Genomic DNA, 135599 nt, shown 5'->3' with positions numbered 1-135599 from the left:
TAAAGGGTTTCATAGGGCCCCTTAAAACTGAAAACATTTTTCTGGACTTTAATTAATTTCCTTTTGGCCCCACAATTTTTAAAACTTCATAGGTGATTGCCCATAGAGAAGCCCCCTTTTGTTTTTGGGGAAACAAGGCCCAAAAGGTAAATTTGTCATTTTTAACCTAACATTTAAAAACAGTTTTTTAGACAAATTAAATTTTCCAAATTTGGCCCAAACAATATTCAAACTTTTGGAGTTTGTCCATAAAAAGGTAAAGCCCCCTTTTTGTTTGGGGGTCGGGGGTTTTAAGGCATTTTTAATAACTTAAGTTTTAAAAAACCTTTACAGCGAAAAAATTTTATATGATAACAGCTTTTTTCCCCCATGTTTTAAAAAATGTTTATCCTTTTTAAAAAAAAAACACTTTCGGGATATAATGCTCCGCCTAGCGGTGCTCTTTTTTAATTTTTTGGGTTTTATTGTTTTCCCTTTATTTGACCAAAAACAACCCTTGGAAAATTTTAAGTTTCTTTTGATAGAAAATGCGAAATTTTCTTTTTAAATAAAAAATGCGTAATTTTTCTTTTATAAAAAAAGCGAAATTTTTCAAATTGTTTAAAAAATTTGCATTCTATTATAAAAAATTGCGTAATTTTTTCTTTTGATAAAAATTTGCTTTCTTTTTTATGGGAAATTGCATAATGTTTCTTTTTTTAAAAAAATTGCATTCTTTTTTTAAAAGAAATTGCGTAATTTTTGAAATTTTTAGATATTGCGAATGTTCTATTTATAAAAATTTGCGTAATTTTGAAATTTTTAGATTTTTTGCGAAAATGTTTCTTTTTTTAAAAATTGCGAATTTTTCTATTTTAGAAATTGCGTAATTTTCTATCTTTAGAAATTGCGTAATTTTTTCTTTTTTTTAGAAAATTGCGTAATTTTTCTATTTTTTAGAATTGGGGGTGTTTTTTCAATTTTATAACAAAATAAAATAAACAAAACAAATTTTGTGAAAAAGGGACAGCCCAACAAAATTTTTAAAAAAAAGGGAAACTTTTAAGATAGGGTTCAAACCTTTTTTTTGCTTTTGAAAAACTAAAAAGTCGAGCGTTGCCCCCCCCGGGGCCGGGGGGCCCTTTTTGGTTTAAAATTTGCATCCATTTAGATTATGGGGAAAGCGTACTTTTTAATTCAACATGTAAAAAAAAAAACAAAGGGTTAAAAAAACTTTTCCCACCGCTTTAAAAAAGCTGTCATTTTTAAATTTTGATTTTTATATTCATTCTAAACTGTAAAAAGGGGCCCGTTTATTACCCGACCTTTTTTGGGTTTTCCCCTCGTTTAATTTACACTTTTTGACTGTATAACATAGTGTTTTGGGTTTCCTTAAAACTGGGTGGGTACCCCTTTTTTGTTTTTGGGTCATTTTATTAAAGAAACAAGGGGCCCTAGGGGCCTTTAAAAAGTCAGAATGGTTTTTTGCTGATTACTTAAAACTAAAACACACAAAATCTATATTTCACATAGTATTGGGCAATATTTAAAAGTGACCCCTTTTTGATTTTTGGGGCACTAGGTTTAAAGGGCAATGTTTACAGTTGCCCTTTTTAAAGTCAGAATTTGGTTTTTACTCATTTTCTTTTAAAATTATTTTTTCAAAAAGTCTTTATTAATTTTTCCTTTTTTTGCCACCGCAGCATCCCGCGATGCCCCGGGGGCATTAATATTTGGGTTCAAACCCGTGGTTTGGGGTTTGGGGTGTGTTGGTTTAATAGATTTTTATAGGGGGGAACTTTAAAAAAAACTTCTTTTTGAAAAAAAACCCCTAGTTTCCAAATTTAACCAAAACTTTTGGGAGGGAAAGACCTTTGGGGGAAACCCTTCCCAAAATTTTTCAAAGAATTTCATTTTCCCTGGGGAAATTTTTGGTTTCCATTTTGGGAAACCCAAAAAAAATTTAAAAAATAAATTTTAAAAAACTTTTTGTAAAAACCCAAAAAGGGCCCAAAAGCTTTGATTTTTTTTGCATTTAAAAAGGGTTGCTGGAGACCTCTACCAAGAATTTTTCAAATTAAAACCCCGGGCCAAAAAACGGCCCCGCCCCGGGGGGCCCTTGAATTTTTTACTAATTACAAAAATAGTAAAACTTAAAAAAACCTTTTTGTCTGAAAAGGGACCAGGCCCTTTGAGGTTTTTATATTTTTTGGGAAAGTGTTTTTATCTTTTAGGACTTTACCAAAATTGTTCAAAAAACCTCTAAATGTCAAAAAATTTGCCCTGCCCCGGGGGGATAGGTTTTTCCTCATATGTATATATAAAAAATTAAAAAATTTATCTTTCTCTAAATTACAAAGGCTAGAGGTTTGTATTTTGCATGAAAAAATTTTTTTGGTAGTGAACCCTCCTACAAAGCATTGAACAAAATTATTTAAAACCCTAGGGTCAAAATTGCCCCACCCCGGGGTCATTGATTTTCACTATGCTACAATCATAGTAAAAAATTAAAAAAAATCTTATTGTCTGAATGGTACAAGGCTTAGGCTTTGTATTTGTATATGATATCATCTATAGGACCTCTACCAAAGTTTCAAATTTTTTCCCTCAGGTGTCAAACTACCCTCCCCGGGGTCATATGTTTTCCTTTACATGATATACGTAAATTTTACTTTAAAAAATCATCTTTCAATTGACAAAGGCTAGAGGTGAACTATTTTGCATTAAAACATTGTGTAGTGAACCTGTAAGCAAGATTATTCAAATTAAACCCTGGGTTTCAAAAAAACAAAAAAATGTTTCCTACATTACTATTTTAGTGTTTTATTATCGGTGGCGTCATAGCATTTTTTAACAAAGCAAGCTTTTCCATAATTGAACATTTCCATTCCCCTTTTTATGCAATTTCTATAATAAAAAAAACCAAAATTATTTAAAGGGGCTAGAAGGGAAGGTCATTTACATTTCCTTTCCCCCTTTTTTTAAGTGAATAAAGCTTTTCCCCTACCCAAAAATCAGCTAAAAGACAGAAAGGCCCCTTTAGATAGCCCTGCTGTACCATGCATGCAAATTGAATTAAAATTAAATTTTAAAAAATTAGGGGTAAATTCCTTTCTCATGTTGGGACTTTTATTTTCCCCTTTTGGTTTTATCTCAAATTTTTTCCCCCTTTTAGAAATTAAAAAAAAATCACGGGTTAAATAAATTGCTTGGTTTCATGAGTGAAAATATTTCAATTTTTACTTCAAAACATACAAATTCCCAATTTCATGCTATTTAGTGATTTAATCATCTTTTTGTTTTCCCCTCTAACCATGATTTTTCATGAGTCAAACACACTGTAACAAATTATTCCTTTTAAAAATTCCATTTATTAAAATTTTAATTTCACCCGCATTAATTATAGTCCGCACATTTAAAATTACAATTATAATTTCACGTAAAAAATTAAAAAATTTAAAATTCACTTTCCAAGAAAAAAAGTAAAAAATTTCTTTTTACATGAAAAAATGAAAAAAAATTTTGTAAAAAATTTTGAAAAAAATTCACTTTTAAATAAATTTTTTATCACACACTGAAAAAAATTTCCGTTAAAATTTTATAAATACAGTGTAAGACAAAACAAAAACAGTCACCAATAGTCAGTGATTAAAATTTCTGTTTTTTAGCAGAAACCGGGGTTCAAGCCCATCGGTTTAGCTGTTTTTTTTTTTAAACTTATTCATTTACCTAAAATAAAAACATAAATTTTTTTAATATTTTTTTGGGGATAAAATTTTTTTAAAAATTATAGAAAACCCTTGCGAAATTTTTAAAGAATTTAAAGGGCAATTTAAAAGAATTAAGAACAGAAATACAGTGTTTGCAAAATGGTATGTGTTACATGATGGGCTTTAATTTTTCGTATTTACAATATAACTTGCTTAATATTTTATTGGGATAACTTTAAAAAAGAATGAAACAAAATTATATCCTTACAGTAACTAAATCGCGTAACTAAGCCCCTTTCCTTTTTTTATTTCTTCCTTTATCATAGATCAGATACTCTGTGCCATCGGCCTCATCCAAACACAATTGAACATTCTTCCCAGCAAAATTCCGACATTCCGAAATATTGAGTCAAATAAGCTCTTTGTTACTCGTACCCTAAGTTTTTGAGTCATTACATTTTATAATGTTTAGAATCATCAAGCGATTTCTGCTTCCTTTTTGGCTTTTCCCCAAACCAATTTTTTTTAGCCTGTGCATTATTTTTTTGTCAACACGCCCTAGCTTGTTGGAAAAAATTTTGTCTACAAACATCATCATCTTGATCTTTTTGATTATTTTCCATGTCAAAATAAAATCATCAGATACTAGCCTGAACAATAATATTCTTCTGCAATATTCTGTTTAAGTGTAGCAGACACCCTTTTTATTATTTGTTTTGTTGTGTTCACATGCATTGTCTATTGTTGGAAATAACTGTGTTTCTTTGTAATTGGTGCAATGAGGGGAAAAAAGTATCCGCTACGGTAAAATTAAATTTTTTAGCTCATACTTTTGTGAATCACTTTTCGTCCAGCGCCGATCCGCGCGTCCATCCGTCCATAAACTTTAATTTTAAATGACATCTCCTCATAAATGGTTAAACACCAGCTAAGCCAATTTCATCCAAACTTCACAGGAATGATCCTTTGGTGGTCACCTTTTAAAATGTGTTCAAAGAATTTAATTCCATACAGAACTCTGGTTGCCATGGGCAACCTGAAAGAAAAAACTTTAAATATCTTCTTTTAAAAAAAAAACCCCAAAGACTAGAGTTAGATATTTGCATGAAACATCTTCTAGTGAGTGTCTTCCAAGTTTTTTCAAAATTAAAACCAAGAGGTTTAAACTGCACCGCCCTGGGACCTATGTACAGATGAGCGACTTCAGGGCCATCATGGCCCTCTTGTTTAAATTTCACTAGTGGTTTATCAGAATATAATCATCTAATATATTAGTAAAAACACTGTAAAGCATGAAATAAGTTGTTTTTGTTTTGAGGTACCTTATGTGTTAAAAAATGAGAGGTACTTTGTGATGTAAACATTCAAAATGAAGACAGGTAGCCCGTGCCGCTGCAAAACAAAGTAGGGTTTTTATGAATTTTTCATTTATTTTTCGACAATAATTATATACTGCCATTTGTCGGAAGATGATAATGAATATGAACAAATTAAATATGTATGATGCATATATAATCAAGCCACATTCTTTTCAGCCCCAACAATTACATGTCGAGGTGTGGACGAGACAAACATGTCGATTTTTTTAGCTTATTGTGAAGGTGTGAACATGAAAATCGGGCACATGACAAATCAGCACATAATTAAAAACATTCTAGTGTTCCGCTGGCTATACATCTTTTCTACATGTCATACCTCCTTTTCCTTATTACAATGAAATTTACTGGATTGAATCCATCGCTGGTTTGTTTTTAGCAGAGAATGACCTGTGTAGTGTCAGAGAGGGTACCGTTTTGAGCAGATTTGCAAAGAGGGTACCCATATGGATATGCACCGTGATGTTTTTTTTAAAGCTTTCCAGGCAACGAGGCATGCTTAATAAGAAACTCAATGATTTTTAAAGCACCGTTTTATATGAAGATGAACAAGCGGTTAAAAAACACCTCCATCATGGAGCTAAATCTATGCCTCCATATATGTGGTTGTCGTGAGTTCTTACACCATTCTTTTTGTAAGAATTCTGCCACGTTCTTTGTTTAAATTGAATATTGGTGAAAGAGGCATTTAAGACATAAGCCCGATTTAGGCAGTACAAGTGAATGCACTTTATTCAAGCACTAAAGCAGCTTTGACCATCCAAACATGGTGTGTAGTCTTTGTTTTACAAAAAAAAAAAAAACATACATAATTATTACAACATACTTCATACATATATTGTTTTTCAGACCCATATTCACCAGATATTTGAAAAAATTTGCATGTTTATACATATCCATTAATGTTTCAAGCCAAATAGTTCATGTCTTACATTGATATCAATTTTAAACGTTTTTTTTTTTCCAGTTTTCATCTTCCTCCGTTTTAATCGTACATATGTATACATTTTAGGAAAATCAGACATCTAGATCGCGGGTTGTCACCAAAGCCTTTGGGAATACAATTATTTGAATTTTTTTTTCTACGGAAAACCATTATCAACCGGATTTCATTATGATTACACGGGTAATTATTTCATTATTAGAAAAGGAATTACGTCCCTATATGTTTCGTTAAGAGTATACACTAAAATGCAGGACATCAAAAGCATTTAAAAAATTAGGCAGTTTAAAGGATAACCAAATTATTTTTTATTAAAAATGACAACACGTTCGGACTTTTTTCAAGACTTTATTTAGGGGACTAAGCAAGTGACCTCCTTTCAGGGGTTTTCGTCAGTTTATTTACCCCAAACAAATTTATATTTATTTTATTGACTGATTCATTTTACCTCTATTAAGTAATTGCATTCATTAAAAAAAACTCATAAATTTGGGAGATAATAATTATTTCGCATTTATAAACCCATCATTTTCCCAACTTATTTTTTACATTCATTTATTAACGCATTCAAACGGGTTTAAGCATTTAGAGTTTAATTAAACCTCTAAATGCTGTACGTATAATATCGCCTTTCAGTCGGCACCGAAGGAGGTGACCTCCAAAAAGTGGATTGTCGTTCAAATTATTATAATTGTTGTTGTATATTTGCTGGATCTTTACAAAACGTGTCCTTTTAGTAATCTTATTTTCATAAAGCACATATAAACAAGAAGATTTTATATACAAAAAACAACCATACATCCATTTGCTTTTTCATTTGTTTCCATATGACTTTTTCCCTAGTAATTTAAAAAAAAAAAAAAAAAAAAAAAAAAAAAAAAAAAAAAAAAAAATAAGTCTGCAAGTCTACAATTGGATCGTATTTTAAATTCATTGAAATAAAAAACGATACTCACACACACACACGCGCACACACACCAACACACGCACCACACGCACGCGCGCACGCACGCACACACACATTCGGACATTGCTGATGAAAACCAACATAGTTCAATATTATATGATTTAGATTTAAACAGTATTTTCCAGTTTTCTTCTTCCGTCTTAAGAAGTACACATTAAGGGGAAAATTGAGACATTAAAACTGCCGACATAAACACTTGTCTATGGAAAACCATGGATTCAATCCACAAAGTTTCATTTATTCTCCCCCCCCCCCTACCCCATCTTATGCTTATTAACCGATTTATTGCAGTGTTAGTTGTAATAAACACTCCTTTTCCAAAGCAACATACATGTAAATGTAAGTTATGTATTGCACTTCAGTCAGGCATCGAAGCAGTTTACCTCCAAAAGCGGTGTCCTAATATTACCCAAATTGTTTTCACAACCTTCCATTTTAGAATTCAAAAGTTCGCTATTCATAAACTTGCCCTTGTGTTTGGCATTATTAATAAAATGGCAAACACGTAATAAAAAAATAACAGTGAAATACATGATCATAAGATTTCTCCACATCCAGATAACTGGCTTCAGAATTGCATTAACAATGCACTTTCTATATACATCAATTAATCAGTTTACAGTCTGACCCGGTAGCCTATTTACGCTGGAAGAGCCTAGATTGACCCATGCAGATCCCCGGTCGATCCAGCAGAGCCCAGGACGATCCAGGCAGAAGCCCCCTAAGCTAGAATCCCAGTGGATTGAAAACGCGCGAGAACATGATTACATGATTACATTGATCAATACCATAATTTTATTTAATATAAAAGAACAGTAATGCATAATGATTTTCTGAAAAATCCTTACGCAAGACTGGATAGAATGGAAATGGGAAGGGTAAACAAACAAGTGCAATCATCGAAATTGTCGTGGTTCATTTGGAATCAAACCGGACTTTATCGGGGCTCTACCGGGATCAACCTTAGCTCCATCGTCATCCTCCGGGGCTCTGACTGCATTCTCCCGGGGCTCTGCCAGCATTCACAAGGCTCTCCGTACGTAGCTCTACCGGGTAACATACCCCGTCATACCCTTTTTTTCCCACAACATGGTTTCCCGGGAACCCCGTCGTTTTTCCGCAGGGGGAAATAAGCTATACCCCGGGGTTTTCACGACCACCCCGGGGATATTTTAAAATTTTTTTATTCCGGTCGAAGCCAGAGACCAGGATCATCCGGGACGTTGCTGGGGAATTATGGGTTATTCCCGGCCTTCCCAGACACCTGGGCGTCTACGGGCTTTGCCGGGGGTAATGAACTTAGCTTAAATTATTACGCACTTTAGTCAGCATCAGCAGTTGACCTCCAAAAGCGGGTTTTCTTACATTTTTTAACGTAATCTTATTATTTAAATACTTTAATACCAAAGATGTAAATAAAGTATAACATGAGATTTTAAAATTTTTTTCCCGCAGACCTTACATCCGTATATTGGTTGTTAACATAATTGGTCAATATTTAAAACCTCATTTATGAATCAAAAGTTCACTATTCCTAAACTTGCATTATTTGTAAAAAAGAAGGTTCATAATAATGGCTATACACGTAATAGAATAAATGAAGTTAATATACAAGTAAAGTACATATTTTACATCAGACATTAAACTTAATTTCTACATCCAATACTGGCTGTCAGAATTGCATTAACAATGCACTTTTCTAGGATACATCATTCAGTTTTACAGTCTAACCGGTAGGCTATACACTTTATATGATCGTATAAGGTATAAAAAGATGAACCTCCATATATTGGTTTCGTCATTTGATATATAATTATACTCTATCAGATTATGGGCGAACTGTTTTTCATTTTAATTATTACAGTAACATGCGTTAGGGGTGTAATTGATTACCTACAATTACTTATTATTGATGATACATTCGGAAGCATACTGTATGTTACATCTCAAGTTTAGATTGCACTTTATTTAGGTACTGTGGCAGGTGACCACCATACACGGGTGTCGTCTTTATTTTTACCCAAACAAACTATTTATTGGTGTAATTGATTTAACCCTTTAAAAAATTGGGTTGCCTTCACCTCAAATGACGACAAATTTATGTAAATTTCACTTAATAATAGTCATAACATAATGTGTTTTGTCAAGTGCATAAATATACAAAGCAACTAAAAGTATACAATTTCACAATTATTAGCTTATAATATACAGTAGAGACACGCACATATAGTTTCGTGATGCTATAAGTGCTTTGAAAACATAACTTCAATTCAACGTAATCTAATATTGCCGATATAATTAGTTTTCTTATTAAAATAAAAAACTGATGGGAGAAATAAAAAGTACATTTCCAATTTTGCCCTTTTCCCTTCACAAGCACGTTTCCCCAGACCCTTTTAAAATTCGCGCTAAAAAAAGCTTATAATATAAACCCGCCTTTCTCCCGGAAATGTCTTATACCCCCCCCAATTTTAACTTAATTGGACTTATTACCTACGCACCGGGCTGCCTAATTGATTAGGGAACATTTTTAAAATTTTTAAATATTTTAGTTTTTCAGCTGCATTCCAAAAAATGTAAATTTTTTCCTGAAAAAATTATTAAACTCATTTTAATTTATTTTTGCCTCAAACCTCCTTATCAATATATTGGTTGTAATAATTAAAAGTAATATAACCGATAGCAAAAATTCATTTTTTTCATTTTTATTTCTTTTACTATTAGAAAACATACAGATTTTTGGATAAACGTTTAAAAATTTTGAAATACTTTATATTTTCTAATTTCGGAAGAAGCAAATGAATTTTGCAATATCATATAGTATAGATACTAGATAGATAGTAGATGTATACAAAAACATTCATGTACACATTTCCAATGGATGCCCCAGGATGTTTTCGAATTTATTTATTTTTTATATCTTTTGGAGAAGCGTGGCTTTCAGTTCATTATTTTTTTGAAAATGAAAAATAATATCTGCATAAAACTTAGAATTCTTGGCTGTTTTTACAGTGAAATATGCTGCAAATTTAATTGAGATATTGATGTCACATCAGTCAGACCTTCAGGGTAAGGCCCCCACGATTACACGTTTAAACGGATTCATTTCGATTTTCATTCATAAACGTTCACGATATTGTTTACCGTTTAACAGAAATGACTATATTGTCTTACAAAATTTCTTAATCATTGCCTGTAATCATGGATTTTATCAATTCTAGTGGTTTATCCCAAAGTAAACAAATGGAAAATGGGTGTTTACAACCCTTCACACAGCATTACCGTGCAAAATCATACATGTGACAAATGAAATGGGCCAAATCTGGATTTTCAGCTGGATTTTGAGGCTCAAAACTGGATTTTTTTATCGACTTGAATTTCAATGCGTGTTTGGCACATTTGGTTCAAAGAATCTATATTACCCTCAAAATCATTAAATGATTATACTTTTAATGCTTTTTTTGTTGATCAATATTTATTTATTTCACCAAAAAATAAATAAATAGATAAATAAATTTACACATTTTCTCATTTCATTATTTTCAGTTTGAAGAATTATATATCTGTCTTTTCAGTCATACAATAATTTGCTTATAATTTAAATCACAAGCTATTTGAAAACGTGCAACAACTATTCATGAACATAAGACTCTGACAGTTAAATAACGTAACATAAGTAGAAGTCTCAATATAAATGCAAGAATCGTTCAGTTAATTAAATCCACATTTTTGCCTCGATGATTGTGAAATTCCTAAACAAAACAAAAAAATTGCCCACTCACTAAAAATAGGTTAATTAGACATCTCAAACAGGTTTTTGAATGATCCACTTTAAATGATTCTGCTCACCTTTTATCTTTATCAGTGCGGCACTAATCAAAGAAAATCAAACGTTGAGCCGAATTCATACATGTAAATTTACAGGGTAGTTTTGATGACATAGTGTGTAATACCTACAGAGGTCAATTGCTGACACACGACACCTGTTAAGTTAAACATGTGAGGATAACTTTGGGTATTGGAACTGTTTATTACGTCACCTTGCTGTCAATTAGCGACTCAACATTTAATCCGCTATAATTTAGGATATGGACAGATAACAATCAATGCCCGGAGGCATGGTTTACATTTTAGATACAGGTGCTGTGTTTGATTTTTTTTTATGTTGATTTTTTTTTTAAATATCGGGAATTCAAGCTGTATAATCGGGATCAGTGTCGAAATATCGGGATTTTTTAAAATCCCGCCGGGATGTCACATGTATGCAAAATTGCTTGTGACATAATACATTTTTGGTAAAAAATGGGGTAACAATGCAAAAAATGTGTGCTGAGTCAATCGTGATGAGCCTTGCAAATCTTTATTTGTACATGTATTAAAAATAGAAAGAAAGACATCATTTGGCGACTCAAATACATGGTGTGTATAGTACATAGAGGTACCACCGTTTAAACGGTATCGTTTCAGTTCTTAGCAATCGTGTAAACGTTTACAAAAAATTGTAAACGTGGGAGCCTTACTTCAGGGATCTATATGTAAATATCACCTTTGAAATATGTGTACATATAGTTGTTTTATAATAACTGGCACTCACCATACATTACCATTGTTCTGTGTTATATTGAAATTATAAACTTATTTGATGAAGTTAATATTTTAAATTTTAATAATGAAGAAACAATAAATAAAATATACATTTTTTAGTACTTGTAATATCTGAAAAAAGTAGGGCAGCGTTGACCAATTTTAGGGCCACATGATGAAACATTTTGGGACCATAGATTTTGATTTAATCTATGGTTAACCAGAAGAATATTGATATGAGCTTCATTGATTAATTTTGGTGTCAGATTGACCATAGTTTAGGCTAGGCTGGGTTAACTTTAGGCCGGATAAACTTTGGCCTCGATTAATTTTGCGTAAGGTTGACTAGCATTCTATGATACATGTATCTAAATACAGACAGATTTAATTCTTCAATGACTATTAGCTTATAAAATACAGTGATATATAAAACATATTAGGAAAATAGGATATTTATAGTTATCTATTCTAAGGTAAAAGGTTCTTACTGTAATATCTTGCTTATATAATCTTTTAACCATATAATTGCTATGAGTATTTACATTATTTTGCCGGCAGTCGTTTGGCAGTATTTTTTTTAAGTCTTTGACTCGTTGAATTAGATTATTAGTTCTGTGCTTTATCCTTTTCATCATGCTGCTACTTTTCTTTAATTAATGAACTATGCACTATTTTATGTAGAAGCCATAGAAAAGACATTACAAAATAATCATTAGGATAACCTTGATTGTTGTTGCCATGTCTGACCTATAATTAAACACATGAGATGAACGGTATTGTATCTTCGGTTTTAATTTCCTGAGAGATTGCTTAATGTTTTTATTATATTTTTTTTAGCCATTTTTAGGTTTTAATCTGCGATGCAGATGCTAAAAATAACAAAGTAATCCTATTTCCCTAAAAAATAGTCTGAGACTAATTTAATTGTTTCTACAATAGACCTGGCAAACTGATTCTATTAATAAAGTGTTTTTAGGCGAACATAACTTACATTGACTCAAGATTCTAAATTAAGACAATTCATTTCTATACAACTTTTATTCTAGACAAGAACTAGAAACTGTTTTCATGCACCTGTCTTTTGAAAGTCAGTGTAAAATGTATAATTAAACAGCAATAAAGGTTTGCACAAGTACCTGACCATTATAAAGCCAGGCCAGCTTGCACTGCCATTTAGCCAGACCTTAGACTTGACACTCTTGTATTCAATTTCTTTTCCTGTATTTAGATATTGAAATAATAAAGTCCATTATGTCATATTATTAATTTACTTTTCAATATTAGGCAAATTTTCACTTTTAATGTAAAGCTTATATGAAGTTCACCACAACATTATGAACATAAAACAAGGCCATTTAAATATGCAAAAAGAACGACCTTTATGAGAAAACTCGGCTGTTATAAGATTGGAGAATTTTTATTGGCTCTCCAGCTTGGCCATTATGAATCTGTTGTTTTTTTATCATTGAAAAAAAAAGTTGCCATTTTGAATTGCTGCAAGGTAGATTTCTGAGACATTTTTAAAACAAGAGTAGGAAATAACTCTAAACCTACAGAGTTCAATTCATTTTTCAAAAGTTAGAAGTCAGTCAGAGACTGCAAAATCTCACGTTATAAAGGTAAAGAAGGAAAAGCATTACATGTAACGGAAGTCACAAGCCAATCATCAAGGAGTAAGTGACTCCCAAACTTCCAGTACCTGAAGAAAAAAAAAAATTGATAAAAACCTTTGCCAACAGTATAGAGCTAGGTCAGACTGCATAGCATATCCATGCAGTCTGGCCATGCGCTACACTGTTTGTTTAGCTTCATATTGAAATCCCTTAATTTTCAAATGAACTGTTCCAAATTAAATGCAGAGTGAATCGAATATCGGTTTCGCAAATTCAGCTGGTAAAAGGTTAAAGGAAATGTAAATGCTTGAATTGTGAATGCAGAGAGTGTAAATAATGCTGGACGTTATGGAAATTACATTGTAATCTTGCTTTTAGATACCAAGGCATGAAGCAAAGATTTGTGCATTAAGTGTAATCAGGCAAAACACTTTTTGAAAAATTTGTACAAGTCGGCGAAAACAGTGGCCTACCACATGGTTTTGTCACGTCATGTGTTTGCTATTGCTGGCAGACAAAAGTGTAAACAAAGCGGCAAATTTGAAAACCATTCAAACAATCTTGTAAGGTGGTTAAGGGAGTAAACCATGTTCTCAGATATCTTCACAATTTGAGAAAACCACCTTTTGGTTGATTCATTCTCATGTTACAGCAAGGTAAAAGCCTATTTGATGAAATTCTTGATAAACATTTTTTTATTATAATGTGGTTCTTAAAATTAAAAAAAAAAATAATTATTTCAATTATTTGTATGTGGAATTTTACAATCATGTAATTTGAATTTCAATTACAATATATTTGTTTAGTATAATAGCCTCTAGCTGCATGAAACAATACAGATTTGAATTTCAGTTCATTTAAAAAAATTATAAAATAATTTTAATTATCATTAGGCCATCCTTAAAAAAATGTTTGTTTGCAGTAACCTGAACCAGAATTTTCAAGGTGGGTAGGTAGGTCGATTTTTTTTTTTTCTTTTTTTATTGACTGTACTCCAAAAAAAAACATTTGAATTTCAAAATGCTGGGGAAACATATTTGCTTTTGATAATCTTGTAACAATTAATAATTGATAACTGAATTCTAATTTAATAGACTACATTTTATTTCTTCTTTTACCTTTAAAAGAACGAAACAAAGCACAAGCATAATTTTCTGATTCACAAAAAAATTTTTTTTATCCAGACCATGAAAAAAAATTTGAGTAGGGGCAAATTTTGTGAGTTGGTCGCGTTACTGCAAACAAACATTTTTTTAAGGATGGCCTTATTATTTGAATGCAAATTTTCATATAGTTATTATAGAATGTTTTTTCATAGACTTAAAGATCCTGTATGTTGTAATTAAGGTTGTTACCACACTTACAAAATGTAAGTGAAATTTATAATATGCTTCTTAGGTCTCGACACTAACTTTTTCAGCAGGTGGTATGCCGGACCACTGGATCCAAAATTCAGGTGGTCCTTTCTGAACACAGGTGGTCCATCTTTTTTTTGACTCATTTGTTTTTAAGGAAACTTCAGATTTAGAAGAACTACACTTAAAATTGGTGAGCAGACATATTTATAATTAGATTTTTTAATAAACAACTGAAGAAAACATGTATTTTTTCTATTATCAAGTCTATCAGATAGTAAGTCATTGTTAATCCTATTTAGTATTTATTTCTCATTGAAAAATACATGACAGTACTCATACTTTGGTTAAGTGGACTTCTTCCCGCAACTCAAGTTAGGAATAGTGTGAACCATTTTGTGAATGACTAATTCCTACTGTTATGTGTTTCCTTGTACATCTTATAAGATAATAATAATTGTCTTTTTATAGATTAACATTTTTAATTAAATTATTTCTATTATATTCTTGTCTTTGAAACAATTGAAATATTAATGATAAACAGAAAATTTCTACATTATAATTAGAGCTTATCTTCCTACTCGATTTTATTATACATGCTGTTTGTTGAAATTTATTATATTTTTGACAAGTATTTATAACTTTTAAGGTCACTTTAAATAAAAAAAATGATCTCTGATCGTTTTAAAAAAAGAGCCAAAGATTACAATATATTAATTTTTCCTTTGCCTTGATTGTTTATGTGTTTATCCGATATCCATAGTGACTACAAATGTGGGCATAATTTCAATGGACTAGAGACATTTGAATGATTGTACTTTATTCTAAAAATAATTTTCTATAAACTACTCATGTTAGGCGAGTTATAAAAGTTATGGATTTAAGATTCTTTTGATACTTAATGGTTTATTGTATGAACATGTTTTTAACCTGTATCGGAGATAAGGTTTTTAAAAGAGCCAGTATGAACACGTTTTCGACAATATCTCTCTTCTCCAGATGATGGCCTGATCATTTGGAAATTCAAGTGTCTAAAGGCCACTGCCTGTAATATAGGGGTGGTCTTGCCAATTATTAGTGTGCTCTTGGACCAATGGACCACCGTTATATTGTTCGAGGCCTGTTTCTGTTAACAATTCAATACATCGAAGAATATGTAAAATATGAACTGCAAATATTTGTCCACAATATAAATTATGTAATCATTAAAATATGTGCATTCATTTTGTATTGAAAAATTTGACTTAGACTTTATAGAAAATAAATTTCTTTTTATCTCCCTTTATAAACATTTAGTGTAAATTCGGTAATATATTTACAAATAATCCTTTTTGGAACTTACAATATTGATAAATCTTTATTTGAACAATTTATATTTATGATATAAAACCATAAAAAAATTGAATTACAGGATCTTTAACAAAAATGTGTAAAAACTGGTGTTAAAACCAGAAGAAGAAAAAATCTTGAATTCCAAGTAATGAATTTGTAAAATATGACACCTTAATCAAAAATGTTTGCCAATTTAAACAGTTTATTATGTAAATAGAAAATTATAGGAATAAACAAACCAAAATATTCATAGAAACTTATTTCTTGTTCAAGACTTGTAAAATAATATGTATAAATTATCTTATACATTGTATTTCATTTAAATGTAATACTTGCATACCAAAAAAAAAATCAATTTCTAATGACAAAATTTGTGTTGAAATTAGTATTTATATTATAAGATTATGGTATATTTCACAAGACTTTAGTGTACTGTCATGTCCAAAAAGGAGCTCAGCTGTCCCTAGTAATCTATATTTCATGTATTTATCCAATTTGCCATTGTCCAACTAGATATAATCTCTGAATTTGATCACGTCCAGGCAAATGTAAATCTGTCTGTCGTGCATCTTTAGTAGTGTCCGTGTATCGTTAATGTCGGCACTGTATAGCAATGGTAATGGTGACAGCGACAGCTGAATTTTGGATTAACGTTATTGGAAATTTTGCCTGAATCCCACTAGAGTTTAAGATGTCATTTTGATCAGCAATTTTCTATAGACTAAATATTCTGTCTGCAGGAGGTTTTTGTAAAAGCTCAGTCACATTGGCAAGGTTGAAAAAAGTAAGACGTGCATCTTAGTTTAAAGGCGTCGTCAACTACCATATGGTCAGCGGTTAAAAGGATAACTTAATCATTTAAAGGTAATATTGTTGTTCTATTCTGTTGTATAGAATGTTTAGTTACTATATTTATAATATTTGAGTTTGGTGAAAGAGGTAAAAAGTGATAAATCTGGTTTGCTAGTTAATAGTTTAATTTTATATTATGTAGTTTACTTTTATAATATTTTAATAGTTTGATTTTATATATTAATGGTTGTGGTTTTTAAGGTGTTGTGTTATGTATGTGTTGCAAACATTACGTTTCTAATACCGGTAATTAATTTCAATTGTATAATTTTTTTTAAGCTATTTTTACTTTAATGCTTTATAAGATACAATAAGTTAGAAGAAAAAAAAAAAACCATTCACATACTATTGTCTGTTTGATTGACACTATTTAAAACTTAAAAAAAAATCTTCAAAAAATGTTAAAAGGGTATATATTTGTTTACAAATTATTTTAATTATTAACTTCAAGCATTGATTACAAATGCACAAAATTGAGATGCAGTCCCAAATGCTTCATTTTAAGACTGTGAATTTGAAATCACATAAATTCAGTATTGGATTGTTACAAATACATAGCAGATGACATGTCCATTACGAAAATGTAGCGGGATATATTGATATTGGTTTTTTATTTTTGCTATCGGAAATTGTTGTCAAACATCTGTTACTTTCATTTTATATGTTTCAGTATGTATCATATTTTATTATAATACCGTATATAATATTGTATAGAGTTATAGTCATAGCTACGTTTACAGATTTACGTGACCTTTCCAGACAACATTTATTTTATACATTACACCAGCATAATCTGTGATATCAATCAGTTGTGCTTTGATTAACATTTTTGTCGACCTGAAAGTCGTGAAGTTATAGCATAATTAATTATTCATGATGGAATATAAATGGTTTCAGAATTCCCAGAAATAGTTATCCGGAAATAAGATAAAAAAAGCCAGGGAGAAATAGTTATTCAGATGTAAAAATAAAATATCCAGGGGATATATTGATATGGTTCTTGAGATGCTAAAAATGTTTTCTACACGAAAGAGGAAAAACAGTAATGATTATGTAAAAAGGTATTTTCGCTACACGATAATGTTTTTTCTGTACTAATATACATATATACAGCTATGGGCCTCATAATTATGTACATTTGTTTTTCAAACCCTGTGACACAGCATCTTGTAGATCTTTAAATTGTATTAGTAAATACATAGTTTTGATAAGACAGTAGTAGTTATGCTTAACTTTGGGTGTGAGATTGATTTCAGGGTTCAACTGTACTTGAGGTTATGTAGCAATAACAGCGAAATAGTCTGTACATTGTATGCTTAGTTCACATGTACTTTCTATGCTTGGTTCACACTGGCTTGAAACTTTTTGACATTATTTTTTTGTGAAAATGAAGAAGGTTCAAATTTCTCCCAAACAAAAATGCCTTTTACAGAACATTTGTTTCAAGAGTATAGAGCTACTTATTATTTGTATTGGATTTGCCTTGCTTTAAATTTGGAACAGTCTATGCAAGCTGAGTAGATTGTTAACATAGTTATTTGATTAGGAAATAGATATCATTTTTGTGTGCATTTTTGTAGAATAATGCACGGTTCAAATGCATAGAAATTATAATAATCATGAAGACCAATAGCCCCAAGTGATTAATTACAAAGCATTTGAACAATTAACCATGCATTATTATACTATAATGCAAGAAAAGTTAATATATAGAGGATATTTGTTTGTTTTGCATGTAAGAATGAAATATAATTTCACTGAGTGAACATCAGATGCAATATTTTCACGAGTGGCGTAGCCACGAGTGAAAATATAATAGCTGGTGTTCACGAATGAAATATATTTCAATGGCTTTATATGAAAACAAATAAATTTTCTTTTTATTTCATGCTTTTTTAAGTGAGTTTAAGTATTTTTTTTACTGATATTTGCGCGTAACGTCGCGCTAATTCTCCTTTGTGAGTCATCACATCATGACGTCACAATCATCAATTTTGAAATATAGTTTCTGTTAAAATTTCTCTAATTTTTGTTTCACCATTTTAAACATGGATGTATGGTGACATCGATTTCTTTTCCTAAAAAACGAAAATTTTACGTATGACGGCATTTATATTCTGCTGTTATTCCCATTTAGTTTAATTTTCTTTCATCCGCATTCAGATATAGTCCGGCTACAGTGAAAATTATATTTTATAAATTTCACTAGTGGTTTATCAGAATATAATTCTTAATATATTACAATAAAAACTGGAAAGCTTGAAATAAGTATTTTTTTTATAACATTGCTACTAAAAAAAAGAATAAATAAAAAATATGTTGATCTACATTGAGCGTAAAAGTAATTTTCCTGACGTCATTTGGTTCAATGACGTCAGATGACATGTTAGCATGGGGGATGCCAGGTGACTTGCATGCTATACAATGGGAAAGGACGAATATTTCGATTCGAAGCAATTCGTAGATATTATACTATATTATTATAGATATTATTAATATTGATTGATATTGTAACTGACATCTCTAAATTTAGCAATAGACTGGTCTAATTCAGAGCAAAGGGCAAGACCATGACACAAATTAATAGTACAAGAATGATTCGGATAGTCGAGTATGTAACATTATTTAAATCTGTCTCCTTTATTTTCCTCAGCATTTCACGCATCTGAGATTGTAAATCAGATATGGAACAAGCTGGGTTCGTAACTTTGTTCATTTTACCGTTGTATTGCTGTACTGACGTCTGCTGTGTATGCATGTATACGGTAGTTTGAAGTTTTCTGTTCTGTGTTCTTTGCTAACACCTTCAGTTTAAACCTTTCTTTCTTTCTGTTTCAGCTTATTTATTAGGATTAAAGCAGCATGCCTCCAGATGCTAAAAGTATTTCAAGAAAATCTACTTGAGAAAAAAGAAATGAGATTTAAAGAAAATTAAAATGACCTCATTTTGATAATTTACATGGGTTGTAAGTGCTGTTTGCTATGTGAAAGTTATTCTCTTTGTTCATTTCACAATATTTTACTTTTTAATACATTTTCAAAATTCTCATGAAACTTAGCATGAATCTAGGTGTGCTGCTTTAAAGCTTTCGACTCTCGTTTCAATGACTTTCATTTCTGCTTTGTGAAGAAATACTTAGAAGTCTTCTGTAAAATAAGGAAGCATACAATTCATGTAGTTCTGTATATCCTTGGTAAGGTCTGTTAGTGTTGCATCATAAGTAAAAAAAATCAGAGAGCTGTTTTTGATCAGTTACAGTTACTGATTGTATATCAAAAGCATTGTTTAAAATTCATGTATATTTCTTTTTTAATTATTTAGTTATTTTGAGTTGTTGTAGCAGTTTAATTATTCTTAAGTAACTTGATTGTCTAACATGGTTGCTGTTATGCTAACAATACTGGGAGGCTGGGTCAGTGCGAGGACAGATGCAAGATAATTTATGATAAAAACTCAATTTGCTCATTTGCCCAATACCGGTATTTAATTAATGTGCAAGATGTTCAGGGTAGTAGTCAGGGAGGTCATTAGGAGGGAACTGTAGGACAACATAGATGAGTGTCTCAAATTATGCATTTTGGGTCTCCTCAGTCCTCAAAACATGGAATTAACCATCTTTGTTGCATGTGATAGAATCAAAAATGGTTGCCTGAAGTTCAAGAACAAACTGCCAGAGAAAAATTTAATGACAACCCTAAGGAACAGTTCATTACACAAGATACACAAAATAAGCAGTTAAAAAGTGAATACATTTAGTATAATGTGAAACAAAAGCAAATGTATACTTGTTTACATTTTATACCCAGTACTTTATTATTATATAAGTATTATTATTGTATATATTAATTAGTGTTGTCTTTCATGGAGAATTTATTGTGACAGCTGTGAGGTACAGATGTTATCCAGTATTGTAGATCTAATTATTATTGATATAATACCATTTTAATTGGATTCATGATAATGTATCTGTTATACTGAAATTTTGTTCAGATTCAGTTGCAGCTTAAACACTCACTAAGGCAACTGCGCCCTTGTTAGTGTTGGACCTTGGTTAAATTTGTAAACCAGTCTTCTTCTTCACTGAGAAAAGTCCAGGGTTTTATTTTCTCAGTAATTTATAAACAGCTCTTGCGTAATCTGCTGAAAAGCAAATGCCATGTTATAATATTATGGGAATTTGCTTAGCATTCTGAAAGTTGATATAATTGGAAAATTGGGTATTATTTGTTGTCCATATGTTACTTATAGGGAAAACTTTTAAAGGAAAATATTCCAGATTTCGCACTTGCAATATGTGAGTATTTGAATATTTCATCTTATTTTCCTTTAAGAATATTATTTTTTCATACATTTACTTCATAACATTCTATTACTGACTATTATCATTTATGACAATGTACAAAACATTTATTTTGTCTTTCTACATTTGATAAATTATGATCATTATTTCATTATCTAGGAAGTTTATTTATATAATATTTGTCACTTAGAAGACATAAATATAACAGTTTCAGATAAGAGGCCTGCTTTCCAGTTTTCATTTGGCAGTAAAAAGAAAACTTTGTAATCATGCTCAAGTTTTGTTCTTCTTTGAAAGACTTCACACTTTCTTTTTTTCCAGAGTTTTTCATTTATCAGAAAATGCTGTTACAGTGCATTTGATAATGTAAAAAGTAGCTTCAAATTTGCGGTTTAGGTCTTAATATTTAGGACTAGCTAAAATTTTGTACTATGATTTAATTTTTACAATAAAAGAGGAAAATAAGTTTGAAACCAGTGTGACCCATGATTGTCTCCCACTTATTCTTATTCACTGTATTTGAAGTAATAGTATGTAACTTAGTTCACTATCTAATACTTAGTACTATTATTGCTCACTTTACATGTCTTGTTATTTTGGTTTTAATTCTATATCCAACCAAGACAATAACAATAATAATACATTCTGTCAAAATAGGTAAATTCAATCAGATATTGAAAATATTATGTATTATTTTCATAATTAATGCAAAATTCTCGTTTGGTAAGACAAGCCCATAAAACAAGTTCAACATGGTGAAGGTTTAATTTAATTAGTTTAAACTTAAATTTGACTTCATAATGGCAAATACTGGTAAAGTGCAATTTGAAAGGAAGGAACCTCTGACCGATCTTGCTGACATAAACGTTGTTGGTTCTACTCGGGTGCCCTTTTTTGTCTTAAATAACTAATTAATGTACTGGGAGGGGCACCAGTAAAACTCGAAAGTCACTGTGTGATAGCAATGTAAAACCCAACATAGAAATGAAAAAAAGTACAATTTTATTATTATACATTATTATCATGGTTACAGTTATGAAAATATGGATCCCTACCAGAAAGATCAACCTCAACCGAACCTCTGCTACTTCTCAGGTTTGATATTGTTGGTGCAAGGTCTCGGACTAACGGCTGTCATCCTTGTTGCTGTATGGATGGGACATTTTCAGGGTGGTTTTGCATGGCAGGAGGACCCAGACAAGGAGTTCAACTATCACCCTGTGTTTATGGTGATAGGGATGATCTTCTTATATGCTGATGGTAGTTACCCTTTTTCCTATATTTTACATTTGAATATAAAAGGCTGTTTCACTTTGCCCAAAATAGGTATATTTTCCCTCCGTAAAATACAATATTCCCCTATTCCCTTGAATGCCCTGTGCAAATTAGTTACCATAACTGTGACTTACAGCAGCTGACTAATAAATCAGCTAGTTGATAAATTTAATTGACTTAGAGCTGTCCCTATAGATAGGCTAGTAAAAAAAAGCTGCTTTTTGTACCTTAATGGATGGATAGACCAGCATTGAATATACAGTACAGACAGGCAGATTGGACCAGGTTATACTGCACTGATTGTTAATTCAAATAACTTTCAGTTCCAGCAGTTAAAGGTCAATTTGTATCATATGAATTTGTATAATACTGTGTGCCAGTATACTGTACAATTTTATAGGTGATAAGAGCTTTATTTTAGAATTAAAGGTAGTATGTTAAAATAATCATATTGCTGTCTAGAAGGCCAAGGTCAATTAGAATATTACTTTGTTAGTTTGTAGGTTACATTATTGGCATTTATGTAGTATTAAGCAAACTCACTAAAAAATTGGTAAATCATTTATTTACCTGCTTGTATATATAAAAAGATGTAAATATTTCTTTTGTCAATGTTCAAAAGTCATTCTGTCAATGCAGCATTATAATTATTAGCAAATGCACTTAAATTTTCCCTCTTCAATTTTCACCCATATTATTATAGTGTGATCAAAAATGTCTAGCCACCAGACATTAACTCCAGAAATTCTAGTTGACTTGCTTGTTCTACCATTAATGTATTACACCAAGACATGGCTACACTTTTGTGTCTTGATTGGCTCCGCTTCTGTGTCCTTGGCTATGTTTTTGCACTTTGGCTTAAAAGCCCGGAAACTGGACAAGCTTTCTTATACTAATTAAGCGATATAATGGTTTAACATGTCAAATGGTGACAAGTTCAGCCTTTGCTTGCAAATTAGGTGTATAATATTTGCTACATGTACATATATTTTAATCTGATGCCCGCAGTTACCAAAATAATATTTTGAATTTTGAAGGGAAAAAAAAGAGAATAATCCCAAAATAACTACATCATGTAAAGACATATGTTTTTATGTTTTCTTTAGAATGAATGTCAAATGGTTTAAATGATAAAAATTCTTCTTAAAAAATATTATAAGAATAATTTAAGATTATGTTGTTACGTGACATTTTATTCTGTTTATGTACAATATTCATGTGTGTTAAATAACAGAGATATTTTATCTTATACTACTGGTTCAAGAATCTTATTTCATTGTTTAATAAATTTTATAAAAATATTTCATTACATATAGCTTTATACCCTTTAAAATTTTGGAGCGTAAATGGCCGAGTGGTTGAGTTTTAGGTCGCAGTGTAGGTCATATGGGGACTTTGCATTTTTAGCTCGACTATTCGATAAGAATAAGTAGAGCTATTGTAGTCACCCGAGCTTCGGCGTAACCTCTTATGTTAAAGTTTTTGTAATACCTTAAATATTTTCAAAGTCCATTGACATATGGCTTTGAAACTTTGCACACTTTTTCACCGTCATGACCCCAACCTGTAGACAGGAGGAGGTAACTGTATCAAGCATTTTGACAGCATTATGCCCCTTTTTCAACTTAGAATTTACATTTAAGTTTGCATACCACCTCAGATATTTTCATATTCTATTGACATCTGGCTTTGAAACAAGTTGAAATTTTATACTCTTCTTAGGACTCTCTTCAAGGCCTATAACTGTAACATGGATTTAAAGAAAAAAATTGCCCTTTTGGTAACTTAGAAAATTTTACATTATCAAGGCTTTTTTTTACAATCAAGCACTAAGAATAGTCAAGCGTTGCTGTCCTACCGACAGCTCTTGTTACTGGTTGAAGAAGACCCCAGGTCCTCCTCTGTGCATCATCCCAGGCACATGCTGGACAGCTTTCTCACATGCAAGAATAGGAAGACACTGGTGCAGCTTGAACCTAAAGTAGTGAGAGGCAATTAAATTAATTGGTTAGAAGTCAATGAACTCGACCCAAGAAATTCAATTTACTTAAATTGTATAGTTATAGATATTCTTATTTTCAGCCATTCTTGCATACCGTGTGTTCAGAAATATAAACAAGCTGTACGTGAAGATAGTGCATGGAGCCATACATCTAGGGGCATTGATATTTGCCTCCGTGGCCCTGAAGGCTGTGTTTGACTCCCACAACCTGAAGATGAAGGATGGACAGCCGGCGCCTATACCCAACTTGTACAGTCTTCACAGCTGGATTGGGATCATCGCTGTCATCATGTTTGGACTGCAGGTATGATAATCTTCTAGACTTGAATATACTCCAGATTCAAGAATATATATATGTAGTCATGGGGTTTTCTTCAGTCTCTAGAATGTAGTGACAGTGTAGTACTGGGGTTATCTTCAAACTCTTAGAAACATACATGACAGGGTAGTCTTGGGCTTGTCTTCAAACTCTAAGACATGTATATAACATTGCTAATTTTCACAGTGATTTTAGATTTTTGCTACAAAAAAACAGATGGACTAAAAGGGGTTCCACATACTCTTGTCAAAGTTCGAGGGTGGTAGGGGATGGTGGTGGGGTTATGACTCTATAAACCTTTCTAGATCCTTGCATGAGCTTCTTGATATAGCATGTTGACATGAAATAATTCAATAGAAGTCATGGTTTCTGGTGATCTTCAGACTATTAGCAATTGATTTAATGTCAGCTGCAGCCATAACCATTTGACAATGATAGCCTGTCAATTTAAAATTTCAGTATGTCGTTGATGAACATTTCTTGAAATTATTGGTGAAATTTATTCAATTTACTATGGAGAGAAATAAATGCTTAGACTGTTAATGGAGTTTTATATCTGTGTTTGATATACAGTCATCATGTAAAATTGTTAATGACAGTTTAATGATGGAATAATGATAAATCAATGACAAATAAATGAAATAATTAAACCAGAATGAGCCATTTGACATGTAGTAAAATCATTGATTTAAAATCTAGGTAGGTTCATTGTTAAACAACTTGATTGGAATGGGATGATGTTACAGGACTGAAATGATTGCGACATGATGATTTTATTAAAGCTTTTCCTAGAAATTTTGGGAAAAGTACCTTGCCCAAGTTTAGGAAATTTTTCGTCGTTAAATTGCTGAAATGTGAAAAATATTTGGTAACTTTTGTGGTGACTCTGGTAAAAGGCATGTTTATATAGATTTGAATATTTGAATGTTATAAGTATTTAAATGTTGATTTTTCTGGAGCTGATTTTGACAAGTGGTCTACTTTATAATGTTGTTTTCTTGGTGTGTACATGGCTCTGTGTCTGTCTTTCTGTCTGTTTGTCTGTCTGTCTGTTTGTCAAGATTCCGTTGTCTAATAAAATCTTAGACATAAGCAAGCAGCCAGTCTTGTGACCATTTTTGTCAAATTCTTTTTTTTTCTTCAGCATTTTCCTATCAACAATTTCACCACTTGAATAAAGATTTTTATTAGAGTGGGAATTAACAGCAAAATTTACTTGCCTAAGCCAATACTTGTCACTTAGTTTTTTTGAACCCTTGTTTTGTTCAGGGAAGGACTACTTCAGAAATATAATTATATATACATGTACAACGTATTTAAATTTTATCATTCCAGTGGGTTTGTGGCTTCATAGCCTTCTTCTTTCCAAAACTTGGGTTTGCGGGGCGGACCCTGTATATGCCACACCATGTGTTCTGGGGTTTGACTGTGTTCGGTTTGGCTTGTGCTGCTGCGCTGACTGGAATCACTGAGAAGGCATTTATACTGATGTTTGCTGCAGACTTGTAAGTAAAATAATTAGTTTTGTAGAGTTTTATAATAAAACAAGTTTATTTTTGATAGTTTTATAGAGTTTTTATAATAAATCAAGTTTATTTTCCTAAAGTTGATTTTATGTATAAAAAGAAGTAATGTAACAAAACTTACACTCTTGTTGACAATAAATAAGGAAAAATACTATGATTTTGTTAAATTATTATTAAACATAATCAATGAATAATTTCAGTAAATACTCTGGACTACCATCTGAAGGTGTGGTTATTAACTGTCTCGGCTTGTCCATCATCATGCTGGCTGTGGTGGTATTTTACTTAGTTACAAGGCCCGAGTACAAGCGTCCAAAAGGTCCCGAAGAGGAGGAGAGGATTCAGCTGTCAGCAAATTAGATTAGCTCTTCAAAGGGAGACAACTTTTCAAAAAAGAAAAACTTCCTGATTAAGGGAGGTAACTGTATGTCTCCAAATTGAGGATGATCCAGATATATACATATAATATATATACATAATCCTTAATCTGCTGAAATTCTTAAATGATATTTTTGGACCTGTACATTATTAGTTTAAGGTAATCAAAAAATTAGAATTTTGGAGTTGGCCAGTCAACAGTATAGAGCCTGGTTGGTGCATGAACACTGGCCTTGCTCATAATTGGTGGCATAGGCTAATGTACATCTCAGCAGATTAAGGGATATGGTATTATTATATTATAAAAGCTTAGCTTAGTGAATATATATATATAATTATATATGATTTTTATTTTTAAAGAAAACAGATTAGGATAATTATTATATTTTATTGACTACAAAAGATTGTAAATAACTTACAGAAGGTTTTTAATTCATAGAACATGCAGAAGGCATTGTACTTTGACAGATTTGAAATTTTGATTAGAACAACATTTACAGTACATGTAATGTACATGTTTATCCTTCTGTTGGCACACAATTTAGAAGATATTTTCAAATGTTTTGTCATATTTTTCATGTTTATAAAAGGCCAAGTTGGCCAGTTTTAAGCCAGGGCTGTTTGTACATCTTTGAATTCTACAAGAGCCAATGCTTGGAGCCAAAGTTATTGGCAGAACATTTTCAGTATTTTGTTAAAGAAGATAAAGAAATCCTTTCAATTTATTTTTAACAATTCCAAAATTAGAACATGACATTTCCAATTCACATTGTTGAATTCGAGTTATTTTGTATTGTTTTGAATGATTGTACCAAATAAGTAACAAAATTGTCAGTTTTAAACTATTAAGATTTGAATTATTCTTTAAGGAATGTTAGAATTGGAAAAGTTTGAAACATTATCAGATATTTATATTTTGTTTTCATTAGGTTATTATAAATATTTCAGAAAGTTTCCTGATTCCCTTTTTTCGTAGTCCAATTATTCCATGAAAGTTTGGTAGAGCAATAAAAGATCATCATGACTATCTAATTAGTCGCCGGTAGAAACCGGCGACTATATTTGTAACAGTTTAATATTATACCTATGGTAGGAGAAGGCATTAAAATCTGAAAATAAAAGCATAACAATTACTGAACAATTAAAGACTACAATTGTTTTCAGTATTCTCAAAAATTCAAACATACAATAATGTTGCTCAATGAAATGAAATATTCAAATATTGACATCGTAAAAAGCAACATTACAATTTTTATAAAATGAATTAATGACGTATCCCTATGGATCAGTCATTGAATTTATGGATGTTTTCCTTTTTTTCAAAGTGTCAAGCGTTGCTATTTTATGATATATAAATCACGCATGATATTTGAAATTACACTTTTAAATTATCTGGTTGTTTGTATGTTATGAGACCTATTCTATTTTTTTTGTCTTATTTATTATAAACAGCTTCTCCCAGAATCACGTGACTACACGTTATATGATTCTGTTATAAAATCTATTAATAGTAACAAATGGCTTGTAAGACTGACATACAGGTAAATTGTGAATGGTTGGCAGCTGGTTAAAGTGCAAATCAAAGTAATTTTGTATGAAAAATCTCGGTATATAAGTAGGGGCCGGAATCGTATTGAATACACAGAGAAAACTAATAAACTATCTTTGTGTTGATAGTTTATCGCACTGAAAGGCAAATAAACGTTAACTATATCCTATGTAACAACTTCGTCATACTTACCACTAGGCCATCGAGCAGTATTAATTGATATAATTATACATGTAATTATACTTACAATAAAATCGTTAACATTAATCATAATAAGTTATGTAAGCTAACGAAACAGGTCCGTAAATTATTGAGTCTCGTGGAAATATTGCCAGAAAATACTTGCTTATTTAATGATAACAGTTTCTTGACAAAATTGCTAAGCAAGTATGCTTAAAATATGATGTTTTATCATAACATAAATTTATTGCATAAAACTCTTTTACAAAGTTTATAGCAAGAAAGATATAATTGTGGCAAGTACATGAAAACGTGTTAATGAATAAACATTACTCAACTTATTGTTCCTATTTTCTTTATACTCGAACCATTAAACTGATATTTTCTTTTATTTATGATAATACAATCATATTTCTATCCGGCGACTTGATGCTTTAGCATCAAAATCTCTACTTGTTTGTAAATGTAAGAACTTTCTCATCATGTCTACATTCCTTTATAGTTTAAGCTGAATCATTCCAAACATTTTATGAAATTTGAGAATTCTGAAACATTTGATGATTTGGAATTCCATTATTAGTGTTTTTTCTATATTTTATCAATTATCGTTTAAGATTTCAGAAAATGTATTGTTAATCTTACCAATGCTGTGTGTAATATATTAAAGCAGCATGCCTCCAGATTCATGCTTATTGTCATGAAAAGTTTTGAAAGTGTATTTTTTAAAGAAAAAAAAATTGTGAAATGAACAAAGAAAATGTTTTACACTGTACAAGCCACTTAAATTACCAAAGATTCAAAATTTTCAAAAATTGCCCTTACTGTGTTAGTCCATGCGACAGACACTGCAAAATCAATCATTAATTGCACATAACATGGTAATTGTTACTTAAATCTGGAGTCTTTTTACCGTTATTAAAATCTTAGTACATTTTTGCACATGTTTGATTTAAAAAAAAAAAATATTTTGGCTCATCTGGAGGCATGCAGCTTTTAAGTATAATACTCTGTATATTGTTATTATTTTTTAAAACTATACTATAATCATTAATATTTTGGTTATATTAAGGTAAAGATTACTATATCCTCTCACTTTATATATTTTCCCTTTAATTTAGGGTTCAAAACATGTGGTTATTTTCTAAAAATCTGTAAAATACAATTTTGTACAGTTTTATTTTGTTGTGATATAAATGCATTGTTAGATTTTAAAGTTATTATTATCATCAATATGTTTTACTTTTTTTTTGGCTGTTGAGCAGAATTTTGGTTTTACTGCCCAGGTGCCACCCTGTCTCAGAAATATTTCACAGATGTTTCGCCTGTTTAGCAAAATGGCCATCATGTCCAGAAGGTCATCTAACCTTTTTCTAAGTCTACCTGCTCTGTTAAATAGGGAGAGCTTTATACATTTGTAATCCAGGTATTGCAAGTTTGAACCTCTGGCGAGGCTTAAATTTATCTGTGACAGTTAATGGCCAACATTTAGTCACATGGTCATTTGTCTCTGACAGCTGATTTAGAAATCATTTGGGATGAAAACATGAGGGATCAGTAGTTGGTCATTTGCAAAAAAATTGGTAAATTACTGAGTAGTTATCCAGAAAAACCGGTTATGATCAAACATGTAACTGTTATTATCAGCCTAATAACCAAACAAACAATCTCATATTCCTCCACTACTCAAGCTAGAAAATGTCAATCCTATGATCTTAGTTATGTTTGTGTTACATAAAACCCCATCCAAAATGAGTGCGACTTAAAAAAGTGTTGGGGCACTACACTAAGTACCGAATTCCGTTATATACCAGACCAGGCATTTGTATGTTAATAAATTCTTAAATGTCCCCTTTTTATCGGTCAAAATGCTTTTAAGGGGGTTAATTCATATCCACATACCAGTTCATGTTCTATTATGAATGAAAAATGTAAGAATCACTGAAAAAAGTGTATGAAAAATGTAAGAATCACTGGAAAAAGTGTTATTTTCTACTTTGTGATCATGATTTCTCTTAAGTGTCTAGAGTTACTACCCCCAACACTATAGTGAGTTAAACCCAACCAAAATGAAATGGATTTCAATATTTAACTGAGTACAATGTAATTTATTTTTATTAGTACAAATGTTTTATGGAAGATTTCAATTGTCTTGTGTAATATGATTCTTATTGGTTTTGAAATTTTGAAATGGTTAAAAAAAAACAAAAACAAAAAACTGTTATAGATATGTTACCACAATTTTGTGTTGTTAAACAAAAGGTTGATAATTTATATTATGTATTTATGATGTTCAAAATTTACTTATATATATTATTATACCCTTTTGTTTTAGTGTTAAAATTTGCTCAGTAGTGTTATTTGTTACAGATGCCACTATTTATTATTGTATATATTTATTTTAGTATGAATCATTATTGTAGTTGATTTTGTGATATATATATAAACACAAAGCTCATAGAAATGGTCAAAACTTGTTAGCTGTGAGACTTTGTGAGCCATCACTGAACTATTACTGTATACAGTGAAACCTGTATACAAAGGCCATCCAAGGGACAGACTGAACATGGTCTTTTAAGACAAGTGGTCTTTATTTAGAGGTTATGTTGTTCTTTTCAATTTAATGAAGGATTGTCAAAGAGTGGGCTTTGTTTACAGGGTGGTCTTGATAGTTTCATTTATGTGTATATCATATATAGAAAATACATTGTGCAATATTGTTTTAACTTTATAATGACATGTGAATGTGTGAGTTTGTCATATTAAAGATGTACATGTATATTTTTGAAGCTAATTTTTTTCTTATCAAAATGGTATGTTTAATAAACTGTCAGAATTGACTGTTTATTAGGTTATGAATTAGCCAGCATATACACGTAATAAATTGTTAAAATCAGCTATAGAATTAAGTTCTAGCTTACAGAGATATCCATGGAAATATCAATGGATATCTGCTGAAATAATTTATTGAAATAAAAAGTTCAAAAATCGCTGTAGTACATTGTAAAGGAAGACTTATGATTTTGTAACTTAATGAAATAATCAGGACAGTACTTTTAAATGACTAGAATTCTGAAATATTTTTTCTTCTGCTTTTTGGTATTGGTTTTCTTTACTGTAAGCAACACTTAAGTCTGCAAAAGAAAGAATTATAAATTTATAAATATCAGTCATTTTAACATTTTTGAAGAATTTTTGTATTTTTTAAGAATTTATATAATGATATATATGAATATATACATATACCCATGTAACATCCTTTTTAAATACATTTCAACTCTGTTATATTTGTTAAGTGCATTGGTGTTTGTGGTAATTTATGTTGTTAAGTTTAAAATATCATTCTGGAAATTAGAAGGCCACTTATATTAGAAATGGAAGTCTACAACAAGACTGGGTTATTTCCCCTTGTTTTGTAAGATTAGAACTGAATGATGTAATATAAGTAGGTCACTCTTTACAGAATCAGAAGTTTGGCTATTAAGAGTTACTACCCTTTATTTGAAAAAAAGCCATGTAAAATGTATTTTAGTTTCACAGATCTATGAATAGAATATTGAAATTGTTGACCAAATGGTTATCGTTGAACAAATTTTTCTTAAGTTTTTATACAGCAAATGAAGTTTTTGGCCCATATATATATATATATCAAAGATATTAAGAAGAATAAGGCCCAGACAACTAGAAATTTGCTTTAACTTGATGAATACTTCTGTTGATAATTTCTTTATCTTATATCACCCTTTTTCATTACAAAACCCCTTTTGAAAAACAAGGGAATATTCCCATTTTTAAAGTTTTGGGAGAGTCCATAAAAAAAATTTTTAAAGGTTTATTTTTAGGGTTTTAGATTGGTAAAAGTTTTTTTTTTAAAATGCAAATTTTCTTTTTTTTAAATTTTTTTAAAGTTAAAAACCCCAGAAATTTTTTTCCCCTTTAAAACTTTGAAATTTTAAACTTATTCCCTTGATTATTCAATTTATTATATAATTTATAAATAGCTTTGAAATGCCTTTCCTTTCCCTGATTGGGTCTTAGAAGTAACTTTTTGTAAACAATGACAGGTCACTCAATGTTTTTTCTTCTAAAAAATAGATTTCCTAGAGTGTATTCCTAAAAAATAGATGTTTTGTAAATTGAATGATATGATGTGTCATCCACACAAAGTTTGTTGTTATTATTCTGGGGAAAAAGAAGAAAAGTTTGGTGACTTGCAAGATATAAGTCAAATTAAAGTGTTTAAGTGGGCGTCTTTATGTTTTTAGAACATAACGAATTTAGCGTTCCCATATATTGGGCCTAAAAAAAGTAAACAAGCTGAAGAAATATTTCATGTTTCGATCTTTTTGCCATTTGATAACAGGTCAAAAAAGGGGATTGCCCTCTTGAAATTTTCACAATATCAGTTTCTGGGGACCTTGTTATTAGATCGGTCATAGCTTTGTATGAAAAAAATACTGGGTTTTTTGTTGGTATTCCTGTTGACATGTTTTATATATATAATTCAAGACTTTTATTTGTATATTATGACTTGTAATTATTTGATTTTATTCTAAGTTCAAAACCATGTCAAAAATATGAGTGGTATGTATAAATAAACTTCAAATCGTGATAATAATTGTTTGTTGAATTTGTTTCTAGATTGTGTTAGATACCAGGTTATTTTTGAAGAAGTTTATGGAGTTAAATGTCTAGAAATGTGTTTGCCATTTTCTTTGTTCAACAAATATTGATATATATTGCCAGTCTGACAATTCATGTAGCTTTTTACCCAGGAGGGTGCAGTTGTGTATCTTTAACAGGTTTTTACGGGGTTGGGTGTAATTTTACAAGGGCTGATTTTTATTGGGTTGTAAGTTTACAGGTTTTAATTGGGGGGGGGGGGGTGGGTGGCAGGGGCAGAGGGGGTCTTTTTGATGTTAGGTCACACAATTTTGACAAGGGGTAATGCTTATTTAAGAGGGGTTTTGCATTTTAGTAGTATTCCAGGGTGTCATCAGAAAATTTTTTCAACTCCCTTCAAAAAAAAAAAAAAAAAAAATAGAACTTAATATAGAGACCTAGTAGCCAAATCTAAGAGAGGAGTTGGGATTGGGGGTCATGACCCAATTCTTCTGCCACTCTGGATCTCTGCATGTTTTGTATATAAAATTGTATCATATACAGTGTATGTACATTGTAGTCTCAGCTTATTGCAGTAAAGCGTTAACTCCTATTAAACTTAAAAGTAGTTAATCCATTACTGTACTAAAGTGGTGAATTATTAAATACTTAAAACTCCCCTTCCCTAGTCCCCTAAATTAAAAGGAAGAGAAAAACAACAAAATTTAAAGGTTATGTTTAATTTATCATTATTTATTTTCATATAACATAATGAAATAACAAGAACACATATTCATCACATGAATTCAATACAAAACAATAAGGACAAAAAGTGAAGATTCAGATGAATCTATGACCAGCTATCACACATGAAATAAATTAACAAAATGGACGGTAAAACACAAAATTATCTTGCTTTTACACTGATGACACCAGATTCACACTTTTGTAAATGCTTTCAGAAGTATTAGCAGTTTAACACATTCTCTAAAAATGAATTGTTGTTATACAGTATATATACAATGGTGTGGATGCATTTAATTGCAAAGTCCACCTATGATCTGTGCCCGGCTCCTTGGTCAACTTCTATATCAATAGCAGAATCCTGTGTTGCCGGCCTCTTGTTGGAAGTCGCAGTAATACAGTCATCTTGCTGCACTAGCTGATAACCTGTTTGTCCACCAGCGGCTGCGGGTTGATAGTTATTTGCCGGGAATGGAGGGTTAGATGAAGTTTCTCCGGTCTCTTGGGATCCCGGGGTTTAAACCTTTTTTCACAGAGTTTGTTTTTCAACCTAAAAGATCAGTTGTCAAACTTTTTTCCCCAAAAGCATTTAAAATGAGACATCCCACTATAACGGGGCCCAAGCTATCCCTAGGAAAGAAAAAGATTGGGTCCTGAATGTCTTGAATATATTCCTGGAAGCTTTTTGTAGGTGGAAATGTTACTCTTTGTTGTGGAACGTAGACTGAAAATATAATAATGGTATATTGTTTTAATTTAATGTTTAACTAGCTCTAAACCCTGACAAACAACAATAGAAGAAAGAAAAAAAAGGAAAATCTAAGCAAATAGCAAATCTGAATTGTGCCATGCCAAGTCAACCAATAGACACAAAACTGAGGTGATCATAAGCTAGAAATATTAGGATAATCACTGATCAGGGGAAGTAACCGCTGCGAGGAGTTTGGGTAACATCTTAAAGCAGTCACCTCCCCTTTATTATTATTTTTTGTATGTATAATTAGCCTATTGGAAATAACCGCTGACTAGTATAAATCGAAACCGAAAATAGATAATCTTTCCGTGTTTTTCATATTCTGGATAAATATATTTATTAGATATTTCATTTAAGTTATTTTCAAGAAAGTTTGTTCAATAGGGAAAAGGTAACATACGTTTACACTTTTGACCACAAGTATATTCATATAAGGATGGAATGTCGCATCTGTCGGAACACGATTCGTTCTTTCCTGTTGCCGAGTTGTAAAAATAATCCAGTCCTTCAATATGAGTTTCTGTTCTTCCTGTAAAAGAATCAGAGTGAAAACGCTTAAATTATATAATTATAATAGCACCAGTCATATATATAATCCAGCCCAGCCCGATCTCAAAGAATAAATATGACTTCGACTTCGCGGAACCAGCAAAGCCCTTTTAATATAATTGACCTAGTTGAAATCTTAAATATATCACACTTTCCTGTACACGGGAAACAAAAAAAAAACTGCTTACAGTTTTTCATTTAATCCTTTTAAATATGAATATATGAATTAAAAAAATAACGGGTCACAACCTCTAGAAAATGCATACAGGTGTAGGCATAATATATTTCAACTTGAGTCCCATATGCAGGTGCAGTCAACCAGATGAAAATTTTTTTAAGTGTTTTCTGGGACAAAAATAGTCGAAATATATTGACGTGCCAAAGCTTGATTCTGAGATATTTTCGTGAAAAGAGACGAAAATTTCGAAAAAAAAAATCTTGATCTAGTAAAAAGAAATAGGCTCACCGTCTTTGTCATTCGTTCCTCCAGCTAATACTGTTAAGATATAAAAGTGACACACAATAGCAAAATACATGTTCAACAATAAGGGAACCTCTGTGCAGAGTCTACTAATTCTCATACGGCATGCTTTTAAGGGAGTAACTATAAAACGGGTTTACAAACTTCATTTAAATAGTAGCATACATGTAGCTGTGTCTATATTTAACTTGTCTCGCTGCTCAGACGCATATTGCGGAAATACCAGTTAGCTATTTATAACTTAAATACGCGTTATTTTTGCATTTGCTAAAAATAGGAATGGCAATTCCCATATGTTACCTAAAATAGATTTTTGCTTTTTGAAACTAAGTGAACACATAACTATTTCATTTCTTAGACTATCTGTGAAACGCAGAAGGTCCGTTACAGAAATAAAATGGGCTCAACCAACTGGAGACACGATTCCACAGTCAACCCCGTTGTATATTTCAAAGTCGGGAAAAAATGCGATGGTAAGATATTAATTTACTACATTTATTTTTTCCATTTCAAACATTTTTGATAGACAGTATATCTAGTATTAATACATAAATTTCATTTTCTTTCTTTTACTTTATTATAGAGCTGTATATCTTTTTTTGTATATAAATTAAAGTTTAAAACGGAGACTATTATGTTATGACTTTCCAGCTGTTACTGTTAGATAATTGGAGGACTGTCATGTACTAGTCTCAATATTTCGACGGCAAGACAGACCGATTTTATAATCTGAAATTTCATAGATGTCTGTCTTTACGACAGGGCGACCATCGTCTATATCAAAAAAGCCCTAAAGCGCCACAATTTGTTGGGGGCTAGTCATGTACATAATTTCAGTCAGGAGTCATGAGCTATGAGTGGGGTCCCTGGAGTCTGGACCCACCTGAACACACCTGAGCTAGTAAGACTTAGGAGTATTTATTGTAAATCTGATGCATGTACATGTATTTACATCAAATATCTATAAAAGGAAAAACATTTTTACAGTATTTTTAGCTATTTGTAGATTTAATTCCATGTATTGTATATTGAGTCACAATATATATGACTGTGTTAACTATATAATCTTTGACACATTTTTTTGTCCCACTTTATATACTGTAATTGATAATAGCTTTTGAAATTTTTTTAAGAGCCCCTCTTTAAACCACAAAACAGTTCTGTGTGGGTCGAGGGTTTGCTTTTGTACATTGAGCTTCTAACTTTAAAATGTATTAAAATAAATTGTTTCCCTAAGAACATTAAAAGAGATTAGCACAATATGAAAACAAATTGTGAATAACCATTTAATAATAACCAAATAAAAAATCTTTATTAAAAAAAACAAACAAACAAAAAATTTAGCTTTATCTGATATTGAAGATCAGGGTGTGGAAATTAGGTTTTTAAGGGTAAGCGGTTTGAACTCTCTTTGAAAGGAAAAAATGGTTAAGCCTCAGAATCAAATAAAATAATTTTTTTTCTTTAGAAAGGGCAAACATGAATTTCATAACTTTTAAATAATAGTTTTTTTTAAAGCATGTTAATTAAAAAAATTATATATCCCAAACTGTGATTTTATCGCTTAATAACATCACTGTTTGGAGTTCGGATGGGCGAGGAATTATATCACGAGGGGCGTAAGCCGAGTGATATAATGATGCGCATCCGAACGACAAACAGTGATGTTATCCAGCGATAAAATCACCGATTTGGATATATTTATTTCAATTCTAACACGACATAAACAAATAAATGCTGCCGTACCTGCTATTAAAGCAAAATTGCGCCTGATTTGTTTCCGTACTTTTTTTAGCGCGTCGGATTTTATAGTGGTTACGTCACATGTATAAATGATTACGTCACATGTCTAAATATAGAACGTCAAACAGTGACTCTATTGCGCATAATAACACACACTTTCGGTTTCTTTCTATGTTTCAATTAGGGAAAAATGCGGGTCGTGTTAGAATAGATGCTTGTTACTTACAGCAAGTTTAAATGCTGATGGTGAAATAATTTATCTCGAAGAAGTAAAATGTTAAACAATTTATGTATTTTGACTTCCATACAAAATACTAAATCACTATAATTGTTACTAATGGCCAAAAAGCAACAGAAGAAATGACAGCTTTTGAGAAATGGAAATAAGAGCATATCTGGAGCATAATGAGATTTTAAGCCATCTGAGTTTGAAATTTCATGACTGGTTATAATCTAAAGGCCAAATATCAGATCTCAGACTGGCGGGAAACCAAAACTACTCCACTTTAATTTAAGTCTTTACTATTGAAATAACCAATTCAGTTTATACTAACAATAATAATACTGCATGTATGTAAAGGTTGCTTTTCATTGGAAAAATCACAGGGTTTTTTAGCCGCTTATATAGCTTTTATATAGCATGGCTCAGCAGCTGTCAATTTATGAAGAAATCTCACTTTTTTTCTCTGGAAACTTAAGTTTGCTGTATCATAAATTGGTGACAGGTTACTGTACATGTATATTTCCATGTTTTTTTTTTCAATATAACCCTCACTGGCTTGGATTATATTTCCAAACAACTGTATATATATTACTAAAGGCCATATATGTAACCTGTCAAAAATCTTTATATCTAATATAATACTGAATCATACTTATTTGTATTTGTTTGTAAATGCCAGGTACAGAACAACATGGGTGGGTATGTCTTTAAGCTGAATGACTCAAAGAGGCTATTGAGGTTCATCATAATGGGATCAGAAGGTGGAAGTTACTATGTGAAGGAGAAGGAATTACAGAGGGAGAATGTCACCTGTATTGATAGGTAATTATTATGTTTTATAATATGAAGTTTCATTTTTTTAATGGGTTATTGGTAATTGGTTAAGGTTCATATAAAGTTTCATTTTTTAATGGGTTATTGGTCATTGGTTAAGGTTCATATGAAGTTTCAATTTCTTTTTGTAATGGCGTTATTGGTCATTGGTTAAGGTTCATACAAAGTTTTCAATTTTTTTTTGTGCAGATTAATTGGTGCCGGGGCAGGGAGTGCAGGTCGTCCAGCAAATCAAAGAAATCAGTGTCAACAGACGCAATGTGAAGCAGAACGCTTTATTGCTTGCATACGCAATTTGTGCCAGAATGTAACGACAAGGACACAAAGAAAGCTGCGTACGCCCCTTCTGTCTGAGATATGCAGAATTCCAACTCATCTCTTTATGTTTATTAAAGTACTGCGAACAAGAGAGCAAAGGGGAGGCAGAAGAATCTGGTAGGCCATTATTTAGTTACAAAAAAATTGGGGCCTCTGTGATAGAGTTTTTTACAGTTGTTTTACTTGCAATCACTTTGTTGTTTTAAATCCCAATAAGGGGACTTTTCATGTAAAATAACAATGCTGCAGGAATATGAAAGTATGTAGAACTCTGGTGCCTAAGATTTTAGGTTGACCAACTTTTAAATGTAATATGCCATTATCACTTTACGCCTGGTTTCTTTTGTTAGAAACTGCTTATATTATGCCATCTATTTATAAAAAGAATATCAGAAGGAATTTAATAGTAACTTTTAGTAATAACCTGAATATATTTCATTGACTGTTTAAATTTTTCTTTGAAATATTAGAAAAAACAACAAAATTTTGTATGATATTGAATTATAGGCACTGGATGGGGCCGAGCACACAAGCGGGCTGTCAGCAAATGGTACACAAGCTTTGAAAAAAGACCCTGAAAAACTTGCAAGACTTGTCACAAAATTCAAGGAACCGTGAAAAGCTGGTTTCATAAAGATGTGGTGCGTTTGGCGTCACACAAGTACAAGTGACAAAGCTGTGGGATTTATTCTCAGGTATATCTCAAGATTTCAGACAAACATATTAAATTTCAAGGAAATGTTAATATTAAAATAACAATTTCATTGAAAATGCCCCCCAATTGGCCAAAAAATTGCCAGGTAATTTTGCTACATCATTTTTAGTGACACAGTCTTTAGAATATACATTGGTATATAATCAATTCAGAAAGGAAAAATTTTTTTAAAATTTCTAAAGCTTTTCAAAAAGTTAACAGATGTGTTCTATTATCGGAAAAAAGCTGTATACCCTGAATAAGGAAAAGGGAAATTAATTTAAAAAATTGAATCGTTTAAAAAATAGAAATATCCCCTAAATGTGATTTAAAACCCCCAAGGCTGTTTGGAAATTGGGGTTTTTCTGTAACAAAAATTTTTCTTTTTAAAAGAAATTTAAAAATGAGGTTTTTTGGGTTTTTGGGCAATTTAAAAATAGTTGTTTGGGTTTTGATATTGCATTTTTCCCTTTTAATGTGGTTGGGCCCTTATGAATTTTATTGAATTACTTTTGTAATTTAAATCCAGAAAAACAAAGGAAAAAGGAAAAAAAGGGGGAATAACTCTATAAAAACTGAAAATGGAGTTATTGTTCTTGTGCACTTGCCACTTTCCTCTTTTTGTGCTTGACCATTGTATGAAGTTGTTTGAATTTCAACCAGTACGTTTTAAGTTATGCTCCAGACAGGAAAAGTATCAAAGGGCAGTAACTCTGTATTTTGTCAAAATGGAGTTATGGCTTCTTTATTGACACTGCACTTCCTTTTAATGTCCTTGCAAACTGTATGAAGTTGTATTGAATTCCAAACAGTTAGTTTTCAAGTTATGCTCTGGACAAGGAAAAGTAACAAAGGGGCAATAACTCTGTAATTTGTCAAGATAGAGTTATGGTTCTTGTGCAGTGCAACTTCCTCTCAATGTGTTTGACCATTGTATGAAAGTTATATTGAATTCCAACCATTAGTCTTCAAAGTTATGCTCCGGACAAAAAAAAGCAATGGAAAAGTAACAAAAAGGGCAGTAACTCTGTAATTAGTCAAGATGGAGTTATTGTTCTTGTGCACTGCACTTCCTCTTAAGGTTCATTGACCATTGTATGAAGTTATAATGAATTCCAAAAATTAGTCTTCAAGTTATACTCCGGACAAAGAAAGCAATGGAAAAGTAACAAAGGCAATAACTCTGTAATTACTTTAGATAGAGTTATGGTTCTTATGGCACTGCACTTCCCCTTACTGTGTTTGACAATTGTATGAAGTTGTTTTGGGAATTCCAACCAGTAATTTTCAAGTTTGCCCCGGACAAGGAAAGTAACAAAGGGCAGTAACTCTGTAATTAGTCAAGATAGAGTTATGGTTCTTGTGCACTGCACTTCCTCTCAATGTGCTTGACCATTGTATGTAGTTATATTGAATTCCAACCATTAGTCTTCAAGTTTATGGTCCGGACAAAAGAAAGCAATGGAAAAAGGTAACAAAGAGCAATAACTCTGTTTAATTACTTTAGTAGAGTTATGGTTCTTGTTGCACTGCACTTCCCCCTTATTGTGTTTGACCTTGTATGAAGTTGGTTTTTGAAATTCCAAACCAGTAGTGTTCAAGTTATTGCCCCCGGACAAGGAAAAGTAACAAAAGGGGCAGTAACTCTGTAAATTGTCAAGATAGGGTTATGGTTTCTTTGCACTGCAACTTCCTCTTCCAAATGGCTTGACCCAATGTTATGTGTTATATTGGGAATTCCCAACCATTAGTTCTTCAAGTTTAGGTCCCGGACAAAAGAAAGCAATGGAAAAGTAACAAAGCGGCTATAACTCTGTTTAATTACTTTGATAGAGTTATGGTTCTTTGTGCACTGCAACTTCCCCCTTTTGTGTTTGCAATTGTATGAAGTTGTTTTTTTTCCAACCTTTTGGTTTTTCAAATTTTGGTTCCCGGACAAAGGAAAACAAAGGGCGTCTGGAAAACCCAAAAAACCGATCGACCAACCGACCACCGGGTGATTTCCCATATTTCCCCCCCAAACTTTTGTTTTTTGGGGGGTAAAAAACCTGGGGATTTTTTTACAAATTTTTGAACCCTAAGTAGTCTCAAAAATGTCAAGTATATGGGCCCTTTTGGCGTGATTTTCATTTTAACTCATTTTCATAACAAAAAGGCCCGGAAAGGGAAAGAAAAGTATCTTTAAAATAACTGGAGATGGCGAGGAACCCGGAAAAACCCCAAATTAGTACGGGCCCGATAGAAGTGTTTTACAGGGTAAAATTTTCCCGATGGGGAAGGAACTTTGTTACCTTTTCAAAGGGGCCTAAATTACATGGGGCAGTTGTAACTCCCGGGCTTCTCAAGAGTAAAGAAGTATGGATCGCACTTGTTATACCGACATGCCGTATCGGGCCACCATTCGTAAACCTCGGCCGGGATGACTAAGGATGGATGTTTGGCAGAAAAAGCGAGGACGAAAACAGAATGGTTTGGTATTTTTTTTGCGTAAAATTATTCAAGAGATATGGCTCATTTTAATTGTTGGAAATTATGGCATGTTATAATGATAAGATTTGTCAAAATTTGATTTTTAAATTTTGGTGTAAAAATTTTTTAGAGGTTTACTTTAATTTTTGGGAATTTTCCCGGCTTTCTTATAACAATAAATATGTTATATATGTGCTCCTATGTTAATTTGGAGTAATGTCTTTAACATGCATTGCCTGTAAATGTTGTACCTGTAAGTCACAAAAACGATTAATATTTTGATTTTAAAAAAATTACTGAGTGATTTATTACAGCTTTTTTAAATAGGTTGGGCAGGAAAATATTTGGGGGAAAAAAAGTACCCGTATTTTTTTCCCTTTTTAGGGGGTTCAGATTTTTTAAATTTAAAAAAAAAAAGTTAAAAAATGTTTGGTCCGATTTAAAAATCGCAAGTCCCTTTTAAAATTTTGAAGGGGGGACATATTTTTTTTAGCAAAAACCCCTTTTTTAAAAATTTGTTTGTATTTTAGGTTTTAGATAAGTAGTCGTCAACATTTCCGAAAAATCCCATGGAAAAGGGCGATTTAAGTGAAAAAATTTATTTGGAAATCGCAAAGTTCCCCAGGAAGGTCAGAGGGGGCAAAAAAAAGAGGAGGGAAAGTGCTCCCCCCCTTTAAAAACCTTCTGGCCCTTTTTTAATACAAAAAGGGGTTTGGGAAAAATTGGCCATGTTATGAAAACCAAATTTAATGCGTTTGGACCAGCAACGATTTAAAAGTAAAAATTTTTTTAAAGAGAACAGCGAAAGTTAATATACACTTGCAAAAGCACTAAGAAGTCCACTAAATTACCCAAAAAGTTGCGTAAAAATACTGGCAAAAGTACCCCTTATAGTCCACACAGTAAAAATATGGTGAATTCAATTACTCAAAGTCGTTCATTATCTACAAAAACAGTAATTTATTACTTGGAAATCTTTGATACTTTTTATTAAAATTTTAGGATAATTTTTTTTTTTTTTTGATTTTCTTGTTTTTTTTATCTGTTAGCATTGCAGCTTTAAAAGAAGTGAATAATAAAATTTAAATGCCTTTATTGTAAAATTTTTAGAAAAAATTATGATGAAAGTTCCACTTAAACCTGGGAACAATTTTTCCTTTTTAGCGATCGGTCCAGCTCTAAAGTATTTCTTCCCCTTTGTTCTGTTTCTGTTTTCTAAATTATCTTTTTCCTTTTTTAAATTATTCAAAGGACATGGCGGACAAAGGGGAGGGTGTCATGGCGACACCAACCAAAAAAATTATTGAAGCCCTTTGGACCAGGCATTCTTATCAGGCGTTTGATGCTGTCGAGCCTACCAGGGGAAGAAGTACTTTACTGGCCTGGACGTTCAGTGGGTCCATGTCACACCAGTGCTTTTGGAGGCTCGTAATTAAGCCTTTTAAATCCACTACATCACTGTTGTTACTGTACATTGAATTGAAAATTGAATTATAAGACACGGATATAATATACTCTGTAATGAAGATTATATTAGAATTTACTTTGTAAATTAATTACATATGATTACCAATTACTTAGAAATTGAGATATTTGAGTCAATTCACTTTTGTAAATTTATTACACATTAGATACAATTACCCTGTAATAGAAGATATATGTGTCAATTACTCTGTAATTATTTACACATAGATACAATTACTTTTTAATAGAAGATATATGTGTCAATTACTCTGTAATTATTTACACATAGATACAATTACTTTTTAATAGAAGATATATGTGTCAATTACTCTGTAATTAATTACACAAAGATGCAATTACTCTGTAATGGAAGGTATTTTGCTGTAACCATAACTCAGTCAAGTCGTCTTGTGACTGAAATAATGCACAGAGATTATCTGCAATCTTTGTCCAACAGTGATTTATGCCAAAAATGAATCCAATATACTGTACATACTTACAAGACCGCCCTGGCCCTATATGACCAAAGGGTTGTCACTGGGGATTTTTTTGTAGGCACGAATATAAGAACAGTTGTATTTTTACCTGATATGTGAAATACTTGTGATATCGGTTGTTATGACTTTAAACCTTTTTCATTTTTGTGAAAAAACCAAAATTAAATTGAAAAAAAGGAAAAGGACTTGGTGAAACTAATTAAATAAAAATGTTTATTGATGGCTATTATTGAAACATACATTGGTGCCAACAGCAAGCCGCAGGCATGATTGATGGTCGTTAAGAAAGAGGGAACAGTGCTATCAAAAGGTATTTTTTTTTATTTTTGTTTTTGATTCTTTAATACATTAAATTTCATTTGTATGTTTGTGTGGGGCTTATTTTGAAAGGTGAGTTGGGAACTTACAGGGTGTCATTTAGCGTCTTAAATTATAATACTACACACAGTTGTGATTAGATGCTTGTTCCCAGTGTTTCATGTAGTTTTAAAAGTCCTTTCTTATCTTTCGTGACATAAAAAGATGTTAAAATAACTTTAACCTTATTTTGTAAATTTAACAGTAAAGATTTTGTTAAAAGGTTCTTTTAAAATAAATTGTATTTGAAATTTCAGTTTTATTATAAAAGGGGCTTTTTTTCTTAATTTGGGATTTTCTTTCCCTTTTACAATTTATACTGTTTCGTAAATGTTTTTTTAAAAAAATGAAAATTTTTTCTTGTGTTTTTTGCATTTTACTGGTCTAAATTTTAATGGTTTTTGCCCAAATAAAATTTTCTTCTTGCGATGCAAAATTTAAACTGTCGTGTATAAAAAAAATTTTATACTGTTTTCAAAGTAGGAATTAAAAAATTTTTGTTGATGGTTAATTCTATAAAAGATTTTCCCTTTTTTTTTTTTACCTTTTTTGAAATTTTTTTTATATTTTTGTTAAATTTTCATGTGTTTTTTATTTTTTTTTGCATTTGTTATCAAGTAATAAAAAAGATATTTCTCTAAACAAATTTTTTGTTTAAATCAATTTTTTAAAAATTTTTTACATAATTTTTTTTTTTATGCAAATTTTTGTGGCAGTTTATGTTTTAAAATTTGTTGATAAAAAAAATGAGATTTTTAATTTCTTTTTGACCCTTTAAAGCTTTGATAGTACTAAAAGGGGGCTTTTGTTGGGGTTTTTGTAAATGAAAAATTTCCGGGTTTTTTCGGGGTGCCCTTTGGGGCAGGTCCCGCAAAAAAAAGGAAACCAAAACCAAAGGGGGGTCGGGGCTTTTGCCCAAACCGTTTTTCCAACAAGTAAAAGCATTTATTGTTTTTTGTGTATACAGACAAAGAAATTGGGAAGTGATCATTAAAAAGCTTTTAAAAGGGCCTTTTTGCCCCCAGAAACCCAAAAAGGGGAATTTTTTTTCCCTTTTATTAAAAAAAAGTGGATTCCCCCCCAAAACCTTTCAAGGTGCGGATGTGGGATTGTAATTTTCAGCAAGTCATTTTTCTATTAGTTTTGTAAAATTTAGATTTTTGATTTTGGGTTTTATGTTTTTTTTTTACCCGTTATATGCCTAATTTTTTGTTATATTTCAACCCCCAAGGGTTATATAGGAAAAAAGGTTTTCCCGAATTTTATATAATTGATATTCATCGTTTCCTTTTTTGTTTGTAGGTTTGGGAAGGTTCCCCCCTTTTGAAACTCTTTGGGCCGTCAGGGGCGTTGTCGGGGACCCAAGCGAAAATAATTGTTGTGGCTGTGCTCCAAAGAGTTTCTATTGCCCACCCCAAAATGCCCAAAATGTTGGAAATTTTGGGGTTTTTATCTGCTGCACAAGGCTTTTTGGGAGAGTTTGAATGGACGCTTAAGTAAAATTATGGGGAAATACAAAAACCCTTTCCAAAACATTTAAAACTGGACAAACAACTTTTAAGAAAATAAACTAAAAAACAGGGAAAAAAACCCATAAAAATTAAAATCGCCAAGAAAAAATTTTATTTAGAAAGATGAAATTTAAAAACACGCAATTTTGGGGCCCATTTGTTATATTAATAATTTTTTTTGATCTAAATAAAAATATGTAAAATGAAAAATGAAAACCTTTTAAATACAAACATGTTAAAAAGGGTTTATGCCCTTAACTAAAAAAACTATAGTTTTACTTGCATAACATTTTTTTGTGGGGTACATAGGCTGTTTGGTAAATTAAAAAATGTTAAAAAAGGGGGTTTTTTTTATTTTTAAGGGGTTCCTATTAAAAAACGTTTGTTTTTTGTCAATGTTTTTATTTTCCTTAAAACATGTAAATATATTTTTTGAACTTATATTGTTTTAATGTTATTCCTTAAAATTTTCATGGCATTTTATTCATGTGTTTTAATACTTGAATCATTTGTTTAATTTAAAGCATTATGATAACCACGTGTGTCTATGAAATTTTTTGAAGGCCATATTATCCCAAATATTATTTTGATCTCCCAAAAAAGTAGTTTTTATGAATCATTGGGATTTCTTATTTTTGTTTTCTTATTGAACATTTTTTAATTGATTCTTAAAAAAGCCCATCTATCCAAGATTCCATTTATATTTCAAAGCTTTTTTTTTAGACAAGTATGATTTCCAAAAACATTATTATTGGACATTTTTAACCTGAACCACCCCTTTCTTTTGTATAATTAGTGAAAGTTTTTTTATGGTGTTTGTTTTAAAAAAAAATTTGAAGACTAATAATCACATTTTTTGACAAATAATTTCATGTTAAGGGCTGTGTTATTCCCTTGTGATAGGGCCTTTAATTTCATGATTTTAATGTATGTTGTAATAATTTTACATTGTTTTTGGGGTTTTCTAAATAGGTTTCATTATTTTTTGTTTTCTGATTTGTTTTCTGAATATTTTACACATCGTTTTTTTTTTATAAAGATTCTTTTTCATTTGGTCTTTTTTTTTTCTAAAATTTAAAGAATGTGTTTGCCGTTTAATGCACATGTCAGTTTTAAAATTACTTTTGGTTAGTTGAAAACCAGGATATCTTTCTTTTATTTAAAAATTTTGGTTTTGAAATAAATCGTTTTTTATTACTGGAGAACAATGGTGGGCTGTTTTTTTTTTCTTCCCACTAAACCTTTGTGTTTGATAACTTTATTAAAATTAAGTTGTCTAATTATTTGTATTGAAAAAAAAGTTTATGACCTGAAATAAAATTTTTAAAAAAAAAACTTAAATTTTTTTTTTTAGGGGTTTTTGGGGGGGGAAAAAAAAAAGGGGCCCCCAAAGGGGAAAAAAAAGATCGGGGCCTTTTCAGCAAAAATTTTATTTAGAAAAAAACTTAATTTTAAAAATTTTAACTAAAAACCTTTTTTCGGATAAAATTTTTTGAAAATAACAAAAAAATTTTTTTCACCCAAAATTTTTGGATTTTTACTGATGTAAAGGGGATGTAAATTTTTCAAAAGTTTTGGTTTTAATAAAAAAAAACCCGATTTTAAAAGTTTTCCGGGGGAAATTTTAAAAAAAAAACCAAAACCCAAAATAATCGAAGTAAATAACAATAAAAACCTTATTTTTAATAAAAAGAAAAAAATTTGGGGTGTATTTTAAAAAAAGAAGAAAGTTATTTTTACGATAGGGTTTTAAAATAATTAAAATTTTCAGGGTACCCAAGGGTTTTTAGGGGATTTTTCCCCGAAGGGCAGGGTTTTTTTTTCTCCCAAAAAATATTTTCTGTTTCCAAAACCCATTTAAAAAAAATAGGAAAAAAATTTTGGGTTTTTGGTTTTTTTGGGAATTTTTTTTAAATTGCACCCCTTTCAAAAACAGGTAAAGGTTAAAAATAATTCACTCACCGTTATTAAAATTTTTTGGATTTTGAATTTGAAAAACATACTGTTTTAAAAAAAACTTGAGAGAAAATCACGAAAAGACATTTTTTTTCCCATTTTAAAAAATTTTAAAAAAATTTAAAATTTGCCAGAACAGGGAAAATTTTCAATGGAAATTTTTTTTTTGTAAAAATTTTTGTTTTTTTTTGAAAATTGCAAAATTTAATTCCCCTCATTTGCAAAACTTTCCAAATTTCAATGGGCTAGGGCCCTAAGGGGGGCCCTTAAATTAAATTTTTTAAAACCCGCCGTTTTATAAAAATGTTTTTTCCCGGCTTATTTTATATTGTTTTTAAATATTGCTTTTTTTTGTTTGTTTTTTTTGTTTTTTTTTTTAGCCCTTTTCCCCGTATTTCGTTTATATGGGCGGGAATTTCTAAAAATCGTTCCCGGAGGGGGTTCCCAGTTTCTAAAATCCCTTTCCCCCGCGTAAATTAAACCAAAACATCTCGGGGGTTGTACCCCCGCCAGAGAGGTAACCCCGATCGAAAATTATCGGGCTTAACCCCCCCCCGGGGGGCGGGATTTTTATATAAATCGTTTCCCACCTAGCTTTAAATTAAATTTTTTTTTAAAGGGAAATTTTTTTAAGCAACAAAAAGGTTTAAAAATGTTTTTAAAAGAACTGAAAAATAACCAAGTAAAGTCTTTTTTTTAAAAAAAACCAATAGTGTTCACCAAACTTATTTTGATTGGAAAAACCCGTTAATTGTTTTACTATTTATACAATCACGTAATGTTTATTTATATAGCTTATTAAGTTTCAGATGTGTTTTGTTAAAACAAAGAACGTTTTCATAAACTCTTTGCTATCTGTAACACAGAAGGTCTGCGAACAAAGGGTTATAAAATCCGGCATGCAGCGGAGGCATGGTAGAGCCACGTCCACCATGTTATTTAAGCAAAATTCGCTTTATAGCTCATTTCGTTAAAATTCCAGTTAGGTCAAAGCTAAAATTAAAGTGCATTTTAGGCGTGTTTTATTTTCGTTTGTTAAATTTATTAGTTGTTTGCGGTCCTTTGCGACTACAGGAACTTTTCGAACATACATGGGTCAACAAAACAATAGTGGATCTTTATGGCGGTTTTTAAATAAATTTCACCACTTTCGGTTTTTAGTTTGAAAAAAATAACTAAAGGTCGTTTTTACTTCAGAGACTCTTTGTTTTGGACCATATCTTGCTTGGATTATGCCCATGGATACAATAGCCCTACCCGTAGTACTATAAATGACATCCTGTAGTTGCACCTGTTTGATTAATCAGTTTCAGTTTTCATTAAACCAAAACTGGTTAAAATAAATAGTAAAAATATTGAATTTTGAGATATGTTTGTTTTGGGTCAGAAAAGGGGGAAAAGTCCATGACAAATACCGTTGACAATTGTTTTAATGCTGTCAGGAAACAAAAAACGGGTAAAACTCAAAGGGCAACCCTCTTGGATTTGGGGCCCAAAAGGACGGGGAACCCAAACATTTTTATTAAAAAGCCGGGTTTTTGCCGATTTTTTCATATATTAGTCTTTATAAATACATTTTATTTGGTTTCCCGGTATGATCTACCCCATACCAAAACATTTTTTTAAACCCCTATTTTTCATTAAAAAAAAAAAAAAAAATTGAATTTTAAAATTTTTTTTTTCCCAAAAAAATTTTAGTTAGAGAAAATAATTTTAAAAATATAATTTTGATGGTGGAAATTTTTTTTTTTATAAATTTTATCGGTGGTTTTTTTTATTTGGGACCCTTTTAGTAAGCCTTTGGGGTGTTGAATGATTTTTTCAGGGGTTTTGTAGGGGTCCCGGGGCAGATAGGGGTGGGGTGTCCAAAAAACTGATACTGCCCCCTGTGAATTAAATTTGGGTATACATTTTTTTATGAATAGATTTTCTTTATATTGGGCACAACAATTTTTTGCGAACCTTTAATGACCAAATTGATTATGACCTTCACTCATTTATGGCCTTGGGGTTCTGGTTTTTAAAGTATTTATTTTTTCAAAGGTTATATAAAAATTACTTAGTTTTTGTAATATTACTTAAATGTATATAATACCTAATTTTTAATTTAATACTTTTTCAAAAAATTTGGTTTAAAATTTTAAAAAATTTAAATTTTTTTTTTGTTTTAAAGATTCCCCGGATTTATTTTCTGTTTTAAATCCCTGATGTTCAAAAATTTTATTTTTTTAAAAAACTTTTACATTAAATTTTTGTTTAAAGTTGGTTTTTTGTGTCGTGGGTTTTTTAATTTTTGATTATTTGTTTACTTAAAATCTTTTTTTGGTTTTTAAATGCAGTTTTTCTTGAATTTTTTAGAATTTTTTTTGTTGATTATTCAATGTTTGATTAAAACAAAAAAATTCTACTGCATTTATTCGATTATTTGGCAGGACAAAACATTAAGGTTATTTTTTTATTTTCTTATTACCCTTTTTTCTGGTTTTTAAAATTTTAATTTAATAGTTTATTTCCTTTATTATCCCTTCTGTGATTAAATTGGGAAAAGTTAATATTTTGGGTTTTTTTGTACTTATTTTTGTTTTTAAACAACTTTTAGTTAAGTGTAAAAAAAAAATGTCAGTTTTTATTAAAAATTTTGGGTTTTTTTAATCCCAAAATTTTTTGTTATATTTTTCCCGATTTAAAAGGTAATGAGACAGGGAACCAAATTATTTTGATTAATAGCCGAGTTTCAGACGCTTGGATTATAAATACATTTATCAGGTTTCCCGACTATGAGTCATACCTACATACCAAAATAAAAACACATACAGAAACTTGAACAGTGGCCATTTTTTTATATATTTCTGAACTGATTGGCACAAAAAAACTTTGGACAAGACCTTTAAGTAGACCAGACTGCACTTGACTTTAATTGATTGACTTTAATTGATTAAAAAAGCGTTTGAATTTTTCTTGATGTCTTTGCTCATTATAATTGGCTATAACATTTTTGTGAATAAATTGTCTTTATACTTGGACACAACAATCCTTTTGACGAAGCCATCGAGTGGACCAAATTGATTATGACCTTCACTCATTAATGGCTTTGGTGTCTTGTTGTAAAGTAGGATTCCATTTACAACAGGCTAAATAATCATTACATAATATAGATTAATTAGATTTAAGTTTATTTTAAAGTTTAATGATATCAAATATGTATTGTTTTAAATACATGTACATTTCATTCTTATCAATCACTTGTTTAATGTTGATTATAATTGTATGAGTGGTTTTGGAGAAGTTATTGATAAACTCTTTAACAGTAACTTAGCATGTGCTAAAACTCTTTATATATACAATATATAAACAATATATAGATAATGGTTCTATAGTTTCATTCACACTGTTTTTGAACTTAGTGAAGTATAAGTTGTAAATTTAACATTCACATAATTATGTTTATAAATATGCTTAGTTTCTGAGTAGTATTTAAATTCTTTTAATACTTTGTATTATTATGTTTTGTAGAAAATGTATATATGGTTCATGTTGAACTTTTCCATGAATTATATTCTATTTTTAGAATAGTTATGTAAAGAACTAAGCTTAAAGCATTTGTTAACGGCTGTTTGCAGACCAATCAGATAAGTTGTTATGTATGTAGATGTAAGCTCCCTCTGGAATTCAGAGGTCCATTTATACAGGCATCTCAGCGACTTGTGGCATCCTGCTGCTTATTTTTGAAAAATGACATTTCTAAAAGGATCTAATGTTAATTAATTATTTAAGTTATTTAGCCACTTCATTATCTGAATTCACTGAAACATTTTTGATAAGTTTGTAAGTAATTTTAGTAATTTCGTTTTACATAAGTAATAAGATTAATTAATATTTTTTCTTTGTTCTAAGTGTTAGTTATCTTGAATTATTATAACTTTATTTTTGTTGATTATAGATTAAAACATTTTGTCAAAATAAATTTTTGAATACAAAATTAGTAATTAATAGCACTAAAATAAAGTCATATCAGTAAATACTCTTGACCTATCTATTCTTCCTTCAACTGTGTCTGGGTGATCTGTTCTCTTTCAACTAATAGGGGCGGCCTGAATGTTGAAGCTGAACAGCTTATTTAGTTTCAGTAAATATCATATAAGAATAGACGGTAAATACATTGACATCCTTCCGGTTGTACGGTTGAGGCAGTCCGGCAAGATGGATGTTAGATGAGTTAATCGTTATATCAATAATACAATAATAGGAGACTATTTCTGGCTATACTGTGTGGCAGTTGGAAGGACATCGTATCATATATGACCCGAGCATAATAAAATTCTTTTCTATTTTCCAGCCAGGCCTATTTTACCTCTTAAATTTAACGTAAAGCCAATTCCCAAAGAATCCCTTACAAAGATATATAAAATATGATAAACAAGATTAACAAGGAAAGGCGGCGTTCAATGAACGCACCCCCCCCCCCCCGACCAGTAACAAGAGCCAGTGGCAAGGAGCCCAGGAGGACCCCAAACAAAAACAGGACAGGGCACAAGGCAGAGAATGGGCAGGCTAACCATTAAAATCATAGATAAGAATAAATAATTAGTAACTGATAAGGAACTATATAAGAAAACAAATAAATGATTGAATAATAGGCCCATAAAGTCAAAGGTCGCAGGGGAAGGGGACAGGAGACCCGGGGAAGGTGGGGGATAAATAAAATAAATAAAACTAGGGGAAAGTAAAGTCACAAGTAAAGAGATCAATAGCAAAATTGATTTATTAAGTACATAGTCATTTCCAACTAATAAAAACTTAATTTTCAGCGTCCGACAGTGCCTATTTAATAAACACACAATTTAGGCTATATAGTGTGTATAATCAGAAAACTTTCGGTCTATATTCATAAAATTAATTCTAAAATTTCATTTTTAAAGGTATTTCACTTGGCAAACCAATTACATGTAATTAATTTCAAAATTTGTCTGTACATAGGCTCCGAAGATTCCACCTTCATGTCGTCAAACATGGCCAACTGCTAAACACGCAAACTCTACGCCAAGATTTAACTGCTATCCAGAACCCTTCAAACCAATGTCGGCATCAACATACCAGAAGAAGATATTATTCTCCTACACAAGCATATCCACCACAATACGCAACTTCATATCGGAGACACAACTGCTACTGTGACAGCCATGTATACAACAACATCCTCCAGACAACAGCCTCCACCTTCTTCACTTAACGACGACTCAGTTAGAGAAATCCCGTATCTTCGAGAAGTAAACTCTTAAAAAACAACTACAAGAACTTCAGCTAACACAAAGCAGAACCAGGGAAGATGAACAAAGACACCATGTTTCACCAGTCTACTCATCAATATCAAGAAAATTTACTCCACGTCATGTGTCAATAAAACATCACCAGTACCAACAAAGAAAAGCATACTTCAGAAGACGTCAAAACTATCAAGAAGAATAGACCCTGAATCATTACAGCCTAGACAGTCAAACTACCACACTGAACATCCCTATAGCAAACCAAGACTGTTACAAACAACTATTTTACGCCATCTAAGATACACAGAAGACTCTGATGATGAATACCCTCCTGAATAACAGGGTGTAAATCCAAAGGAACTGGTAACTGAAGAAAGACTATTACAATTTGCGAAAGAAATCAAACAATCACTGATGAATGACAAATACATTTATAACGACAGCCTCTTCCATGAACCAAAAGAAGAAACTCTGTCAAAGAAACATTTTATTTCAAGGGACTGATTCTGCAGGCCAAGAGTCAGTCCACCCAGTAGCTGAAAACTTCAAGAAACTGGCCGATGACAAACCAGATGACGAACCAAAAGCTGTCATCAGCTTCAACAAAGTCAGCAACAGTAGAAGATTCGATTCCTGTTCAGGGTTACAACCCAACGCCTTACCCAGAACTGATGCCAAATGAAACCAAACGACAACCCTTCAAAGCCAAAGAAGTACCAACTGAAGACAGCAGACCGAAAGATGCCATCTTCGATTGGACAGTCTGAATTGCTACTGTTTACCTAGCAGTAGTCAAAAACAATAAATATCAATAGGCAATAAAGAAAACGCCTTTGAACCCTGACAACAAAGTGACAAACCAGCGCAAACCATAAACCACGAAAAAATGCCACATACAAATCAGATGACTTTTACCAAGGACCAGATGCTTGCGTGTATCCGAGACGAGAGAAAAAGTGCGTGACAATTTACATTGTGATCGCGTTAAACTGATCAAACCAGAGTTTGTTGATAGACTGACAAATGATAAGAAAGTAATTTAAGTATAAGTTACACTGCCATCTATACCTTACCATGTTGTTTTTATGTAAATAAAGATAGATTTGTATACATACAAGATATTGATATGTTGGGTTGAATTTTTGTTACAATAATTGATTATTTGTTAACCTTTTTGTTAAGTACAAGTTTTTCTATTTGAGTTTTGTAAGGCTGCTTTAGGTGTCTTAGTGAAGTTTTTATGTGCTTGTTACATAGAATTGAAGTTTCTATGGGCTTGATGTTTCGAAACATCACATTTTTGAGTTTTAGAGATGTTTTATAGAATTTAAATTTATAGGCGTTGATGGTATGTTTCACAGAAATTTCTTTGTTCACTTATGTAATGATCTTAAAGTAAGCGTTTGTTTGTTCCTTCGCAGCTGAGTCTAACATATATGTCTTTTGTGTTTTTTTTAAGTGGTGTAGACTTTGATTTATTTAAAAGTTGATATGTATTTTACATGTCAACAAGATTTAAGTTGGATATCATATATTTTTGTTTGAATGAGGAAAGACCTGTTTTACTTATGGCATTATTGTACAACCATTTTGATGCTTCTTTATTAATGGTACAGTTTTGTTAATCATTTGTCATAATATTTCTTATGATTGTATTTAAACATGGTAGTGTAACTGATTCTTTATTTAAACGTTTGGCATTATACAAATTAAACGTTAATTTATGATTGATTTTATTAAAAGGTGCTGTTTTTTTTAAAAGTGTTTTGTGTAGAAAGCGATAAAGAAAGTTCACATAAAGTGTTGTATGAATAGTGATAATAATAGTTTTGATAAAAGTGAAATGAATAACGTTTAATATTCAATAAATCGCGCATCTGAGTAAAAGATCATTAAAAAGTGCATCTGAGAAACAAATGATCAAATTGTGCATCTTAGAAACAAAATAGAGAATGATCTCGCGCAACATGTAAATAATAGTGCAAAGACATTGGGTACAATGAACAATTAAGGTGGTTGTGCCATCATTCACTTACATTAAACATAACTTGTTATCGTGCATAAGCACCAAATCCCACCATTGTAACAAAATCTAGTGCAAAAGACATTTGGCACAATAATGACCAATTAAGGCAAGTGTGTCAGTACACTAGTAGACAAGAACAAGACGGAACTAGAAAACCCCGATGATGACAGAAAAAAGAAATAACATTGTAAAAATGTTATTATTTTAGATATTATAATACAAATCCGGAAACAAAGTGATCCCTCAGAAGCATTAATCACAACCAAATAACATAAGAATTGCAGACTCGGTTTAATTGAGTCTGTACATGAGGGATAATGAATAAATGCAACAACCCTCATGCCCCCTAGCATCGGCTTGAGCGGTACTCAATTTTCAACACTTAATAGTGCTGGCATCAATGATCCTGAAGGACCAGAAAAATATAACAACACTGAAGTGAAGTACGGGGGAACTTTTTACAGCTGCCACACAGCACTTGGCACCTGCTGTTGTGAAGTATAATAACACTTGTTCTATTCTAGGACAAAATATGATAAACAAGATCAACAAGGAAAGGCTTTTTAATTATTATATTCTCTGTTTGGTATTAACATGATGTATAAATTTTATTTTAAGATATTTCTATTTTCATGTAATACGAGATTTATTGTCCCCCGCCTTTTTGAAGAAAAAAGGGGGATATAGTAATAGGCTCCGTCCGTCTGTCCGCCCGTCCGTCACACTTTCGTGTCCGGTCCATAACTTTGTTATTTATCAAAGGAATCTGAAATAATTTGGCACAAATATTTGTTATAATAAGACGATAAGTCATGCGCAACAACCAGACCCCTACCTCCAAGGTCAAGGTCGCACTTGCTCATTCAAGGTCAACATTGCCTATTTGATGGTATATGTCGTGTCCGGTCCATAACTTTCTTATATTTGAAGGGATTTTGTAAATACTTGCCACAATTGTTCACAATAATAAGACGATGTGTCATGCGCAACAACCGGTCACCTACCTCCAAGGTCAAGGTAACACTTGGAGGTCAAATGTTAACATAGTTTATTACGGGGAATATTTTGTGTCCGGTCCATAACTTCTTCATTTATCAAAGGAATCTGAAATAACTTGGCACAAATGTTTGTTATAATAAGAAGATGTGTCATGTGCATCAACCAGACCCCTACCTCCAGGGTCAAGGTCGCACTTGCTCATTCAAGGTCAACATTGTCTATTTGATGGTATATGTCGTGTCCGGTCCATAACTTTCTTATCTTTAAAGGGATTTTGTAAATACTTGCCACAATTGTTCACAATAATGAGACGATGTGTCATGCGCAACAACTGGTCACCTACCTCCAAGGTCAAGGTCACACTTGGAGGTCAAAGATTAACATAGTCTTTTATGTGGTATATTTTGTGTCCAGTCCATATCTTTTTCATAGATCAAAGAATTTTGTAAATACTTGCCACAAATAGTCACTATAACAAGACAATGTGTCTCGCGCAACACCTGCATCCCTACCTCCAAGTTCAAGGTCACACTTAGAGGTCAAAAGTTAACATAGTCTGTTTTAGGGTATATTATGTGTCTGATCTAGAACTTCTTCAGGATTTTGAAATAACTAGGCACAAATAGTCACAATGATAAGATGATATGTCATGTATAACACGTGTCCCTACCTCCAAGGTCAAGGTCACACATAGAGGTCAAAGATTTACATAGTCTGTTATAGGGTATATTTTGTGTCCAGTCCATAACTTGGGATTTTAAAAATACTTTACACAAATAATCACAATAATAAGATAATATGTCAGGCGCAAAACATGGGTCCCAACCTCCAAGGTCACACTTAAAGGTCAAAGATTGACATAGTCTGTTATAGGGTATATTTTGTGTCTGATCTGTAACTTCTACATAGTTAGAGGGATTTTGAAAATACGTGGCACAAATATTAATATTAATAAGACGATTTGTCATGCACAACACCTGCACCTCTACCTCCAAGGTCAAGGTCACACTTAGAGGTCAAAGGTTAACATGATAGAATTTTAAATTCCGTGTTTCATTTTACTAGTATTCCTTTAATAAATTTATTGTTGCATGTGCAGATCAAGCATTGATCATAATTTTAAATATAATTAATATTAAATGCATACTCGTATTTTTGTAAAAAGTTCTTTATTCATTCTTGAATTATTCTTCAATGTCTTTGTCTTTTAACTGACCTAGACCGTCGTGCTCAAATTATTAAATCTAACTTGTCATAACTATGGACAAAAGAACACGGATGACAAAACTGAAAAGGTGATAAATTCAAATGTGACAAAGACCTTTTTATGACTGAAGGTCAAATATAAAATTTGAATTTTATTGTTCACCAGAAGTTTTTTTTATGAGAACTCTTTACTCGTTACTACCATATTCTTCATCCAATGTGTTTGAATTAGAAGTCAGAAAATGATGAGCTTGCCCCCGCTAATTTAAGCGTTGGCTCTTGTGATTATTCTTTTACGCAGTCGAATTATTTTTCAGTAAATCATTCATTGATTGCCAACACCATATCTATGTCGTTTGTCTCGATTTATTTTTAAAACGTTCCATTCCTATATTTGTCAAATCTATCTTATATTAAACTGTAGTACATCGATTCTGATAGCACCATAGTTTTAACGCTATTATCCTTACTTGAGTGTCTTTTTTTTCTATTTCTGTGGTCGATCACAGCTTCATTAGAAACTGTTTAGAATGTAACTGTGTAACCGAGACAAGGATCTTCTAAAAAGTGGTCCTGTTGTTAACGAAAGACTTTTGTCATTAATGAGTTTATGGTGGGGTAGGGGGCTTATTTTGATTTCGCAAATTCAAAGTAACTGCATGGTTGCTTCAAACCTAAGATTGGATTGTGTTCTCCTTTAAAGTTTAAACATATTTGCCTTTGCTTTTTGACCTACATAGATTAATATTTGTTGCTACACGTATTATATATTTATTACATTGTCCAATAAGCCCTTCTTGAGGATTAAATGTAAATATTTCTCTGAGAAAATTATGTCATTGTTGTGAAAAGATTGGGATATTTTGAACAACTGGTCATTGTTTTTGTAATAAAATTAGAACTACATGTGCATTGTATTTACTGTTCATAGGTTCGCAATAATGAAAATGCCTTTGTGTTTCCATTGAAAGACATGCAACGTTTACTGCGTTTTCTGGTGCTAGGATACTCCGGTGGGACCTATTATGCCACAGAGTCTGACGTGCAGAGGGAAAATATAGATTTCATCAAACAGTATGTTAGTTTACAATATGAAAACAGGGCCTACACAGTTTATGTATTACCTGTAAATGTATACGTGTAGGATAATACAAACTGTAACTTGATTTTACTCTAGGAACATTAGAGGACACTTATTTTGTAAAATCACGTTAAATTTTCTCCTGCTAAATTATTTCCAATAAGAAGAAACATACATGCACAAATTAACTACACATAAATCCTTACTTTCTTTCGCATCGGTCAAAGGTTCAACTGCGGTTTACTTACTGCGCATCGGTCGAAAGTTCAGCTGCCATTCACTTTCTGTGCATCGGTCGAAGTCCACTACCGTTGACTTTCAGCGCATCTGTCGAAGGTTCCACTACCGTTTACTTTCAGAGCATCTGTCGAAGATTCAGCTGCCATTCACTTTCTGTGCATCGGTCGAATGCTCCACTACCGTTTACTTTCAGCGAATCGGTCAAATGTTCCACTATCTTTTACTTTCTTCGCATCGGTCAAAGGTTCACCTGCCTTTCACTTTCTGTGCATCGGGCGAATATTCCACTGCCGTCAACTTTCTGCGCACCGGTTGAATGTTCCACTGCCGTTCACTGAACAGCGCATCGGTTGAATGTTCCACTACCGATTTCCTTACCGAAAGTGTATTCAGTTGATTAGGAAACCTAAGAAATCTCCAGGAACAACATGAACAAACAATCAAACAAAGAAATATTAAGCAAAATAACAAACAAGCATGCATCAAGGCACTCATTTGCATAATTACCAATTAATTGTTTGTTAGCATGTTAAAATGTAAACTTTTTATAACATTCTTTCACTATGTAAAAGGAAATTAGTACATGTATTAGGTGGTTGTTTGTATAAAGGTGAAATGAAAACGATGTTAAAACAGTAAGAAAGAAAGATACCTTTCTTCAATAACAAATTAAAGTTAGAAAACATTGGAAACTTAAAGGCTTTTATTATTTTGTCTACATATTAAGTCATCAAGTACTCCAAATCTGGTGTTAGCTCTTTTTTCAGCGGTAAACATATTGAATTTACAGGCTCATTAATGACGGCAAAGGTGTAGATGTTATCACAAAGGTCACTGAGGTCAATTTTGATAGACGCAATCTTAGACAGGATTCTTTGCTGATAGTACTAGCCATCTGCGCAAGGTGCAATGACGAAAGCACGAAGACAGCAGCTTACATGCATCTTTCCAAAATATGCAGAACACCAACTCATTTGTTCCAGTTTGTTGAATTCTGTGAGCAAGAAAGCAGAAGTGGTATGGTTTGTAACTTTTTTAAAGTAAATATTTTGTTGAATATGTATTGTAAGTGCTTTTATAATAACCTAAATGTGAAGTCCTTTACTATTATTATTATTATTATTATTATTATTATTATTATTATTATTATTATTTAAGAGCCATATGTTAATAAGAAAAACAACAACAACAAATCTGATAACATTTTTATTACCATGTGAAAGTTTTGTTCTAGGGACTGGGTGGGGAAAAGCACACAAACGAGCTGTTAGTGAGTGGTATACAGGCTTTGCCCCAAATCCTGAACTGCTTGCTCGTGTCGTCACAAAGTGTAAGAGGCGAAATAATTGGTCTCACATAGATGTCATACGACTTTCACACACCAAGACAAGTGATCCTGCAGTAGGATTCATACTTAGGTACGCAAATAAATGTTGGGATTTTCATTTTATTTATCAGGGCAATTCAATCACATTCAAATGAAGTAATGTCGTATGAAATTGTTTAAGGTATTAGCCCTGTAATTGGAATTGTAAGTGTTGCTGTAGAGAAAAAAAAAACTAGATTAAATCAAAAAATTCTTTTGTGTAAAAAACATCACTTACATTTCCAATTAAGGCCATATATTTTAATATATACATATTGTGCTTCTCGATACAAATAATTTCACAAATCGTCTTGAAGCATTGAAAGGTTAAAGTTGTGTCAAATACATTGAAGTGGTTTAGTTTAGAATAACGGAGTTTTAGGTTCGTTGGATTAATTAATGCTTAAAGGACACGTGCTACCAAAGTGATTGATTTTTTTTTAAAAATCAACATAAGCAAACTTGTGTGTGTGACCTTACACACAAAAATAAATCTTTCTTTTTAGTTTAAGATGTTCATTGCTCTTTTAATTTGTACTCAAAATGATGGCACTATTCAATACAAAACAAGAACGAATTTAAAGGAAATTTATATTACTACTAAGTTACTTTTACTTTCCAATCTCAGAAACGGGTTATCATTCGGTGAAGATTGAATACTGATTTAGGTGGTGACAGAAATTATTGGACATTGTGAAAATTCATTTTATGAAGAACTGAATACTGCTTCAGCTAGACAGTTTGATAAACATATTCTCCAATTGTATTTTTTGAAAGTTTTGTTTTCATTGCTCTTATGGATCTCCCCTTTTTGGGTTTATTTTTTTTAAATATGGCTATTAATTCTTATCGAATTTATTGTAGGTACATTACAAAAGGATTGGACAAGGCGCGAGAAATGTATATTAATGGTAAGAGGATAACTTCTCCAGAGGTACTTGCAAAACTTAACAAGTTGGCTGAGCTGATTAAAGGCATTGAAGAAGCAGCGACATGTATTAATGTGGACCAACTTTGTCATATCATCCGGCTTAATAAGCTTTCCTGGGAACATTGCAATTCAGATCTGTTGAAGTACAAAGATGTATGGCTCGCACTTTTACCGCATATGTCGGTAGAGGCGACCTTGCGAAATCTAGGGAGGATGACGAGCTATGGAATGTTTGCTGAAAATAGTGAAGAGGAACAGCTTGTAAGTATCTTTCATGTTTAAATCAAATTTTGAAATTTCACTTTAAGAGACATTTATATTATCTATTCATTATATACTTTTTCTCCCTAAAATGCGCGCTAAGCCTTAAGCGTGAATACGCTTCAATCGATTGGAAAATCCGTATTATGTTAGTGACAAATACACATATAGTACGGTTCCAAATAAGGAAATGCCGGAATATTTTTCAATCCGGTTCCATTATTACTTGTGTATTACGTAGTATTTGGAAACGGGAATCCAAACTATTGAAGGCAATGTCCTTTTTGCAAAAATTACGTATTTATCTGCCCTTCATAAATTTTATGCCTCGACAGCTATATTTCAGTTTCTGAAAATACCTAATATAAGTTAAGTTAATCGAAACTGTTTTTGTCGTAAAATGTAAAGGTATATAATAAAGGGATATTTTTGTTTAAGTTGATTTCTAAGGCCAGGTATTTTGCTACTCGCTGCTTGGGAAAATTGATATCTCGCTCGACCTTTGGTGCTTACGCTGCTCGTAGCAAAATACAAAGCCTCGGACAGCTACTTCTACGTATTATTCCGTATATATTGTATATCATTTAAAATACATGTAATTTATTATGACTATGTTGCGCAAACGTTGTAAGTACTCTGGCAATCGTGTTTGATATGTATGATTTTTGTCGGAAATTATGCTAGTAGTTATTTGCTGATCACTGAAAGGAGAAATAACATTTTCTGTCGGCAGGATACTGCAATGACTATATGAACATTAAATTCTATACGGAATGAATAAATAAATAAATAACATACATATACAATTTATTGTAGAAATCAATGCGTTTTAAAGTTGATAATTCTTCAATAGGTACATTTTCCCATATGTATTTCAAATCTTCATAAAGAACGTCAAAAATGTATCATTTGGATATGTTTTAAAATTGTGGCTTGAAAAGAGAAAGGTTAATAAAGACCTCCCATAAAGATGAGTTCGCTATAAAAGATTTAATTACAGATTTGAGATCAAATGTGTACTATAATACCAGAATGTATATGTTTTTAGGTGCTCGACAAGATATTGAGAATAAACACTACACCATTGCTTCAGCTGAGAGATGAAGATATGTTCATGAACGAGGATGATGAACTGTTTCATTTTATTCAGATTCTCCAATCTGGGATTAGAAGAAACATCGTACATCCTTTTTCTATTTTGCCGCCATTGCTTCAATATAATGCTGGTTTGTATTGGTCAATTAATTAAAAATACATGTATCTTTAAATTTTCTTACTTTCTCCCTTATGTGTATATGCATATACGTGACACGTGTAATGTAATGGCATCTAGTTTTTTAATATACGTTTCATGGGATAATTTTCTTCTATGAAGCTACTACATGTACTTAATATTTTGGCAGATTTTGCTGAAAAGGGTATATCTGCAGGTAATTCCACTACTTGCCAACTGTCAATTTTTTGATGTACTAACACTTTTCTTCATAATTAATAAATATATTAGAAATATGTTTCTAAGTTATTCCAATATCCCTTTTTAAACACGTAAAATGTCCATCTTATATATGTAGTAGGTTTTCATTCGAACTTGCCGTTGCAATGATGATCTTTTCAGACATGAATTTTTCTCAATATGTATATAAGAACAGAACTATTACAGTTCATAGAATATTATAAAAATGCGTAAAGAAAGAAATGATAACTGTACACACGAATCAGATTTTTGATGTGGTATTCCAGGGCACGGAGATAGGAGTAACTTGTCTTGGACACCAAACAGAAGGATTGTTCAAGCACTTGATGATGCATTCCATAAGGCATTCCAAACCATACAGTCTTCAGGGAAGAAGTTTTATCTTGCCGTTGATGTCAGTGATTCAATGTCTCAACCTGTGCTAGGTAGCAGGTATGTTTCTATGGAATATAAGCTTACTTTTCTTAGATCATATCACTTTAGATTCCCACTGATTGTGTTATTCTGGTTTGTCCTAATTTTATTTTGATTACAAACTCTCACACATTATTTCAATATTTTGGGAATCGGTGATCCATATAAACTGAAGCTTAATTTGAGCAGCTTTCAGTGTAAAGTAAAGAAAGGCTGTTGCATTTCGTTCATTTGCGCTGCAATAATTGTGTAGGTACTTAATTAATGCTTATATATTTAATCTCCAATCTTTGCTTATCTATCATCTTTTTATAGCATACCAGTGCTTATGCACTCCCTTATATAATATCATTTAAAAAATAAGTATTACAAAGTCAGTAAATAGAAACGATAACGCTAAAGTTGATGTAAAAATATTGAATATTGTACTCGCTGTACTTGTAAAAAATAAGCACTTCGTTAGTACATTAATATATATAGAATGTTTTCAATTTAAGCAATATACACTGCTTAACTGCAGCCGCGGTAATGATGATGGTAACAGCAAGAACGGAGGATCATTGCATAATAAAAGGTATTGCTGAGGATGGATATAATACTATTACAAAGTTATTATGTGATAAACTTTTGCATTTACAATGACACAAGCACAAGAGCAACCGCCAGATCCTTTGAAATGTCGCAAATATATATGTATGTCAGGATACATCTAAGTAGTTATGACTATGTTATGTCGACCTCAAAGTGTTTTCATTTCTAGAACAAGAATTGAATTTATGCTGCACTTTGGGTCGAGGCGAGATGGAATCACTTTACCTCATAATATGCTTTTCCGTCCTTTTATGCTTCCAATTTCAATATTTTCATCGAGTTATTGTAATGAAACAATCATCAAATCATTGTTCCACTTTTGTCATGTTCCTAACTTAAGACAAATACAACACAAGCATTTACGCAACGAATTCTTCTCGATTTTTATGGTTATTATTATTAAACATTTCTGTACTTTTAGGCTTCAGTGATGGAATGGTAGACATTCCTATTGAGTCTACGCATTCTCTTGACATTGTCCAGCGAAGTTTAGATGGGATACCGGCAGGTGAAACTGACTGCTCCCTGCCAATGATTGATGCAATGGATAAAAAGATTAAAGACATCGACGTGTTTGTTATCTATACTGACAATGAAACAGGGTGAGTAAAAGTAACATGTATACACAGTTAGCTTCTTTTGTTACTCTGTAAATAGGTTATTCGAGCTGCATTTAAGGGAGTAATTGCTGTGGAAAGGACTAAGAGCTGTTCATGCGATGCAGCTGTCACGCTATTTCTTGCCACTGAAATAGTCGAAGCCTTTTGGGAAATGAGATGTAGTTTATGATCAAAATGTTCCGCATCGGTTTTAACTTTATTGGAATTATATCATTTCAATTCTGTTTTATTTCTAGGGTCGGGAAGTGTCACCCATTTTACGCTCTACAAGACTACAGGAAATACTCGGGAAAACATGACGTCAAGCTAATTGTATGCGGAATGTCTGCAACAAGTTTTTCAATAGCCGATCAGAATGATCCTTACATGCTAGACGTGGTAGGGTTCGATTCAGCCGTTCCATCTATCATTTCCAGGTTTGCCATTGGTGAGTTATGAAGGATAGAAGGTTACAGATGTACGACGCTCAATACTATCCATCCATTAGGTGTACATACAGAAAGGTTTTATTTTGTAATGTTTTTTTTTCTCCAGTTAGTTTGTCAATGGTCATTCAAAATTTGCAACTATGTGTTTGAATATGATTGATACCTTTACCACCTTTTTGGAAAAAACCCAACTTATTACAAATGACGAGATGTTTTTACTTGTAGTACATGTAAAAATGCTGATTTATTTTAATTCTATTTGTTTGGTATTCTGTTTTCATTGCGTATTGATTTTGTATTTGCATGATACATATCATTTCGTATTGAATTTTATCTATTTAGCCCGTTTATCTTTTAAGGTCTAGGATAGGCCCATTAATTTCAGCCACAATAATGTTCAGTATAAAGTATAATTGATAGTTATCTATAAATAGAATATATAGTTATATTTCGTAAAAGTTATCTATAAATAGAATATATAGTTGGAGAAAAAATACCGGAATTCCACTTAATAAATATTTAACAAAAGCTACCAATCACCATTTTATATTAAGCTTTAAACTCAGTATTTTCATATATTGTTTTGTTGATATTTTTTCAAATATTTTTGTACAGTATTTTCAGTTTACATTTTTTACTTATACTCTGGTAGTAATATATCTTTTATCTACTTCTTTTGTAACTGACGTTGTTTATTTGTAAATATGGTACTCTGGTTGTGATAACTATACAGCTAATATGTGATTCTACCATGCTGTTAAATATGTAACATGATTAATATCGTTAAAAGGTTGTTGATTTATCTATAACCTCTGAATGATTCTTGATCTGTGATACTATTCTACTCATTTTCTTTTATCGTTGTTTTATTTTGAAAATTATTAAATGTTTTGTTGAAATGAAACGAGTTTGTTTGGTTTTTCAATAAACATGAAAGTTTGGTACTTACAATATGGAAATAAGATTCCAGAAAAATAAAAGAGAAAACTGCGACTATTTCCAACCGTTACACTGGTAAATCTTACCAGTAATGTAGATATATCATAATTGAGATTTGGCAATTTTTGTCTTTAAGCTTATAGACACACTTTGGTATCCGTTCTTTGAATCAACCAGTACTGAGCAATAAGTGTTTCTTGTTCAAGGTAACAAGAACTTGCCAATGATGGGGTTAAAAATCAATGCGACTTGCGATTATTAGATAACTAGTCCGACGCGTAAACCACTAACTACATGTATTTCGAAATTAATATTAGAAATTAACCATAGCTGAGGATGCACAAGGCTACCGTAAAAAGTTCATGTATTTTGTCTAGGGATATAGATAACATATACTAATTAAGTTTCCGCTTTTCCTTATGTGTTAAAACGATTGACAATTTCCCATCCTGGAAATAAAAAGAATATAACTGAGATTAAAGCGCAGTACGATACGAAACAGGTGATCCTTAACATCATATTATTCTTTTCCGAAACAATGCTGGGACTATTTCAATATCAAAATCTATTCTCTATACATATTTAGCAAAATGTAAAAGTGAAACTATCTTAGAAATGATCTAGAATACCTCATATATTGTTTTCCTTTGTGGTGTGCGAACAAATTTTATCTGATCTATGAAGTTTTATTGGTTTTCCAGAAACTAGATTCCAGATTAGGTCAAGTTTACTTGAAAATGACACAATGGGTTAAAAATTAGGAAAAGGAGAAAAGAATGGTTATAATTGGATTTAATCGAGTTGATTGAGATGATGAAAAGAGCAACATATCTCTCTCTAGCACCGGCTCAAGCGGTGTTCCTAACCAGTTTACAACAATTTAATTTAAACCAATCTTTGTATGCACGGATCATCTTATATTTGATCTATAAAAACATGGATATACATCAATAAAATCTTACATGCCCCCCCCCCCCCAAAAAAAAAAAAAAAAAATTTGGCTAATAAATAAATGTACTGGCCTTTCGTAGGTGAATCACCTTAAGTTTGACTTCATAAAATCAGCTTAAAACATGTCATACACTTACGCAGGAACTTAGCTTGCTTTAAATAAAACGATAATATCAGTTTTTGTATACATTTGCAATTAAATTAACTCAAATAAATGAAGGGCATATTGTAGATTTTGTGTAAATGACATACTGCAAACAAAAACACACATACACTGTGTTTTGGATGTGCTTTTATACATAAAATCTTATACTGCAAACAAAATAGAATGTGCTTTTATACATAAAATCCTAAAAAAATCTGGTATATATTTTATGAATTTTGAAAATATTGTATGAAAGCATTTCAGGTCACTATATATATACTTTAGTAATGGTTAAAAATCTTCAATTATGTTGTGGTTTTTTAAATGCTTGAAATGTTTTATTTCATGTTTAAACAAAGCGAACAATGATCTCCTACTTAAGTCGCCATTGTATACATATTTCCTAGTGGTAAGAGGTACCTATAGATATTTATCTCTCCGCAGTTGCATAAACATATAACTATAAATACATTTGGAAAAACCGAATTGTTACTATATTAAGTATTCATAACTCTTGGCACACCTACTTTATATATATATTTGAATAGATAATGAACCAAAAGCACTCAAGGCCATGTCAGTGTGATTAAAAAATCTTAACAAAAGGGAAGATTAATTCATATGCTTATGTAATTCAACATAAATTATAGACACAATTTTAACGCATATCAATGCATACCAACGCCCTGAAAGGTACTTAAAAATTGGGTAGCTGGATTGTGGGATTACTCAAAAACACGAAATTTAGAAGAATAGAAGGATTTCTTCTTGTTGGGATGATTTCTTATGAAGACAAAACAATTCTTCACCGCAAGACCAAAACACAGAACAGACTTCTGGTGCTCAGTTATTCCATTATTCCTGAAGTAGACATACTTTCTATTTCCCAAAATGGCCCTTCTTTGCTATAATGCACGACCGACTTCCATTTCATAAACTATTACACATAACCAAGTAGTGATATTGTTTAAATTCTGCAAGGGATTTATTTGGAGGGAAATATTTGAAGGACTCATAAAATATATCATTTCGTGTTGTAATGCTTTGAAAAATGTACATCTTCAGGCCTTTAGGTAGTAACGGTGCGACTTTGTGATTATCGCATTACAGAGTTTTGGCCAACTCGAAAACTCACCCTTTAATTATGATAACATAAAAATGCAACTAAATTCAATATCGAAGTATGCGTTTTTTCACGCAGAAAAGTATATTTTATTCAAATATACTGTTAAAATAAACTTACTGGGAAGCATACCCTGTTTACCCTTCACCATTGCCCAATAAACTAGAAACTAGTCTAGACAGATGTTTTAATTACATAATTTATCTTCAAGCACAGGTAAGCGGTAAGCTTTTTATTAGTCAGAATTAAAGAAATTAAATCTGTCTGGCCAGGTGTAGTCGGGCGACAGAAACACTTTCCTTGCTGAAGCGAGAATGAAACACTGATTTAAAATGATATCATTGAATGACAAGTTGTTGTAGATTAAATAAACAAAATGTGCAAAATAATTTGAAAAAGTGAACGAAAATAAAATTTCAACCACTAAATGTACACCCCTTAATTTCAATGTAAACAGATGTAATTTTTTTTGATACTGACTAACAAATAGTAACCTATATAGAGTTTTTCAAAACTAAGATTTTATATAATTGTTTAAGTGAGATCTTAAAAGTCTAATTATAGATACACATAGTTATAAATACAACAGGGTAAACCCAAGTGTTTCCAAATATAATATTTATTCCAGTTAAAGAATTTAAATACTATTGATGAATGAATGAAACTGATACTGACTGTTTATTTTGTTAAATTATTGAATACCATAATTGAGATAATGTGCACAAATGTTTAAAATGAAAATGAATATTCGGCGGGCAATATGATGAAAGGAGATGGAAACCTAAGAAAAAAATCCCAATTGTTTCTAAAAATAGCTTTCCCACTTCGCATTTATAATATACGCAGGTTTTTAGAAAAGTTCTATAAATATAATTATATAAATGTAAATACGTGTGAAGAATGCGGCAACAACATGGGAAACCAATTTGGAAAGTATATAAAGGTTAAGCGAACAACAAGTTTGTACATTCCTTAGACTATCTGTGCAAACAGAAGGTCCGTCCAAAAGGTTTTTGATTATGTCTGGGCTACAGCCAGGAGAAGTTGTTTCTCAAAAACAAAAATTGTTCGAATCTTTAAAAGGAGGGGATAAACAGGTATGAAAAAATTATATATTCTGTTATAAGCATGGAATGTTTTGCCTTCCAAGTCTGATGCAGGGTTGCAATTTTAAATTAAATATTCTTTAGTTATATAAAACTTTCCAGATAGCTGGCTAACATTTATAGCCATATATCGCGGAATGGCAAAAATATAAATAATACGAGCGAGGCATTCAATAGTCTGACCATAAAAATATGTGTATGAATATCTTAATTTAATTTTTCAAATAATAATGGATGCATTGCATTCATATATATATATATTATACATGCAATGAATTAAAATAATAATAATAATAATAATAATTATAATAATAAATATAATAATCGAATGTCAAACAGGAGATACAGGCTACACTAAATTCGTCAACCAAAACTTATACATATTTTTTTTTAATTTCGAAAGAGAAATTCATTTGTTTCCTCATTCAGTTTACACTTCAAACATTTGTTTTGATTAAAAAAATCAAACACGAAATTTTTTTTTGGTATATTGGAAATTTCAATTGCAGGTACACTTAAATGTGAAACAATTCATTTTTTACAATAAAAAAAATCTTAGTTGATACCAAATCAGTCTAATGTCACTAAAAATGTTGTAAATTTAACCTAATTAAACACAAATGTTACATGAAAAGGATGGTAACGTAAATATTGTCTGTATGCCTGTTATTCCATTGTAATGAAAGTGTGTTGTAATAACATGGAATCGATTTTTTTTCATTATTTTTCAATTATTTCTAAAAAAAAAAAAGTCACCTTTCAGAGTTGTCGATAATTCGATAGTTCTGAGAATGACACAGATGTAAATGTAAATGTTTTAAAATGAACCTTCCAATACTGTTATATAACAATCGTTGTAAAACATAGAATTCGCAATGCGTCTATAGAATTCATTTTGAAATTTGCTACAGATGAACTGAACTTAAGTGTACCATATATGAAGCATTGTTAATCTTTATTTAAAAAAAAAAAAAAAAAAAAAAAAAAAAAAAAAAAAAAATAGAAAAATAAAGATCAAATAAAAAAGAAACAGATCAACAAATTATTTAAAATCTAAATTTATAGATTTTATACATTTGGTTTTATGAATTTACAATAAAAACCCAAAACACCGGATCTCCACTTAACCGAAATCCTCAGTAAACCAGGATATTAGCATTATAGAATAATAATGAATTAAGGAATAGTACATAGATAAATTAAAAAAAAAAATAAATAATAAATAAAAAAATAAATAAGTAATAAATAAAAAATAAATAAATAAATAAATAAATAATAAATAAATAAATAAATAAATTAATTAATTAATTAATTAAAGTTTCATCAAAACTGTATAATATAAGATCATCTATTAGTAAATAAGATTTATTTTATTCATTTAATTATTATTATGTAAATTAAATGATAAATCATTTCAAATTCGCTATCAAATTGTCTTGAAAAAGTGTCGTATCAAGAGATGTTTACAATATGTCCAATTGGTTAAGGAAGCTTATCAGGGCCTCCACTTATCTTAAAGTTTCATGTCATGTCAACTTGTTTTTTCTCGTTTTGACCAAAAACAATCCATGAAGACGTTATACTTAATACGCAATACGTTAAACATTCCATGAAGACGTTATGATTAATACGTAATACGTAGAAGTTTTTAATCATTGCAAAAAGACTTTGTTGAATTACGTGAGCTATTTATCAATGCGAGTAACGTCTTTGCGTCTTACTAAATATTTTATAAAAATTGTGAAATCAAGAAGTTTCGACAGGATTTTTGTCGAAGAGACAAAAGCTTCAAGCATATCGAGAAAATTCAGTTGCAATGCCCAAAAGCTTATGAACTTTGTCATTAAATTTTATCGAGAAAAGCAAAAACATCTTATGAATGCGAATAAAAATAAGTCGACTTAGCGCAAAACGTCTCACCAACTGTAGGCCCTGATACGCTTCCGTAAAGAGCAACTCAAATTAATACGGCAAAGCGTAAGGTTTTCTGTCAACCCTTTTAACTTTAATTATGATAACAATATGAAAAGATTTAGTCCACAAAACACTGTTTAAGTTAAGGTCGTTTTGTAAAATAATGATGAACAGAACGCGACTAAACGTTCCTAACATATGGTGGCATATTTCTGCCAACAGTTATCCATATAACTAACTAGTTAATTAAGAGGTTAACTAGTTACGTAACTAGGTAACCTCTTAATATTTAGCTGGTAAAACAATAAAAGAATGGCAGTTGTAGGCACTAACATGCATTTATTTCCCGTTATGATCTTTTGTTAATTGAAAAAAATAACTAGTTACGTAACTAGTTAACCACATAACAAACTAGTTAATTAAGAGGTTAATTAGTTACGTTCACTAGTTACGTAACTAGTTAACCTCTTAATTAACTAGTTAGTTACCAAGTTATCTGGTGGCAGAAATATTCCGCCTTACTAACAACTGAATGTTTTAAGTTAGATTATCAAGTTTTCATGACATTTGAATAAGGTATATTGTAACGTTATGCACAGTTAGATTAGGTTTCCATAGTTGCTGAAAAATACGTAATGGTAATAGTAAAATTTGCCTGCTCTTCTTTTAATACAGATAATTAATTGTATTAATTCATTAATAGGTGCTCAACAATGAAGACGGTTACGTACACAAGCTCGACGACTTAAAACGCTTACAAAGGTTTCTCATTATGGGAACTGAAGGCGGGAGTTATTACGCGAAAGAACAAACACTAACACGGGAAAACATCAGTTGCCTCGACAGGTATTATATATACTCATATAGTCACCTATGCTACATATACTTTACGAAATTTTTAAAATGAGTTCAAATATACCTGAAAAATCTATCCTCTATCCTCCAAAATGTATGCATAATTAATATTGAATGTTTGATTTGTCTAATTCTAGTATCTACCTGAATGATTTTATGCATAATCAATATTGCTAATGAATACTGATCAATCAGTAGTAAACTATATGTCAGTGAGATTTATAATAATTCACTTTAATTTAAGTGAAAGTCTATTGTTCATTGTATGTTGAAATATTTCTTACCTATCTTACGGATTTCAAAAATTAAATTTTTTTTTTAAAAGCCACTATGATGCAAACTTCGTTAAAATGTTTTGTGACATTGCTTTTTGAAATGTTTGAACCCGATTAAACAAAGAATTTTCCATTATATATATTATATTATGTGTATATGCAAGGAAGTTTTCCATCTACATTATTAGAACGTCGGCGCATCTAGTATTTAAGTATGCCCACTTATGCCTGAAATAAGCCACGGAAACCGTCTGAGGTCTCGTAATGTACATTTTATTAATTTCTTAATTGCAATGTTCTCTTTTTTCAAAAACTTTTGTTCAATGGGTATTACACATGCTTACATTGATGTCTCGGTGAATGAATTTCAGGTATAAGTTAAATGCAATTTTATTACACTGTTATTGTTTTCTGCAGACTTATAAGCGCTGGTAAAGGTCTACAAGCCGTTAATGAGATAAAAGAGGTCAGTGTAAACAGACGTAACGTAAAGCAGAATTCTGTGTTACTTGCATACTCGATATGTGCAAGATGTAACGATAAGGACACAAAAAGAGCCGCATACGCCGTAATATCCGAAGTGTGCCGAATACCAACACACTTGTTCATGTTTGTCAAATTCTGTGAACAAGAAAGCAAGAATGATATACAGGATGCAGGTATGGTACTGAACATGTCAAAGTTGTTTTTCTACTCACATATTACGGCTATCTAAATAGGGAAAATAGTTGCCAATGGCAAAAAAGGGCGTGATAATTCAATATTGAAATAATAAAACATTTAATGCCTTACAAGCTTTACATTTTTGTATATAATTCTGATATTTAACTAAATATTGGATTTGATATAAATTCTAGAATTTTGTTTTTTCATTTCAGTCTTTGTGGGATCAGGATGGGGCAGAGCACATAAGCGAGGTATCAGTAAATGGTACACAGACTTTGTGAATCAGCCCGAAAAACTGGCTCGTTTGGTCTCAAAGTTTAAAAATCGGGAAGGTTGGACTCATAAAGATTTGTTAAGGCTAGCACACACAAGTACTCGAGACAGATCAGTTGGCTTTATTTTAAGGTACATGTAGTTCTATGCTTGTTGATTTCTGACAGATGGTATTAGATTATTTCATTATGTGATAATGTCAAAATAGTTAAGCGCATATTTGCAGTTCATTTGTTACAAAAGTTAATATTCAATCAAGGTTAACACATTAAAAGAAGTAGAAGAGGTAAAAAACAACAAGATTAAAATATTGATGCAGAAACATTGAGATTTGAACAATTGCGCTGACAATTTCTAAAATCATGCAAAACTTGTTGTGCACATTCATATGAAAATTGTAAAGGAATGGTGATATGATTTGTGAAACGATTTTGATCGGATAATAGTACCAGATTTATAAGACTACTGTATTGTTCTATTTATCTGCATTATAGATTCATTGTCAGAGGATTGGAAAAGGCGCGTGAAATGTATATTGACAATGCAATGGACACGGACAATGATACTATCTCACAACTTGACAGACTTGACAAACTATTCACAGCTTTTGAAAAAGCATCCAACTGTTCAGACGAGCAGGAACTTTGTTCTTTGGTCCGGGAATACGAGCTCACATGGGAACAGTGTAATTCCGCCTTGTTGAAGAGTAAAGAAGTCTGGATGACTTTATTGCCTCATATGCCGATAGAAGCAGCCGTACGGAATCTTGGAAGAATGACGAGTTATGGACTGTTTACTGATAAAAGTGACAGCGAAAAACTTGTAATTATTTTAAAGTTTTTTAGCAGTTAAGATATGTTGTACACTAAACCTTTAGATATATTAAAACTGTTTTGTCAAATTGTAACAATAGTCATTGGCTGTTAATATTTATTTAGAATAAAATTGATCTAATGGGATTTACTTTCATAACAAGACACATTAACAAGTATATAGGACAAAAAGGATATATCACAATGGGCATAAATATAATACAGTTATAGAAATTTGTGCTATAACATTTATGTTTTAAATATTTCAGATCCTAGAAAAGATTCTTTCAATAGGTACTTTGGATGAAAGCGTTGCTCGCACAGAAATTAAGATAGACACCGATGATTCTGAGGCCAAAGGGGATCAGAGCAGAGTGAAAGCTAAAAGGAAAAACTTGTTGCATCCGTTCAAAATATTATTGGCAATAATAACCTACAAAGCAGGTAAATTTTTATTTTGTTATAACTTATTATGTACACTTTTGCTAGATATAACACAAGCAGTATAAAACGCAATTGTTTTTCTTCCATTACCCAATTTTACAAATAAACGTGTATTACACACTTAGTACACGGAAAACTAATATTCTTCTAGTCGCCTCCAGGAACGATAGTTAGGTAACTACCCGCCTATATGACTGAAATACTGTTTGAAAAAGGCGAAAAATGAAACAAACAAACAGGCAAATCTTCTAGTCGCGTGTTTTGAAAGCTATATGAGATGTTATTTTTAATTGATTCAGAGGCTTTGTTACCTTATGACATACTATGATCAAGCATTATTTCAACGCAATGACGATTTTTGCCTCTTTACATTTGACACTTATTGTTGTTTTATTTACGCACCCATGACTCCTCACATGTTATTGGCTATTTAGGGAAAGGTGACAAAGGAAGTCTCCAGTGGATTCCAAACAAGAACATAATCATGGCATTGGATACAGCCTTTTATCAGGCCTTTGAAGGTGTCGAGCCCACGGGCAAGAAATTTTACCTTGGTGTAGACGTTAGTGGATCTATGTCACAAGGAGTTTTAGGAATTGAGTATGTCAAAATTATAATCTTTTACCAATACTTATCTAAATATGTGATTTGACTTTACTATTTCGCTAGTTAATTCTTTGGTCTTTGGATAGCATAAAACATGAAGAAACTATAGAAAACGTCCTAAATAGGACAGTTTTTATTTTGACATCGGTAGAGTTTATTTCTGTCCTTTTCATTTATTCGTTGTTTTATCAGGAATATGACGTGCGCAACAGCTGCAGCGGCCATGATGATGGTCACGGCCAGGACAGAACAGAATTGTATCATTAAAGGTAAAGTATTTAGATAATTTAATTCAATATGTTTCCATGTTTCATATGTGTAAGAATTGTCTATGAGATCATTGTAAAATATGAAGTTTGGGGAACTTGTACGCTACTATTTATATCAACAAACAAAATGTTTAATTCCAGTCGTAGCTACCATGATGAAAAGCGATATAATTGACGTGGGTGATAATATAATAATGTAGCATAAGACATATGTCACATAATAATCTTAGAATGTCTGGCTCCATTTAAAGATAGAGTTAGATTTGATGATAAAATATCGAATACATTCGTCAGGAACATCAGTCAATGATAAAAGCACACCGAAATAAATCTCGAAAAGTAGAAATCATTTTATTATTGATATAGTTTATTCTTCAAAAAGCAAGATTAATGCTAAATTTCCTATAAATATATTTACGAGTTTGAAAGAATATAGTACGTGAAAAATCAGTAATAATACTTATAGAACATAAATATTCTATTAACACAACATATTTTATTAAAAAGAAACCACACGTAAGTGAAAGCATGTATCTACTTATTGCTTCAACATTGCAATACCTAAATTTCTTCATGCACTGTAAATTTATAGACTATAGCATTTATACCAAATGAAAGGAAGAAAACGTTTTGATTTAATGTATAATTATTTTGTAACGTTTTGAAAGTATGTATTTATATTACTATGATTCGTTTTAAAGGCTTCAGCTATGATATGAGAAATATTGGCATAAAGCCAACAGATAGCCTTGCAGAAGTTGAGAAGAAAATGAATGTTATACCTATGGGGTCAACAGATTGTGCGAAACCAATGCTCGATGCCATGGAAAATAAAATTAAAGACATTGATGTCTTTGTGATTTACACAGACAACGAAACATGGTATTTGACTTAAATCTACTATAATATTTGATATCGAAGATAAGTAAATAAGTCGAAATATTGACAATAAAGAATTAAAAAGTCATCTATCAATGATTCAGTTTAATATCTTTTTGTTATTCAGATGGGACAAATAATTTACCTCTTGACATATATTACAGTAACTTTATTATGAATGATTTTTATAGTCCCATGATAATTGTAATCGTCAACATTATTGTTAATTTCCTGGAAATTAAACTTAAATAATGCATGAAAGATCCAACCTTACATTCCTTAACAAAATAGACATCTATTTTGTTATATTTTGCTTGATTCGTTTGCAATATTTTACCTGAATTAAAAAAAATCAAATTTATAGGTTCGGCCGAATACATCCATGTGAAGCTATCAGACAGTACAGGAAGTACTCCGAGAGACGGAATGCCAAGCTGGTTGTTGTTGGAATGTGTGCCACAGAGTTCACTATTGCCGACCAAGACGATCAGAACATGATTGACGTAGTAGGCTTTGACTCTGCTGCACCAAGACTTCTTTCAGAATTTGCATTGGACAGAATATAAAGAACTGCACATTATACATATATTTTTAAATGATTGTTAAATGAATCACATTTTAAGTCAAATAGATTAGAATTTGACCATGTGTTCATTTTGCGGCATATAAAAAAACTTTACTTAAGAAGGAGCGATATGTAAATAAGTTCATTGGAAGAAGTATGAAAAAGAAAAATGAAATGCAATGAAAATGAGGAACAATATACTTTTTGTAGTATTACGATACACTCTATACTGAAGAAATGTTTGAAAATACGTATGCTGTAAGTTAATGCTGTTAATATCTTAAACTTGAACTTGTCACGTGTGTTAAAATGGGGATGCCAATAAATTACCTTGAAGTTTATAGATCTTGATAAGTCTACTTATTCAAGATCACTCGATGAATCTTTTACTGTAGAAAATGTTTATGACTATTCTGATTTCAAACCGTTTCAAGAATTGGTGGTTATTAAATCAAAGTTGCATAACTCGATAAATAAATACTGGGTATTACAGCTTATTCTAAGATCAGGTTTTTCTATAAAAAAAGTAAAAAAATATTATAAATAGATGTACATTAATTAAAAGTAGTTCCACGTTAGATTAACTTAACCTAACAGTATCATTTGTTGTTAAATAACTATATTTTTGATGTTTTGTTTTGTTGATGTTGCATACCATATACATTTGTATATATGTTTTGTATAAAAGTCCTCGACTGTATGAAAAAAAGTTTAATTACTTTATTTATATGTAAATACTTTTTTGAAGAACATTTTGCCATAAATATAATAGCATAATAATTTGTAAATATATGCTTTAGCTAATTGTCTTGTACATAAGAAAAATATAAATTGTAATGTGTTGCATTGATTGTGTAAATAAATACTTTACATCGTGTACATATTTGTTTTTTCTTTGTTAACTATAAAATATGAAAAACAAGATCAACAAGGAAGCACGGCATTCAATGACCCCAACAAAGGACGTCAAACAGGACAGAGTATACGGGCAAAATCATAGAAACCTACTGTGTAAGCAAAGATGAAAACTGATTAATGAAAATCAATTAAAATACCTACAAAAGGACAAGGGCGGTGGGGGTAAATTGAAAACAATTCAGGGAAAGGGGAGATAATTACCATGGACGAGAAAAACAAGAGGTGACACAAAAGTGTCAACACAATTGAACGTTACAATAACCAAGACATGCATCTTAGGAACACAGGGGGGGGGGGGCGCCGCCTTGTAACGATCAGCAGCATAAGCACTGCTGGGAAATTTAAACCGGCTTATTCTGACCCGCTGATCATTTATATTAAATTGGCTGTTTAGTTGAAGATGAATTGAACATACATGTACATATTATCATAATGAATTTATGAAACACATTTAAAAACATACAGATTGTTATGATAAATTTCACGTACACAATTATGTGATAGAATTAATGTACACGTTGGCACTCAAAATGATAATTTTGATTTTAAAATATACATTTTCATGATGCATTTAACACACATATAATACTTTTTTAACATACAAAGTTTCATGATGAATTAAACAATCGCATTTCAATAATGAATTTAATACACATATTAAGTAAACATAAAGTAGTAATCGTAAACGATTTCAATCTATTTTTGACATACACACAAACATAATAAATTTAGCGTTTTGTGATTATTTATACACACAAACATGATAAATTTAGCGTTTTGTGATTATTTAACATAGACAAAATAATGATGCGTTTGACGTTTTCCAATATCAATCAAATGTGTGTTGTTTCCTATATATGATTGTTAACCTTAATAACAAAAATTAAAGATAAAACTTAAAGAATTGTCACTATAAAGTTTAAATGTCATGTACGAGTATTAGTGAAATAATTTTAAATGATCGGCAGTTTTTTTTCTGTATTCAGATGGACATTGTATCTCAAGTGCATGTAAGTTTCTAAATAGCTTTCATGTGACAAAATGATGTTCTTGAGCAAAATGACGAATGTGCACGAGCAACTTCCAAATTAAAACAAATTTAAATTAATATTCCGCTATTTCAGAGCGTTACAAGGAAGACGCTAAGTTTTAACAGGCACAATTACAAATTCAGGATTTTAATACGAAGTTACAAAGCCAAAATTTACACGGACAGAACAAATTACCTTGCCTATATTTTTTCAAGCGGCCCGCATATTTTAGTAGTCGATAATGATGATTTAAACAATCGCAACTTTTCGGCCCTTTCCGACACAGTAGTATGAATACAGAACGGATACGGTTATTTCGGTGTAACCTACGCTAAAAAACTAAACATGTAAACAAAAAGTATTTTAATGCTGGGAGTTGTTGACAAGTTTATTTCCAATATATCAAGTAAACGTCCCCATAAAATAAGTGAATTCATATATAAAAAAGTAAACAATACAGTAATTATTTATATAGAAACCGAAAGTACAAAATGCAAACCAGTTGACTGTAAAGTCGGATTTGTTTAAAATTGTACATCAGTGGGCATTTTTTATTAAAAAGTGTTGTTAGACATATTTTAAACCATAATTGTACCGAAACACCTAATGTTCCTTTGTATGTTAAATATATACATTCGTTTTACATTACACTATGGTTCTGTTTACATGTAGAACGACTTTCAATCCGATAGCCGAGGACGTTCCGATTGTGTTTAAAACAGCTATCGATTTACAAATGAAAATTAAATTTTGATTTATAAAGCATCTTAGGATTATAATGGCTGGAATTCAAGAGGGAAACGTGGTGCCTCAGAATGAGAGATTGTTTGAATCGAGGAGTAATCCACAGGTGTGTAAACTTTAAATGAGTATATAAAATCGAAAATAGACTTAAACTAAATTTTCTAGTTTTATTTCCATCTTTAAATATTTGATCAAATTATCATGAAAATATAAAAAAGGTAAAATATTTGGTTTATTTTTTCAAACATCAATAAATTTGCAATATTTACTGACCTACATTACCATTTCACAAAAATCTACTTTCGTTTTCGAATCCGTGTCAAAACATGTTTAAATATCCTGTATGTTGTAATTTAGGATGTAACAACACTTAAGAGAAACTTTATATATGTATAATTATAATTATTCTTCTGAAACAATTTCCAAACATGAAAGAATATGTTAAATTATATGTTTATTCGCATTATAAGTAATCATTAAAATATATGCATTCATTTCTTACTGAAACTTTATCAAAAATAAATTTCTAATTACCTCCTATTATTTACATAAAATGTAAATTTGGTAATATCTTTACAATTAATGCTTTTTTGAACTTACAATATTGATGAATCTTCATTTGAGCATCATATTTATGATATAAAACCATAAAAATTTAAGTTACATGATCTTTCGAGGCACATTTTGCCTCGGACAAACATTTTTAGAAATGACAGCGTGTGTTTAATATTGTTTAAATAACATATTAGGTGTATGTTAGTTAGATGTTTTACAGCTTAAAAATGTAGCGCTGAATGTGCAGTTATGTGTTGTAAATGTAGCAAAATGTAAACAAAGTTGTATTGTGACTTCCATACACAATACTAATTCACTATGACTATACTATCAGAACTGAAGATGCAAACGTTTATGTATATACCAAATGAGTATGAATTTGGAAACTGTAAAAATAAATCAAGAAATTAACAGATTTAATTATCTTTAGAAAGAAAAATGATCATAGTATGTTTATCTAAATTGCAAGGTAGTGCTGAAACAGAAACATCAAACAATGTGTACGTCTTTTTTTAATGAACATCATTGGTGGTTGAAAGTGTATATTGTCTAATGATTTTGTCCCATTTTTGTGTCGCCTCTACGGAGTAGTGGCGACATATAGGGACCACTTCTCCGTCGTCTGTCTGTCTGTCTGTCTGTCCGTCTGTCCGTCCGTCCGTCACAAAACTTGTCCGGACTACTCCTCATAAACTACTGGTGCAATTTCATCCAAACTTTCAGGAATGATCAGTACCAAGTCTAGTTGTGCATATTGTCAGCATTTTCCGGTTCAATGATTTTTGTTTGAGTTATGGCCCTTTAATAATTTTTATTTTTAAAGTTTGTCCGGACTACTTCTCTTATACCACTAATGCAATTTCAATGAAACTTTACAGGATTGATCTGTAGCTCAAGTCCTTGCGCATATTGCACGGGTTTTCCGGTTGAATGATTTTTGGCCGAGTTATGGCCCTTTGATAAAAAGGTGTTTTTTTCTGTGTGTTGCCAGATACGCAAAAGCTTGTCCGGACTACTCCTCATAAACTGCTGGTGCAATTTTATCCAAACTTTACAGGAATGATCAGTACCAAGTCTAGTTGTGCACTGTCCGTCTGTCACAAAATTTGTCCAAACATGAAATTGGCCATCATGAGGCGACACATGTGATTACTGATCGCTCTTGTTTTCTAACTCTGATATATTGAATTGGTTTAATCAGCAATATCTTTTCATACAATGACTATCCATTAATTTTGTGTATAATACTGCGCTATGTAAAAAATTTCAGCCAATGGTTAGTGATGGTAAAGTCTGCATTTATTCGCGCCACAAAGTTTTTATTTCACTAATGCTGACCTATACATGAATAATCAAAGGTAAACTGACAACATTACAAGACTTAATGAGTGTTTTAATTTGTACTTTTCGATTTCGATACCAATTATACTCTTTTTTCCCCCTGTTCAGACTACGGACGGTGGCAATATTGCAAAGCGTCCTGGTAAAAAAAGAGTGAAATAAGAATCCCTAAAGAAAGCTCAACGCAGCAAAATTGAAAATGTTGCAGGCTCGGTTTGATTGAGAAATCTTTATGTTCTATGAAGAAAATTAACTCCTTATTTGCAGTTTTAAACGCCTTATAAGGACATTGTTACACATAATTATAAGTTTAAATAGTCTGGTGATGAGATATAAACATTTTATTAGGACTTTAGGGCTCCTTTTCCAGTTAGTGGCTTCAGCGTTGAAATGGATTTTTTCAACATGAAATAATTGCTATTAATTCACCTTTTATCCGAACAGCAATCCAGATTAAAAACGAATTTAACTATATTTAATGTCTACAATATATTTAAAATCAAATCAGAACCAAAAATTAGTTTTTAAATACAGATCCTCATATTTAAGCTACGAGATTGTTTTGTCGTGAGCTATGCAGTTATAGATTTATATAATTATTTCACATGCGCGAGTTCTCTTACTGTTATTTTATAATTTTGTCATATTCCCTATTAATTGTAGATTTTGATTTATTTTCCTATCTGGTTTCTTTTTTTTTAAATTTATTATACCTTTATGACATACATGTACATAAATTTCATATACATTCATTTCACAAAGTTACATAATAATATCAAATCAAATCATAATTTGTTTTTAGTGAATGTTATCTCTAGCTTAATTTTTACTTATGTCATAGAATTTTTTAAAATTTTTCATATAAGGTAAGGAGGAGAAAAGTCAAATTAATAAAAAAATGATGGAGAAAGTATTTGTTTTTTAAGTCTTTCCTAAATGAAAATAGAGTAGAAAAGTTTTAGGTAAAAAAAAAGAGAAAAAAAAATGAGGGAAGGTGTGAAAAAAGAGAGATCATACCCATGTATCATAAACGCATATCTGGTTGCTTTTTACCTTTTATCACAACATGAAGTCAACAATTGGTGCGTAGTAAACGTTTAAAGACTAGAATTGCTTGATATAAAGTCAGACATGCGGCATACATGTGGAAAGATTTAGATTTAAAGTTAAATTTGTAAACAATGACATACAGGTGATTTCCAAACCTTCTCCCTTCCCCCCTCTCACCTTTGCAGCCATTATCACTTTAATTCCCATATGGGCCCGTTTTAATTTATATTATTTCACATTACATGTTTAACTGATTCACCCTTATGTCTACTCCATGTTTTTTTGTGCTTCTGGGTGCCCTACTTGGATGTGTCGGGAGTGGGGGGGGGGGGGCTGCGTCCTGTGAGCGTTGCCTTTGCCTTGTTGATCTTTATTCTTGTTTTTTTTTTATCAAAAATGATATCTTAATGAAGCGTTCGGTACCAATGATCTATTGGATACTGATACAACGGGAAAGGTAACAAGATAAACTTTCGATTTAGTGTCAGGATATAGACCATGTTTGCATATGATTGTTTTATATCAGTTATTATTCAAGCTATGCTTTATGTTCTATAAAAATAACTAAATTAGGTAATTAGAAAATATATAATATTACATATAAGAAAAACATTATAATTAGGTCTTTGCTTAACAAGGACCTCATCAAGCCGGTGCTTGGGGTCGGAGGCATGTTGTACTTTCTATTATCACTCATGAACAGATTCAAACAAACAGAGTTTACAAGTTTCACTTTTAAGTTTTGATTTAATTGCTGTTGATGGATCTCCCCCTTCCATATTTGTATAATGGGATGAAAGCAAAACTTATGGCTTCTGGTTGTTGTTCCTAAACTTGGTTTAAATCCCATACTTACTCTGCGTGTTTCTTACATACTAAATAAGCTCTATATTATACATAAATATCCCGGTCGATGAACATTTTTCTTTGTTATGTGAATAAAATTATTATATAATACAGTTTTAGGTTTGGGTCAATACTACTTTTAATAGCGAAGAAAAAACGCGATCTTAAAGGGTATCAATCTATATCTCATGAAATATTTAAATAAAATTTATCAACAGTAAGATTATATTGGTTCCATGATTATATGACTAATTCCTGAAAAAGTTGTAACATAGAATGTCTCTCTTACTAAATACACATGAATAATGTACGTAAACAGAATAAAATGTCCCGGAACAAAATAATTATTTTGCTATTTTAAGTAGGGTTTTTATCCATTTAGCGATGATTTTGTGCATGCGCCATTCGCTTTTAAGGAAATAAATTACCATATTTATTTCATACAAGCATTTTGGAAGTATACGTTTTTAAAATTCAAACAATAACTTTTGCATCAGATATATAACTTTATAATTGAGCCGTGTCACGACAAAACCAACATAGTGCGTTTGCCACCAGCATGGATCCAGACCAGTCTGCGCATCCGCGCAGTTTGATCATGATTCATGTAGTTCGATATCAGTTTCTCTACTTGTTAAAGGCTTTGTAAGCGAACAGCAAGGATCCTGATCAGACTGCATGGATGCGCAGGCTGGTCTGGATCCATGCTGGTCGCAAACGCACTATGTTGGTTTTGTCATGGCGCGGCTTATATACTTTTATAGCTCATATGGGTAATACTGATGATGGTTCAATAGATTGTTTAATAAAACCTTTTGGTTTGATACCGAGTGGAGCAAAAAGTTTAGCCTAATCATTTGATCATACGTATTTAATACTGTATTGTAACTGTATTGTAACTTGTTTTCAGATTCCGAACAATGTTGGAGGTTTTGTATACAAACTTGATGACAAAAAGCGTTTACGCAGATTTCTTATCATTGGGTCTGATCGCACATGTTACGCTATGAAAAAGGAGCTAGAAATTGAAAACAAAAACACGATTAAAAGGTATGAATGCTTTTGTTTCTTTAATAATATGCCACAAACAGAAGAGTTTGATAAGACTTATTATTTTTATATATGTTTCAGGATTGAAAAACGTGTTTAGGTTAGTCAGTTTCGGCAGATAATATAGAACAGTTTCGTTCATATAGATGTCACGAGTATAATCACCGCTTTACTCATATAATGAAAATCTCTAAACAAAATTACTAGAATATATAAAACATGTATATTCTTTATAAATGGGTGCTCTGTTGTGAAAAGACAAGAAATGAAAAACGTTTGTCTTATATTGCTTTTTTATTGCTTTGAACATATCAAAATTTAAAGCAAAATTTCCCTATTCACTGCAAAAATGTTTTATATATAAATTTTGCTTATGTTAGCCGAGTTTAATTAAATATATCGTGTTGTAACGTTTTCAGACTGATACGAGAAAATAACGGGGCGGAAGTTGTCAAAACAATCAAGGATATCAGCAAAAGTAGGCGAAATGTACGTCAAGATGCTCTCTTGTTCGCATTCGCCGTTTGTGCGAGGTCAAACGACACGAGTACTAAACGTGCAGCATATGCAGCACTGTCTGATGTCTGTCGAATACCAACACATCTTTTTATGTTTATTAACTACTGCGAGGAAGTGAGCAGCGAGGAACCGTCAGACACTACAGAAGAAAGAGAAGCCGGTTCGTATGCTATTATTTCTTTATTCAAAGCATGAACGATAGGATAGTATGTCAAATTGCAAATAATGTTGTTTTTTTTAATTATTATTTCAATTTAGCAGTTGGAACAGAAACTTTATTTTAGATAAAAATCCACAAGCACTGCATGATTATAATGATTCTACCAGATGATTTGGGGCGTCCGTGGCCGAGTGGTTAAGGTCGTTGACTTCAAACCACTTGCCCCTCACCGCTGTGGTTCGAATCCCGACAGGGACTTTGGAGTCTTTCATGTGAGGAAGCTATCCAGCTAGCTTACGGAACGTCGGTGGTTCTACTCAGGTGCCCGTTCGTGCCTGAAATAATGCACGGAAGGGCACATGAGGTCTTCCTCCACCAGTGAAGCTGGAACGTCGCCGAATGACCTATACTGTGTCGGTGTGACGTAAAACCCAAAACAAACAAAACCAGATGATTTAATTCAGATTCAACAGTTACTATTACCTATTTTATGTTTGTTAGTGTCTTACTTTCTGTATCCAATAAGGGAAAGTAGTAAGCTATTATGATATCTTTTTAGCATGTGTAGCGAAATACATGATTATTATTTTTGAATGTATTGTTTTTGTCTGAAAGGAACCACCGGATGGGGAAGGGCACATAAGCGAGCAATACAATCCTGGTATACAAAGTTTGAGCAGAATCCTGAAATACTAACTCGCCTTATAAGAAAATACGGTAAAGGCTACAAATGGAAACATAAAGATGTCATTAGGTTGTGCCATGCAAAAACGGATGATAATGTTATGAAGTTCATATTCAGGTACAAACAACACAAAACATTTAAACTTAATTCTGCTTCTTTGAAATAGTAAAATAGCTTAATGTTTTTTTCATACATTAAAGCATAACGGCCTTTCTTCTGTTTGTACCTCTAAAGACGTAACGTTACGTCGGTGCATGGAACTAAATCCTGTATACATGTTCACAATCGTACTTTCTCATGTCTATCATATGGAACTGCAAAGGATTAAAACAAATACAAAAATCTCGCACTGAGCTTAAGTTTCCAAAATGTTTCGGATAGATGATCGATTTTCTTTGATGTAAATAGTTTACCTGAAGAAACGTGAATATTTAAGTATATGATAAATATAGGCGCTCAACATTGATTATTTCCTTTCAAGTTAGCAGAGACAGATAATCTGAAAAGGGTCGCCTTATCTTGATAACCTACACAAGTAAAGAGACAAAACTAAATCCTCGGGGACATTATGTGTATAATATTTATTTGTATATCTATCATTTATTTAAAACCAGATTTTATATAAATATTGTGCTTACATTCATATTTTAGCTACATTATCAAAGGGTACCAGAAATCTATGACAGAGTTTAGGCAAATCTTTTCCGAAGCCTCAAATGAAGAAAAAGCTAAGCTGACAAATATACGCGATTTGATAAAAGTTTATGATGATGCCTCTCGGTGTCAAAATGTTCAACAACTCTGCCATATGATTAGAGAGCATAAACTTGCATGGGAGCACTGCAACCAAACGCACATTAAAAACAGAGATGTATGGCATAGTCTCCTTCCTCAATATGCCTATAAAGAGGCTTTTAGTTCGGAAAATCTTAGCCGAATGACAAAGTATGACTACTTACAGAAATAGCGAAGATGAACAAATGGTAAACTGAGATGGTATTCCTTACCTATCCTGTTTTATTTCGAATATTTTATTTCAATGCTTAATATAACATTAAGTGTATTTTATGTAGGGTATTGTGTGCAGCTTTTTTTCAATGTCGTATAGAACATAAACCATTTTTATAACTAATATGTATTGAGATACCGAAACAGAGTGCCTATGTAACAGGTTCCAACAAATTGTAACAAAGAACAACCCTAGATAGAATAAGGAAGAATCAAATATTAATATGGTTTAAATCTTCATATAACACTTGTATAACAAAGGTATGATTATTTCAGTTGCAATATTAAAATACAAACATTGCATTATTGTCAAAATAATGAGGTACAATGTGTTTTGATTTCAATTCAAATGTTTTATAAAAAAATTGTCTCCCACAAAGGTACTTGATAAGATAAGAACTATACAACATTCCATTGCGACCCCATAATAGCAGTCAGGACTTTCATGGAGGACCAATTATCTGTTGATGAGAAATGGAGGATGAACATCCATGGGAATGGGAATCTTACAAAAAAACTACCTTCATCCGCTGAAATTGCTTAACTGCATGGACAAGCCTACAAAACAGGTTTTATTTTTTCAAATAATCTTTAAAAGAGTTTTATGGCAAACATTTATTTTTTGTGTTTTTAGAAAGAGTTATGCAAAATCTGAGAAATATATACTAACGTATTCATTTTTGGCAGTAATAATTAACACAACCAAAACATGTGCATGACAATAAATCTAAAATATTTTTTCATGTACATTTGATTATGTTTTACAAATAAACAACTATAGAATCAGAAACACATTCAAATTTTATTTTAAATGTTTCAAGTTAATACTGTTACATCATCCTGTTAAGGGAACGCCTCGAACAAATTGAGACTTTCATGTTAACACGTTGGAACTTAACTTTGACATTGATATTAATAATGAACAGTAATGAAACATAAAGTTACTAGTAATTGTTTCAATTTAACACATTTATTTTTTTGCATGTAGTATTTAATAATCAATAAATCAGCAGCATATTCCTTTTATTGCATAACAATACAATAACACTTGCTAGATATTAAATGACGAACACAAACTTTTATACGCCATTAACAAAACAGTACAGATATAAAATGTTTTGGTATAGACTATCCAACATTAGATAAAGTCAATAAAAAAGATAGTTAAATGGAAATGAAGTATGATACTTATAATGCAAAACTAAGCATCATTGAAATAGAAATAACACAGGGACGATATTGCAATATTCTTAATAAAGGGAAAAATAGCACGCTTTTAAAATTTACCAATTAATTACAATAAAAAAAAAAAACCCAGCTAAATTAAATAATTTCAGGACATAGTGAAAGACGTGACAGTCAATGGACACCGAATCAAAAGGTAGTAGACGCATTAGAAGAGGCATTTTACAAAGCGTATTCTGTTATTGAAAGAACCAATAAAACATTCTACTTAGCAGTCAATACCAGTGTTTCAACAAAGACTTGTATGTATGATAGTAGGTAAGCTATTCAGTTTTAATCACAAGTATACAAATTTTTAAATTGTCTATTTTTAAGTAACTACAGCCGGCGCTAAGAAGTATTTTACCAAAATCACCGGTATGCAGTTTTTACTGCACATTTTGCAGCTTTTTTTTTACTAAAAACCCGCTAATGTGACACGATAAGTTATGTTTTGAACATTCCATTTAGAGTTTCATGTTGAAAGTAATTTGATTTTTTTCGCAATTATTAATTACTTTATGAGCGGTATCTTTTTTTCTTAACATTAATTTTATTCATTGCCCATTAGATGATTGTACTAAATCAAATTAAGGGATATAACGATTTTATTTTGAAGTATAACACATTCGATGGCTGCTGCTGCAATGCTGATGTTGTTTGCAAGAACGGAGGATAACTGTATTATAAAATGTATGTTCTTTTATTTTCTGTTAATCATTAAACACACAACGGTCTAAAATTTGCTTTCAAATATGTAGGTAATATTGCAGTTTCGTTTGAAACAGTTCATATATAATCACACAAGAACAAATAAAAGTGATGTTACAAAGAATTGCATGCGTAGATACATTAATGAATTTCAAAATAAAAACTAGAAATGTGTCATCATGCCACGGATGCCCCCGCATGCAGCCAAAATTTCAGATGTTATAATATTTAGTTCCAAATTTGTTTGCACAAATTATTGTTTTAATTTAAGTTCAAAGCCCTTAAAACTTTTCAATGTTAACACAAACCATTTTCATACAATGTTCAAGACACTGAAATTATTCAGTCTTAACCTTTTGAAAATAGCATATTTCATATTTGTAGCCAAAATAATGGCTACATACATTTCCATAAAAGTATGAGTGCTGAAACTGAAAGTTCAAAATTTGTCCAATATTCAAGAGAGATAAGTTTGTCCAAAATCATTGAACCACGACCAAATTCACACTTAAACTGCTTATTCCTAAGATGTATCTGTATTATTTTCAAAGTGAAAGAGACATAACTCTGCCAAAAAATCATCGAACCATAACCAAATTCCAACTTGACTTTGACATATCCATATGTCAAATTTGAGTTGAATGTGTTGTACCGTTGGGGAGATAATGAACGGAAACTGAAAATTTCATATTATTTTCAAAGTACAAGGGGCATAACTCTGCCAAAAATCATTGAACCATGACCAAATTCGAACTTGACCTGTATTTTCTCATGACATATCCATATGTCAAATTTGAATTGAATGTGTTGTACCGTTGGGAAGATAATGAACGGAAACTTTGAAAATTTCATATTATTTTCAAAGTAAAAGGGGCATAAACTCTGCCAAAAATCATTGAACCATGACCAAATTCGAACTTGACCTGTATTTCTCAAAATGACATATCCAATTTAGTCAAATTTTGAGTTAAGTATATAGCATGACCGTTACTAAGATAATGAACGGAAACTGATGATGACGGAATGACAGAATGACGGAATGACAGAATGACGGAAGGACGGAATGACGGAATGACGGAAGGACGGAACAGGGTAACACTATATGCCCCTGCCATTACATGGCGGGGGCATAAAAATGGTGATTAAACAATATCCAAAATGGAAAATGTAGCATGAATGAATAGTGACATAGTATAAATAAAGGTTTTTGTTCCGAAACTAGGTAATTTATTTAGAAATGTATTTCAACCAAAACCGCAAAATCAAAGATGCATTATCAAATGAATTAAAAAAGCAGCTAATATGAGTGCATTTTTTTCATTACAATAAAAAGCTATTATTGACTTATATTTATCTTATTTCATTACAGCATTTGGTGGTGAAAGGGTTGAAGACCTTGGTATTTTGGAACGGACAAGTTTGAACACTGGAACAAAAAATTAAAACAATCACCACATTAAGCTGTGCACAACAAAAATCAATCGAAATGAAAAATAAAAAACATCGATTTTTTTACTACACAGAAGTAAAACTGGTAAGTCTTTCATAACAAATTAAATCAATCAGTCTTAATTTTTTTCTTTCCCTTTACCTCACATTCCTTTGGGAATTTCCACCTTTAACAAAATTTAAATTTAATAACATGGGGCACTTTCATTTTTTGTCCCAGATTTAAAACAAGGCCAGTGGGGTTTAAATTGAAAAATTGTTTGTTTTTGGGTTTTAGTGGGGTAAGTCATCCGTATAAGCCCCCAAAAAACAGAGAACACTCTGGAATTCAAAGTTAGACTATTGTATGTGCAATGAATCTACAGATCTCACTTTATCAGATCAGGAGGATCCTTTAGTGTTGGATATTGTCGGGGTTGACGCCAACGCCCCTTGCTTTGGATCATATCGGATATTCGCAAAAGGAATATTAAGTAGACAAAACACATCAAAAATCATGGCCTTCTTGTATCATAGTACTGTATATACTTTAACGTTACTTTCATTGGATTGTTTTAGTAACAATGTACCCACATTATGAATAGTTGCACAAAAGCCTATGTTATTGTAAAATAAGGTAAAGGACTTCTACTTATTGATTATCTTGTTTTGTGATATATTTGACTGCTGCCATGAATTCCTCGAACGCAATGTAAAGTTCTACATCTTTAATGATATTGCTGTTGAAAACGTTGGATTTCATTAGATTGTGTTTACATTTGTATTATCAATGCACAGCATCGGCAAATTGTAAAATGACTTCTTGTAACACCAACGAAGACAGTAACAAGTATAATATTAGTCCGCTATAACGAAAGTACTTTGGCGATGTACAAATGGCTATGTACTCCGCGTTGAAATCAGACCAAACAACTTATTAAAAATCTTTTTACTAATTAATTAACTTCCCTAAAAGTCAAGGTTTTGCTATTGTTTATAATATAACATTGATTCATTTAGATTTCTCAACATACCGTTTGGTTAGTGGGGTTTGAATATAGTACTCAGTGATAAAGAGTGTGAGTTATAACATTTGTTAACACGGGAGTTTACTATTCTTATATGTACGGAGGACCGGGAACTGTACGTTCTTACCAGCATTTGACAGTACAACCATAATATTAAGATTTGTATAACAACATATTTTAATATTATGCCGTACATGTGAATAAGGGACCAACAAGAGCCATGTCAACATGGCCATCCCCCGCCGAATGTGTTTGCTCATTGAAAGAATGTATATGTAGTACAGCAGAATAATTCCATTTTAAGAGGTCTTTTGGTAATAAAAAATGATGGCTATAGTGATTACAGATTTGAAACCAATGTGAATACTGATGGCTGAAAATAACAAAGGGCAATAACTGAAAAATAATGCAGGGTAGGTTATCATTCTTGTGTGCTGCATCCCTCCTCAGTAAAATCTATCCACCTATGAAGTTTCAAGTTGATACCTCAAATACTTTTTGAGAAAAAAATTGAATTGAAAAATTAAGTATGAAAAATAACAAAGGGCAATTACTCAAAAATTATAAAAGGTAGAGTTATCATTCTTGTGCACTGCACACCTCCTGAGTTAGATCTATGCACCTATGAAGTTTCATAATGATATCTCGAAGGCCTTTTGAGTTATGCTCTGGACAAAATTAATTTTGAAAAATAAAATAAGGGCAATAACTAAACAATAATGCAGGGTAGAGTTATCATTCTTGTGCACTGCACTCTTCCTCAGTGAGATCCATCCACCTATGAAGTTTCAAGTTGATACCTCAAATACTTTTTGAGATAAGCTCCGGACAAAATAGTATGAAAAAGAACAAAGGGCAATTACTCAACAAGTGTACAGGGAAGAGTTATCATTCTTGTGCACAGCATTTCTCCTCAATAAAATCTATTCACCTATGACATTTAATGTTGACATCTCAAACACTTTTGAGTTATGCTCCACTCGGGTGAAAAATTAGGTATGAAAAATAACAAAGGGCAATAACTCTAAAATTATGAAAGGTAGAGTTATCATTCTTGTGCACTGCACACCTCCTGAGTGAGATCTATGCACCTATGAAGTTTTATTTTGATATCTCAAAGGCTTTTTGAGTTATGCTCTGGACAAAAATTAATTTTGAAAAATAACAAAGGGCAATAACTCAAAAATTAGCAGGGTAGAGTTATCATTCTTGTGCACTGCACTCCTCCTCAATGAGATCCATCCACCTATGAAGTTTCAAGTTGATACCTCAAATACTTTTTGAGATAAGCTCTGGACAAAATAGCATGAAAAAAAACAAAGGGCAATAACTCAAAAAATGTATAGGTAAGAGTTATCATTCTTGTGCACAACATTCCTCCTCAATAAGATCTATCCACCTATGACATTTCATGTTGATATGTCAAACACTTTTTGAGTTATGCTCCACTCGGGTGAAAAATTAAGTATGAAAAATAATAAAGGGCAATAACTTTAACATTATGAAAGGTATAGTTATCATTCTTGTGCACTGCACACCTCCTGAGTGAGATCTATGCACCTATGAAGTTTCATGTTGATATCTCATAGGCTTTTGGAGTTATGCTCTGGACAAAAATCAATTTTGAAAAATAACAAAGGGCAATAACTCAAAAATTATGCAGGGTAGAGTTATCATTCTTGTGCACTGCACTCCTCCTTAATGAGGTCTATCCACCTATGAAGTTTCAAGTTGATTACTCAAATACTTTTAGAGATATGCTCCGGACAAAAATGTCGGACGGAAGGACGGAAGGTCGGACGGACGGAGACTATTTCTATATCCCCCGCCGCCTTTTCGGCGGGGGATAATAAAATGGAATGATAATTAGTCAACAATATCAGTATATCAATTGTTAATTTGAATATTTGATCTTTTATTCGCTATCATTTAGTTTTTTTCTACTATTTCGTTATCTTTGTATCCAGTACTGATACTGAAAAATAAGAGACTTTCTGTACACTAAGGTTTCATAATTACCGCCGTATCGGCTTTGGGTGATTTATAATTATAAGTATATTCTTGTTTATGAGTTGACTGCTACAATATATTTTACTAGTTAACATTAATCACTGACATTCATGAACGGGTTCAATCAAACTGAGTCCACAACAGTGATTTAGGCTGTAATACTGTCTACTTGATTCGTGAAATAAAGGGAGAATGAACACTTTAAGGGACACACTGTTGACATGTTTTATAGGAAGGAAACCACCAATGAACCTATTAAGTTAAACGTGTTAAAATGACTTTTTCCTAATTTTAAATGAGTTACTTTTGTTATTTAAGTCACATGTAAGCGGTCCATCAAGAGTAAATAATATGTAAGACATAAATATGAGCAAACTTTGCTTTGAAAACTAAATCTTGCATATATATTTTTTTTTAATATTTTAACTATATAATTGGAGTTATGTTGCAAATAACTACAACTGAGCATAGATTAATATAATGATGTTTGGAATTTGCAACATATATTGTTGTAGTTTGATTCTATAAAATTTAATGATTATTATTCAAAATCATCTACTCTACCAATATTTCTAAATATTTTTCATTATTTCTATCCATTTTTGTAATGGCAAAGTCAGTGCTAATCTATTTAGCTGTTCAACCTTCTTTTGTTCAAAACTGTATTCGTTTCTCTTCTTAACGTTGTTACTTTGCAATGTATTGTAGCATATCTTTCTTTAAAAGCGATTTATTCTCATTCTTTTATTGTGAAGCTGTGCTAAATTAGTTATATACAACTCTCACGATTGAGAAATAATTGATAATGAAAAATGTTAAGGATGACAATATTAAACTCCCTGAACTATGAAAACGACTGCCCCACTTTTTGTATAAAATGAACATTACATACGTTTACAGATAAAATATGTTTGTCAAAGGGTCACTGACTATTCAGTTTACGTTTATCATAAAATAAGAACAAGTATGACAAAATGTAAAGTTATGAATTATACCTGTATTCTTGGATGGACATGATGTTAATTTAAAACCACAATTGGATCTCATGTATGTTTATAAACAATCACACAGCTTCATACATATTCATTAGCGAGTTTATGTATTAATTGATGCATTTTAAAAGTTATGTTTGATATATTTCCATGTGCTGAAAAGGCTGTTCAATATGATTTATTTGTCTTTTACATTTCGCTTGAAATCTCAATAAATGTATTTGTGTAATTATGCACACGTACTTATTTACAGAAATGAGCATGAACGATTTTACGTTAAAACTCCTTTTTAATATTGTCACTATTTACAGTTACTGAAATAGTTATACTTTAATTTAGTTCATAAAAGATCTCAAGTTTAAAAACACTTCAAAAGGGCTTTTATACTAACCCGATGTCAAGTATGTTTCTTCTAATTACTTCATTATTCTCTTGAATGATGCTGTTGAAATCACATGGAGAACCTTTGAATATTCTACATTTAGCATATTAATTTGGTTTGATACAAAACACTGGTAATAAGTTCTTTTTCTTTAATTAATCAGTACAATTGCAAATTGAATGTTTATTCGCAAGAACAGGGGTTGGAAGCGATTTGTTATCTCAGTTTAGATAACGTTATAGAAATGTTTGACATTATTTTGACCAAATGATCGATATGTGCTTCATTTACACATATGTTTATTCAAATGCTAAGAGCTGCCTATTATAACTATTGACTATTTTGCTTCACCAATTAGTCTGAATAATTGTGTGTTACAGATATTGAAACATTTGTAAAATGCTTTGCAGTGTAGCAATACCACGTGACCTGAACGTCATTTTCGGCATCATTTCCAAGACAAATATTGCTTTGGGATATGCACCATTCTTCGGAGAAAAATGTAAGCTTGCCATAGAATAGTGTTTTTCCTTCAGTATATAAGCCGTTTTATCAAACACTTTGCATAACCTTGAAAGTTGCTTGTATACGAGCGGACTTCAGTTGCAAGCTATTTCGTTTTCTTGCATTATCTGATCTACGCCATGATTTAAAAGTTGTGATTACATCAACCGGGAGTACGGAAGGCAAAATCCTACTTAAATATGTTTATTTTGCAATTATTTATGGCGTAAATCTGAACTTTTTCTTCAATTGGCAATTATGGCACTAGTTCCAAGCCAAATATTTGGACTACATTTTAAAGCAGTTTTCAGAATTGGTTACAAATTCGAAGAAACATGAATTCCGTTCTCTTTCTATAATAACGACTATTCTTATAGAAAAGTCTGTTATTTGGGAACCAAATTATTCCTTGCCATTGTAATAACGCAGGAAGCGTCGTATACAAGCAACTTTCAAGCTTACATTTTTCTCCGAAGAATGATGCATATCCCAAAGAAATTGGTGCAGAAATAAAATACTTACGGCTATTTTGCTTTTCGAATCGAGTTCGAATCGAGCAATATTTGTCTTGGAAATGATGCCGAAAATGACGTTCAGGTCACGTTGTATTGCTACACTGCTTTGTATAATTAAATATATCTAATTTGCCACACTTATTTTATGCGAGATATCAAGTTTTCGGTCATCAGTCATATGAACTGGACTCTCAGGAATAACACATGCTTTACCATATACATAATTTTTATATTTAAAATAGACATACAATAACTTAACAGTATATTTTGAATAGTGGTCTATACCTGAAATCATATTTTTACACTAATCAAAATATAATGAAAAAATGTGAACGAATTTAACGAATAGACTTTCACGAAGAGACTATTAGCTACAAGAGCTCAATTTATATGATCTTGATGATTTGTATGTTAATGAAATTAATGTGTGTGACAGATACTAAGAATGAACAACACATTTCAATTATGCTTTAAATTTGTTACTATAGTAATAATAGTTTCAGAATATTTTGGAAAAACCCGAACTGCCACTAACATGGCGTGAATATCCCCGCATACCACTTTGTAAGAATCAACAGTGGCCATTTAGAGCTCAAGGACAACCTCCCTGCCAAATCTGAGGTTACTAAGCCATTGCATTGCTAAGTTATGTATTCTACATTCTTCAAATGTAAATATGTCAAAAAAATGCACTGCTGACAGGCATTCTTAAGCAATTGAGGGGAAAATACTTTTTTTAAGTCAAGGTCCCTGTGACCTTTAACACAGTGACCTCAAAATCAATAGGGGTCACCTTATGGCCATGATCAACCTCCATGCCAACTATGAAGACTGTGGGTCAAAGGAATCTTAAGTTATTTGGCGAACAAGCTTTTTATAGTCCAGGCCCCTGTGACCTTGACCTTTGACCCAGTGACCTCAAAATCAATATGGGTCATCTACTTGTCATGACTAATCTCCATGCCAAATATGAAGACTGTGGGTCAAAAGTAGCTTAAGTTATTGAGCGGACAAGCTTTTTATAGTCATGACCCCTGTGACCTTGACCTTTGACCCAGTGACCTCAAAATCAAAAGTAGTCATCTAATAGTCATGTCTTACCTCTATGCCAAATATGAAGACTATGGGTCAAAGGAATCCTAAGTTATTGGGCGGACAAGCTTTATTTAGTTAAGGCCCCTGTGACTTTGACCTTTGACCCAGCAACCTCAAAATCAATAGGGGTCATCCTCTAGTCATGACTAACCTCCATGCAAAATATGAAGACTGTGTGTCAAAGGAATCTTAAGTTATTGGCCGGACAAGATTTTTATAGTCAAGGCCCCTGTGACCTTGACCTTTGACCCAGTGACCTCAAAATCAATAGGGATCACCTTATGGTCATGATCAACCTCCATGCCAAATATGAAGACTATGGGTCAAAGGAATCTTAAGTTATTGGGCGGACAAGCTTTTTATAGTCAAGGCCCCTGTGACCTTTGACCCAGTGACCTCAAAATCAATAGGGGTCATCTACTTGTCATGACTAACCTTCATGCCAAATATGAAGACTGTGGGTCAAAGGAATATTAAGTTATTGGGCGGACAAGGAAAAACCGACGGACGGCCAGACGAACGGACGGACGGACAGACGGACGTCCGGACGGACAAGCTGATTCCAGTATACCCCCTTACAACTTCGTTGTGCGGGGGTATAAAAAGTTTTATGCGTAAGGTCATAAAAAAGAAACCCTGTTGATTATATACAATTTGAATAACTTTCATTCGTCGTTTTCACTATTTATTTAAATGTTCTTCATTTATAATTCCATGTTTAGATTATATAATTTTATGGTATATAAGGTATGCTTATGTGATGTTAAATACATACTTACTTTAACTGTTTTTGATGTTTGTTAGCATTTTTTAATGCAATGCTTGTGGTTTGTCTGACACTTCTTGTAATGCCGATTTTCAAAATCTCAGATACTGTATATATGCATTTGCTATTTATATATTAAGGGAGACTTACCGGTCTGTGGTTGAACAACACTACATATTTTCCTCATCCTCCTCTATTAAAGACTCGTATTGTTTAAATAAAATAGTTTTGGATATGATACATGTTCTTTCAAAAGTATTATATTTCTCGTATAAATATTAAGAAAAATAGACGTAAGTATAATATTTAAATGTAGACAAGTCATAAAATTTAAAGGAACACATATAAAGAGTATATATATTTGAAACTGTGAAAGGAAAAAGATGGTCCTACTTATAGTAGACGAATGATTATGTCAACACCTTCAGAATTCATCAATAATAAGCAGGCTTCAGACCGGCTATGACATTAAATGAGAAACAATCAATGGGAAAAGATGAGTCAATATGTAAATATAGTTTTTGTTCAAGCATGAGCAATTATAAAGTAATTTGCTTTATTCCAATATATATAAACAAAGATCTATGTACAGACAATTTGGTCGAACATACACAATGAAAGGATGGACAGAACGGTTTATAATCATTTATGGTAAAGGCTACATTAGTATAGTCATTTTGATACGTTGCTGGTATGTTACTGAATAACAAAATACAATGAAATACAAGCAGCATCAACAGCACCACCAACAGGAACAACAACAATCTTAGAGGTGATTCATACCCGCAAAATCAACCTTAACCTTTTGTATGAAGCAAAATTTAAACACGACCTATATTCTATGATGTTTTTCATGATGTTTCATCTGTGTACAAATAATCATTACAAAAAATAATCTTCTAGATACAATTTTTTATCTTTAGTAACAGTGGCATTGACCTTAAAACTTGATGGTCAAACAACAGTCTAAAGCTAGGTTTCTTCATAACCTTGCTAAATGCCAAGTATTATTACACATGACATTCAAAACTCTAGTTTTGTCCACAAACCATTTTTCTATTTTTAGTAACAGTGACATTGACTTGACCTAACGAGGTGAAATGAAAAGAAATCCCAAGCATGGTATTTACACATTAGTCTGCTGTTTGACTACACTACTTTATAGCTGATTTAGTTAACAATTTGGAAACCCATTTTCTTTTTATAGTAAATGTGGCATTGTATTTGACTATAAGGTGCCCAAATGCAATCCGACTCGCGTCTTTATATAAGGTTGCTATATGGCAAGTTTGATTACAGTATCAGATTGCTAACTTTTGCTTTTGTCTGGAAACTATTTTTCTATTTTAAGTAACTGTTGCAATGATTTTGACCAGGGGATCAGAAAGCAATTCCAACCAGGGTCTTTATATAAGCTTGCTATATTTACAATGTTTGATTACAATATTTTTTTGCTAACACTAGTCATTGTCCGGAAACAGTTTTTCTATTTTTATTAGCAGTGACATTGATCCCAGAAGGTCCAAAGGCACTTCCAACCAGGGATTTTTGATGAGGTTGTTATATACCATGTTTGATTACAATTACATATTCCAAACTCTAGTTATCGTCCGGAAACAATGAATTGGACCAACCGACCGACAAGCTGACTTCTATTTACCCTCTTTACTCCGTTTATATTTAAATAACAACATAAACAACTTAGTTTCCTTAAAAATATATCTTTACACATAGAACTACAATGTGTTTCGTAAAATTATTTCATTTACACTAATTTCCAAGACTACGTTTTATACTATAAATCAGTGTGATTTTAAGGAATAATTTTTAGATCTAGACAATCAATGAAGATGTTATCAAGGTACTAATTATTGACGATACTGTAACACTTACAATTATGGCCTTTTGGAACATAGAATGTCCATGTTATTTTAATTTACATGCCTATTGTTTGTAAACAGAATAAATGTTCGGGAACAAAATATACAGTGAGTTAGCCAATAGCGGATCATAGCCAATAACGGATCGGTCAGTAATTTAACGAAATATTCTTCTAACAGTTTTGAGCTTAAAAATGGTTTTACCTAAAAGGCATGTGCATTAGGATGTTAGCTACTTGACAGCGGAAAAAAATGTAAACATCCGTGTAATTCATATCAGATTCACTCAGATGCTTAAACAAGCGTTTCCGTTTCTCGTGAAATTTAGAGCCATTGTCAACGCATATTTGAAATTGTTGCCTTATTTATCATAAAAACTCGAAAGATATTGGATCAAAGCTGGTAGATATTTGATGCCCAATATGTTAACTACCTGCAACACCAACCGTTTAAAACATATTTAAGGAATTATTTTGATAGCGCTATTCAAATGAATTGCACGAGTTGTCCAAAAGCGGATCATGCAATTTTATAGGAAGGGACCGCCTCAAAGTTATCCAACCTGTTAAAGAAAATATTTTGTATAGAAAATTTTGGTTTGTAGACCAAATAAATATATAAATAATATAAAGTTTAAATGATTTATGTTAATATTACAACTGAATTATGCAGTCCATGCCAAAAAAAGTATTTTATACAGTATAAAAAGCTGCAACAGTGAAATACTGTTCCAGGCTACATGAACGTAGGTATCCAGGTTTTTTCTAGACTATATATAACATCATAAATCGTTGTTACTAAATAAATCAGATACAAAGAACATTTTTTTTCATATTCAGCTATTTATATGACATAGGCCTATATATTGAGACTTGTCCTCACCCAGCGTCTGTGTCCTGATTTCAGTTTAAGATTTTTGTGCAGTAATTTTACAGTAAAATATTTTTTACATATACATTTTTTCTTCTTAAAGCATCAACTTCAAACTTCAAATCATAATGTTCCTTATCATCAACCACATCTTATGTGACAAGGTTGATAACTCTGGCAAAACTATTTCCATAATTATCTCCCCTTGGATTTAGATTTTTCATTAAAAATATTGTTATTTTTTTTATGCAACTTCTTTATTTCTTAATGTATCCACTTCAAACTTCAAATATATGTTCCTTTACATCATCGCCAACATGATTTGTGAAAGACTTTTTACAGAATTATTCCTACAGAATATGTGACTTCAAATGTATATAGTATATTTTAAGACTAGGCTTTAACTTAAAATTTTGTTAAAAATTTAATAAAACTAAATTATTTTATTACTTCTCCATTTTCTTCATTTCTCAAGGCATCTACGTTACTTATTATCACCAACATCACATGTGATAAATTTGTTACTCTAAAATGAATATTTCTGTAATTTACCCCCCCCCCCCCCCACCCCGCTCCCCTTAGACTTTAGATAATTTTTCAGACTGTTCTTTGTCATTACTCAACGTTTTATTTCAAGAGTTACTTCCTCTTTGAACTATGATTTTCTTTTAAAACTTCACATAAGTTTAGCTCTTATCATTCTTTTTATTGAGGGGATTAATTTTAGATTTCAAATTGTTGTCTTTTATGAATGATAGTCAGAATTGTTTTACACTAGTACATGCATTTTGTTATGATTTTGTTCGTTTTTTATTGCAGATTTTTCTAAGGAGGAGTAAAGCAGTATATGTTGAAAATTTTGTTTGTTATTCTTACATTTAGTATATCCTAATCATACTGACCACATAGAAGAACATGAAAATTTCTAGGTATTGCACTTTTAGCTTTTGTTTCACAACAACAACACATTAAGATTACAGTTACTTTAATCAAGTTTTACATAGAAGGTGTTTTCATGAGCTGCTTTGTCCCCTGTAATCATGAAAAAAAATGAATATACATTTAATGTCAACCATTAAAAATTTGTCTTGTGGTTGTTGCCTACACAAATCATTGAGTTCAATTATCCAGTTCACCATTATTACAATCATAACATTACTATGTTAACCAAAATCATCAAAGTTGCCTCTTGAATTCTTTACTTAGTGGTACCCTTTACACTATGATATTCAGGATGACATATATTTGTGCAATATTTTCTTTGTTCCGGACGAATTTGACAGAAAATTCGTGTTTTGGGACAATCCCCCATTCGTATGCCACGTGATCCGCTAATGGCTGATTTGACCCGTTAATGGCATGTTTACTAGATGATTGAAAAAGGTAAATGCACCAAGATGCATTTAAAATACAAATTCACAAGTATACAGTAAAAGAGGAATAAAAATACTTCAAATCTACATACATTTATTTAAGAATTTAAAAATCATTCGTTCATAAACACTAAAAAATTCACTAGTGATCCGTTATTGGCCAACTCACTGTATTCCGCTTATATATAATTGTAGTAGCATATGAGCCAATATCAGATTTCGCCTGTAATCTTGTCCTTTTCAATTTTTCACAAAATGCATGATCATTTTATAAAAAATAAATTTGCATGCTTGTAAGGACATAAAATATTGTAAACTAAGACATTTACAGGATAAGATATTATACATTTTTTTTTCTGATAGTGTCATAATCCTAAATTAAAACTGATTTTCCCTCGTCCTAAAGTCAAAATCCCAATTTCAGCTGTTTATCATGTAAATTTGTATTACTAAAAAGCATATTTTTGTTAACTAACGCAAAATATAACCTGTTATAAAATATATTTATACAGTAAAAGCCTCAAGCTAAGTATTTCAATTTGCAAAATGCAAGTTATAATTTTGTCCCCAGTTTTTTTGACAAAAATGTCCTTCAAGTAACAGTACTATAAGTAGATTATTTTAGTTTAAGTAAATTGTTGCAGTGTGCTCTTCAAAAGGAGGTGATAGGTGTATTACATGGCTACAGCAACGAAACATATGGAAATTTTAAATAGGATTTAGAAAATTGGAAGACATTGATTCAAGGTTGGAACCATGATTTCGAACAGTGTCCTTTAAGTAACGAGATTCTAATTATTTAACTTATGAGAAAGATTCCCTTTTGTAATGCTGCTATTAGCAAATATGTTTCAGGCATGAATTAAATGATCAAAATTGTCTCCCTTATCTCATTTGTGTAAACAGGCTGTAAAATAAACTGAATAAGTCCTTGCAGTAACTGTCCTTACAATAATGTTACTGCAAGTACAAAATCTGTGACTGAAAGTACAAAATACAACACAATTCTTCTTTAACATATAATTATGGATAAAGATACGATATACATTTTCTTTTTGGCATAATCTATTTATTATTAATATATTTATTCTATAATTAGACATTTAATTTATGCCATTTAAAACTTCTGCTTTATGTTATTTTGTTATTCGAAGGACAACCTGTGTTATTGAAAGGACTTTTTAATTCAAACTCAATGTACTGTTACTGTGCAGTACTAACATATCTACATTCAAACTTGGAGAAAGTTTTTTTTTGTTTCGGTATATATAATTATTCAATTGGGTTATTTTTTGCTTTTACAGTACATTGCTTTTGTTAAAATTGAGGAAAATCTGAATAATCTTGCACTCTTTAGAATCCTCAACATTAAGTTACTGTAAGGACAATGTACATATTGTGGTAATTGAAATGCATGTCATTTCACAAAATAACTATAGCGATTTTAGAAATAAAAGTAATAAGGCAGTACCAGTATATAGAAGGAAAGTTCTTGGTACTCATCTCTACAGAGACTTATATTTTGCATAGAATTACAGTTTCCTTTGCAAAATAGAAATCAAACCTAGCTTGTATCATTCACAAGCAAGCCTTTAAGGCATTTTTACAAAAGAAAAATGTTGTCTTCAAAACTACTAAAATTAGTCATTAAAAGTAGTCCCTTGAAACTTAGAACATGACTGTTTGTTTACTTTCCAAGTCCTATTTTGGCCTCTCTTAAAATTCCTGACATTATCGTAATTTGTGAACACAGTAAGTTTCTATTTTGTTTTGTTTGCCTAATATGTTGTACCAAAACTCTAAAGGTCAGTTGGCAAATTAAAAGCTTGAATGGTTGAAAAAGACCCTAGGTTATTTCAGGCACAGAAGGGCCACTGACAATTTGTAAGGTAAATGAATGGCTTTGTCACAAGAAAGAATCTCTGGAAATTTATTACAGTCATTCAGGATTAAAATTATGCATTCTAAAAGGCCAAGAACTTTTGCATTTAATTTTAATTATTTAACTTAGAAAACTCCTGATTAAAAATATAGCATGTAATATCAATCTTCAAAACTTCTGATGGTATACTCTTTGAACTTGTTTATAAAATTGACTGGGACGAGTTTAGACTGATTTATGCGAACTCACAAACATTGCTTGGTTACCTTAAAGACTTGTAACTTTTCCCCGTTTTAAATTCATATCTGTACAATTGTGAAATGTTTATATTTTATACAAATAGTAGTAGTAGTAATGGTGCTTAAATTCAAATGATTATTGTTTGTAAATAAATTATAACACCTTATCATTTCTTTATTTTTTGTCACTTCAGTAACAAATATGTCCGTCCTGTAACTTTCAAAGAGTTCTTCCCTTACTTTTGTTATTCAAATTCAAGATCCATTTAAGAATAATTCAAAGCTTATTTTCATTTCTGTATGTTGTTAACATTTAATTGTTAGTTCAATGATAAAAAACGTAAATTTACAGTAATAAGTCCTTTAAGTAACATTCATTAGTCCTTGCAGTAACAAGCATTGCCTTGGTGTAACACAGATTGATTTCTAGTTCTGCAATATAGCAACATGGTAAAAGTTTATTTTTGCATTCAAATTGATAAAACTTACTCTGTTCATAAAAAAATAGAACAAGAAAAAATGATATTATTACGTGCGTACGAAAGACCGGTAGTGCCATTTCAACTTCATGATTGCCTGACTTCATCTTTAAGAATTCACATTTTTAAGTTCGTGAATTTACGTTTTCAACATACGGAATTCACGAATTCACGATTTCAGCTTCATGAATTCGCGATTTCAACTTCACGAATTCACGATTTCAACTTCACGAATTCACGATTTCAACTTCATGAATTCACGATTTCAACTTCACGAATTCGACTTCGTGAATTCACGATTTCAACTTCACGAATTCGCGATTTCAACTTCACGAATTCACGATTTCAACTTCACGAATTCGCGATTTCAACTTCACGAATTCACGATTTCAAATTCATGAATTCACGATTTCAACTTCACGAATTCACGATTTCAACTTCATGAATTCAATTTTGTGAATTTACGATTTCAACTTCACGAATTCATGATTTCATCTTCATGAATTCACCATTTCAACTTCGCGATTTCAACTTCACGAATTCACGATTTCAACTTCACGAATTCACGATTTCAACTTCATGAATTCACGATTTCAACTTCACGAATTCGACTTCGTGAATTCACGATTTCAACTTCACGAATTCGCGATTTCAACTTCACGAATTCACGATTTCAACTTCACGAATTCGCGATTTCAACTTCACGAATTCACGATTTCAAATTCATGAATTCACGATTTCAACTTCACGAATTCACGATTTCAACTTCATGAATTCAATTTTGTGAATTTACGATTTCAACTTCACGAATTCATGATTTCATCTTCATGAATTCACCATTTCAACTTCACGATTTCAACTTCACGAATTCACGATTTCAACTTCACGAATTCACAATTTCAACTTCACGAATTAACGATTTCAACTTCAATGTATATGCCACGAGGCAGTGACGTCATTTGCCGCCATATTGAATGGGTAATGAAATTGCGCGAAAAAACGGTTAGTGCTCTTTTACTTATATAAGTTTTAAATATATCATTATTTTCATTTTAAATCCTTTAAAGTATTTGAAGGAAAATAAATCATATAAATTTGTTTAAAAAGAACATATATGGTGATCTAGAAAACATGAATTCGGCTATATCCTGCATTAGACCCCGGGTCTAAACAAAAGCTTTATATTTCAAAATACTGTATAAAATATATATCAGGGTTCAATCTATGTGGATCTGTTTGTCAGAATTGGATTTTTTCGTATTGAATAATTGAATTAATTGAATATTTTAAATAATTGTATTTTTTTTTCATCTAATTGCAGATTCTGGTGTTATCTTTCATCATTATTTCTATGGCCTTTTCTTGCATTGGCAACAGGAGAACGTATTGTGAATAAAGAGGCGATGATTGATTTGATAGTTCAGTATTTCTCGGTTTCTCGGTTGGATATAAATACTAAATACAAAGAGATATTAGCTAGTCTTCTGTTGATTCATGGAATGAAAGTTAGTTATCGTCACATAAAAATCATGAAGAGAATAAATTCATATAGGCGAACAGTATGATCGAATAATGAAGATATATTTCCTGCAATTCTTAGAGAACTATCTGGGAGTGGTAAATGTTTTGGTTATAAAGAAATGTGGAAAAGACTTAAACTGAAATATGGCCTGAATGCACATCGGTCAACAGTGATAAGATTCATATGGATAGCAGATCAAAATGGCATGGAAAGAAGAAGACTTATACAATGATGGAAATATTTTTCAAAGACAGTGTTTGCTTTATTGTATTCATGTAATTTGAACAGACGGGGTTGCCTTCCAGAGTTCATGAAGTTGTTTGATCTGATTACTTCAAGCGAAAGAGATGTTTGGGATACAGAGGATGCCTTTAATCCGTATATGTATATTTCATCGTAATAGAATAATTGTTCATTACGTTGCTTGTATGGAACTTTTCTTTTATTATTCATTAATTTTGGTTTATATTACATAATCAATTTTAACATTATAGGAAATTTGACTTTTGCGTCTTGCGAATTTGTCTTTATAATTAAGAAGCATAAAATGGTAGACGTTAACTTATAATTACCTTGTTTAATAGTTTTTATTTTCTTTAAAGTTGATTGGTCTACAATTGGTAAATTTTCCAGTAAATGTATCAATGTTGATATAGACAGCAAAATTAGAAAAAAATATGCAAGAGTATGTTCTTGAGCGGTAAAAGAAAATGCAAGTTGTTATGCTCCCGAAGGGCGCATACTAAAATCGCATCTTCTGTCTATCTGTGCATCCCTCCTACATTCCTGTCCGATCTGTAACTTTGTCTTACATTGAGGGATTTTGAAATAACAAATGTCTTCCACATTAAGACGATGTGTCGCATCTAAGAATCACGTCCCTACCTTAAAGGTCAGTGTCACGCTAACATTTTGAAATTTCGCATTATCACAATTAGAGTTAATTGGTTCATGTACACATATTAGTGTCCGGACTGTAACTTTGCAATGCATAAAATGATTTTCAATTAACAAGGCATGAATGTCTACCACATCAAGACGATGTGTCGCGTCCAAGAAAAGCGTCCCTTTCTCAACGGCCAAGGTCACATTTTGTAGTTTCACATTATCACAATTAGAGTGAATAAGTACACACAATCATGTCCGGTCTGTATCTTTGTCTTACATTGAGGGATTTTGAAATAACTTGGCACAATGTCTACTGCACCCATCAAGACGATGGGTCGCGTCCAAGAATCACGGCCCTACCTGTAAGGTTAATGTTACACATTTTTAAGTTTCACTTTATCACAATAAGTGTTTTAAGGTACACATATCAGTGTCTCGACAGTACATTTGCGATGCATCTAAGGATTTTAAAGTAATTAGGCATAAATCTTTACCACACCAAAACGACATGTCGCGCCTAAGACCCATGTCCCTACCTTCAAGGTCAAGGCCACACTTCTGGTCAAATGGTTTGAAGGTACTCATTTTCTCGAGAATAGTTTGAAGATTAACAGTCCGACTGTAACTTTATCCTGCATGGTATAATTTTAAAATAACTTGGCACAAATGTTAACCACATCGAGACGATGGGTTACTTCTAAGGCGCATGTCCGTTTGTGCTTCCCGTCCCCACTTTCACAACAATCATGTTCAGAGTGTAACTTTGTCATGTTCTGATGGATTTTGACATAATTTGGGCACAAATTTCTATCACATTACAACGTTGTGACGCGTCCAAGAACCAGGTCCCTTTTTCAAAGGTCAAGGTCACACTTATATTCGTCCTATCACAATTAGAGATTATAGGAACATTCGTATCCTGACAATAAGTTTGTCATGCATTTTTGAAGAGTTTAAAAAAAAACTTGGCACAAAAATCTACCACATCAAGATGACGTGTTTTTGTAAGACACATGTTCCTACCTCCAAGGTCAAGGTCACTCTAATAGTTTGAAGGTACTTGTGCTCATAATACGATGTTGATGGTACACCTTAGTTTCCAAACTGTATATTTCTCTTAATTATACAAATGGTTCAATTTAATTAGCCATGATGATAGCAACTTGAACAAGAACTAGTGAAAAATATTTTTCTTAATTCAACTGGAATTCATAAATATGCAAGCCACACGTTTTTAAAAGAAAGAAAAACATGTATGTTAAGTCATCAGAATATGATTTTCTAATTGATTTTTTTTTCATATGATTTAATATTTATTGTGATTTTACTGTTATTATACAAATAATGATTGATAAGAACGCGTTATTAAGCGTGATCTACGTTCATGTGTTAAATCAAACTGAAACTGTAAAAGTGTTACTTATTATATAGTACGTCATTCGAATGGTAAATAAAAGCTTAATTGTAATTACTTTTTTTCAAATTGTGATTTTTGAATCTTCAGCCGATTGCCAAAATATATTTAATTTCTTTTTTATTTCTTTTAGAGCACTCTTTTTGACTATTCTTTAAAATAGTTGTTGCAGCTGCCTGTATGGTCAAGTATAATATCGGATCGCTGCTTACAAAAATATCACTTATAGAACCTCGTGGAAACTTCATTTTTTCTCCCATGCATATTTTATAACTGTTGATGTTTTAGACCCGTTTTGGGCGAGATAGTTGCTTAAACGGTCAGTTCATTCCTTCAGGATTTTACACAATTTCTTCAATTACGTAATGGATACAGTAAGAGTTTTTCTTCGAAAGTGTCTTCTTACAAACGTAAAACAGTTTGCTAAGATAAACAACAAATTGTTCGAGGCGAAACCGTTGATAAATTGCTTTTCTAAACAAACCTCCTTCTTCGTCTCTGTAAAAGACACTTTTGAAGAAAAGGAACCGACTTATACGACGATTTAGTGTAAAGAACAGATAAATTGATAAATACATTAACTGATAACTATATTTCAATCGGACAAAATGGACTTTCATTCATTAACAATATGTATGCATTCAAAAGAGAGTCATATTTACTAAAATTGATTATGTCGATCAACATGACTTGCGTCAATCTTATATTGATAAATGTTGTGGACCACTAATTTGTAAACTTTTCTTATTTACATTCTTAACACACTGGTCGTTGCGTTGACGTTTTTATCTATTTTTCAGTGGTGGGGCGAGGGGACGACAGTAAATGTAATATCATTGTTGTTTTATCCTGATAGAAAAGCACACGGTAAACAAGCTTCATCCAACGAACAATTGTTTCGTCGATAGTCAAAAGTAGCTTTGTTCATCAAATTTATTTATTTAATTCTATTTTCGATAAAGTAAAACTCCCGAATTACGCTATCAAGCTCGCTACAAATTTCAATCCGTTTCTATGGTGTCCTGTTTGAGCGATTATAAAATCGCCTGTCAAGTTTTAAGATTGACTAAATCTCTTGTAATTGGTCGACTAGAAGACTAGGTAGCGATTTTGTACTCACTCGGGCGTCAGTGTAGACGTCACACTTTGGTTAAGTATTTGCGTTCAAGTTGGTTTCTCTTAAACTACTAAGAGGAAAGATTGAAACGTATTTGGAAGCATAATGTGCTATATCCAAGACCCGTTACTCTAATATGGATTTTGAAAGAACTATGGCCCTATTTGGCCTTAGAAAATTCCTCATTATCTAGACTCTTATTTTCCTACCAAGCACTAAGTATAGTCGAGTGCACTGCTCTTGTTAATAGGTAATAAGTAGTCACATATAATACATTCTCTTAAAAAAACATTTATTGTAGTCACTGGTGCTGTAAACAAGAAACATACGAGAATAAACGTTTAACATTATGATTCTCACAAGGATTTAGTTATGCATGCGTTAAATTTAACGTTGAATGGCGCCAAAACTTTCATTCGATAATGCAAAAATCTCTCTATTTTTATCCATAAAAATACAGAAGGGTGACACAAGACTTCCGGAGAAAAAAATTTTGCATTTCAATAGATGTCATATAACTGACACAAAACAGGACACAGTATAATGCAGCTGCACTAAATCTACATGGAAGGTAACAGTTATTCACAGACGTAAGAAGACAATTTTTGAATAGTTTTGCTGAGGATATAGTCGTACTTTAATCTATTGTTAAACAAAATGTCACTTTGCTGGATGAAGATAAAACAATATAAACAATGTTCGTGAAATTTGCTTTAATTTGAAACAAATCCTGAAAATAAAAACACACATAACTAATTAAAGAACTAAAGAAAAAATACGGCTTGATGATATAATCGTTCAACATCTGTCATTTACATGTTGTATTTCAATGCATGGAGATGAATAAGTTAAGATTGTATGATAAAGTGTTAAAATCTATATGAGAACAGGTTCAACCAAAATGACCCATCAAAAGTAAGACAAAACTAGAAATGTGTCTATAGGAAACAGATGCCCCATTCATCCAATGCTTCTAGATACATTTATATGCCTAGACACTACATTTCTGAAGTGCTGGATTTTTTTCCATGTATCTCTCTTTTATTTTGTTATAAAAATGACAAACCCATTGATAAATAAACACTTCAATAGTTCAGTTGTACAGGCATGAGCTAAAAGAGAGGATAAAACAAAACAAACCAATGGAGAAAGATAAAAGTTAACCAAAGACTACAAGTGTGTAAAAAGAAATTATTAGATAAAATAATGATTTCAAAATATAACTTGTAATAACAGAGAGAAGGTAAAAATAGTAATACAGAATGGTTGATAAAACATGCTGGTCAACATTCAAGTTTTTTTTTACTCTAGCTCCAGCAGTTTTAAATATAAAAGCGACACAAGTTGAAAATTGCAAATTTTGACAAAGTGAGGGGCCATTACTCTAACAATTCCAAATTAATCCACATTTGAAACCCCGGGTGCACAACACCACACGCTGATCAACATTCCTGTGAATGTTCTTGACTTTAGCTTCAATACTTCAGATGCAGGCGACACAATATTTTTGAACGGACGGACAGACAGCTGGACGAACAAGTGCAAATATAAATGCCCCCACTCTGAGAGGCTTAATTAAAGGACGATCAACGAGGTATATGTACAATGTTTGATTTACATCAACATTAAATAAAATCTTTGAACAAAATTGAAAAAAAAATCCATTTTTGAAAAATTAAACAAAGCAGAGTTATGGTTCTCGGTAAATGCAATTCCTCTGAGTGATCTTTACATCTTTTTTCAGTTAAATTAAATTATTTCCCCTTTGCCTCGGAATATGAGTGAAAGATGAATGGACAAGGTGACCAGTATGTACACCCTATCTCTATTAGGAGTATAATATACTTGTCTAAAACGAGTGTCTTTGTCCTTTTCTAAATTCTAATTTTGTAAGTAGTCAATAATTGTTAAAAGATAAGTATCTTTTACAATAGGATGCACTTTTGTACATGCGTCTATAATAAAGTATAATTTCTTACGTATTAAATTATTCATGTGACATAATTAATATAAGTCATATTCAAAATTTCCACTGAAGGTGATTCATATTCTCACACATCACTTTCAACTATTTGAAAATGGAGTTTTCTAATGTCAAAATTGATCTAAATCTATATTTTATTGTGTTGTATCAGTGAACCAATAATAATTACTATTAATTGTCTTGATAAAAGAAGAGTATAATTATATGCCAAACATAATTTTGGTAAAAACACAAGGGCAGATCACTAAGAAAACAATAATCTTCTGACGTCAAATTGAATAAAAAAAAAAATAGAATTAACCTACCTATCAGAGTTACAAAACTTAAAAAAAGTGCATCGTTACATTACATTGATATTTCAAGTTCATGTTGATTTTATCTACCGGTTCCTGAGACGGAATGAGATCGGATAGGACATGCAATAATAAACTTGTAGCAATCTGGAAATAAAGGGATCCCTCGGAAGCATTAATCACAACAAAAGTCACATCAATGTTTTGAGAAAAAAGATGACTTGACCTGCAAAAATTCATTTATAAAGCAGGGTCATTGTAAGTCAACTTGAAAGTATATCCTCAAAGAATGTTATGTCCATGTATATAGACAAAATCATTTATAGATAACTTAGCTATAGCCACTTAGGTACATTTTTTGTGATATTTTCTAACCTATAAAATTCATATAATTGACTAACTAACTGCCATCTGGAGTTATGAAACTTAAAACGTATACGCACACACGCATACGCACGCACACGCACACACAAACAGAGATGCATTGTAATTTTATATTGAAATGCCATTTTTGTCCAGGTATTTATAATTTCCATATTCTAATTACATAGTTTTATTGTCAATCACAGTAAAAATGTGAGAATGTCAAGTCAAAGCTAGTTTGATCTTCATAAATGTTTTGTCCTAAAAGCTGTTGAGTCTAAATATGAACACAGTCAATTTATAAACTGGAGCTGCCACAGGAGTGACGAATACCCATCCCCATATGATCTTTTTGACACAGCCTATTTGGTTGAATAATTTATAAATATTTTTAAATGAAATCATTTACTTCGAAGGTGACCTTAATTTTGTACAGAAATTGCATTGGTTCTGCACATTACCTTATTAACGTAAATATTAAAATCATGTAAAAATATTCTTCAGTATAAAAGGATTTCTACAGTATTTGTCTGATAATTAAACTTTGCGTTAACATTGAGCATGCAAGGCCGTGATATAGGTTCTACCCATTGCATACATATGTACGATCCAAATTTTATGGAAACCCATGATTGGGCAAAATATTTTCAGAGCAAACACAAAATTGGATGATATTTGACCTTTGACAATTAAGAGTGACCTTGACCCAAAGTCAGCACAAAGTGGTATGTGTTTTGTATAACATCTTATCAATTTGAGCATTAATGTCAAGGTTGAAGAAAATTTTCGTATTGTAAAAGAAGTTCTGAAGAGCATTAAACTTGTTTGATCTCAAATTGTAAACTTGACGTTGAACCAGCTGAGTGGTGACATAAGTTCTCCTCGCTGCATTGGTCACGTCATGTCCTTATCAGTGACACAGTGACATTATAAGTTCCTCGATCACTCATTATTGTTTGAACGATCCCGCATAAGCTGGTTATGGTGTCCAAGTAGCATTTTGCAATAACCTGTGGATCATTATTACTGGTTGCAACTTCAAGACATAGAGTTCAACGGCTGTATTTTTCTACGGCCCCATGAATTAAGGTTTTTATCGTATCCACCGATGTGACATACGCAGTTTGGATCCGGACACGAATACTTTCTCCGCAGTTGCCGCTTCCGTTTTCTTCTTTCCATTTTATCTTGATCTGCCTTCCGCATGAATCTTATCACTGTTGAACGATGTACATTGCTTTAAAACCAAAACATTTACCACCCCAGATAGTTCTGCAAGAATGCACGAAAAAATATCTTCATTATTCGATTCTACTGTTCGACTATGAAAAATTAGTTTCGTTATGATGACTTTTAAAGTGACGATAACTAACTTTTATTCCATGAATCAACAGAAGACTAGCTAATACCTCTTTGTATCTATATCCCACCGAGAAATATGAACTATCAAATCCATCATCGTTTCTTTATTTACAGACGTTCTTCTATTGCCGATGCAGTCAACGCGATAGAAATAATGATGAAAGATAACACCAGCATCTGTAATTAGATGAAAAAAATACAATTACCTTCTATATTATATCTTGTACACGCAAATGCAATTCTGACAAACAGGTGCGGAGATTGAACTCTGATGTATATTTTAAAGAGTATTTTAAAATAAAAACTTTTGGTTCAGACCCCGGGGTCCAATTCAGGATAAAGCTAGATTTATGTGTTCTAGATCCCCATATATTTTCTTTTTAAACCAACTAATATAAATAATTTTCCTATTAATACTTTTAACCGATTTATAATGAAAATAATGATATATTTAAAACTTATAAAAGTAAAAGATCACTGACCATTTTTTCACGCAACTTCTTAGCTATCCAATATGGCAACAAATGACGTCACGATCACGTGGCATATACCTTGAAGTTAAAATCGTGAATTCATGAAGCTGAAATCGTGAATTCATGAAGTTGAAATCGTGAATTCATGAAGTTGAAATCGTGAATTCATGAAGTTAAAATCGTGAATTCATGAAGTTGAAATCGTGAATTCACGAAAATGAATTCGTGAAGTTGAAATCGTGAATTCATGAAGTTGAAATCGTGAATTCGTGAAGTTGAAATCGTGAATTCGTGAAGTTGAAATCGTGAATTCATGAAGTTGAAATCGTGAATTCATGAAGTTGCAATCGTGAATTCATGAAGTTGAAATCGTGAATTCATGAAGTTTGAATCGTGAATTCGTCAATTCCGTATGATGAAAACGTGAATTAACGAAGTTAAATATGTGAATTCATGAAAATGAAATCGGGAATTCGTGAAGTCGAAATGGCACTACCGGTCTTTCGTACGTGCGTGCGAAACATACTGACATTGTTTTACTCGATTTCCTGTTTTGTTTACGGTTGAAGACGAAAAAAGGTCTTTTGTAGAGAAAATATATACATCTATAAAAAAAACCATTTAACACTTAAACTGAAATTTATATAAAGTTGTGTTGTTTGTTTTGCTTTGTTGTTTAGATCTTATTATTTTATTAAAAATGTAAAAAACGTTAGACAAACAATGGTCAATATTGACCTTCTGACAATCATAAACGATGTAAAATAGACAAGTTTATGTTGCACTTTGTAAAACTAGCTTTCAAATTCATATGCTTACTAGATGAGATAAAACTTTGCAGCTAAATAAGGTTTTCATATTTGAATAAAATCAGAACCCTAATTCGGTCGAAATTTGATATTAGCTCATATGGTAAGTTTTGCGACGACTTCACGCTAGCCCTATTTGCTTTTAATAAAATATACTCACACATTTCTTTCATACTATGTATTCCGTATTCAATTTAATATCAAATAGATAATAATTTTAAAATCCGCACTCTTAATACAATATAATGGTGTGCAACCTACAAAGTACGTTGAAGTAACATTATATTTAGTATTGTGTAACCCAAATCGTATCCGTATGCAAAATGGCGGTATTAGTACAACGCAATTTTGAAATGAAAATAAAGCCGGAATATACATCTGTTAGTGACTTTTAATCGACGTTAATTATTTAACCAGTTTCAGGTAAAATCTAACTTATTTCGTTTTATGCTTTCGGCAATTACTTTTATCATTTGTTTAAAATGTTTCAACAATTGATTACAGATGATATAAACCCGGAAGAAACTTTGTCTGTCTGTTATGCGCGGATATGACTTTAAATACCGGATATGACATATGTTTTACAAAGTAATTATTTTTTTTATAATTTTTTCTTGATACAATGTTTTATAATAATAAAATGATTTTACATGCAAAATTTCGTTAAATTTGGTCCATAAATAAAAAAAGTTAAAAGTCATATTCGAATTACGTTCTATAAAAGTCATATCCGTGGCGGACAGGAGATACCGAATATGACTTATATTTTATAAATTGATCATTTTTTTGTTAACTTTTCTCGATATGATGTTTTATTATAATAAAATGATATTACATGCAAAATAGCGTTAAATTTGGTCCATAAATAACTAGAACTGCCACTATCATGGCGTGAATACCCCCGCATACCACTTTGTCAGAATCAACAGTGGCCATTTAGAGCTCAAGGACAACCTCCCTGCCAAATCTGGGGTTACTAAGCCAGTGCATTGCTAAGTTATGTATTCCACATGCTTCAAATGTGAAAATGTCAAAATCAATACATTGCGGACAGGACATTCTTTAGCTATTGAGAAGAAAAGCTTTTTTTGTCAAGGTCCCTGTGACCTTGACTTTTGACCCAGTGACCTCAAAATAAATAGGGGTCACCTTATAGTCATGATCAACATCCATGCCAAATATGAAGACTGTGGGTCAAAGGAATCTTAAGTTAATGGGTGGACAAACTTTTTGAAGTCAAAGTCCCTATGACCTTGACCTTTGATCCAGTGACCTCAAAATCAAAAGGGGTCATCTACTAATCATGACTAACCTCCATTCCAAATATGAAGACTGTGGGTCATAGGAATCTTGAGTTATTGGGCGGACAAGCTTTTGAAGTCAAGGCCCCTGTGACCTTGACCTTTGACCTGGTGACCTCAAAATCAATAGGGGTCGTCTACTAATCATGACTAAGCTCCATGCCAAATATGAAGACTGTGGGTCAAAGGAATTTTAAGTTATTGGGCGGACAAGCTTTTTGAAGTCAAGACCCCTGTGACCTTGACCTTTGACCTGGTGACCTCAAAGTCAATAGGGGTCATCTACTTATCATGAGTAGTCTCCATGCCAAATATGAAGACTGTGGATCAAAGGAATCTTAAGTTATTGGTCGGACAAGCTTTTTGAAGTCAAGGCCCCTGTGACCTTGACCTTTGACCTGGTGACCTCAAAGTCAATAGGGGTCATCTACTTATCATGAGTAGTCTCCATGCCAAATATGAAGACTATGGGTCAAGGGAATCTTAAGTTATTGGGCGGACAAGCTTTTTGAAGTCAAGGCCCCTGTGACCTTGACCTTTGACCTGGTGACCTCAAAATCAATAGGGGTCATCTACTAATCACGACTTACCTCCATGCCAAATATGAAGACTGTGGGTCAAAGGAATCTTAAGTTATTGGGCGGACAAGCTTTTTGAAGTCAAGGCCCCTGTGACCTTGACCTTTGACCTGGTGACCTCAAAATCAATAGGGGTCATCTACTAATCATGACTAACCTCCATGCCAAATATGACGGCTGTAGATCAAAGGAATCTTAAGTTATTGGGCGGACAAGCTTTTTGAAGTCAAGGCCCCTGTGACCTTGACCTTTGACCTAGTGACCTCAAAATCAATAATGGTCATCTACTAATCATGAATAACCTCCATGCCAAATATGAAGACTAAGGGTCAAAGGAATCTTAAGTTATTGGTCGGACAAGAAAAAACCGACGGACGGCCGGACAGCCGGACGGACGGACGGACAAGCTGATTCCAGTATACCCCCCTTACAACTTTGTTGTGCGGGGGTATAAAAAAGTTATAAGTTATATTCGAGTTACGTTCTGTAAAAGTCATATCCGTAGCGGACAGAAGATATATGACTTATATTTTATAAATTGATTATTTTTTATGAATTTTTCTCGATACAATGTTTTATAATAATATAATTATTTTACATGCAAAATATCGTTAATTTTGGTCAATATATAAAAAAGTTATAAGTTATATTCGTTGCGTTTTCTATTAAAGTCATATCCGTGAAGGACAGAAGATACCGAATATGACTTATATTTTATAAATTGATTTTTTTTATGAATTTTTCTCGATACGATGTTTTATAATAATATAATTATTTTACATGCAAAATATCGTTATTTTGGTCAATAAATAAAAAAAGTTATAAGTTATATTCGTTGCGTTTTCTATAAAAGTCATATCCGTGAAGGACAGAAGATACCGAATATGATTTATATTTTATAAATTGATTATTTTTTTATTAACTTTTCTCGATATGATGTTTTATTATAATAAAATGGGTCAAAGACAGAAAAGGCCAGGTTGCATTTGTACACCAAATATCATGAGGCTGTGATGTTACGAAAATTTTTTTCCATTGACCCATTAATGTCGAAAATTTAATTCAGTAGGTAAACAGGAAGTGGATTAGCTACACACCTAAAATCGAATCCCACAGTATGGGACCATGTGTCAATGCTGTATGCCAAATATCAAGAGGCTGTGATTATTAGTTTCTGAGAAAAATGTTACGAAAAGTTCCTACCATTGACCATTAATGTGAACAGGAAGTGGATGAGCTGCAGACTTGAAATCGAATCCCACAGTATGGGACCATGTGTCAATACTGCATGCCAAATATCAAGAGGCTGTGATAAGTAGATGCTGAGAAAACTGTTACGAAAATTTCCTACCATTGACCATTAATGTCAAAAAATCAAACTAATTTAACTAAGTGGATAAACAGGAAGTGGATGAGCGACAGACTTGAAATCGAATCCCACAGTATGGGACCATGTGTCAATGCTGCATGCAAAATATCAAGAGGCTGTGATAAGTAGTTGCTGAGAAAACTGTTACAAAAATTTCCTACTATTGACCATTAATGTCAAAAAATCTAACTAATTTAACTAAGTGGATAAACAGGAAGTGGATAGGCGACAGACCTGAAATCAAATCCCACAGTATGGGACCATGTGTCAATGCTGCATGTCAAATATCAAGAGGCTGTGATAAGTAGTTGCTGAGAAAACTGTTACGAAAATGTCCTACCATTGACCATTAATGTCAAAAAATCTAACTAATTTAACTAAGTGGATAAACAGGAAGTGGATGAGCGACAGACTTGAAATCGAATCCCACAGTATGGGACCATGTGTCAATGCTGCATGCCAAATATCAAGAGACTGTGATAAGTAGTTGCTGAGAAAACTGTTACGAAAATTTCCTACCATTGACCATTAATGTCAAACAAGAGCCCGGTTTGAGCCGGGTGATGCTCCCCGAATAGGTTTTGGACACAGGAAAGTACACCTCTTGTAGTTTCAGAGTTATGTCCCTGGAAAAAGTTCAAAGTGCAATAATTCCAAAATTAGGAAAGGCAGAGTTACTGTTCTTTCCACTGCACTTCTAATCACTGTTATCTATCAACTTACAAAGTTTCTTGTTAATATCTCTTATGGTTTCCTAGTTATGTTCCGGACAAATTCAAAAAATAAAAATAAACAAATGGCAATAACTCCAGAATTAGGCAAGGCAGAGTTATGATTCTCGTGCACTGCACATCTACCCATTGAGATACATCTACCTACAAAGTTTCATGTTGATATCTCTTATAGTTTTACAGCTATGTCCAGTACAAGATTTTTCTAAATGGGGAGATAATTAAAAAATAAGGCTTAACAGAGTAAAGGTTTTTTTTGCACTGCACTTCTACTCAATGAGATCTATCTACCTAAAATGTTTCATCTTGATATCTCTTATAATTTTAGAGTTATGTTCCGGACAAAGTTCAGTGTTAAAAATAACAAAGGGCAATAACTCCAAAATTAGGACAAAATGAGTAATTGTTCTTATGCACTGCACATCAACCCATTGAGACTTATTCACCTACAAAGTTTCATGTTGATATCTCTTATAGTTTTAGAGTTATGCCCCGGACAAGATTTTTCTATAAGGGGAGATAATTCAAAAATGAGGCTTAACAGAGTTATGGTTCTTTTGCACTGCACTTCTACTCAATGAGATCTATCTACCTACAATGTTTCATCTTGATATGTCTTATAGTTTTAGAGTTATGGTCCGGACAAAGTTCAAAATGTTGAAATTAACAAAGGGCAATAACTCCAAAATTAGGACAAAAAGAGTTATTGGTCTTATGCACTGCACATCTACCCATTGAGATCTATTCACCTACAAATTTTCATGTTGATATCTCTCATAGTTTTAGAGTTATGCCCCGGACAAGATTTTTCTATAAGGGGAGATAATTCAAAAACCGGGCAAAATAGAGTTATGGTTCTTTGACACTGCACCCCCCTCAATGCCCTCTACCACTGAAGTTTACCATATGAAGTTTAAACAATTTATCTCCAAGGGTTTTCAAGTTATGCTCCGGACAAGAAAACGGACGGACAGACGGACGGACGGACAGACGGACAGACGGACAAGGCGCCGACTATATGCTCCCCCGAAATTTTTCGGGGAGCATAAAAATCTAACTAATTTAACTAAGTGGATAAACAGGAAGTGGATGAGCGACAGACCTGAAATCAAATCCCACAGTATGGGACCATGTGTCAATGCTGTATGCCAAATATCAAGAGACTGTGATAAGTAGTTGCTGAGAAAACTGTTACGAAAGTTTTTTTCCCCGCCCGCCGCCCGCCCGGACGCCCGCCCGCCGCCCAACATTCACCATACTATAACCCGGGTTTGCACCAGTGCAACCCGGCCAAAAATGATTTTACATGCAAAATATCGTTAAATTTGGTTCATAAATAAAAAAAGTTTAAAGTTATATTCGAGTTCCGTTCTGTATAAGTCAAATCCGTAGCGGACAGAAGATACCGAATATGACTTATAATTTTTGAATTGACAATTTATATAACTTATAACTTTTTTATTTAAGGACCAAATTAAACGATATTTTGCATGTAAAATCATTGTATCGTCATATAACATCGTATCAAGAAAAAATCATGAAACAAAAATCAATTTATAAAATCATAAGGTCATATTCGGTATCTTCAGTCCACTACGGATATGACTTTTATACAGAACGTGCAATATATGTAACTTACAAAGTCATCTTCGGTATCTTCTTTCCACTACGGATATGACTTTTATTTAGAACATGCAACGAATATGACATTTAACATTTTATTTATGTACCAAATTTAACCAATTTTTGGCATGTAATTTCATTTTGTTAGAAGAAGAAAAAAACAGAAACTTAAAATATATACACATATTGATTACTTTAAAAACACATATTAAAAGGGCTGCTTTTGAAATAGATGAGAGATGTTAAATCCAGTTTACTATAATAAATGAAATAAAACGAAATTAAATCGTAAAATTATACATATTTAACTATTGAAATTCAACATATTGGTGTAGTCAGAATATATCGAAAATCAAATTGATCGTTCTTAACTGCGTTTATCTTTTGTTATAATTCAAATAATTTCGATGAAGTACAAATGCGGTCTAAATGTAAAAAAACAATCGATTGTTCATTATTTATCTTTATATTATCATATGGAAGGACGTTTACTTTCTAAACAGAAATTGTAGGCATTCGGCCTTGAAAAGGCAATTTCTGTTTGTCCAAAATGATACAATTAGATTGAAAATTCTAAAATTGTTCAAATTAAAACCATCTGAAATACTACAAAATAGGCATTTACAGTATTTGTAGTAGTGTTTAACCACAATAATGAGACAATGTGCAAAGAGCAATAATTGAATTGCTACACCCAAGGTCAAAGTCACACTTACAGGTCAAATGTTAGAAGTCTGCATTTCGTGTCTGTTCATAACATGTAAACCGCTGCAATGTTTTTAAGATAACTTGGCAGAAATGATCACCATTATGATACCAATGGCAGAGCTTAATAATCAAGTCACAACTCTGTAGGTCAAAGTCACACTCAACTGTCCAATGTAAATAAATAAGTATTTTTCATGTCCGCTCTATAACTTAACTTATTGACTATTCAAATGTTTTAAAATTACTTGGCACAAATGATCACCACCATGATACAATCTGCAGAGTTCAACATCCAGGTTACTACCCTCAAGGTCAATGTTATATGTTCTCCATAATGTTTGTTTACTTTACGGAAGATTTTAAATAACATGGCACAAATAATCACCATCATGAGACTATGCGCAAATGATATGCATGGCATAACATCAAGGTCGTGACTGGTAAAAGGTTAAAGTACACATTCATGTTCACTGCGGACGGGGATTTAGATGTCCTTCAGACTGCCTTGTTTAAGTCACATGACAAAGGAATATATTTAAATTTGAATTCCTTATTATGTATAAAGTTTATTGGAAGTCTTAAATTGGAATTAAACGTCCATTTCACTTGCGTCACGTCATAAAGTCTGTAGATGTATACATCATTTAAATATATATGTCGTTTATTCATTCACTTATCCTATGAAGTTGAAACAACTGGTATGATGGCTTCAGTAATCTTTTAACACAAATTTAACAAAAAGTGATTTAAATTCAATTTTCCTCTTATTCAAATAATTATGGGTATGATAAATATTATTGAACATTAGTTATACATTGTTGTTAAAATTTCAGATCTGGATCAAAATGTCAACTACCGGTACTGAACGACATTGTAGGCTTTGTCTCATGCTTAATCAAGGAGGGCCACAAGCATGTCATCATCTGCTTTTAAAGCGTGTCAAAGAACTTAGTCCAAAAGATCATGATCCATATCCATGGACTATTCAGCAATTTTTGGACACAAAAAAGCAAACAATAATAAAATCAAAGCTGTCTAAGGACAAGTTCAAAATCTTGTTTCCAAACGACGGTGACACCGTACTTACAAATTGGGATTTAGCACTTTATTGCACAGTTTTAACATTATACTGTGATCTTAAGCCTATTATTCGGTTAGATGTTGAGCAACTACGAAATCTACGGAATGAGCTTTGCCACATGAACGAACCAAACATATCTGTTTCTGATTATAAAGACAAACTTGAAATGATTCAAGTCATAATTTGTCGACTGGTGAAAAAAATAGATGAGCATAATGTGAAGATCGAGATAGAAAATGTCATCAAAAGTCTAGAAAGTGCAACTCTTTCACTTGATGAAACGCTTAAAGAAATGCATGCTTTCTATATGATGGAAATGGATATTCGTGAAAAACTTGACCATGGTATGTTACGAATGTATTTCATGCTACAAATACTGATTCTGCAATTTGATATATTACATATTGTTCTTCGGGATAAAGCTTATGCGGTGCCTTGTCGATGTGTCATGAATTTCTTTACACAACTATACGAACTTTTGGGTTCGAATAGATTCTTATTTTTCAGTAATATCATCTATCCCATTGTTTTAAATTCATGTTTTATTATTCTACAGTTGAGGAAAGAATTTTACAAAGGCTTGAACAATTTGATGATAAGTGGGAATTTATCAGTAAGGTACTTGGCGAAAAAGAGGATTCAAGAATCAATACAGCTACGAACAATGGTCTAGTTCCTGGTAAATGCTTCCATTTTTTCCCTTGTCTCTATGTGAGCACATAAGCATTTTTAAACATAAAAGTAACATATTATTAAGCGGTTTTAAATGTTATATATGCAAATATTTTTGATAACAGAATCTATCTTAATTAACCCCTCTAATACTTTTGACTATTAGCTTAAAATGTATCTTTATTTGTATTGACATCTACATACAAATAATTTTATTGTAATTTTTTCTTACCATAAATATTCTTATACAGTATTTTTCCTTTCAGGCGTTAACATTTTTCTTGATCTTAAAAATGTCAATGATGAAGAAGAAGAAAATATGTCAGATGTTTTACAACAGCTGTTTGATGAGGTCATACATGAGGACAAGGATTTCAAATCTAGCATACCTGCAGATTCATATGTAAGACTGAGGGGGGCAATCGAGAAAACATTTAAAAGATTTCTTTCGAAAGGCTGGAGAATTACACGCGTTAAACACGAATGCATACAACTACATATTGAGTGTACCAATTTTACAGCGCTAGCTGCTTTGTTTAGAGAACAAACACAGGGACTCATAGACCAGCAACTGACAGAATTAAACGAGGCATTAACCGAGTGCGTGTCTGAGAAAATGCTGCTCTTAGAAACTACCATTTATACAGACGAATTATGGAATGTAATAGATAAAGCAAGTAAGATGGTTGTTCATGCAAATTGTAACTATCGATCTCTTTGCTTATGTTACTTATAAAGTGAAAGTGTGGTATACTATTAAATTAACTATCAAGGAACTGACAATGCATTAATGGTTTGAGAGCCACCAATTATCCATATTCTTGCGACTTAAACACAAATATGAAAGAAAAATATCTTATCCCGTTTATACATGAGGAAAGTGTTATAATATCACATTCATCAGTCATGGCGTTGAACTTCTATGACTATTGTATGAAAAAGAAATAATGAAATACATCTTGATTAACTATTAGAAAAAATAGTGTTGCTGTTGTGGACATCAGTTTCAATTAAAATAATGTTTTGTAGGAGCAGCTTTCTTTTTATATATTTTATATATTTCAGTCTCATGTGTCGAAGGTGTTTTAAAAGAACACAATATCGACATGGCGACCCAAAGTGACAACGCACAACTTCTCGGTGATGATATCAGAAAGCATTCATTATCATTATCAGCTGAAAAAGTTGGGTCGGATGGTAGCGGGTCATTCGAGGGAGACTGTAACTATAAGCTAGAAACTTTTCTACAGTTACTGAAAGCAGAACTGAAATCAGAATTCCACACTCCGAATCTATTAATCCAAGCAAATTGCTCGACAAACGTGAATCACGAATCTAACGGTTAGCTTTCATTTATTATTATGATATTATTTTTAACACATTGTATTTTTAAACTGATTCTTATGCGTTTGACAGGTGACAGTTCAATATAATGGAATCTATAGCAAAAATAATAATTAAAGTACGATTGACACAATCTATTCTTCTTGAAATGACTTATGATAAATTTTCAATTGACTTTTTATCTTGTCGATTTTGAAACAAATAGATTCAAGCATCGGCAACAAAGTTGAATTACCGGAAGAAAATACGCAAACAATAAGAAGTGATCATCAGAGTCCGAAATTCGATAAAAAAAGAAAAGGAACATATTAAATCTTTTCAAGACGAAGAAGTCGAATATGTCGAGAGAGTCTTTAAAGAGTTATCATTGAAAGATATAGAGCAACAGCAGATGGGGACACTTGTTAAACAAGAAGAACACAGCAGTGGGGAAAAGATAGAAATTGCAGGTCAAGTAAGAAAGGATATTTCAACGGCAATATCCTCGGCGAGTACAGCAACTGATTTGAAGGAAGTAAGTATAGATTTTGTATGAAGGAAATCTCAAATTATGTTTCAAATATGAAAATGCCATTTCAGTTGAAAACATCTACTTAACTTTAAATTATATGCATAAAATCGATACCAAGTTTGTATTATATCATTTAAGAAAATGCTATTTTTCGTGTCTGATATCTATTAATTTTGCTAAATCAATACAATTATTTCGGAAACAAATCATTTGGTAATTGTGATTCAATTCCTATTTAACTTAGCCATATATTGACTTTTTACAAATATCATCAAATGTATCAGAATGATATTTTCATCAAAACATCGAGGGCAAATCCCAGAAAGATACGTGTTTATTGTTTTTTTTGGTTAATTCTATCATATTTTCTATTACTTACGTAAAATACTGTGATTATCTTTAAATACATCAATAACTCTTGACCAATATTTGTTTGTTTATTGAATCAGGTGGAAACAGAAGGTGCCTTACACAAGAATACGTTACATGCAATCTTGAATTCGTTAAATGCTATATCAGTTTACCTTGAACTGGCCAGTCTTACGTTGATTGAAAGGGATCCCTCATTATTGGTAACAATACTTAACATTTTCTTACCACTTATATGATTAAGTATTAATCCTTTTTAAATGTTTATTTATGAAACACATTTGATTTCAATTTAAAGTAATTGACTTTGAAAGAAATCTACAAGGAGTGTTCGAAAATAATAACTTGCTTATGAAATAGGATGTTTAAAATTTAAGTAATCACTAGTTTTGCAATTATATTTAAGTACTCCATTTTCCTAGAAATTTTCGTTGACGGGTATGCGTCATGGTACACTGAGTTTGTTAATATTTTAATGTACGAAAGCATAATGGCAGATAGTTTAAGCGTCAGACTTTGACAGCATCTAAGTCCCACGAAGAAGTTTTTAATTTTTGAAAGTCATTTTACAAAACGCTAAGTTACGAGCCTGAGCATTAGAATGTCAAAGACGTTTATATTTCAGTCTTGTTTTAATAGTGGTTTACAATACTACATCCTTATATTTGTTCCATGAACTTTTGACTTTTTCACTGGTAACTGAATTTCAACACCTTCTTTCGAGTAGAAAATTTCATAAAAAAATGCACTCAACGAGCGTTTAGCAATTGCTGGCTTGTAGCTCGTATCTTAATATCAATATTTCGTACAAGTTCAAATAGTACATAAAAGAATTATCATCACCAGATACTGCGCTAGCAAATTTTTGTATCATATTTGGAAATATTTTGAGCAATTGTTTTTATTTTTTAATACTTTGCTGCTTATGATCGTCATTCAACATGTGAGGCAATCATCTAACAGAATTTCTTCTGATTAAGATATTTGTAAGAATTTAACGAAAACTTGATCGCGAAATACTAACTATTCATGCAATGTCGCAAACAGTACATCAAACATATTTTTCTCTTTTTATATATATTTTCTTCACCAGACGCACACATTAGTATTCCCGATTTCAGTGCATTCACCAAGAATCAAATATCGTTTTCCATCTGCTAACTGTTGTGTAAATATCAGATTCTTCAGCAAATCTATATTTCCTACAAAGAATAAACAAGCTTAGAACAAGCGTTTAAAAAGCCAATATTTCTCCTCTCTTATCAATGTTTTAACCAATCATTTTTACTATGGTATTTAAAGAGTGCGAAGCATATTTTTTCACTACATAAAGCTACATATAAACACCATTATGAAGGTATTGAGCAGCTCTATCAGTTTTGCACTGATGTGTTGCCATTTTCTCGAGGATTTTGTGCAACAGACCTGTAAGCAATTATTTTTGATCACTCCTTGTAGTACATGTAGTAAGCTAAGCATTTTACTACTTTAACTGATTATTTGAAGATGCAAAATGATTAACTCCTAATCATCGCTAAAAGTAAGAAAATAAATATATGGCATTGATGGCATTTAGTCTGTATACATCAATGTTTTGAAAGCTATATTGATTTTGTTCTATTATCAAAGCATCACGGTAAGAAGTGGAGTACATGTGCATACAGAAGAATGTATAATATATTCATGTTTGAATAAATAAATGTTCTTTGTCGTTTCAAATTTAATATACCTACTATTGAAAAACTTTCTGACATTTATCATGGCAATTAATTTTCATCAACAAATTACGTATACATGTGTATATTTCTTTCACCTGTCTTTTTCGAACACTTAAGTGATTATTTTGTATGATAAAAACATAACACACTAAATTTTGGTTATGTGGAACATATTTAAGGACGTGTAAACGACTCAGTTCATCTAATAGTTGTGTTCTATTTATCTAGAAAACATAACATGCTAATGATATTGAAAAATTGCATGATAATGATTAAATGAAATAATGTAAAACAAAAACAAAAACAACTATATGAATAACATGATATGAACAAATAATATATCATTTAGGACAACATATATATGGTAATATCAGAAGTACGAATCCTTGTTGGTGCCATTTTTTGGACAATTGTAGACTATGCATATTACATGGAAGACAGTTTGCATCATTTGGCGTTACACAGATTAGTAAGGGCACGTTTTATCTTATTGTTGTCTTCTACTTTACATAATAATCACTTCGTAATTTAAATAAAGCACAGAATAGTCTAATGTTAGTTTTATGTACGAAATTGTGTTTTTCATTTGCAAGAGAATACATACTAGGTATAATAATATTTTTGTTAAACTGGATAGATATTCTTTTTAGCATTGACAAGGTCAGTGAAAGAAATTCGATTGTGCAAGTTGTAATACCCAAAACAAACACTGTTGTAATTTGTGCTTGTATGACACACATGACAAATAACATGTGAATATTTATTCAATTTAAAAACGTTACTCACGGCTATCTCAAATTCCTGTCCACAAATAATATCTTCGAAACATTTAAGTTCAGTTTGGATGTGCAATGATGAGCCATTATCAGCAAATACACACTGATGACAATATTATGGCAAATTGCTGATTTGATTGCGTTATAAAACGGAATGCGATGAATAGCAACATCATATGTTTTTACCTTTTAATTAAATAAAAGAGTTTTACAAGTTTCATGGCCTATTCAAATTTTAATCATATGTAAATTCAATCAATTTGATAATCAGTATATTGACTTTTCTACACATAAAATAGATAATCACAAACACTTTCAAAAGATTATCTGATGCAGAATATCAAATCGTCATAATCAGTTTTGATGTCAATCATTCCATAATAGCCTGGCACGGAACAGTGTTGTGAATAATTTAAAAGCCTGGTAGGTTTTGTCTATCCAATCTCAAGGTCAAAGGAAGATAAACACTAAAGTTAAAAAATGTGTCACTGCTATAAATCAGTATTTATATTTTTTCGACAGAGAAAAGGGTTAAACTTGCCTTAACAATCTAACATAAGATACGAAGATTTTTTAAAAAAGTATCTAGTTTAGAATTATTGAAACTGATTGGTTGTAACCGTAGCATAGTTCATTAACAATAATATCAAAAGACAAGTAGCAACTTCTAGTTTTGTGCTCCAACATTTAAATATACAAGGACAAAGTTTAAAATAAGACCTATCCGCGACAAGCGCATTCCAAATTTTTAAATGCTGGATAGTCGAAAAAAACATTCATCACAGAAAAGGGCATCAATCTGCAAACATGCTTTTCAAGAAAAAATACATTCACCTAATAGTCAACAAGTATTTCAAGTTTGAAGTGAATACCTTAATTTTTTTAGTCAAAGGCAAATAGTCCAAGTATTAAAAGGGGAATAATTCAGCAAAACTGGCTTTTAGGATTATCTTCTACTTAAAATGCATTTTAATTTGGTAGTGAACAAATCTTCAAAGTGTAATGGTAATATCTTATACTGTTTGAAGAATTTACCTTAACAAATAAGTATACCAAGATTTCAAAGTCCAAAAGGGTACATATTTGACTAAAACATTGTCTTTAGAAAAGTATGCCAAGTAAACAATGAACAAGTTTTTAAGTTTGAAGTAATTAACCTTTACATTGTTTGGTAAATTGAGTCTAGAAACAAATTAGTAAAGAAAGGGCCATAACTTTGCAAGATATTTCTTTTTATTATCTGCACTTTTGGAATGATGCCATATTTTGAATGTAAAAAAGTGTATCAAGTTTGAGTTGAATGACTATGATTGCTTCTAAGAAATGCATCTAAACAAAAAAGTTAATCCAGGGCTAAAAATCTAAGTTGAAAAAAATGCATAACTTTAAATTGCATAACATAATTTAAGAATTATGTAACTATTTGAAATGGCGTCGTTGTGTTAAAATAAATAAATATGTTTTCCAAATTTGAAATGAATAGTTTTATACATTCTGAGGAAACGGACTTTTACCTTAGTTAACCAAAGCGGCTAGACAATATCTCCAATGGTTTTTGGTTTCAAAAACTTTAGTTAAAAACGTTTGAATTGCATATTTTTGCATTTCTGAATTTGTTTGTCGATAAAGTTAAATCCGAAATTAAAATCCATTATAATCCGCAGACAAGCTATTAGGTTTTGTCCTTCAACCTTTTTTTCTGGTGTTCGCTAAAATGTTTTTGCTATCGTATACTTTAAGTTTAAATTACTTTTAAGACTGACCAAATATGTAATTTTTAATCTTTAAGTTTTATTGATAATTTAGTCAATACTTTTGCACATGACTTATATTGGTACAAAGGAATAAAGCTAACTTATTTTGCTTTCTTAAGATCTATCACTTGTGTTACACATTATATTTTCAAATTGTTTATGCAACTGTCATTTAAAACACGGGCAACATTGTCGCAAAATACGCCCGTCACAAAAGCTTTTGACAGAAATGTGGGCATTATAGCTATGCGTATAGGAGATATGCTCTAGGCAATTTCCGGATAATATCTGGATATTTCATCATCTTTAGTGACAATGACCTTGCAAATATTAACCTAAATTACTTGATCACATATGTAGTCATGATAGTTATCATTGTGTTGAATCCATCAATAAATGATCACAATGCTTTGACCTCTCTATGTGATCTTGACTTTGGTAGCAGGAACCTAGACTCACAATGGTGAACTTTTGTGCCAAGTAACAATGAAATATCCCGATGAATGTAGAAGTTCGGCTCCTTACAAGCATATTTCAATGAACTACAACTGTGACCTTAACTTTTTACCTAGATACCTGGTTTATGCACGTGACACTGCTTCCAATAGTGGTGAACATTTCTATAAAGTTTCATTAAAATCCAACTATGCGTAAAGGAGATATGCTCTGGACAAAATTTGTATATTTAATCATCTTCAGTGACCTTGATCTTGCATATATATTCACCTAAGTAACATGTTTTACACCAAGAGTTAAAATAATGAACATTTGTGTTTCAATCCTTTAATAAATGAATACTAAAAGATCCGAATACACATTTTCATAGTTTTATTTGAACGTTGACCCCTTGCGTGACATTGACCTTGGCCCTAGTAATTTTTACATTTTGTAAGCAACACCCTGCTTCGCAATGGTGATTATTTGTGCTAAGTTATATTGAAATCCCTTTATGCCTGTAGACGTTTTGCTCCGACCAAGTGTTTTTCAATGACCTTTTAGTGTGACCTTGACCTTAGACTTAGAAACCTTATTCATGCGCATGACACTGCATCTGATAGTGGTGTATATTTGTATGAAACCCGCTATATGGGTATGAGACAATAGCTCTGGACAATATCTCTATATTTAATTCCCATTGTTGACCTTGACTAGCATCTTTAGTGACCTTCACCTTGCATATATTAACATAAATCACATTTTTTTCACCAGTAATCATGAGAAAGAACATTAGTGTTTCAATCCTTCAATAAATGATGACTAAATGTTCCGAATACACATTTTCATATTTTTCACCTGAACTTTGACCCCTATTTATATATTATTGACCTTGACCTTAGCCGCAGGGACTTAAACTATGGACGTGAAACTCCGCCTTACAATAGTGAACATTTGTGCCATGTCAAAATGAAATCTCTCTATGCATGTAGAAGTTTTGCTCCGGAGAAGCGTTTTTTAATGACCTCTAAATGTGGCGTTGACTTTTGACCCAGAGACCTGATTCATGCGCGCGACACGGCTTCGTATTGTGGTGACCATTTCTATGAAGTTTCATTAAAATTTCTTAATGCGTGTAGGAGATATGCTCCGGACAAAAATTGAACAATGCCTGCCCGCCTATCTGCCGACCCGGCCACCCGCCCGCCAGGGGGAAAAACTATAATTTAACCCGTTTTCAAACGGGATTATGAAAAATGTTAGGAATTCTGTAGTGATCCAATAGGTTTGTTGGTAAGATCTTTTATTTATGTAAATATGTATATCTCACATTATTTTGTACCAAGTAAATCCAAGTCAGACATGTTATCCTTCTTCTGACTAGTCACAAAACGGCATCGGACATACAAAAACAAATAAAGTGCGCTTTTAAATATTAGGTCTTTATGTGTCCTATATCCTAAGACAAACCGGCATTATTTTAAGCATTTTCTAAGAGACCCAATTTCCAAATATAGTCTCTTAGTCTAAGGGGTAATAAATTGGGGTATTTCAACCTCATGGAAATGATTTAAGTGATTTGTAAAATAGACGCATCAGTACACGTGATTTCAGAATTTACGTCCTTCACAAGGAGCTAAGGAAAGAAAAACTTTAAATAAAAGTAAATAGTCAGAAGAAAAGGTGCATGCATACTTTTTCATTTTCCTAAACCTTAAATACAAGAAAAAGTAAGATTTTTCCCCAAAAAATATAACATTCATGCAATCAAACACCTGTTAAGCAACATGTGTACAAAGTAGAACTAAATCAAGGGGCCGAACGTATAGCGGTGCGATTTTTTTTAAACGAGATGAAATCGTGCAATACGAATTATGGCTGATTTTGAATATAAACGCACGCCAGAGTTAGTATATTTTATGAAAATTTAACAGTCATTGACTATAAAATTTGCAAATGTTGTGTGGAGGATGTGGGGCTTTTGACACAGGAAAGTACACCTCATGTAGTTTCAGGGCTATGTCCTTGGACAAAGTTCAAAGTGCAATGATTCCAGAATAAGGCAAGGCAGAGTAACTGTTCTTTACACTGGATTTCTAATAAATGAGATATATCTACCTACAAAGTTTCTTGTTGATACCTATTATGGTTTCTGAGTTATGTCCCTAAAAAAGGTTTAAAATGTAAAAATGATCAAAGGGCAATTACTCCAAAATAAGGCAAGGTATAGTTATGTTTCTTGTGCACTGCATATCTGCCTATTGAGATTTATCTACCTACAAAGTTTCATGTTGAAATCTCTTATAATTATAGAGTTTTGTCTTAGACAAGATTTTTTAAAAGGGGTGATTATTCAATTAGAGGGCTAATCAGAGTTATGAAATCTTTTGTAATGCACTTCTACTTAATAATATCAAACGACCTGCAAAGTTTCATGTTGATATCTTGGATAATTTAAGAGAATATAAGTTCAAAGTAAAAATAATTAAAGGGCAATAACTTAAAAATTTGGCAAAGCAGAGTAACGGTTCTTATGCAATGCACATCTTCTCATTGAGATCTATCTACCTACAAAGTTTCATACTGATATCTCTTATAATCATCGAGTTATGTATTTCTAAAAGGGGAGATAATTCAAAAACGGGGTTGAGCAGATTAATTGTTCTTTTGAAATGCACTTCTACTATATGAGATCTATCTACCTACAAAGTTTCATGTTGATTTCTATTCTTATTTTAGAGTTATACTCTGGAAAAAGTCAAACTGTAACACGGGCAACATTGTCGCAATATACGCCCGTCACAGAGATGTGGGCATTACAGATATGCATATAGGAGATATGCTCTAGGCAATATCTGGAAAATATCTGGATACATTATCATGGCTAGTGTTTATTTATCTGAAGGTTGACCCAAATGTTGACCTTCACCTTAGCCGCATGGACCTAAATTTAATATGTGACATTGACCTTAGCCGCATGGACCTCAATTTTGCGCGCAACACCTTCAATGCATGTAGAAGTTTTGCTCCGGACAAGCGTTTTTAATGACCTCTAAGTGTGACTTTGACCATTGACCTAGAGACGTGGTTCATGCACGGGAAACAGCTTCTCATAGTTTCATAACAATCTCTCGGTATGTGTAGGACATATGCTCTGGACAAAATCTTTATATTTTATCATCAGTCTTTAGTTACCTTCACAATCATCTTTAGTGACATTGACCTTGCATATATTACCCTAAATTACTGTTTCACACCAATAGTCATGATAATGACCATTTGTGTTTCATTCTTTCAATAAATGATGACTAAATGGTCCCAATACACATTTTCATATTTTTATCTGAACTTTGACACCTATGACCTTGACCTTGGCCGCAGGGACATAAATGTTGCGGGCGAAATTTTGCTTTACAATAGTGAAAATTTTTGCCAAGTTATATTGAAATCCCTTTATGTTTGGAGTAGTTTTGCTCCGGACAAGCATTTTTCTATGACCTCTAAGTGCGACCTTGACCTTTGACCCAGAGGTCTAGTTCATGCGTGTGACACTGCTTTTCATAGTGATGAACATGTCTATGAAGTTTCATAAGAATCCTTTTATATGTGTATAAGATATATTCTGGACAAAATCTCTATAATTTATCATCTTTAGCGACCTTCGCAATCATCTTTAGTGACAATGACCTTGCATATATTAATCTAAATTACATGTTTCACACCAATAGTCATGATAAGGACCATTTATGTTTTAATCCCCCAAAGAATAATGACTAAATGGTCCCAATACACATTTTCATATTTGTATCTGAACTTTGACCCCTATGTGTGACCTTGACCTTGGCCGCAGGGACATGAATTTTGCACGCGACACTCCGACTGACAAAAGTGAACGTTTGTGCCAAGTTATTTTGAAATCCCTCTATGCATGCAGAAGTTTTGCTCCGGACAAGCGTTTTTCAATGACCTCTAAGTGTGACCTTGACCTGAAACCTTGAGGCCTGGTTAAACCACTGCGCGCGACACGGCTTCTCATAGTGGTGAACATTTCTATAAAGTTTCAATAAAATTCCTCCACGGGTGAAGGAGATATGCTCCGGACAAATATTGGACGCCGCAAGTCCAGCCGCCCGACCACCCAACCGCCCATCCGCCCGCCGCGGGGACTATAATACGACCCAATTTTGAAATGGGCGTATAAAATGAACAAAGGGCAATATCTCCAAAATTAGGCATGGCAGAGTTACGATTCTTATGCATACACAGATACCAATTGAGATCTTTCTACCTACAAAGTTTCATGTTGATATCTTTTACAGTTTTAGAGTTGTGTCCCGGACAAGTTTTCTCTAAATGGGGAGATTATTCAAAAACGGGACAAAATAGAGTGTGGTTCTCTGACACTGCACTCCGCCTTAATGTCCTCTTCCACTGTGTGAAGGTTAAACAAATTCTTACCAAGGGTTTTCAAGTTATGCTCCGGACAAAACAACGGACGACCAGACGGACGTTTTAACGGGACAGTAATTATGTGGCTACTCTATTGTTCTCTCTATTGTTCTTGTTAGCAACACAAAAGAAAATAGCCATACAAAAGCAATACGGAATGAATGACATCAAAGAGGAAGAACAGTTACCTATTGTTCCTCTAGCAACATTAATACTGTCCTGTGAGAGCGGTTAGAAGGGACAGACGGACGTTCTAACGGGACAGTAATCATGTGGCTACTCTATTGTTCTCTCTATTGTTCTTTAAAGCCACATAAAAGAAAATAGCCACATTAAAGCATTACGGAATGAATGACATCAAAGAGAAAGAACAGTTACCAATTGTTCCTCTAACCACATTATCACTGTCCCGTGAGAGCGCACAGGCGGACGGACGGACAGACGTACAAGGCGGCGACTACATGCTCTCCCTTCGGGGAGCATAAAATGTTATTGAAGGTAAATTGGCAGGGATTGATTTTGTGTCCATGACGAAGTAATAGAGTTATAGCCAATATTGTGACTGTTAGATGTTGTTTCTACTTAAAACTTATGTAAATACTTTTTTTGAGCTGCATAGCAAAAACTACTGTGCTAAGATATATTTTTACGCATTGGTGCAATAAGATGACTGTATGCAAAAACGTCCGAAAATTTGACAGTGCTAATAGCTAGTTCAAAATATATATTCTATACATTATCTTTTTTCGGGGGGAGGAGAGGGGTTACTGATTACTGACGGCATTTACCATGCTTACACTTTTTTCAAGAATTACCTTTTCTTTGATCTCTGATACCTGATAAATGTTTTTATTTACTCTGTAGATTTTCTTTCCTTTCTATTTTATAACCGAAAGATTACTTCGAATTATATGCAGTTTATCGGAGTGCAAAACAGAAATTTAATTTTTACCATCTATATTTCATTACGATTGTTCATGTCTGACACAAGAACTTCGTATAGAATGGTAAAATATTTATTATAAGTGATTTTATTTTCGCGAAGCGAAAACACGTTAATAAGCGAGGGCGGGTGGCGAAGTTATAAAACTTCGCTCCAAGCACCTGCCGTTTTATTTCTTAAATCACGCCCCGAGGCCCCGCCTGGCAAAGTTTTTGTTTATTAAACTTCGCCCAGTGCCCCCGCTAATTAGAGTCTTTTCGATTCGTGCCCCCACCATTTTAACTTGTTAATTCTCGACCTTTCGCCTGGCAGGGTCGCGGGGCGAAAACACAAATGGCACAAATCAGCCACCATATTCTTTACTAAAATGTTTAAATTTTTATAAAATATTTCAGTAAATTTTTAGGCATTTAGTAGAATGTCACGAAATTTGGAGTGCAATCTGTTAGAATGCGTTACAAGGTTGAAGAAAGACGTAATTGCCTTTGTTAGTTTTATGACATACCAAGGGCTTGCTAATTAAGTAATCAAAAGAAAGAACTCGATAGTTTAGACAATTTATTTAGGCAAACATCTCAAACAATACTGAACATAAATACAAAGGAGGTAATATGTACACTTGATATCCGTTTTGGATAGTTTGCAGTTCGAATGTGAAATATAGTGATGCTACAACTCCGATTGTTCTTCGTATAAATTCAAATTTAAATGCTATATACATGTATGTTAATTCAATCACTTTGTACACTTGAAGTAAATTAAACCTCTGCTTTGTGTTTTTATAAATCATTCTTATAAAATCTATTTTAAATCTTAATCATGTAAATTGTTTTCTTGCTGACTACTGGATAACCTGTGTCAGAATAATCATACAGTTTCAATGTAGATATTTTTTTACAAAGAGTTAATGTTGTTCAACAGCGAAACCATACATTGAAGTGTATCATATTTCAATGTAAACCTATTGCTATCCCCAACATCCGATCAGGCTATCGGATGCAAATTAACCCTCTCTCTACATTGTTTTATCAGTGATAGACATACAGCAAAGGCTGACTAAGTGTACTGATTCTAAAAATAGGTAAAGCAGACGATGAGTTTTTACACACAAAAAAATTACCTTTTAACTGACTTGTCTCAGAGAGACATTCAAAGCTAACCTAATTTCTGACCACCAGCTGCAGATTTCCTGTTAGTTTATCCCTTGATGCCAAACAGTCACATATATCTATTCTTGTCATATTTTTGTTTTGAACCTTATTACAATATAGTATGATTTCTGATATAATTTTATACCTCAGGTATATTTTAATAAGAAAGTGTATTGCTATGCTGCTATCAGTTGAGATAAAACAAAATATCACATTTCTGTGTTTAATTGGCATATAACACTATAATACAGAAGGGGTGACAGGGCTTGTAAGGTCTTGTTTTTGATTTATTATTTAATAAGTACAGAGTTTCTGAGACAAGCAATGTGATAAGTTGTTTTCTTATTTCAAAGTTGATACAGTTCAGTTACTAGCATAATGATATTTAACAATGAATGGGACAACACATTTATACCTTC

The 135599-nt window shown here is 31.9% G+C and overlaps 6 protein-coding genes across 9 annotated transcripts; 5 read left to right on the top strand and 1 right to left on the bottom strand.

Annotated features, from left to right (window-relative positions):
* Positions 1-16449: 16449 nt before the first annotated feature.
* LOC132720022 (putative transmembrane ascorbate-dependent reductase CYB561 homolog) lies at positions 16450-31887 on the top strand. 4 transcript variants are annotated; one of them, XM_060703997.1, is made up of 6 exons: positions 16450-16723; positions 17609-17772; positions 22046-22272; positions 24370-24593; positions 25944-26113; positions 26335-31887. In XM_060703997.1, exons 2-6 carry the CDS (start codon positions 17705-17707, stop codon positions 26492-26494), a joined length of 849 nt encoding a protein of 282 aa, XP_060559980.1. In that variant the 5' UTR covers positions 16450-16723; positions 17609-17704; the 3' UTR covers positions 26495-31887. The 4 variants fall into 4 exon arrangements, with proteins under 4 accessions (XP_060559980.1, XP_060559984.1, XP_060559982.1 ...); XM_060703999.1 differs by lacking the exon at positions 17609-17772 and adding an exon at positions 19365-19409 and having other exon boundaries at positions 16454-16723; XM_060704000.1 differs by lacking the exon at positions 16450-16723 and adding an exon at positions 19365-19409 and having other exon boundaries at positions 17676-17772.
* A 2242-nt stretch (positions 31888-34129) lies between these two features.
* Positions 34130-35533, bottom strand: LOC132720017 (uncharacterized). The gene is made up of 3 exons (XM_060703993.1): positions 35354-35533; positions 34739-34867; positions 34130-34308 (listed from the first exon to the last, which is right to left on the bottom strand). Exons 1-3 carry the CDS (start codon positions 35466-35468, stop codon positions 34130-34132), a joined length of 423 nt encoding a protein of 140 aa, XP_060559976.1. The 5' UTR covers positions 35469-35533.
* Positions 35534-35646: 113 nt separating this feature from the next.
* Positions 35647-65237, top strand: LOC132720016 (RNA-binding protein RO60-like). The gene is made up of 15 exons (XM_060703992.1): positions 35647-35841; positions 38014-38156; positions 38358-38603; positions 38994-39036; positions 52558-52701; positions 53271-53459; positions 57861-58003; positions 59041-59267; positions 59485-59668; positions 60481-60808; positions 61857-62034; positions 62549-62714; positions 63194-63270; positions 63709-63889; positions 64144-65237. The coding sequence occupies exons 1-15, from the start codon at positions 35662-35664 to the stop codon at positions 64343-64345; spliced, it is 2631 nt and encodes an 876-aa protein (XP_060559975.1). The 5' UTR covers positions 35647-35661; the 3' UTR covers positions 64346-65237.
* A 3193-nt stretch (positions 65238-68430) lies between these two features.
* LOC132720021 (RNA-binding protein RO60-like) lies at positions 68431-77033 on the top strand. Its single transcript, XM_060703996.1, has 10 exons — positions 68431-68590; positions 71217-71359; positions 72061-72302; positions 72522-72714; positions 73077-73404; positions 73664-73838; positions 74273-74438; positions 74637-74713; positions 75415-75595; positions 75957-77033. Exons 1-10 carry the CDS (start codon positions 68513-68515, stop codon positions 76156-76158), a joined length of 1785 nt encoding a protein of 594 aa, XP_060559979.1. The 5' UTR covers positions 68431-68512; the 3' UTR covers positions 76159-77033.
* Positions 77034-78503: 1470 nt separating this feature from the next.
* LOC132720015 (RNA-binding protein RO60-like) lies at positions 78504-89442 on the top strand. Its single transcript, XM_060703991.1, has 8 exons — positions 78504-78956; positions 83553-83692; positions 84112-84371; positions 84987-85173; positions 85708-85973; positions 87402-87567; positions 87908-87981; positions 89369-89442. The coding sequence occupies exons 1-8, from the start codon at positions 78885-78887 to the stop codon at positions 89440-89442; spliced, it is 1239 nt and encodes a 412-aa protein (XP_060559974.1). The 5' UTR covers positions 78504-78884.
* Positions 89443-113948: 24506 nt separating this feature from the next.
* Positions 113949-127249, top strand: LOC132720018 (uncharacterized). Its single transcript, XM_060703994.1, has 8 exons — positions 113949-114090; positions 120811-121402; positions 121615-121737; positions 121997-122407; positions 122796-123071; positions 123280-123588; positions 124035-124157; positions 126022-127249. The coding sequence occupies exons 2-6, from the start codon at positions 120823-120825 to the stop codon at positions 123384-123386; spliced, it is 1497 nt and encodes a 498-aa protein (XP_060559977.1). The 5' UTR covers positions 113949-114090; positions 120811-120822; the 3' UTR covers positions 123387-123588; positions 124035-124157; positions 126022-127249.
* The last annotated feature ends 8350 nt before the right edge of the window (positions 127250-135599 follow it).

This window comes from Ruditapes philippinarum, unplaced genomic scaffold (genome assembly GCF_026571515.1).
Source record: "Ruditapes philippinarum isolate M1 unplaced genomic scaffold, ASM2657151v2 ctg8401_1_1_1_1, whole genome shotgun sequence".
In the NCBI taxonomy this organism is placed as follows: Eukaryota; Metazoa; Mollusca; class Bivalvia; order Venerida; family Veneridae; genus Ruditapes; species Ruditapes philippinarum.
This window is presented reverse-complemented; position numbering and strand designations above follow the sequence as displayed.

Coding starts and splice junctions, on each gene's coding strand:
- LOC132720022 (XM_060703997.1), top strand. CDS start 17,705: ATGGTTCTTGAGATGCTAAAAATGTTTTCTACACGAAAGAGGAAAAAC. Junction 17,773..22,045: donor AGTAATGATTATGTAAAAAG/GTATTTTCGCTA, acceptor TCATGGTTACAG/TTATGAAAATATGGATCCCT. Junction 24,594..25,943: donor TCATCATGTTTGGACTGCAG/GTATGATAATCT, acceptor TTATCATTCCAG/TGGGTTTGTGGCTTCATAGC.
- LOC132720017 (XM_060703993.1), bottom strand. CDS start 35,468: ATGAGAATTAGTAGACTCTGCACAGAGGTTCCCTTATTGTTGAACATG. Junction 34,868..35,353: donor AGGAACGAATGACAAAGACG/GTGAGCCTATTT, acceptor ATTCTTTTACAG/GAAGAACAGAAACTCATATT. Junction 34,309..34,738: donor TTGTGGTCAAAAGTGTAAAC/GTATGTTACCTT, acceptor TTATATTTTCAG/TCTACGTTCCACAACAAAGA.
- LOC132720016 (XM_060703992.1), top strand. CDS start 35,662: ATGTTACCTAAAATAGATTTTTGCTTTTTGAAACTAAGTGAACACATA. Junction 38,157..38,357: donor AATGTCACCTGTATTGATAG/GTAATTATTATG, acceptor TTTTTTGTGCAG/ATTAATTGGTGCCGGGGCAG. Junction 52,702..53,270: donor AAATCCCGTATCTTCGAGAA/GTAAACTCTTAA, acceptor ATGACAAACCAG/ATGACGAACCAAAAGCTGTC.
- LOC132720021 (XM_060703996.1), top strand. CDS start 68,513: ATGTCTGGGCTACAGCCAGGAGAAGTTGTTTCTCAAAAACAAAAATTG. Junction 68,591..71,216: donor TAAAAGGAGGGGATAAACAG/GTATGAAAAAAT, acceptor ATTCATTAATAG/GTGCTCAACAATGAAGACGG. Junction 72,715..73,076: donor TCAGTTGGCTTTATTTTAAG/GTACATGTAGTT, acceptor TCTGCATTATAG/ATTCATTGTCAGAGGATTGG.
- LOC132720015 (XM_060703991.1), top strand. CDS start 78,885: ATGGCTGGAATTCAAGAGGGAAACGTGGTGCCTCAGAATGAGAGATTG. Junction 83,693..84,111: donor AACAAAAACACGATTAAAAG/GTATGAATGCTT, acceptor TAACGTTTTCAG/ACTGATACGAGAAAATAACG. Junction 85,174..85,707: donor GTTATGAAGTTCATATTCAG/GTACAAACAACA, acceptor TTCATATTTTAG/CTACATTATCAAAGGGTACC.
- LOC132720018 (XM_060703994.1), top strand. CDS start 120,823: ATGTCAACTACCGGTACTGAACGACATTGTAGGCTTTGTCTCATGCTT. Junction 121,403..121,614: donor TCGTGAAAAACTTGACCATG/GTATGTTACGAA, acceptor ATTATTCTACAG/TTGAGGAAAGAATTTTACAA. Junction 123,072..123,279: donor CGTGAATCACGAATCTAACG/GTTAGCTTTCAT, acceptor TGAAACAAATAG/ATTCAAGCATCGGCAACAAA.